The 135,168-nt window shown below is 50.7% G+C and overlaps 2 protein-coding genes across 6 annotated transcripts; both read right to left on the reverse strand.

The window, feature by feature from the left end:
- Positions 1-4,383: 4,383 nt before the first annotated feature.
- SCHIP1 (schwannomin interacting protein 1) lies at positions 4,384-90,522 on the reverse strand. The gene is made up of 12 exons (XM_040074431.2): positions 90,499-90,522; positions 75,452-75,516; positions 74,566-74,646; positions 72,105-72,306; positions 41,465-41,635; positions 41,183-41,317; positions 12,510-12,628; positions 8,557-8,674; positions 7,818-8,015; positions 6,385-6,508; positions 5,961-6,054; positions 4,384-5,039 (listed from the first exon to the last, which is right to left on the reverse strand). The coding sequence occupies exons 1-12, from the start codon at positions 90,505-90,507 to the stop codon at positions 4,988-4,990; spliced, it is 1,368 nt and encodes a 455-aa protein (XP_039930365.1). The 5' UTR covers positions 90,508-90,522; the 3' UTR covers positions 4,384-4,987.
- A 14,242-nt stretch (positions 90,523-104,764) lies between these two features.
- MFSD1 (major facilitator superfamily domain containing 1) lies at positions 104,765-119,325 on the reverse strand. 5 transcript variants are annotated; one of them, XM_040074316.2, is made up of 17 exons: positions 119,182-119,325; positions 119,022-119,074; positions 118,515-118,627; positions 118,108-118,150; positions 117,681-117,748; positions 117,191-117,299; positions 116,596-116,698; positions 115,784-115,882; positions 115,181-115,292; positions 114,653-114,709; positions 113,652-113,808; positions 112,252-112,349; positions 111,221-111,333; positions 110,391-110,438; positions 110,172-110,232; positions 106,682-106,796; positions 104,765-106,468 (listed from the first exon to the last, which is right to left on the reverse strand). In XM_040074316.2, exons 1-17 carry the CDS (start codon positions 119,198-119,200, stop codon positions 106,409-106,411), a joined length of 1,428 nt encoding a protein of 475 aa, XP_039930250.1. In that variant the 5' UTR covers positions 119,201-119,325; the 3' UTR covers positions 104,765-106,408. The 5 variants fall into 5 exon arrangements, 3 of the variants coding, with proteins under 3 accessions (XP_039930250.1, XP_039930251.1, XP_039930252.1); XM_040074317.2 differs by lacking the exons at positions 104,765-106,468; positions 106,682-106,796 and adding an exon at positions 106,991-107,640 and having other exon boundaries at positions 119,182-119,324; XR_005702400.2 differs by lacking the exons at positions 104,765-106,468; positions 112,252-112,349 and having other exon boundaries at positions 106,720-106,796.
- Positions 119,326-135,168: the final 15,843 nt, after the last annotated feature.

The raw sequence follows: 135,168 nt of genomic DNA on the forward strand, positions 1-135,168 counted from the left end.
GCTCTTTCTCTCTCGCTTTCAGTTTTCAGCCCCGGCAGAATTTCTCAGCTCCGGGTGCTTTTTCCCGCCCCTGTCTCGTCGCGGCTGTGGGTGCTGGGCTGGGCGGGCAGGAGGGAGGCAGGGATGGGGGGAAAAGCAGGAATTTTGTCCTTGCTGGGTCGGGATTTGCCCTTTCACCTCGCGCTGGCTCTGCGCCTGGAGAAAAGAAAGGAATCTGAGACTGGGTGAGCAGGAGCTGATCAGGGACGGGGGGTTTTAGCATTTCTTTGATGTAGCATCATTTTCCACGTGCCATTAACGATGGAATTCTCCATTCTGTCCCGAGGAAGCTGTGCCAGGCCGGCAGCTGGGAAAGCTGAGGAGCCTGGGGACACCTGAGATCTGCTGGGGTGACCGAGAATTCCCTGGGCTCCAGCCCCGAGGACGTGGATTTGGCAGGAGCGATTCCCAGGAACGCTGCTCCCAGGATTTCACCGCTCCTCCTGCGGGTCCGGCCCTCTCCCGGCAGGAATTTACCCTCAGGGCCAGAACTAAAACCACTGAAAACTATTTAATGGTTTTGCTGTGCCTTGGCGAGGAGAAAAAGGTGATTAGTGCAGTGCCAGGGAAGTGAGGGGCTGACCAAAAGCAAGTGAGAGCTCCCAGAGTTTTGTGGGAAAGGTGGGAAAGGTGGGAAAGGTGGGGAAGGTGGGGAAGGTGGGGAAGGTGGGAAAATTGGGAAAGGTGGGGAAGGGACCAGTCCTTCCTGTGAGAACAATGGGTGGGAAAGCTGCAGGAGAGGCAGAGAGGGACATTTGACCAGGGGGATGGATTCCCGCTGCCAGAGAGAAGGGATAGGTGGGAATTTGGGAAGGAATCATTTCCTGTGAGATGAAGGAGGAGCTGGGATGGAGTTCCCAGAGCAGCTGTGGCTGCCCCTGGATCCCTGGCAGTGCCCAAGGACACAGGGGTTGTGTCCCTTCTCTTCCCGGATTCCAAGGTGCAGGATGAGGGATCTGGATCTGACAGTGATGGGGATCCCTTCCTCACTCCCAAAAAATCCACCTCTGTGGTTTGGGAGCCTCAGAGCCACTCCCCAGCTCTTAACCTTGCTTTGGGGGTCAGTCCCCTGAGCCAGGAGTGGTTATTCCAGCAAAATTCCCTGAGCATCCAGTGGGATTTTTCCAGATTGGTGTCTGGGGATCAGCCCTTTGTCCACAGGGAGAACACCTGGGGAATTCCTTCTCCTGCCTGGAAGGAGAGAAGAGCTGAGCTGAGCTGGAACAGCTCCAGGGATCCACATAAAACAGCAATTCCCATTTTTCAGACAGGTGAGGATGCTTCACTCCATTTCAGGCCAGTTTCTTGCCCAGACGTGTTTCCCTTGGGAAGCTGGGGGGAGGGAGGCCGTGGCCACCATGGCTGTGGTGCCTGGGCTTTTGGGCTTTGCTCCCAGCCCCCCACAGCGATTTCTCCACCAGCAACAACCACTGAAATCCACGGAGCACGAGAGGCTGGGATGGCTCAGAACCTGCGGAACCACCAAAAATTGGGATAAATCCTTTTGTACCCATCCTTTTTTTTTTTTTTTTCCCTCTTCCACAGCCACGAGACTTTAAACAGCAGTTTCCCACTGGGAAGGAGCTGATGGTGGCTCTGAGGGAAGAGGGAAGGGCTGATCCCACCAAGGGACTGGGAAAAGCAGATTTTAGCCGGCTTGATCCCAAATTCCCTGCTGGAAATCTCCCTGCTGCTGTGTGGAGGTGAGCAGCAGAGGAGGAGGAGGACCCTGCACATGAGGCTTTCCTTTGGTTTATGGTAAGAGGGAAGAGAAACTCGCTGGGTGTGGGATGTGCGGGGAAGGGAGGGACGTCAGCTCCAGCCCACGGAGCCCAAAGGGTGGCTTTGCCTCGGAGGGGGAAAATTCGGGAGCTGTTCTCCTTCCCTGTGAGGCAGCAGGGATGTCCTGGAGCTGGCTGGGGACAAATCTATTTTGCCCCAGTATCCCCTCTCCAACAGAGAGCGCTCAGCTCTGAGCCTCTGCTAAAGGCAGAGTGAGGAATTCCGTGTTTAATCCATTTAATTTGCTGCCCAGTTTTTAACACCCCGGCCTGAAGGGTGGCTTTGCCTCAGAAAGGGAAAATTCGGGAGCTGTTCTCCTTCCCTGTGAAGCAGCAGGGATGTCCTGGAGCGGGCTGGGGACACGGAGGGAGCTTCCCCCCATCCCAGAGCCTCATCTGAGCCTCCTTCGTTATCACAGCTTCATCAGCGCTTCTCATTTGGAGCGTGAAAAAGAAGAGTGAAAGGCTGTGGGTGTGGTTTTTATGGAATTATGGATAAAAAACCTCTCATTCCACCCCTGCCATGTGCAGGGACACCTTCCACTGCCCCAGGCTGCTCCATGCCCTGTCCAGCCTGGCCTGGGACACTTCCAGGGATGGAGCAGCCACAACTTTCCCTCCTTTTCCATGCTCCCTCTCCGTGCTGGTGCCGCTGTGTCCGGGGAGATGCTGCTCAGCACACCCAGGAGCTGCTGCAGAGGGAGAGGCAAAAAATAAAATAAAATAAAATAATCAAAAGGGCAGAAAAGCCCCGAAAGGGGAACCCAAACCGCAGGGCTTCCCTGCCAGGAAGCAGCTGGCTCATAAAGCTCAGCCCAGCTGCCAAGGATCGCGGAATCCACCTCGGCAGGACACGGGGTCAGGCACGAGGATAATTCCAGGGTCATTTTTGATTTAACGCAGCACTCCAGGCTCTTCGAGCACAGGGGGGTTGAGGATGAGACTTTAAAAACATTAAGGGATCTTGTGGTTTGAGACCAGCTGGGAAATAATTCCCAGCCTGGCATCCTGTGGGAGATGGCGGATGCTTTTTTTGGGAATCCAAAACCAACCAGGAGGATGCAGGAGGTTGGAAGAGCCAGGGATAAAACACAACCCCAGAATCTTGCTCAGAAACCACACCAGACCCTTGTCTTTTAGAAATATCCTTTAATCCATCGATTCCAGCACTGCCATCATCCACGGCACCCCTCAGGACACAGAGCCAAGGAGACCCAGAACAGGAAAAATCCCAATCCCCCAGGACAGGAGGGGGAAAAACCAGCGGTGGGTGAGTGGAATAACAAATTCTCTCCAGCAAGTCGAAGGCACTTAGCAGGGGAATGGAATTCCAGCCTTTCCAGGCTGCCCCATCCCGGTGCTCCGGGTGCCAGGGGGAGCTGTGGGATTCCCCAGGAGCACCCAGGGGCTTTCTTGATTTGTTTTTTTCCTATTTTTTTCCTTAAAGCTGAGAGTAAACTTGGTGTATTTTGGGGTTTTTCTTGCTTTAAATACAGCAGGAGGCAGCTCCTCCCCGGGACCCAGAGCTGCTCCCGACGGAGGCAGAGGATCCGTGGAGAGGTTTTGGGGTCAGACACTGCAGATTTGGGGGTTTAGAGGGAAAATTTAAACTCAGCTGCTCTCCCCATGTGCAGGCAGCCACCCAAGAGCTGCAGGGAAGCCAGCATCCCGAAATTCCTCTATATTTTCTGCATAGATTCAAAAATAAGGAAGGAAAGGGTTGACTTTTTCCTGGGCTGCAGGTGTGGGCTCCTAATCCATCCAATTGCTCCCTAAATTAAACCAAGCCCCATCCCAGCCCCCAAACCCCTGAGAGCTGCTTCCAACCCTGCCCTTTCTGCAAAAAGAAAAAACAGGAGGGGAAAAAAAGTCATTTAATTAAGAAAAAAAAGTGCTCTAATAAAAGCCATTCCTGGCAGGGGATGAAATTTTAATGCAGCTGAGGCTTTTTGCAAACACCCTGAATAAGTCATCAGGCAGAGCCTTGGCTGGGATGGATTTGCCCCCGAGGAAATGAGAATTAAAAGGTAAAAAGCTGCTGGGAGCACCAGGCTGGGACTTGGGAAGGGCTGGCTGGGATCTTCCAGCTTTAAATCCAATAAAAGAGGGATGGAGACAAATTTATTTTGTCCCATTGTCCCCTCTCCTACAGAGAGCGCTCAGCTCTGAGCCTCTGCTAAAGGCAGAGTGAGGAATTCCGTGTTTAATCCATTTAATTTGCTGCCCAGTTTTTAAACGCAGATTATTCTTTCTATTTCTAAAATTTCATTTAAATGCTACAGACAACAAAATATTAAAAAAACCCCACCTGGGGCGTGTGTCTGCTGCTCCCAACCATCACAAATTCAGGGCTCAGAGTTACAGAAGAATCTCTGAAGCCCACGTGAAACAGAATTGGGAAATTACAAGTAAATCACTCGGCAAAAACCCCTTTCTTCTCTCAGTTTCATTTGGTCAGCAAGACAAAACAATAATAATTTTAAAAAAGGCTCTTTCTGGGGATGACAAATTACAGGTTCAGTTGGAGGATCCGCCAGCAAAATGGCAACGACCAGACGTGTCATAGGAAACAATGGTGGTAATTTTTATTTTACAGCTTTATACAGAAAACTTCCGACTCTCTGCACCCCACCGAGTGTTAATTGCACACCTAGAAACGAATGGCGGGGAGTCAACGTTCCCCAGAATGCTGAGAACTGACAAAAATGTACAGATCACCGAAAGCTACCACGTCACTACCAGGCAGGCATGGATTTTGTTTTGTTTTTTCTGTTGTTGTTGACTTGTATAGCACCGTCAAGAACAGGTTCTTTATTTGGAAACTACAGTGAGGAATAAAAAAGTAGTCAATGGTAAAATATCATCCAACCTCCACCCCCCCCCCCCCAAAAAAAAAATCTCTAAACGACCAAAAATAAAGTTAAGCTACTCTCTCTTCTCGCCCATGATTTATAATGTTATAAGTACTGTACAATTCTCTTTGTTTCTGTAATAATAATAATAATATTATTATTATTAAAATGCCTGATATTTAGTGGCACGAGTAAAAAAATTAAAATAAATTAAGAAGCAGAGGCCAATCACCAGACGGAAAGCTTGGGACATGGTCAATGAGCAACACTGGGATTCTGGAATTCCCTGGACAGGACAGAGGCAGGATGAGGGATTCACTTGGCTGGCATCTTCTCTGCCATGTGCTTCTGCTGGCTCTCGGCGTGCCTGGGGACGGGAAGGGGCTGTTATTCCCTGTGCCAAGGAAAAGATGGAAAACCCAACCCACCCGCTCCAGCAACGAGCTGGGAATTGTCTTTTCCCATGGAAAACCACAAAGTTTTTCTGGATCTCTTCCTGGCAGGAAGGGGTGAAAGGCCAGGGAAGCCTCTTTGGGGTTTCTCTGAACCCTGGAGTGATTTTTCCCTCCCTTCCCACAGGGGTGGCCAACACCTCCACCCCCAAATACCAGAGGGATGTAGGGACAGCCAGTGCCCCCAGCATTCCCAAAAATTCCATTTATGAAACGGCCAGGAACTGCAGGGAGGGAGAAAGCACAGCCCAGAACAAAGGAGGAGAACCCAGGAGATGTGGTGGCACTGGCAGCTCCTGCTCCCATCCCAACCTTCCCCCTCACCACTTGATCTTCATTTTTTTTCCAACCCTTCAGCTTGGAATCACAGCCCTGGTGTGCTGACACTACCCAGGGCCTCTTTTATTCCTTTCATCCCCAATCTTCACATTTCTGAATGAAATATTCAGAATATTTTGGAACACTTTGAATTTCTGAAGCCCATCCCTAATTATCCCAAATGAAAATGCCTCCTGAGCCTTGCTGCCAGGGGATGGAGCCCTTAAGGGAACCTGCCCATATCCTGCAAGGCTTTTTGTTTTATCTGTTATTAAATAGGAATATTCCAAAGTTCTCCCCTTTGTCCAGCCCTCCTGATGGCAGAGACAGATCCCTGTCCAAACTGACACTTCCAGGGATCCAGGGATCTGGATCCTCCCACCCTCACAGGGAACAATTCCACCCCAATATCCTGGATGGTGAAAGCTTCCAGTCCCAAAACCCTGCTGGAGGAAAACCCCCACGTGCTGCTGATGGCAAACTGGGAGCTGTGAGGGGAGAAGAAATTCCTGCTTCACCTGGTGAGGTCCTCGATGTCCACCAGCATGGCATCCTGCTCCGTGTGCAGCTCGTCCCGGATCAGCAGCAGCTGCACCAGCTCCTCGTTCAGGCCTGATCCGGGGAGGAATGGGCTGAGGTTCCATTTCCTGGGGGATCCCAGGGTGGGCTTTTCCCCACCAAAGTGCCACATCCACAGGGCTCTTTAATCCCTGCACCTTTTTAATCCCTCCACCACTGCCCTGGGCAGCTGTGCCAGGGCTGGAAAACCCTTTCCATGAAGAATATTTATTCTTTCTCTTTAAAATTTTCAATATTTATTCTTTCCCCGAAGAATATTTATTATTTATTCTTTAGTATTTATGTTTTATTAATATTTACCCCAGAGAACTGTTCTTAATTAAAGGAGGCAGACCCCAGAATAATTAAGCAATTGGCACTTACTTTCTATCTGTGAGTGAAGGTCATTGACTATCACCTGTAGCTGCCCGATGGTCATGTCCCTTAGGTCAGTGGGTTTTAAACTTCTCTTCATCAGGCATTCGCTTATATGAGGCATGTGTGGCAGCTGGAAAGAAATATTCAGTATTTTACTGCTTTCTTCCAATGTTTTGCTGTGTCCTTCCAGTATTTTACTGTTTTCTACCAATTATTTCTAGTTCGGAGCAGTTTGTCCCCTCAGCTTTGGATCCCTCCCTCACAAAAGGGCAGCAACGACTCCACCAAATGGAGCTCGGCCATCAACGCAGAACTGGGCCTTAAAGCTCCCACTCGACCAGGATCAGGAAATTACAGGAATATTTGATGGAATTGGGGCTGAGGGTGATGGTGGCCGGCCTGGAGCGAGGCAGGAGTGCTCCAGGACGGGATGAACAGACTGCAGCTCCAGCCTCGAGGCAGCACCGCATTCCCTGCTCCCAGAACTCGTCCCAGCACCTCTCCTCCTGTCCTGGGCTGCGCTTGCTGTGGGGCAGAGCCCGCAGTGCTGTGGGTGTCCTGGGGCTGGGTTCAACCTGCCCTCACCCCTGGCTTCACCCTGCCCTCACCCTGCCCTCACCCCTGGGCTCACCCTGCCCTCATCCTGCCCTCACCCCTGGCTTCACCCTGCCCTCATCCTGCCCTCACCCCTGGGCTCACCCTGCCCTCATCCTGCCCTCACCCCTGGCTTCACCCTGCCCTCATCCTGCCCTCACCCCTGGCTTCACCCTGCCCTCACCCTGCCCTCACCCCTGGGCTCACCCCTGGCTTCACTCCTGCCCTCACGCTGCCCTCACTCCTGTCACCCCTGCCCTCACTCCTGTCACCCCTGCCCTCACCCTGCCCTCACTCCTGTCACCCCTGCCCTCACTCCTGTCACCCCTGCCCTCACTCCTGTCACCCCTGCCCTCACCCCTGGGCTCACCCCTGCCCTCACTCCTGTCACCCCTGCCCTCACCCCTGGGCTCACCCCTGCCCTCACTCCTGTCACCCCTGCCCTCACTCCTGTCACCCCTGCCCTCACTCCTGTCACCCCTGCCCTCACCCTGCCCTCACTCCTGTCGCCCCTGCCCTCACTCCTGTCACCCCTGCCCTCACTCCTGTCACCCCTGCCCTCACTCCTGTCGCCCCTGCCCTCACTCCTGTCACCCCTGCCCTCACTCCTGTCACCCCTGCCCTCACGCTGCCCTCACTCCTGTCACCCCTGCCCTCACCCTGCCCTCACTCCTGTCACCCCTGCCCTCACTCCTGTCGCCCCTGCCCTCACTCCTGTCACCCCTGCCCTCACGCTGCCCTCACTCCTGTCACCCCTGCCCTCACCCTGCCCTCACTCCTGTCACCCCTGCCCTCACTCCTGTCACCCCTGCCCTCACGCCGGCCTCACCCCGGCCCTCCCTTACCAGATCCGCCACCGGCGACTTCTTCCTGTTCTGCTTTTCCACCTCCACCTGCATCTTGGCCATGGGCTTTGCCATAGCCAAGGCCATCTTGGCTTCAGCCTGGAGCTTCTTTTGCCTGGTGAGGAAATCCATGTCATCCAGGGACTCCGACTCCTCCTCCGTCGTGTCTCTGTCCGAGTAGGACGAGCTCTGCTTGCTCTGGGGAAGCAGACAAGCCACACCAAAGTTTGACTTTTTTTTTTTTTTCTCTTTTTCCCTACAGAAACTGTGAAAAGGCATGGAATTATTTTTTATCTTAATCCACAGGATTATCTTGAAAAATCAGAGTGATTCCCAGCTAGGCCTCCTTGGCTTTAAAGGGAAAGAGGAGCCTGGCAGATTCAAGGTGTTGAAAGGTTAAACTGGAGGGAAAACACCCGGGGCTGTGGTGTTAAATCCAAAAAGGAATGTTGGATCCACACAGAGAAACAGAGGGAATCTGCTGGGAGCTGACAGCACCTTCCATCCATTCCCTGATAGTTCTCAGGGCCAAAAAGGAAGGCAGGGAGGGAGGAAGCGTCACGTGAAGGCATCAGCTCCACAGCACCCAGGGGTGGTTTCTAACCTGTCCCTCAGCATCTCGCACTTTACTGAGGGCTGAAAATGCTGCTGTGGGGTTTAGAGCTGCTATTTGAACAGCATCAGCTTCCTCAGGGATTCCCCGTGGCTCTCCTACTCCGGGCTGAGACCCCAGACCCACCATGGGTGACAAGGGCGTGTCCAGGCTGGTCTCTGTCTTGCTGTCATCGCCGTCGCTGTCCTTGTCGCTGCCGCTGTCATTCACAAAGCAGATCTGCAGGTTCATCCCGCTCTGTAACCTGGGGGGACAGGGACAGGTGACACCGCCGTCCCCTGGAGCTGGCAGTGCCAGCAGTTCATCGGGGAGCTGGGCAGGGACAGGTGACACAGCCGTCCCCTGGAGCTGGCAGTGCCAGCAGTTCATCGGGGAGCTGGGCAGGGACAGGTGACACCGCCGTCCCCTGGAGCTGGCAGTGCCAGCAGTTCATCGGGGAGCTGGGCAGGGACAGGTGACACCGCTGTCCCCTGGAGCTGGCAGTGCCAGCAGTTCATCGGGGAGCTGGGCAGGGACAGGTGACACCGCCGTCCCCTGGAGCTGGCAGTGCCAGCAGTTCATCGGGGAGCTGGGCAGGGACAGGTGACACCGCTGTCCCCTGGAGCTGGCAGTGCCAGCAGTTCAGCACGGAGCTGGGCAGGGACAGGTGACACCGCTGTCCCCTGGAGCTGGCAGTGCCAGCGGTTCATCGGGGAGCTGGGCAGGGACAGGTGACACTGCCGTCCCCTGGAGCTGGCAGTGCCAGCAGTTCATCGGGGAGCTGGGCAGGGACAGGTGACACCGCCGTCCCCTGGAGCTGGCAGTGCCAGTGGTTCATCGGGGAGCTGGGCAGGGACAGGTGACACCGCTGTCCCCTGGAGCTGGCAGTGCCAGCAGTTCATCGGGGAGCTGGGCAGGGACAGGTGACACCGCTGTCCCCTGGAGCTGGCAGTGCCAGCAGTTCAGCACGGAGCTGGGCAGGGACAGGTGACACCGCCGTCCCCTGGAGCTGGCAGTGCCAGCAGTTCACTGGGGGAGCTGGGCAGGGACAGGTGACACCGCTGTCCCCTGGAGCTGGCAGTGCCAGCAGTTCACTGGGGGAGCTGGGCAGGGACAGGTGACACCGCCGTCCCCTGGAGCTGGCAGTGCCAGCAGTTCAGCAGGGAGCTGGGCAGGGACAGGTGACACCGCCAACCCCTGGAGCTGGCAGTGCCAGCGGTTCATCGGGGAGCTGGGCAGGGACAGGTGACACCGCCGTCCCCTGGAGCTGGCAGTGCCAGCGGTTCATCGGGGAGCTGGGCAGGGACAGGTGACACCGCCGTCCCCTGGAGCTGGCAGTGCCAGCGGTTCATCGGGGAGCTGGGCAGGGTGGCACCGGGAACTCAGGCAGGGCTGCTACCACCATCTGCTGATAAACTGCAGAATTACCCCAAACCTGCAGGGATTTTTGGGTTACTTTTTATAAAAACTGCAGAATTACCCCCACACTGCAGGGATTTCCGTTTTTTTTTTTATAAAAACTGCAGAATTACCGCAAATCTTCAGGGATTTGGAGTTATTTTTTATAAAAACTGCAGGATTACCCCAAACCTGCAGGGATTTGGGTTAGTTTTTATAAAAACTGCAGAATTACCCAAAACCTACTGGGATTTGAGGTTGTTTTTTATAAAAACTGCAGGATTACCCCAAACCTGCAGGGATTTGGGGTTAGTTTTTACAAAAACTGCAGGATTACCCCAAACCTGCAGGGATTTGGGGTTAGTTTTTATAAAAACTGCAGGATTACCCCAAACCTGCAGGGATTGGGGTTAGTTTTTATAAAAACGGCAGGATTACCCCAAACCTGCAGGGATTTGGGGTTAGTTTTTACAAAAACTGCAGGATTACCCCCACACTGCAGGGATATCAGGCTGTTTTCTATAAAAACTGCAGGACTACCCCAAATCTGTAGAGATTTGGGTTACTTTTTATAAAAACTGCAGGATTACCCCAAACCTGCAGGGATTTCAGAATTACCCCCACACTGCAGGGATTTCAGGTTGTTTCTTATAAAAACTGCAGGGATTTTTTGGTTATTTTTTTTATAAACTGCAGAATTACCCCACGTCTGCAGGGATTTGGGTTATTTTTTATAAACTGCAGAATTACCCCAAATCTGCAGGGATTTGGGGTTATTTTTTATAAAAACTGCAGGATTACCCCCACACTGTAGGAATTTTTTTTGCTATTTATTTTAAGGAATATCGTTATTATTTTTGATTGTTCAGCTCTGATTATGTTCAATAAAATCTATAAGCTTCAATAAAAGATGTGGAACATGTTACTATTAAAAAACCCCATAAAATCATTTACAAATAAAGAATAAAAAAAATCAGGGAGAAATGTATCACGATATAAATAGCACATATAATAATGTATATTATAAAATATTTCGTCAATGGTGGAAATGATTTATTCACTGTACCCAAGACACTCCTGTAACACAAGAGTTCACTCCGGTGTTTTCCACACCCCCCTGCTCCACAGCAGGATTGGGATTGATGAACCCCACCCACAGGAAGGATTTTCTCTGGCTGCAGGAATCCCAGTGCAGGCTGAGAGAAGGGAAAAGCCCAGGTGAGAGATCCCAAGCCATCCCCACCTGCTGGAGATGGAGAACCTCCACCACATCCTGGCATTCCTCATTCCCAACGTGATGGGAGCTTGTATTGCTCCCCAGGAGCAGCAAACTCCTATTTTCCATTTATTTCCCTGGAGTTTATTAGTTACTATTGCCACAAAATAAACAGGATTGATAATTGTTTATTAACGAACAAGTGAAGGTGGTGAGACCCTGGCAAGGAAGCTGTGGCTGCTCCATCCCTGGAACTGTTCCAGGCCAGGTTGGACAGGGTTTGGAGCAGCCTGGGATGGTGGGAGGTGTCCCTGCCCTTGGATAGGGAATTGGATGAGCTTAAGGTCCCTTCCAACCCAAGTATTCCAGGATCCTGCTCTGTAATTCCGTACAAAACCCCATGAACAATGTCCTGCGATTGTTCCTCTAGGTCCTGGAACAGGGAATGCTTTCCCTGGATTATAAATATTAACAACCACCAAATCCTTCAGGCACAGCTGGCAATTTCTGGGGGCACAGCTGCCAAACCCTGATGAGCTGTGTTAATTAGAGCCGTGCTCTAATTACCAGACAGCAGCTCCTGGTTCATCTGTAACTACACATAGCAAAGCTGTTTTCCCTTTCAAATGATCCACAGCTCAATTTAATTCCACAACTGCACCTCTCCCCTGGAACAGCAGGATTCCTCCTGGATTTCTGCCTCCCTAAGCCTCCTCTCTTCTCCCATTCCATGGCAACAGCTTCACTCCCAGCACAGGAGGAGTTTGGTGCTTCCCCAGTGCTGTGGGTTTCACCCAGCTGAACATAAACAGGACTTTCTGGAGTGTATTTGATGCAAAAACCTTCAAAATCCAAGGGAGGAATCCATGTGCAGCTCCAGGGGTGGAGCCATGTCCATGGAAGCAGAGCTTGTGGATGTGGAGGGGAGGCAGGAAGCCACATTAAAGCTTGTTTTGTCCATCCTCTGGTGCTTCCTGAGCATTAACCACTTTTCCAAACCACTAATCACAATTCCAGAATCACAGAGGTTGGAATTCCCAAATGGTTTGGGTTGGAAGGGACCTTAAAACTCATCCAGTGAGTGCCACCCTGCCATGGCAGGGACACCTCCCACTGCCCCAGGCTGCTCCAAACCCCAGTGTCCAGCCTGGCCTTGGGCACTGCCAGGGATCCAGGGGCAGCCACAGCTGCTCTGGGCAGCCTGTGCCAAACCCTAAATGGGAACCTGAGGGAAACCCAACTCAGAAAACTTCCATCTCATTTCCTTTATCCCCTCAACATCCCAATACCCAGCGTCAAAGGAGAATTTCCCCACATCGTTCACCAGTATTTACCCAATACACAACTATTGCATTGGGATGTTGCTCTAAACACGGAAAATTCAGGAATGTGGCTGAGAGCAAAGCCTGAGGGATGATCCTGGGATGTCCCACGGGAGCTGTCTCCCACTCTCCAGGCTGCCCTGAGGTTTTGGGCTCTGGCTTACCGGGAGGACAGGCTGGGCTTGCCACTCTTGCTGCAGCTCGTGTAGAGCCCGGGGCCATCGTCGAAGAAACTGCCCAGAGCCAACTTCTGCCTGATGGACTCCCGCTCATTCTTCTGGGCCTGCAGGGAAGGGACAGCAGGGAATGAGGCTCTGGAAGGGACAGCGAGGGATGGAGATCTGGGAAGGGATAGAGAGGGATGGAGATCTGGGAAGGGATAGAGAGGGATGGAGATCTGGGAAGGGACAGCAGGGCATGAGGCTCTGGGAAGGGACAGGAAGGTATGAGGTTCTGGGAAGGGACACAGAGAGGGATGGAGATCTGGGAAGGGACAGGGAGGGATGGAGATCTGGGAAGGGACAGGAAGGTATGAGGTTCTGGGAAGGGACAGGGAGGGATGGAGATCTGGGAAGGGACAGGAAGGTATGAGGTTCTGGGAAGGGACAGCAAGGGATGGAAATCTGGGAAGGGACACAGAGAGGGATGGAGATCTGGGAAGGGACAGAGAGGGATGGAGATCTGGGAAGGGCCAGGGCACGGGAAGGGGACTTGTCCCACCAGCCCCACCACCAAGCCCGGCACATCCAGCGTCTCCCAAGCATTCCAGGCTTGGGTCAACCACAGAGCACATCCCACTGGGAATCTCCCATGGCATCTCTCTCCACATGGGATCAGCCTGGTTTGGCTTGGAAAGGACCTTGAAGATCATCTGATTCCTGCCCAAACTCGCTGATGGATATATCCTGATATATTCTGTACCTAAATCCACACACAGCCACCTCCATCAGCATCTGCCCCTTCCCTGAGCAGCTTCCAACCTCACAAAAATCCCTCTCCTGCCAGCGTGCTCAGGGATGGATTTTGAACCATTGGCACCAAATTATCCCTGGGGTTAAAAATGTATTTTTATATATAAATACAAGCACAACCCCAAACACAAATACAAATACTAGCACAACCATAAATCTAAACCTAAATATAAATAAGGCAATTTTAAAATAGCAATCAACAAAACAATTTGCAATGAACCCTTGATCAATAATTGTGTAATCAATGTGCAATAAATGCAAATCTCAGATCTGGATTCAAAATCTCGCCCAGTGTCTGTCTCTAATGGGTCACATGCCAACACTGACAACAAATTCAGGAAGTTATTGATGGAAGGAACACTTGGAAAGCCTCGAACATTTAATTATAAAATAACACTTAATACCCAGTCCAGAAAACACCACAGAATGAAACAGAGCAGGCAAGGCTGGGCTGCTTCCATGGGGTTAATTTACGGAATTGTGCTTCCCATACCCCACCTCAGGAAAAATAAAGCACATTTTTGTACAAGGAAGTGTGACAAAACACAAACTATTCACCTGAAATAACTAATGATTTAATTCCAGCTCCAGCACTGATTATACACATAATTACCCTGCCCATTAAATTGTCAATCCCTTACAAAATACTTCACTTATAACCTAACTCCTTTCATTTAAAATCCTTAAAATAATAAAAATGAACCCCATGACACCGAGCGGTGCCGAGCGTTTTGGGCTGAGCTCCAGGTTTCTGAAGTTTTATCCAGACCATTGTGGTTTTAGGTTTCAATAATCGATACCTCAATCACATGGAGACAGATTTAGGATTAAAAATAGCCAGCCAGAACAGGGGAAAAAAAATAAAAGGAAAAATGAGGGAAAATGATTTTTTAATGAACTGGAGCAGAAGGAGTGAGGTTGGTGCCAGCTCCTTCTGCTGCCCATCTCAGGGTGCCCTTGGCTGTGCCACTGCACCAATATTCCACCAAGTCCTGGAAATTTCCCCTTTCCCAGCTCAGATCATCCTCTACCACATCTTCCTATCTAAATCTGGTTTTCCTTGTGCTCCAACCCAAATCCACCTCCACTCCAGCTGGGACCTCTCGCTCCTCAGAGCATCCCCACCTCCTCCATGGGCACCAAAAGCTGTTCTTTTTCCATTAAAATCTAGGCAGAATTGCACATTTTTCCTCCCTTCTGATGGATCTGTCTGTCGGGATCTGTTTTAATTTTGCTGTTTCCCACTGCTCCCAGGCTGACATCTGTACATTTAATCAACGTGCAATTTGTTTTCTCTGCGTTACTGAGGATTCTCAATAACTCTGCTCCCAGGACTGAGCTGGGAATATCCCACTTTCCAAGCCAGGCCCAGGCTAACAACCATTAAAAAAAAAAAAAAAAATACAGCGTTCTATTTGTTATTATAAAATGGGGAGTAGTTACTAAGAAATAAAATATACCTGAGGGAACTGGACGTTAGGCTTTGGATAAATTACCTGACAGCTGCACTCAAAATCCAGAGCTCAGTATGGAAAAATATAAATGGAGAAGGGAAACAGCAAGGTGGGTTTTGACTATCAAATATTCTGACTTGGTACAGGAGGAACAATGGGTCAAATCCTCAAAATGCAAAGGTAATTCCAAGGAAAACATAACCCCGTGCTACTCCAATGTGTATTTTGGCACCGACTCAAAAAATAAAAGTGTTTCTGCTCTGTGTAGAGCTGAGGACAATTCAGTTCTCACAAAGGTTTTAAACAAAAAAGCTGCTTTTGATTTTTAAGGGGAAAACAAAACAATCCGGGGTGGATGTTTTCCTTCTTCCCCTTCCCTCTCGGAAGGGCAGCAGCCACCTGTGCTGGGGCCCGGGACGGGAACACAACGACAGCCTGGGCTGTGGCTGCTCCAGGGAAAAGGCCAGCACGTCACAGAATGCTGGAATGCTCTGGGGTAGAAGGGACCTCAAATCCCATCCCATTCCCTGCCACGGCAGGGACACCTCCCACTGTCCCAGGTGGATCCAAGCCCCAACGTCCAACCCGGCCCCGGGCACTGCCAGGGATCCAGGGGCACCACAGCTGCTCTGGGAATTCCATCCCAGCCCCTCCCCACCCTCACAGGGAGGGATTTCTTCCCAACCTCTCATCCATCCATCCATCCATCCATCCATCCATCCATCCATCCATCCATCCATCCATCCCTGCCCTCTGGCCATGTGAAGCCATTCCCTGTGTCCTGTCCCTCCATCCCTTGTCCCCAGTCCCTCTCCAGCTCTCCTGGAGCCCCTTCAGGCTCTGGAATTATCTCTGAGCTCTCCCTGGAGTTTTCCCTTCTCCTCTCCAGGTGAACATTCCCAGCTCTCCCAGCCTGGCTCCAGCCCTGCAGCAGCTCCGTGCTCCCCCCTGGGCTCTCTCCAGCAGCTCCAGGTCCTGCTGGAGCCCAGGCCTGCAGGAGGGGGCTCGGGAGAGGGGAGCAGAGGGGCACAATCCCTTCCCACCCCTCCTCCGGCCCCAGCCATTCCAGGGACACCGGGACACCCGGCAGGAGCACTGGGACACCGGGCCAGGCCACCAGGGCTATTTTTGCCGGGCTCTGTCATTCCCAGCCCGGGCCCAGGACTATATTTAAAATCCCAGATCCACAGGCAGCGCCTCATTTTATCTCTGCACGGCACAGGAGCTATTCTGGGATTTACAAACAACGCAGAATCACGGAAAATGAGGGTTTAGCTCTTTTTTTTTTTCCTTCCTGGGCTAAATGCAAACCCGAGTCAAACTTTCTGAGCCACGTCACAAAACGCCTTAAAATCCCGGGGGTTTCCAGGTGGGAGAACGCCTTTGGAAGCTTTTTCCCGATATTTCCTCATCAGGAGATATGGACACAAGGAGGGAGCAAGGTTTGCCCTGCGCCAGCAGCTTTAAAAACCACGCGTTCTCCCATCCCCAGCCGCCCGAATCCCGCCGGGGTGTGGGCGGGATCTGGGCGGCATTCCCGCAGCATTCCCGCCTGGTGGCACACAAAGGCTCCTTTCTGTCCCTTCTTTTTTGTCCCTTTACCTTTTTATAGCTCCCCTCCCCGGGCGGCGGGGCTGCTTTCCCGATGACGTGCCCCATTCCATCATCCCGCTCCCGGCTCATCTCCCTCACGTCCCTCGCTCCCGGCTCCCGGGATCCCGGCTCCTCGCTCCTCGCTCCGGATCCCCGCGGGACATCTCAGTCCTTCCCTGCCTGCCCAGCCGCCACCATGGGATGAGGAAGGGCTCGCTCTCCGAAGCGGCGTTTCCCAGCCCGGGATGCTTTTCCGGCACCTCTCCGCTGCCGGCTGTCCCGGAGCACCTTGGTTTTCCCAAATAAAGTCAGGGAGCCCCAGGGAGAGGAGGCTCGGCGGGGCTGGGGAGCCGCGTCCTTCTCCAGCCACTGCCAGCGCCGGATAAAAATAACCCCGAGGCTCCAGCGGCTCCACAAGGGCAGGAAAAATCCCGGTGTCTGATGTCAGAATCCCGGCCTGCCAGTGCTGCCGGGCCAGGGAGCAAGGGGCTTTCTCCTTCCTGGGGCTTTTCCCCAGGGAAGTTATCCCAGGGAATTCCTGCGGGTCCCGATCCGTCACAGGAGCGGCAGCAATTGGAACCACTGGATGGAATTTTCACTCCATGAAAAACCCACTTCCCTGGCTCTATCGGCTTTCCCAGGTGCAAAATTTCCTGAATTTCTTGGGATTAAGCAACAGAGGCACCCAGGCTAACCCTGCTTCCCATCCTGTGGGTGTGGAGAGCCTGGGGATCCCTGAAAATCCCATCCCTGGCTCCCGGGGGGACTCACAGCCAGCAAACCTGGGGCTTCCAGCTCCTGCCTCCAGCATTCCTGCCTGGAGATCCGACCTTCCCAACGCCGCCCCTGGCCCCCTCCCACACAAACCCCACTGAGATCCCATCCCAGAGGGAAAGGTTTGCCTGCATCCGCTGCAGGGAGAGGCAGAGCTCACGCTCAGGGCAGGAATTCCCAAAAGAAATCCTCAGGAAAATGGAATTATGGCCCAGTTTCTCCCCAAAACCTGGCACAGCAGCAAGAAAAATCCTGATTCTTGGTGCAACACAACTATAGATAAATAATTTTAATTGCCCTATGAGGTTTAATGAGATATCCAAGCCATGCTGACATCATTCCAGCCCAAATGCAGATTCCAGGTCAATTCCCAGCCCTAACAACACCCAAGTGACGCATCCCAGCATGAATCCACTCCGAATTTTCAGGGCAAAGCCAGCAATAATAAATGTTTAATTCCATTCTCGTCCCTGGATGGTGCTTTGCAACTGTAATTCCCAAATGAAACAAAGTCGTTCTCTGGATATTTCCTTATTTTTAGTTCCCCTCCGCCTCTGACTCATCGAGTCCTTTCCTGCTGTCGCTAAATCCGCTTCCTCTCCCAGCCCAGGATGGATCCTGACACAATAAATCCCAAATAAATAAACCACGGCACAGCCCCAGTGGAAGGATGCGGTGGCCAGGAGCCACCTGGGGATTTATCACGAGTCCCCCCCCGATTTGTGACACTCCTGCATCCCCCTGTCCTCGTCCATCGGGGATGTCCCCGTGTCCCCTCCCTGCCCGAGCCCGCTCCTGCTGTGCCCACACCTGCAAAGTGACACCAAAGCCGTCCCTAAGGGGAGGAAGTGACACAACCCTAAAAATAGAAGTGTAAACGAATTTATTCCACCCTTGCCAAGCACGGTTTTTAGGATATTTTACCCCCTGTCCCAGCTTTCAGGCCAGCTCACCTCTGCCCGGCCCTCCCATGCTCCAGGACTCTGCAGAGAGCGGGGCATTCCCTGAGCTGATCCCGCAGAGCTGATCCCACTCTCCAGGGAAATCCCTGCATCCAGGAGCTGTTCCAGACCACGGCAGAACCCCCAAACCTGGCCAAGAAGCACAGCTGGGAGCACAGAACCACGGCTGGGGACACGTTTGGGGCCCTCCTCAGTGCCAGGACCTGCTCCCTTGGGATGGGCACTCCCTGCCCGAAAAGGCCAATTTAAATCTGGGGAATCAAAAGGGAAATGAATTTAGGGATTCTCCCAAGCACAGGGAACAAACCCTTCGGTGTTCAGCCCCTTCCCCACGGGCAGCCTGACCCACAGCCACCTGCTTGGAACATCCCAAAAAAAAAGGGCTCTGTGCTGGCACCAGTGCCCGAGGAATGCAGATCCCGCTCCCCCTCCATGGGCGCAGCTCCTCCAAGGGGGAAGAGCCCCATTTCCCTTTTCCTGCAGGAAAGGAAAGCTCAGAGCAGCAAAATCTGGGGCAGGTCAGCTGGGGGGATCCCTGAGATGGAAGCACACGGAGCCAGCACCGCCGGGAACGCAATGGAAGTGTTGGAATCATACCTGAGGGATGCGAGGAAACGGGGCAGAGCGAGTTTGGGGTGCTTGGAACATGCCTCGACTGCTCAAGGACAAGAAAGCAGCAAAATTCCCCTTTCCCGAGCACAAAAGCATTGCTGGAGTCAGTGAAATCCCCCTCAGGGCTGGGGGGTGCTCCAGAGGGGGAGGAATTCCCCCTTCCTGCTGGGATACGGCTGGATCCCAAGGGAGGAGAGGAACCCCCTGAATTCCCAGCAGAGTTCAAGGAAAGCGCTCCGAGCTGCCAAAATCATGGGCACGGAGCGCTCAGGGGATTGAGGGAAATTCCAGGATCTTGGAATCTCAAGCTGCCAGAAGTATCAGGGAGAGATTCTTTACATGAGGATGGGGTGACAGGACGAGGGGAAATGGGGAAATGGTTTTAAACTGGAAGAGAGCAGGGATAGACGGGATATTGGGAAGGAATTCCTCCCTGGGAGGGTGGGGAGGCCTTGGAATGGATTTCCCAGAGAAGCCCCTGGATCCCTGGAAGTGTCCAAGGCCAGCCTGGGTGGGGTTTGGAGAAACCTGGGACGTGTCCCTGCCCATCAGGACGAGTTTGAAGGTTCCTTTCAATCCAAATTATTCTGCCATCCTGTGATTCCATCCCACAAAACCTCAGTTTTATCACAGGTGTTGGAACAAACCTCTCCCACCAGCCCCTTCCCAGCACAAGGCACTTGCAGGTCTATAAATTTAGGGATGAGCTGACCCCAAGGCCTCCCACTGGTGATGCTTCCCTGAGCTTTAGCACACCCCAAGTGCTTTTCCAGCACTTTTTTTGGGGGATCTCTGTCCGAACAAGGCCTCAGAGCTCCCCAACAAAGGCTCTGTTTTATTGTCATCGCTGAGGGACGCGGGGCAGTGGCACGGAGCCTGTGCCAGCCTGCAGCATTCCCCACAGGCAGGAGGCCAGGCCAGCAGCTCTCCAGCTTTTCCACACTGGATTTTCATGGAATTCGAGGTTTTCCCCAAGGCCTGTCTCTCAGGGTTGTACTTTGCCACCAGAATTTGCACTCACTGTGAAGACAAAGCTGATTTCTGGAGCATCCAAACCCCTCCTGAGATCAAACCAAAGAAACCTCATGAAGTCTCCAATCCTTTTTAACTCCTCTAACGAGCACTTTGCGTTTCAAGCTTGTGAATTTTATGGATGAGTCCTGTGGTTCTCAGGGATCCCGGGAGGGGCGGGGGCATCCAGCCTGGCCTGGTTCCTCCCTGAGGCTTCCAGCCTGATCCAGAGCGGCACCAGCACTTCCCACTCCACAGGAACACCAGCACCTCCCTGGCACGGGGGCTGCCCACAGACCCTTCCCACAAACAGCCAGACAAAGTCAATCCCAACACCCGGGCACAGCCCACACCCCAGAAAAACCCGGGGATCCGGGCAGGCCCCGCCACTCCTCCCAGCCCACCTCAAAGACGCTTTCTGAGCCAATAAAATCTCTTTTCTCCTCAGGTCTCTTTTCCTTTTTAATTTTCCTCGCACGTGTGGAGCCTGGAACCATCTCCAGAGCGACCCTGCTGCCAGCAGATAGCTCAGCCCCTGCCCGCTGCCAAAACTCGGAGCCAAATCCCGTTCCCAGGGGCAACCGGGAGGCTCCTGCCTCAGCACGGGCCCTGGGTGCCCCTGAATTCTCTGCTTCGAACCAGAAATTTATAAAAATCCACGACTTAGACACTTGCACACCGACGGTAAAAAACCACGGATTAAGCCAGGAAGAAGCTGAGGAGCCCAGCAGTGCTCCATGGATCTGTCAGGCCCTGCTGAAAATACGGATTTACAAAGCGAACCCAAGGCCTGGCTGAGGCTGAGGGCCAGTAAAGCCCAGCTGAACCACACAGCAGAATAAAACCTTTATTTCTGGGCTAAAGCCTGGATTTGCAGGCTGGGTTTTTCTTCCGTGTGGGCTCGGGAGCTCACAGAACATCACTGAGTGGGCACCAGCCAAGGTTTCACTGGTCAGACTGCAGCAGGAGTTATGGAGGCCTAAATAAAATGTTTGATATAAGGAAATAAATCAGAACAAATAAGAAAAATAAGAAAATAATATACGGAAAGAGATAGAAATATTCTCTATAGAAATATGGAAAGAAAATAAATAATAAAAGAAGCATAATTAAGAGAGAAATCCATGGTGCGGAGAGTGGCAGCATCCAGCCTGATTCCAGGACACATCCATGGAAAAGATGGCAGAGGCTGGAGCCTCCAGGCCGTGGAAGATCCAGCCTAAATTCAAGGAATTCACCTGACCCAGCCTCATCCAAACTCCAGGAGAGCCCAGGGCCACCTGCACTTGCCAGCCCAGCACTGCCAGCTCATTTCTGGGGGAATCAGGGATCTGAGGCAAGGAATGGAACATGACAGGAACATCCTCCTCTTCCTCAGCTCCTGCCCCATTCCCAGCTCCCTCCCAGCCACAGATTTGGTGGCCCAGCCGTGACCTGGGCACGTCAGAGTTTTTCTGCTGGAATCCTTCAAAACAAACCCATTTTGAAGTTTTCCCAAGTGCTGATTTGTTCCTCCCTTTGATTTTATTTTTAGTTTCTTTAACCAGCTCCAAAAAAAGAGGGTGTGAAGAAGGAGCAGAGCAGATTAAACGCTGCCACCCCCTCCCCTGGGCAGCCACCAAAATCCCATCATTGCTGGCTTCCAGCGTGATCCCAAAGCCCGGGATTGCCATCCACAAAAGGATTAAACCTCGGCCTTTGGGTTAATGGGGTTGGGAGGGGGCTGGGGTTGCTCTTGATCTCTGCAGCACCCTAGGAAGGTTTGGAAACAAAATTAAATTGAAAAGATATTTCCCTGGATTTTTTTTTTTCCTCCCTAGGTTTTGCGTGGTTTCTGGCTGGTCTCCTAATATTTACAGGTTTGGAGGAGAGGAACCAATCCATAAACAAGCAGGGGATGGAAGCAGGGGAAGGTGGCAGCGCTGTCGCAGTAACACCCAGGGATTTTGGCCAGACCTGTGCCGCAGCTCGGCATCATCATCACCATCATCATCATCACCATCATCATCACCCCACCCCCCGGAGCCACTTCCAGCCGGGAAACAATGGCCAACCTTTAACCCCTGCGTTCCTGAGTATGCTGGGAAAACATCCGCTGCTCCCAAACAATGGCACCATTTATCCCGGCTGTCCAGAGCAACAGGCTCGGAGCTGCAGGGAAATCAAAAGGCTGGGAAAAAAAAAAAAAAAATATATATATATATATATATAAACCACAAAAAAAACTTGAAAAAAACCTCCAGGATATTTTTTTTTTTCCAAAGAGGTTAAAAATGGAAATTCACTTCCAGAATTGCTAGACTGAACATATTCCATGAAAAAAACCATTTCAGCCCCTCTCTGTTTTGTATCTTCTCCCTCCGTGAGGTGTTTTGCATCTGAGATATTTTGTTGGAAAACACGGCCTGAAGTTGGAATTAAACACGGGAACAGAGGAAAAACGAGGATGGGGTTCTGGCCTGGGCAAGGCCCTGCTTGCCGAGGGTCCAGCTCTGGGAATGTTTGGGAATGGGGGTTTTCCAAAACACCCTCAGTGCACGTAGGCAAAGGCATTTTTCAGCATCGCCGTGCCGAAGGGACATATGTAATTCAATAACCGGCAGGTGCCATCGAGCCCCTAAATGTGCCATGGAGAGCCTAAAGGAGCCATCGAGCCCCTAAAGGAGCCATGGAGACCCTAATTGTGCCACTGAGACCCTAAATGTGCCATCGAGCCCCTAAATGTGCCATCGAGCCCCTAATCGTGCCATCGAGCCCCTAATTGCGTCATGGAACCCCTAATCGTGCCATCGAGCTCCTAATCGTGCCATTGAGTCCCTAATCGTGCCATCGAGCCCCTAATCGTGCCATCGAGCCCCTAAAGGAGCCATGGAGCCCGCAGTGAGCCGCTCCCCGTGCAGGTGCACCCACAGCACCCATCCTCTCTCCAGAGGGAAACGAAGCCACAAACGCAGCCCCCCCCAGCTCTCAATTTCCCCACTGAAACCATCCCGCTGCTCCCCAGAGGCGGGGACCCGCAGGGACGGCGATGCACGCTCACCAACACCCCCACGGAGCGGACCGCAGCCCGTGAATCACCCCCTGCGCTCGCACGAACGTGGGAAGCGCAGGAAAGGGTCTGAAAAAGACATCCCCGCTCTGCGGCAGCTCCGCGGCTGCGATCCCGCGGCTCTCTCGCTTCCAGGGAGCGGCTTCATCCCGGCAGGAAGGCGGCGGGATGCAGGCACAGGGATGCGGGCAGCGCAGCCCCGGCCCCGCTGCGCCTCCGAGCATCACATGGCGAGCACAAAAGCCCCGGGGTGCTCGGAGCGAACATTGGGATACTCGGTGCGAACCCCGGGATGCTCGGTGCGAACCCCGGGATGCTCGGAGCGAACCCCGGGGTGCTCGGAGCGAACCCCGGGATGCTCGGTGCGAACCCCGGGATGCTCGGTGCGAACCCCGGGGTGCTCGGTGCGAACCCCGGGGTGCTCGGTGCGAACCCCGGGATGCTCGGTGCGAACCCCGGGGTGCTCGGTGCGAACCCCGGGGTGCTCGGTGCGAACCCGAAGCGGCGGCCCCGCGCCGCCGCAGCCCTTTGGGTGGCACAGACCGGGGCTGGCTCCGGCCGGGGGTGGCCCGGAGCTGCTCGGAGCTGCCCGGGGCTGGGGGCCAGGCCGCGCTCGCCCCTTACCTGGTAGGAGCAATTTTCCTGATGAACCATCTCGGTGCATCATCCGCCGCTGCCGCCCCGCCGGCAGCTCCCGCAGCCGCCGCGGCCCCGGCGGGGGAGGAGGAGGAGGATGGGGAGAAGGCAGCAGCAGCAGCAGCAGGAGGAGGAGGAAAGATGGATGCGGCCGCGCTGCTCCGCCTGCGCAGCGGCGGCCCCGGGAGCGCGGGGGGGCCGGGCCGGGGCCGCCTCCGCCCGCTCGGCGCGGGGCTCGGGCGGGGCCGCTGCGGCCGCGCTCCTCTCCAGGAGGGGGAAAAAAATATCCCTCAAACCCCCCTGGACACGGGGAGGCTCCCCCGACCCCGGCGATGCTGCGGGTCCGAACCCCCCGAGCCCCCCGGGACCGGCCCGGCCGGGGATGGAGCGCGGCCCCGGGGCGCCCCAAAGCGGGCAGCCCCCAAAAGAAGAGCTCCGGACACCTTCCCTGTGCCCGCTGCCTCGGGAATCGCATGCGGGAATTTCTGCGAGAGGCTGTGCCCTACATTCCCGGTTATTTTTACCTCCTGCAGGCGGCAGGGAGGGAGCGGAGCTCGGCCCCAGCGCGCACCCGGCCCGGCTCAGGGCAGGGAGAGCCGGGGGACACGGGGAAAGGGCCCAGCTTGGATATCAGGGGGAATTCCTGCGCTGAAGGGTGGGTTAAACATGGCAAGGAGCTGCCCGGGGCAGCGGCGGAGTCACATCCCTGGAAAGGTTCAAAAAACGAGTGGATGGGGCACTTGGGAATGTGGTTCAGTGAGCACTGGGTGATCTTGGGGGGCTTCTCCAAGCACAGCACGACCCCCAAGAGTTTACAGGAGTCTGGCCCTGGCCGCGGGTGGAAGGTGAGGACACACCAAACGTCGTTTTCGGTCGTTGTTTTGTCTGGACACAGCTCATCCAAAACACCCAGAGAGCGATCGAGGGTGGGCTCACACCGTGCCCCGGGCACTCCCAGCCAGGCAGGGAACAGCAGAAATTCCCTGCCCTCCTCCCTCCTTTCCTTCAGCAAACAGGGATTTATCCTGCTCCTAGGCCCAGCTGTTCAGGGATTCACATGACTGAAATGCAGGAACACTTGCTCAGGGCAGCTCGGATTTGATTCCCCCACACCAGATGTGCCTCTAGGAAAAAAAAAGAATTAAAAAAAAGGCCTTTGTGGGATCATCACTCTGCCCCAGCTTCCCACCAGCACAGACAGGCTGCAACAGCTGTGGGAGGATGGATGGAGAATCCCTGGAGCCCCTGTGCAGCTGGGGCACGGATGGAGAGAACCCCCAGACTCTCCTCCCCCAGTGCTCTCTCTCCCCTGCAGCAGCAGAGCTCTAAAAAAAATAAAGACTCTTCATTTAAAAAGAAAAAAATTAATATATTCTGCATAAATTTTTAAGAGAGGGTGAAGTCATCCTTGTTTTTTCCCGGATCTGAAGAGAATCCCATTCAAGCAGACACCGAAATGAGGATTCATCCAAATAAACCATCCCCACTCTGCAGCTGGCTGCATGACCTCGGCTTTGTTTGGAGTGGGATCTGTGGCAAGCCAAAAGCGGCTCCATGCACTACCTCAACTCAAATTCCATTTATTCTGTGCCTCGCAAGGAAAACTCCCAACTCCCCCCCTCATTCTGGTGGTGACCCAAAGCTCGGTGCCAACCTCCCCATTCCTGGGGCTGGAGTGGATCCCCCAGGAATCGACAGCTTTTCCCTTCGGAAAAACGATCCCAGAGAGAGCCACCTGCTCCCAGCCAGGCTCTTCCCCCAGGACACGGAGCAGCCAGGGAGGTGGAAAAGCCCAGGAATTATCCTGGACCTCTGGAATTGCTCCTCTGCTCCAGCTCCGTTTGCATTCCTGGGCAGGAAGGAGGTGGGCAGGCAGGTAATGATTAAAGCTGAGCAGGATTAAAGGCAGGGAAAGGCTCCTGGCGGTTTTCCAGCTGGGTCAGCGGGAAGCGACGCTCTTGGATGAAGGATGAACACAGGCTGCCGCTTTCCACGGAGCCACAATCCGGTGGGAAGCTCCTGGGACCCCCACCAGCCCCTTTCCAGCTGGGAAAAGAAACCCAGGGGGTGTCTGCCCTGCCTGGTTGGCATTTCTTAACGAGGCACCCCCTAATTCAAGGTGTCTGATACCACTGGTGAGATGATCCAGACGAGTTTTCCCGAAGCTTTCCCCGGATCAGCTCTGGACAAGGAATGTGTGGCTGGGAAATCCCTGCAGAACATCTCCAGAGGGTCTGACACAACACTGGCGTGGGACCCTTCCCTTCAAACCCCTCCAGGGCTGGTCCAGAGGGATTGGGAAGGTGCTGCTCCGGACAGGGGCTGTCCTGGAGGTGAGGTGGGCACCAGGAATGAGCCAGGCCCGATTCCTGCACATCCACAGGGCCTCAGGACACAGGGAATTCAATCCCGTGGCACAGGCAGCACGTCCCTGCCCACGGACACGCAGGGAAAGAAAAGTCAGCTTCACCAGACACTCCAATTCTTCCAGCGAAACAATGGCATTTCCTTAATTATTCCTCTACAGAAGGAGGAAACACCTGCTATCCCGAATTTTGGGGAAAACAGAGAATTCCTGCTTCCGCACTTGTTTTTTAGGTTATTTTTTTTTTCCATTCTTAAGCTCACGGGAGCCCCCTGGCACATCCCAATCCTTGTCCCGCTCCAGCAGCAGAGGTGGCCGGGGCAGGCAGGGAATTCCCAGGCTCTCTGCTTTCCCTGCCTGCCCCGGCTCCAAGGAAATCATTAACAGGGCGGAGGGAGGAGCACACGGAGGTTATCGGCTCTCCCATCCTCGTTCCCTCTGGGAAAAGCGCTCCTTCAAAGGGATAAAGCCGGGCAGGGAAGCCGATCCCTCCCATTCCAGCGCCGGGAGCCGTGGGAGGCAGGGAAGGGAAGGATTCCGGATTATTACTCACAGCAAAGCCACATCCAGCCCTTTTTCCCGACGTTTTTTACGGCTTTTCCCCTCTGTCCCACACATTTATTTTCACACACTCGTGTCGTGCTCTGCGCCTGATCCCTCCCCAGCTGCGAGGGCTTCATCCACAAACCTTTGGAATGGGAAGGGAAAAAAAGCAGGAGCAGCAGCAAGGCAGCCCGGACATGGAATTCCTGCAGGAATGTTTTCCTGCCCACAGGCATTCCCGGAGGGCCTTATCAGCTGGGAAGGTTTATTTTCCAGGCTGCTGTTGCCCAACCCACCCGGCTGAAACAAAAGCCAGGCTCAGTTCGTGGTTTGGATAAATACGAAGCTGGAGCACGGAGCAGGTGAAAATCGGGGAGGAGTTCAGGACCTGGGAAGGTTTTGTCACAGTTTTCAGAGAATTTCGGGATCGTGGAATGGTTTGGAAGGAATTTCAAGCCCATCCAGCCCCACCCCTGCCATGGGCAGGGACACCTTCCCCTGTCCCAGGCTGCTCCAAACCCTGTCCAGCCTGGACTTGGACACTGCCAGGGATGGGGAATCCTTGGGAAAATCCATTCCAGGGCCTCACCATCCTCACAGGGAAGAATTCCGCCCCAGTATCCCATTTAACCTCTGGCACTGGGAGCCATTCCCTGTGTCCCGTGCCTCTCCAGCTCTCCTGGAGCCCCTTTAGGCTCTGGAATTGTCTCTGAGCTCTCCCTGAGCTTTCCCTGGAGCTTTCCCTTCTCCAGGTGAACATTCTCAGCTCTCCCAGCCTGGCTCCAGAGCAGAGGGGCTCCAGCCCTTGGAGCAGCTCCATGGAATCCTCTGGGATGATGATCCTCAGGGAAAACACCCATCAGAGGGAGAGACAGGGAACAAGCCCCAGTCCAGCACCCCAGGGCGCTCCTGCTGGGCTCCCAAAGGCTTCCCGGGCACAGCAAGCTTGTATGGAAGCAGGAATTATATCCAGCATCCCGGGATTTCACCTCTATTTGCTGGTGATTTCCTGGGAGTGAGGGATTTAGCTCCTCTTTAAGCCCAGCTAAAGCTTTCCCTGGGTTTAAATCCAGAAAGAAAAATAAAGGAAAAAAGCGATTATTTTTAATCAGTTAATACTCGACATCTGCTTGGAAAGGGGAGTATTTGTTTGGATTACATCCACGGATAATGCTCTGCACTATTCTGTTTTTACTGAAGGAAGATGATGCCGAGGGGTTTTCCCTCATTTTGGATCTGTTACTCTGCTCCAGGTGGGAATAAACCTCCAGCAGGCTAGGGACCCAAAGTCCTTCCCTTTTCCATGCCTTTTTTACTTCCCTGGAATTTTCTGGAGTCTTTTACAAGCAGCACCTTTACAGCCCCACCCAAAACACCAGAGATGGATTTGGGATAAAAACACACAACCAATCCAGGATTTTTTCCTTCCCCAAAAACCTGGAGCAGAAGGACACAGCAATTCCCCATCCCGATTCCTCCCATGTCAAACACTTCACAGGGAATTGCAGGGGCTCATTTAAGCCACCCAAGTATTTATAACTCTCCAGTGATAAAAAAGCCACCAGACATATGGAAAACAAGCAGATTTTTCTATGGAAGCCATCCAGGAAGGCTCAATGGTGCCACACAGGCTTCCTCTTCAGTTGGACAATTTCTAAAGCTGGATCAGAAGCGCTTAAAAGGGAATTTCGAGGAGCTCTGATGGTGAGGTCTGAGCCCACCAAGGATTCACTGCTGGGAAGGGAGAAGGGAAGGATCCAGGGAGAGCTCAGAGACAATTCCAGAGCCTAAAGGGGCTCCAGGAGAGCTGGAGAGGGACAGGACACAGGGAATGGCTCCCAGTGCCAGGGGTTAAATGGGATACTGGGGCGGAATTCTTCCCTGTGAGGATGGTGAGGCCCTGGAATGGATTTTCCCAAGGATTCCCCATCCCTGGTAGTGTCCAAGTCCAGGCTGGACAGGGTTTGGAGCAGCCTGGGACAGGGGAAGATGTCCCTATGGCAGAGATTGGGATTGGATAACCTTGAAATTCCTCCCCACCCAAACCATTCCCTGTCTCCATCAATTTATCTCCAGCACTTCAGGAGTGTGGGGAGACAGCAGAGAAAAGCTCCAGCTGCCTCCTTGCAATTTGATTCATTTCTGTTGTTAGGAATCAACAGTTCTTCTGGAAATGCAGCATTCCCAGCGTGCAGAATCTATGGATTTTTAGCAGGAAAAATCAGTTTTCATCTGAGTGTCAATAAATTCACATATTCCTCGCTCTGCAGCACAATCTGGGAGAAGATTTGTAGCAAATCCCATCAGCTCCAAACGATTTTCCCCAGTTTTGGCTGGCACACACAGACCTGACATTCCAGGGAAACAGAGGGATTGGCCTGGGTGGGATCTGCCTGAGCTGAACCCAAATCGAACCTCAGCCAAGCCAGAGCAGGGACAGCTGTTCCCACAGAATGCCCAGTCCCCGAGGACCACAGTGTGTCCCTGCCTGGAGCAGCTGTGCCCGAGCTCATCCCTGTGCCTCTGCCAGGAGCATCCTGGCACTGCCAGCCGGGACATCCACACCCGGCACGGAATTCCGGGGAACCGGCTCTGCCTCCACATCCCACCTTCTGCTCCGAGCTGGGCTGAGTTCAGGGGTGCTGGCAGCAGCAGGATGCACCCACCCACTCCCAGTCCCATCTGGAAAAGATTCCCAAAGTTTCAGCTGGATCCGTATTGATCCAGAATAAACCACAACCATTAAAAGGAACACCCTCATCTGATCTCTGATAACAAATTTAGGAGGAGTTTTTATCAGCCCTGCTCAAATCCATGGGCAGCACATCCAGGCACAAATTTCCCTATCCCTCCTCTTCCCATTTATTTGGTTTGTTTTCTTTTCTTCCAATATAAATATGCCATATTCGAAAAGAGATTTGAAAAACACAAAATTGCCCCCTCCAGCCCCACTAAAACAGCAGCAGGGAGAGGAATTAATGGATTTTTTCCAAGTGGGGAAAAATGGCCCAACAAGGGATTTTCCCTGAGGATGAAGGAGAGGGTGAGGCAGGAATCATTTGGAAACCTTGCTGGACTGGGAGCACGAACAGAAATTCCATGTCCCCTACCCAACATTTAAATTCCTGGTCTGGGGAATATTTCTGGATGGAATGTGAATGTGAAGCCCTTTGGAACTGTGGCAAAATCCCCGGAATTGCAGGCTGAGGGAAGCCCAAGCTGACTTAAATTCAGGGGATTCATTAATTAATTAGTCCTGAGTGTGGTGTGTCCAGTGTGCTGCACCTGCATTCAGCCAACAACAAAAATCGAGTTATTAATTACAAATAAAGCACTGAGCCAGAGGGCAAAATCTGGGAATGAGGCTGGGATTATCCCACTGCTATCACTTCCAGCCCATCCATCCTTTTCTATTCCCTTTGTGCTTCCTGGTGGGAACAGCTGAGGGGCCTCACTTCTTTATGGCTTTATTTTGTAATTTTAATTGCAAAAGGGGTGGCAAAAGCCCAGGACTGGGACTTGCAGGCTGAAAAAAATAAACACAGCACGCTACAAAGTGGATGTGGAATGAAAAATCGTCTTCTCAAACCGAGCCAAACACCAAAAATAGGAATAGCCAGAGCCAAACAGGTAACAGCAGCGGCCTTTAAATGCCTCCTCAAAAAAGGAGTGATTTTGCAGGGACAAATCTTCCTCTGAGTCATGGTCAGGACAAAAATAGAAGGGGATTTTTTCCTCAGCTCCGAAGGCTGATCCCCATAACTCCGAAGTTTTTGGCAGAAATCCACTCTTTTTGAGGGACCTCCTTAAAACGTGCACCCAAATGTCCCCAAATCCCAGAGGTTCAAACCCCGCCGGGATCAGGGATTTCGGGAAGGACGGAGTTTGATTTTTGTGGCTGGATAAGTGCAGGCGCAGAGCACTGGACACACCACGCTGAGGATTCATTAATTAATGAATCCCCTGGACTGAAATCAGCTCGGTTCCCCCTGCCTGCAATGGCCAGCCTGCAATTCCAGGGATTTTGCCACAATTCAAAGGGTTTCATATTCCATCCAGAAACGGCTTCTGGCCCCAGACCAGGAACTTAATGGTTGCTAAGGAGAGGATGTGGGATTTCTGTACCTGCTCCCACCCCAGTGACATTTCCACAGAATCCCTGCTCTCCCAGGCTGATTAAAGCCTTGCTCTTGCTTCAGGATAATTTTTGATTCCCAGCCTTTAAAAGTGGACATAAAGATGATTTTTGGAGTTTGTCTCCCAACCCCAGGGTCACTGGGAGAAAGGAAGAAAAAAAAGAATCCTCTTGTCTGGAGCTGCTGGCGTCACAAAGGAGATTCCTGTTCCATGGCCGTCACTGCCAGCTCCAAAAACAATTCCCTCAGGGATGAGAAATCCCATTCCTGCCTGCTCTGGCCAACCTCTGAGGGTGCAGACTCAGTATTTCAAATAAGACAGGGCAGGCACAGCGAGAAGGAGGCTGGAAAAAAAGCTAAAAATAACAGGATAAGCAAGGGTGGATCCCAGCTGAGCCTCATTAGTCATGGTGCGAGGGAGCTGCTGGTGGCACAGCAGCACCATATAAGAGCAAGAAAACAACTCTGGTCTCTTAAATCTCCTTTATTTTTCCTCCCTCTCCTGTTCTACCTCAGGCACTCTTTTTCCTCTTTGCTCTGGCAGCCTGCAGCTTTTCCTGCTCCTTCAGTTTTCCTGGAATCTCTCCACAGGATGGAGATCCCAGGTGGTTCGTTTTAAGGTGTCTGCTGGAATCGGGCCAGTTTTTACAGACAGGCACGGGAGGGGTTATTAAAGGTTGGATTTGGGATTTACATTTTATTTTTTCCCCATTTACACCATCAGATTGAGCCTTTGAGTTGAGCCATGGAGTTCCTGGTGGCAGGAATTCCCAGGAAGGGCAGCGCTCGCTCCCAGAGGATGCACTGGGATGAGCAGCAAGGTGCAAGCTGCAGTTTCATCTTGGGATGGAGCCACAGGCATGGAGGAGAGGGATTAGGAAGGGAAGGGTGGCTCAGGCTGTGCTGGAGCTGAGCCTGGCCCTGGAAGCTCTGGCACAGCTGGATTTTCAGGAGAAAACCGAGAAAGGGAATTGGGCACCCAGTCCCTGAGGCACGGGAAGGAAAGGAGATGGCAATGGAGGACTGGCTGCTACAGCAGGGAATTCCAGCTGGAGGGACAAAATAAATCTCCCTGCTGCGCTGGGGAGCACAGGAGAGCTCAGCTCCTCCAAGGAATTCTCATCTCCACGCCGGAAACAGCAGCAGCGCGTCCAAAGCCACTCCTGGTGGCTTTCCCTGGGGAAAGTTTATTTTCCAGGAAACTGTTATTTCCCCACCAGTTACACGCTTACAGATTTCCCTCCATATCCATTCCTGTGAAAACCAAACAATCCTCTTCTGAAGCTGCAGCTGCTGCCTCACTGACACCTCATCCCTGGGATTCCCTCGGGAATCCGGGCACGGAAAGCTGCGAGGTCGGACCCAGGCCTCCAACTGCTCCGGGTCACTTCTGGTTTTATTTGTTCCAACACAAAGCCCAGGATAACAAAAAGCCATAAACAGGGCCGAGTGTGGGATCCTCCAGGCAGCGCCGGCTCCGAGCTCCAGCATTCCCAGAGGCCTCAGCATTCCCAAAGGCCTCCAGAGTTCCCAAAGGCTTCCAGAATTCCCAAAGGCTTCCAGAGTTCCCAAAGGCCTCAGAGTTCCCAAAGGCTTCCAGAGTTCCCAAAGGCCGCAGCATTCCTAAAGGCCTCAGCATTCCCAAAGGCCTCCAGAATTCCCAAAGGCCACCAGAATTCCCAAAGGCCTCCAGAGTTCCCAAAGGCCTCCAGGATTCCCAAAGGCCTCCAGAGTTCCCAAAGGCCTCCAGGATTCCCAAAGGCCACCAGAGTTCCCAAAGGCCTCCAGAGTTCCCAAAGGCTTCCAGAGTTCCCAAAGGCCTCCAGAGTTCCCAAAGGCCTCCAGAGTTCCCAAAGGCTTCCAGAGTTCCCAAAGGCTTCCAGAGTTCCCAAAGGCTTCCAGAATTCCCAAAGGCCTCCAGAGTTCCCAAAGGCCTCCAGAATTCCCAAAGGCCTCCAGAATTCCCCAAACCTTCCAGGATTGCCAAAGTCTCCCAAAACTCCCAAATGCCTTCAGCATTCCAAAGGCATCCAGCATTCCCAAGGCCTCCAGAACTCCCCTGAGCAGCGGTGGATGCCTCTGGAATTCTTTTTGGAGCCCTCCAGCCTCTCTCCTGAGTAGCAACAATTCCAATTCTACATCCCAGTGGTTCCAGGAGTACGGAATGCACGGATAACAAGGAAGGAAGGATTGGGAATGGAGAACTGGAGCTATCCTGGGGCAGCAGCAGAGATTCCTGGGAATAACACACATTTCTGCTCCATGCCAGAGGGATGGGATGGGATAGGGAACAGCCCAGGATCAGCACTGCCATATATTTATTTATATGGAATATGGCACACGGGGACAGGTGTAAAATGTGGGAAACTCTCATCCATGTGATTTATGGACAGCCCGGATTGGTATTTCCCGGAATTAGGAATAATTCCTGCAGCCTCTGAGCAGGGAGAAGGGCTGGCTGAGCTCCGAGCACCTATCTGGAGCCATTTAAATATTATTAATATATGCAAACATCGGCCAGTTTGGTCACTTGAGGACGGATTCAAAGGAATTCCAGGAGAACGGGGTCGAGGCTGTAGCCAAGGCTTTCAGGAGCATCCCCCATTTTCACCTACTTTGCCCTTCCCAGAAACAGACACTTGGAAAAGCTCCTGGAGTTGTTTTTCCAGCAGGATATTTTCCTGCTGCTCCCAGGTCAGCCTAGGGAAGTCCCAGGCTGGGAATCTCCCCCTCGGGAAAAGCCTCTTGGATCTTTGCAAGGCCCAGCTAAAAGCTGCCTCAATGCTTTGAAACAGAGAAATGAGAGATGAGAAAGCAGCAAAAGAAAGGAAAAGGCCAGCTGGAATGTGCCAGGAAAAATGCTGAGAGCTTGCGTATCATGCATCCATGCAAACGCAAAGCGCAGAGAATTCCAGACGGAAAAATGATTCCCACAATTATTTTTCTTCTGAACTCCTAAGAACAGTTGGTCCTCAGACTCCTGCCAGGCCAAGGAGCCAGAGACGACCCTGGTACAGACTGCTGCTGTTTCCCCAAATCCCTCTTAGGCAAATCCAATGCAGGAATTACACGGAATAAAAAGTTTGGATTCAATTTTTAATAACTCACTAAAAGCATTTGGATCCCCCACGGGCCAGGCACACCAGCAGCTTCTGTGTGCACAAAGAACCCAGCACTTCAACAGAGTTCCCTTCTCTTTTTTTACCATTGCCTCTGCCATCGAGAGGATTAAATCTCAGCCCGGCCCCTCTCTTCCCTTGGAAATCCCAATTCCTCTCGGATTTCCAGAGGAACCAGCAGGAATAAAGGGCCCTGGGTGTGATTTTCTCATTAAAGGAGATCCATAGATCACTGAGCTGCGCTCCCAGATGGGGGCTATAAATAAGATCTCCCACTCTGGTGACGCACAAACGTCTCCACAGGGAAAGATGAGGTGCCCCAAAACGATCTGAGCGCTTGGAGAAGCTGGAAAACCTCCAGGGAAAGAGGGATTATGGAGCTCCTCATGTGAAAGGATAATTGGAAGAGGGAAAATCGTTTTCCACCGAATCCACGGGAGCTCTGCTGGAGCAGGATTGATTTCAGAGCCAGAGCCGGAAGAGAGATTTTTAAATCTTTTTAGTTCTAACCGAAGAAATTTCTTACACAAAAGCAGAATTATTTGAGATTGAAGAGCCTGAGCACACCAAATTCTGCCTCTCCTCAGCCCCCTCCTCAGCAGTGTTGCTGTGCCCAGAATTCCACAGGAATTCCTGGATCACGGTGTGCAGCCTTGGAAAACATCGAACTGAGCAGATGATGGGATTATTCCAAACAGCTTCATTTTAATAAAATTAAATTAATACCGACAGTGAGACATTGGGAGAAGCTGGAAAATCACATTTCCTTCCAGTGGGGATTACACCCAACTTTGATGAATTACACTGGGATTTTATAAATCCTTTCAAGAGGTTTTCTCCTCAAAAAAATCCATTTTTCCCACTGAATCTGACACTCCCTTAAAGCTCCTTTGGGCTGCAGCACATCCTGAGAAGATGGGGACACAAATTTATGTCACTGATATTGATTTTCCTGGTTTTTTTTTTTTTTTTTTTTTTTTTGCTGTTAGGAGTAGGAGTAACGACGCTTTGAGCAATTTCTTCACAGTTTCTGCACAAACTTTATAAAATAATCAAGTGCCGCTCCTACTTTTCCAACCAGTTAAATCCAAACCACCTTAAATCCAGGCAGAGAGGAAGAAGGAAATAAATCACAATTCCTGCTGTTCTTATCACTGCTAAGGCAATCCTGCTGCTCACAGAAACAAACTCTCTGAGGGTGTGGGGGAAATCTGGAGCATTAGCGAGAATATTTAAACAAATCTTTAAATATTTAAACAACATTTAGAATATTCAGAAGATCCCTGAGGTCCCAGGAATTTTGGAGGCAGGACAATCCTGGTTTTCCAGGGCTCCTCAGCAGATCTTGAAAGTGATTGGGGTTGCACTGAATAAATCCCTTTTGCTCTGCTTTTTAAACGTCCTCTGCCTACAGTTTCTCCCTCCACATGCACCCGGATTTTCCACAATTCCAGGTGCTCCAGGCACCCCATCCCGCAGGCAGAGCACATCCATCCTCTCCATCCAGAGGGAAAATGCCGGGTTTTGCACGGCACAGGGCAGTTGAGAGAATTAAACCCCCCTCTGTCTTGCATTTATCCCGCTTAATAAGCAAGGAATATTTGCCTAAGTACATAATTATTATCCTGGGAAATCAAAATTCCTGCTGCCTGCTGCTATTCCAACCTGAGACACTTGGGTTCAAGTGGGAATTTGCAGAATTAGGGGAGGGAGATACAAAATCTCCATATTTTTTTTTTAAAAAACTATTGTTCCGAGATATTCCAAATTTTGCTTGGCACAAAGGCTCACTCCTCTCCTTGGAAATCCTTTGGATTTCCTTCTTGCGATTCCCCAACACCAAAAATACCCATTTATAATAAATTTATTGGTTTTACAGAGCTGGATCACAACAAGGATCCCTCAGCACCACATTGAAGGGAGATTCCCTGCTGCCTGCACCACCGTCAGCACTAGGAAAATCCAACTTTTCCAGCTTTCCCACATCCCACAGGAAACACTCACTCACCAACCGACTGGGCTCCATCACCTGGAGGAATTCACATGATGGCAGCGCTGGGATGAAGGAGAGTCATCCATCCAGACACAATCCATGGGCTGTTCCCCCTCTTCTCCTTCAAGGAAAGGCTCAGCAGCAGCGATGGGAACCAAGTTTTTCCTCGGGGTTTTTACTCCTGGGAGTTTTGCCTGGCCTGGTTGGAGGAGCAGCAAGGGCCCATCCCTCCCATCTCTGGAATTCCCACTAAGCAGCTCGGAAACACCTCTGGATGGTTTCTCCCCAAGGGAATGGCACTGCTCACTTGGGCAGGGTCGGGAATCTCCCAGCCAACCTTTGAGCTGGGTGGGAAGCGGCCAAAGTCCAGGGCTCTCCTGATCCACTGATCCCGCTCCCAGGACACTGGAACAACGCAGAATTGCAGCTTTTTCCACGCTCAAAAGGTTTGTTCTCCATGTCAAAGCCTCGGAACAAATCAACTGCCCTGGAGAAGCTCCCTGGAGAAGCTCCCTGCAGGTGGATTTCCCTTTTCCAGGTGCCTGGGGCGGAGTTTGGTGCTCAGATGCAGCAGGGACAGGCGCTGTCAGCTGGGCAGAGCAGGTCTGGCTGAGCAATGACAGAAATGCAATTTCCTGCAAGCCCCAAGCCGGATTTTGGAAAGCAGAAGTTCCCACACTGACAGCTCCTGGCTGGAACAATTCCACCCTGCTCCCACCCCAGACGAAATCACATCCCTGGGCAGGAGGGAACTCGCACTTCAGGCCAGCTCAATCAAGCAATTAATGTTTCTTTTAAGTGAGAACCAACTCCCTGACCACCTCCAACTAATATTTGCTCCCTGAATGTTCGGGTCAGCGCTCCAAGGTGGATCAAGGCTTCACACCAAAGGTCTGGGCTTGATCCCAGCTCACATTCCTGAAAATCCTGCTCCACCAACACTCCCCCATGGCCTGAACAAGCACCTGTTGGCTCCATTGCTCTCCTCCCTCTCCCCAAGCTGGTCCATACATTCCTCCTTCCATTCTGGCTGCTCTGATCCATGAAAATCAGATCCCTGCCCATGGCCAGTTATGAAATGATTCCAGGATTTTAGCCCATGCTTTGAATTAGTTTCAAATTTTCAGAGAGACACAGGCAAGAGAGAGATATTCACACAGTCTGTGCTGAATTTATCCTGCAGCTTCTGGAATATCCTGGGTTAACCCTGAAGCCTTTTCACGGAATCATTACGATTGGAAAAACCCTCTAAGGCCATCCAATCCAAAAACGAATCCAATCCAGTCTCCACTGATAAAACACGTCCCCAGGTGCCGCTTCCACCCTTTTTCAACGCCTCCAGGAGGTTTCCAGCTGCTCTCAGAGGCAGACCTGAAGCTCTCCCACCCTCCCCAAGGAGAGTTCAGGATCTGGATGCTCTTTGCTGCCTTTCAGGGTCGCTCCGATGGGGCAGCTCCGAGGGAAGCAGGAGCACCATGCCCACCTCAGGACAGCCCGGAGGACCACAGCAGCCTGAAGGACACAAATTTAACTTCCCAAAACACCGGGAATGCAGGAGCCCAAGTGTCTGGACAAATGTGTGACTCCTGGGATGCAGCGCCACAGGGACGGGATAACCGGCACCGATCCGCTTCACAGCACAGGCAGGAATATTCCAGGCGTGAAAAGACAAAATAGAGACTCCAGCACGTCCTTCCCCATCCAGAAAGCTCCTGCAGAAGTCCTGGAAGCTGAGGGGACGAGCTTTTAGCAGCACTGCCTGCGCTAAACCCCGTGGGCAGCAAAATTCCTCAGGCAATTCCATCCCTCCCTCCCTGGCCTGTGACAGCCCAGACTGCCTGAGCCACCTCCCCTCCTGCCGGTGTTTCTTTAATTGACTCCGGAATTCGCAGCTATCCTTCCCGGCCAATCCAGCCTGTTGATTGCAATTATCCTCGGAGAGGCGATGGGAGGAATATTAAAGCCATTAAAAGGCTGATTTGGATTCGATTCGAGCCATTAGAGGCACGGCGAGCGGAGCCTCGCCGCTTCCCCGGCACCTCCGTGGCTCCTGAGGGCCGTAAATCATCCCGTGGCACATTTGGTACCGCTCTGGACGCAGCCAGGAGTTGAGGAAAGGAGGAAAAATGAAAAAAAAATTAAAAAAAAAGAAAGGGAGGGAGCGGCTTCCTGCAGCTGGGCGAGGAGATTGAGCCAAGCATCTCCACAGTGAACCTGCCGAGCACCAAGTGCCTTCAGGAAAGAGGTTTCTCCTCTTAGGCGGAGTCCAGAAAACTCAAGGGTCACCTGACACAGCCCATCAGGCTTGGAGGGACCTCATCCCCTCAGTCCAGGCCCAAAAACAGTCATTTCACCCTTTTAGGGGAGAAAGGCAGGAATATTCTCCATTTCTGGACAGCATCCGCCCTCCCGGCCCACAGGGACCCTCCCCGAGGGCGTCAGGGAGCTGGGGACATTCCAGCCCATGGATATGGAATATCCAGGGTGGACACATCCATGGCCATCCCACCCCGCTGGGCCTCTGCTCCTCTCGGCGCTGGGGCTGCCAGTGCCAAGCAGAAGTTGCCAAATCCTTCCCAAATTTCCTGGCAGGAGCTTCTCAGGCACCCTGAGGGAGCAGCCTTGGCCCTCACATCCCATCTGTGCCAGGTAATCCCACCTGGAAGCTGAACAGGAGCCCTTCCATGCCATTAATGCCATTCACATTCCCTCTTCCAGCCTTTCCAGCAGCTCGGGGCACATCTCTGCTCTGCGGATGTGACCAAAGGTCCCTCGTCATTGAAACCCTTCCTTTAATCCAGCTGCAGCATTCCCAACCCAGCCCAGATCCTCCTGGCTGGGAAAACCTCCTAAAACCGTGGAAGAGCTTCCTTAGGAGTGGGAATTTCCTCCTCCTGTGACTCCAGCATGGCCCACGTCCCCCAGCACAGTCAGGGCGGGCTGAGGGCACGGCACAGCGCTGGGGATCAGCAGAGATCCCTGAATCCGGGCTGGGATGCTCAGGCAGGGCCAGGGAGGAGGGATGGAGCAGGCAGGGACGGGATGGAGAGGAGCAGAGCCCCGGGGAGCAGCAAAGCTGAGGTCACTCCTGTCCCCCTGGGGTGAGCCCTGCCCTGCCTTCACCTGGGGCACGGAAACCCCCAGCAAATCGGGTCCTGACAGCAGAAACCACTCAATTTTAATAACCTAAACAAATCATCTCCATAAAAACCATCTCAATGAAACATCTCTCCGGGTTCCTGGGAACAGCAAGCAGCCGAGGAAACAGCTCCACTCCAAGCTGCTTTCACACTGCACCCTGATTCCCCACCCCAGCCGAGGCCTATCCCACTGAAATTCCCCTTTTCCTGAGGTATCCTGCAGGATACCTCGGAGCAATCCAGGCCATTTCCCTGAATTTGCTCCCTGGCTGCCTCCTCTCCACGATTCCCGTGTTTACAAACACTTGGGCTTCCAGCAGGGCAAGGCAAGGGTTTGTTATAAACACTGAACCGCAGGGAAATGTCAAGGGCAGGGAGAACAAAAATAAAAAGGAGGGATTTTCACTTCAGGCCGGTTCAGCCTTGAAGGTTTTTTGGGTCCACGCAGCTCGTGGGACACGCTGGGTGCTCACAGACACGGCCAGGGAGGGGCAGGAGGTGACACGGGGACATCAAACACCCCTTCCCAGCCAGCCAGGAGGACAAATGTCCCTTCCCAGCAGCACTTTGATCCCGGTGGGGAGTGGAAGGAGCAGAGCTGGAACACCTCCTCCTCCTCCTCCTCATCCCTGGGAGCCAAGGGAAGGGGAATCCTGGAGCAAAGGTGCCTCCAGGACAGCTGGGGAGAGGAGAAAAGTCTCTCCAGGGTCACCAGCAGTGGGAAATCTGCAGAGAGGCAGACTCCAGCTCCTGGGAGTCAGCCCCACCCATGGGAGACGCTCTCCGTGCCCTGGGCTCCTCCATGCCCAGCTCTGGGTGTCCATCCAGGCTCCTTCCAGCCCCGGATCTGCTCAGCACAAGCTCCAACGTTGCCCAGCTCTCCACGGGACAAGTCAGGGCGTGAGGCAGCCTGAACTCCTTCCAGAGCCTCTGTGCCTGCAGGAGGGAATGGGAGCCAGGAGGAGGAAAATCCTGACAGGGGCAGAATTCCTTAGGTGACAGCTCACCTGGTTAAACTCATGCCTGGAGGCAAAGAGTTTCCAGCAGTGCCAGCAGAGCTGATCAGATAATGCTGCAGAGATCAGCCCCCAAACCACAAAAATGAGGTGTTTTTTGGGTTTTGGTTTTTTTCCCCCTTTTTTCAGGCTGAGCTCCCGCACAAATGACTGTAATTAAAGCTGTTACCTGTCAGCTCCTCAAGGCACTGAGGCTCCGGTGTTCAGACTCTGGGAAAAAAGCGTTCCTGCATGGCTGCAGTCCCACTCATCCCTCAGCTTACTCATCCTGCCCAGCACCCACCCAGATTTGTCACCAATTAGTTGTAATTCGAGGATTCGGGGGGGAAATCCCCACCTCCCCAGCGAGGTGACTTCACAGGAAGTTAGGGCACGGGATGCCTTTGGAACAACAACAAAAAAAATCATGGGGGAAATAAAAAAAAAAAAAAATCATGTGTGCCAGAGGCAAGGCCACGGGGAACGGCTGGGGAGGCACACGGCGTCTCTCAGCCATCCAAAGGCTCCTGCAGAGCTTCCAGGGGAGCTTTGGTGGATTCCTTTGGAATTCATCCATTATGGAAGAGCCTCAGCCCTGCCGTGTCAGCGGCGTGTCTGCAGCGCTCGTTCCTCTCACATCGCTGCAGCTCAGAAGTTCTGTGCAATTCCCACAGCACCTCAATAGCGGGATTTGTGTAAAGCAGCGCTGGGGGGTTCAGTCTGACGGACACCAGGGCCTTGGGAAGGTTCTTCCCCTTGGGAAAGGAGGGCACACAGCTCCAGCCTGGGAAAAGCTGATGTTCCTTGGCCTCTCCAAGGGGACGCAGCTCTGAGACAGCCCGGTGGTGGCACCTGGACACCTGGACACCAGCCCCTGCCACATCCCTGGAGCTGCAGGGAACAGCACCAGCAGTGCCCAAAGATGCTCCGGGGAAGTCGGAGAATCGTGGAATGGTTTGGGATGGAAGGGACCTGGAAACTCATCTCAATCCCTGCCATGGCAGGGACACCTCCCACTGTCCCAGGTGGATCCAAGCCCCAGTGTCCAGCCTGGCCTTGGGCACTGCCAGGGATCCAGGGGCAGCCACAGCTGCTCTGGGCACCCTGTGCCAGGGCCTCAACACCCTGCCAGGGAACAATTCCTGCCCAAAACCTCATCTAAATCTACCATCCTGCAGCTCAGAGCCATTCCCTGTGTCCGGTCCCTCCATCCCTTGTCCTCAGTCCCTCTCTCGCTCTCCTGGAGCCCCTTCAGGCTCTGGCATTATCTCTGAGCTCTCCCTGGATCCTTCTCCTCTCCAGGTGAACATTCCCAGCTCCCCCAGCCTAGCTCCAGAGGGGTTCCGGCCCTTGGATTACCTCCGTGGCCTCCTCCGGCCTCTCCCCATCACCTCCACATCCCCGTGCCGGACCCTCCATCCCCGGCACCATCCCCCCGGACCGCAGCCCGCGGCGCCGCTCCCCCCGCGGCGCTCCGCACTCACCGAGGCGGGGCCGGCCCGCGCCTTGCGCTCCTGCTCCCGGCACTGCAGCCCGGCCAGGTGCCTCTCCAGGGCCGCCCAGTCCATGGCCGGGGGCTGCGGGTCCCGGGGGGGCCGCGCCCCTGCGCTCCGGCGCCCCTCGGAGCGGGGCGGGGGCCGCGGGCGGGGGCAGCGCCGGGCAGCGGCGGCCGCGGGGCCGCGGCGGAGCCCATGGGCGGCCGGGCGGAGCGGCGGGGACGGCGGGGAGCCCCCGTCCTCCTCCTCCTCCTCCTCCTCTTCCTCCTCCTCCTCCTCCTCCTCCTCCTCCGAGTCGTCCAGCGCCGCCAGGTCCAGGCTGCCGGCGGACGGCGAGGACTTGCCCTCCGAGCACGGCGTGGCTTTGCTGGAGTTGGATTCCGAGCCGGAGCGGCCGCTGCCGGCGTCGCTGCCTAAATCCATGCCATCCTCCCGGGAATCCTGCCGGAGAGAAGCGGAGGGCGGGCGCGTCAGGGATGCCCGGAGCTCGGCAGCCCGGCGGGCACGGGAAAGGCCGGCCCGGGGCCGCCCCCGCGCTCCGGAGCTGCCGCCGGCCCCGGGCGGGGCGGGCGGGGCGGAGCGGGGCCGGGCTCCGGCTCCGCCGCTCGGGAGCTGCGGGAAACGCCGCTCCGACGGGCTGAAACCGCCGCCTTCTCGGTGGTTTATTGAATCGTTCTTCTCTTGCCTTTATTCATCTCTCTTTTTTTTTGTTTGTTTGTTATTATTATTACTGGAACTAGGGTGTTAGCTAATGTTGCCGTGGTAGGTGTTGTAACGGGGTTTTTTTGGTTGTTGTTATTAAAAATATATATATATATTGTTATTCTTTATTTCCACAGTTGTTGGATGGGGACGGTGCCAAGCGATCCCAAGTGTCAATCCAGAGGATGGATCGGATCAGCCCGGAGGGAAAGGGTTTGGGGGTGTTGGTGGAAGGGAAGCTCAGCCTGGCCCGGTCACAGGCACTGACAGCCCCAAAATCCCGCCGGTGCTGGCTGATCCCGCGGCGTGGGCAGCGGGGATGGGGGTTCTGCCCCGCTCAGGTGAGACCCCACCTGCAGAGCTGCCCCAGATCTGAGCCCAGCACCGCAGGGACCTGGAGCTGCTGGAGAGAGCCCAGAGGAGGCCACGGAGCTGCTCCAGGGCCCCTCTGGAGCCAGGCTGGGAGAGCTGGGAATGTTCACCTGGAGAGGAGAAGGCTCCAGGGAAAGCTCAGAGATAATTCCAGGGCCTGAAGGGGCTCCAGGAGAGCTGGAGAGGGACTGGGGACAAGGACAGGACACAGGGAATGGCTCCCACTGCCAGAGGGCAGCCCTGGATGGGAGATTGGGAAGGAATTTCTGGCTGTGAGGGTGAGGAGGGGCTGAGATGGAATTCCCAGAGCAGCTGTGGCTGCCCCTGGATGCCTGGCAGTGCCCAAGGCCAGGATGGACAGAGCTTGGATCCACCTGGGGCAGTGGGAGATGTCCCTGCCATGGCAGGGGTGGCACTGGATGGGCTTTTTCCAACCCAAACCATTCCATGATTTCCTGACTGGGTTTGGCGAGGGGGTGGCACCATCTCCGTGTGGGGCTGTGGGTGACTGCAGGGAGCCACAGCGAGTGCCACCCTCCCTCCCACGGCCCGAGGGACCACGGGACACCCACCCCTGCTCCCACCCTCTCCCTTTCCTGCCTTCTTTAAAAGTAATTTAAAGTAACTCGTTAAGAGTCACCTATAAATAACTCCGCTAAAAAAAACCAATCTAGTTTCTGCATTCTGGGTCACCGAAGCCAAGTTTAACACTCGAGTGTTCCCATTCCCAAATCCACGGCGAGGAGACCTTGGAAGGCAACGTGGGGAGCATCCACCACGCGGATCAGGAGCTTCCACACGGGCTTTGGGGGATGTGGCAGCACCCAGCTGCCCTCTGCTCCCCGCAATCCCCACCCTCTGGATAAGGAGGGGGGAGTTCAGGGCCAGGGGAGAACCAGCAACTCTTAATTAGAGTGATACTGAAACACTGCACTGGGTTAGGAGCTGATTTTGTGGCGGGGTTTTGTGTGAGAAACATCCTTGTGGTCACCCAGCGAGAATCTAAACGTCTCCGTGGTGTCAGCTCTGACTTCAGCACAAATCCAAAACATGATCCCAGCCTGCCCCAGCCACCGGCAGAGAATTCCCTGGAGCCCAAAAGCAGCACGGGGCGTTACAAATGCCCAGGGAAGGGAAGGGAAGGGAAGGGAAGGGAAGGGAAGGGAAGGGAAGGGAAGGGAAGGGAAGGGAAGGGAAGGGAAGGGAAGGGAAGGGAAGGGAAGGGAAGGGAAGGGAAGGGAAGGGAAGGGAAGGGAAGGGAAGGGAAGGGAAGGGAAGGGAGGCTCCTGTGCCAGGCCTGACTCCACATCCCCTCCTGGGCAGCAGTGACCGTGGAGGGACATCCTAGCAGTTCTGGGAGCACCAAACCCCGCCAAGATCAGATGGGAAAAACATCGGGAACAGGGCACGGGCTGGGGCTGGAAGGTTTCAGTGTCTTGGAGTCATCCCCTCTTCTCCCTGTGGGGTGGGGATCACAGGCTCATGGAAAGGTTTGGGCTGGAAAGGAACTTTAAACTCATCTTGTCCCCACCCCTGCCACGGCAGGGACACCTCCCACTGTCCCAGGCTGCTCCAAACCCTGTCCAGCCTGGCCTTGGGCACTGCCAGGGATCCAGGGGCAGCCACAGCTGCTCTGGGAATTCCAGCCCAGCCCCTCCCCACCCTTGCAGGGAATAATTCCTTCCCAACATCCCTGTGGCAGTGGGAAGCCGTTCCCCCTTGCTCTGCCACTACATGCCCTGGTTGAAAATCCCTCTCCAGGTTTTCTGCAGGAGACTCTGACTCCCAGGCAGAGCTTCAGAGGGATGAAGGGGCTGGGATGCACGGGGAATATCACAGGGTTTATTTGGGATTAACCTTTCCCTTGAGGTGTCTCCTCCAGGTGCTCAGCCCGGATTATCCCAATTTTCTCTCCTGAGCCCCAGGAGCAGCCGGATCCCTCCCTCTTCCCATCTGATCCCCGCTTCCCTCCCAGGCTGCCTGGTGGCTGAAACATCCACAAAACCAGGAACTGCAATGTGCAGTTTTAAAAATATTCCCAGCAAATGGCAGGAAGGAGCCAAAATCCTGGAGATGAATTGCATGGGGGGAAGGTTTCACCACAGGGTTAGGAGGGGGTGGCATTTGACACCATTTGCATGCTGCAATTCTTTATTTGGGGCTGCTCTAACGTCACCACCAGCCTCAGAAGGAATTTTTTTTCCGCTGAGCAAAGGAGGAGCTGCCTGTGGAAAGTTTGATTTACAGGATCCTCTCTGGGGAAGTTGCTTTCCTTCAACGCCACTGATAAGGTTTTGTGGAGGACAGGAGCGCTTCCCCTCTCCCTGAATTTCCCAGTGTGGACATCTGGAGTGGCACGAAACGAGTGGCAGGCGCTTGCCGTTCCCAATTTTCCTATTTTGGCGGGATCAAGCTGTTTCAGCCTTCATTCAGTCCGTGCTTTAAGGCGCCAGTCCCTGCAAATCCCTCCCCTGCTGCCCTGTCCTCAGACAAATTTGTTCTCTTACAAGGTTTATCGCCTCATCCACGTGATTTTTCCAAGTTTCCCTTTTATTTTTTTTCCCCCCACTTCAGACAGATCCAATCATTTTTAACCTCATAGTAAACCCTCCCCACTTCTAATTATACACGGGGAATTATGTTCCAAACACAAACGGCATTTCTCTCTTTCACAAACCCTTTCCCAACACCGTGGAAAACCTGGGATTTGTGGGAATTTCCAAGGGTGTGAGCACAAACCCTTGGAGATGAAAGAATCTGGTTTTCGGCTCTTTTATTCAAAGCACAAAGGAGGCTGAACACAAGCAAGGCTTGCGGGGTTGATTCCGAGGCAGAAATGCATCACAAAAATAAGATTCTCCTTCTTTTCCTGGTGCTGGTTTAAAAGGCAATTTGCTGATTATCGCGAGCTATGAAATGGATTCGATTTTTCTCTTTTGGCGCTGCTGTAACCCCATTCTGAAATGGGTTCCTTGTGGTTCTTCCCGCCAAATTGCAGAAGTTTTTGGGTCAGAGAAGGAGGAAGGCAGGGTAGTCACAACCACCCTTAAAACACCACAAATCCCTAAACACGGGAGCATTTCTGCCAGCTGGATCTTTGTCCCAACACCCTCATGTCCACCCAGAGCTCTCAATTTGTGTTTTTATTTTAAAAATTGGTTTTTTGGTTTTTTTTTTTCTTGAACTGACTCCCACACAGAGCTGAGCATTGTCCCTGCCCAGGTGGGATTTGCCAGGGAAATGATGCTGGGATAAAAATACCCCCGGGATAAAGTAGGAAAGGGAAGTTTCCTCTGGACACAAAGAATTTCCCTTTCCTGAAAGGAAAAGGACTGCACCGAGATCAGGGCACGTTTCCTTTTCCTGCAGCAACCCCACTGTGATCATTCCTGGCTTTTGTTGATTCCATGGGCAGGAGAAAAGCTGTCAGAGTTCACCTGGGACAGTGGAAGGTGCCCCTGCCCAGGGGAGCTTTAAGGTCCTTTCCAACACAACCCATTCTGGAATTCTATGATCTGCTGATTCTGGGATAAATCTTCTGCCAGAGTGGGATATTCTGCAGTTTATCCGTACAGAAAAGTTGTCCCCTCTCCACAAATCCCAGTAACATCCTGCAGTCCCTGTGCATTCCCAGTGTGGATTATCCCAGTCCCTGCCTTTGGGATTAGGAGCACAGGGACACAGCACTGTTCTGGATTTTCCAGCCCTGTGCATCCCTGTGGTTGCAGCAACAAACCAAACGCCAAATTAAGGCAAATTAATTTCCAACAGACACGGTGGGGACTCACCTGCAGCTGCTCGGGGTGCAGGGATGGGATCCATGCAGCTGCATTCCCCTCTGGAATGCTGCATCCTGCCCGGGGAGGGCACCGGGCTGCCAAACACAGCACTCCTGGCCAAAACCCTCTTGGACCGCTTGGATCTGCAGGTTTAACTCTTTAAATTTAGCCAATTAAGTTTAGCCAATTAATCCTTTGCTTAATTTAGAGGGGGGGTGAGGGGGAGGGGAGTGCCAGCAGGGCTCGGTGATGGCACTGCCACCAGAGCTCTCCTGGTGGCACAGCAGGGAGGGGACAGCGGTGCAGGACAGGGACGAGGGCAGCACCCCAAAACGAGTCCCTCTCAGGCCGTGCTCAGCATCCTGGGCTCTGGCAGCGCCCAGTTCCCCAAACTGGGATTTGATGTCTGCTGGGGTGGCTCCACCTCTGCCAGGGCTTCCCTGACTCCCAGAAGTTTCCCCCACATCCTAAAACACCCACAAAGTCCACGTTGTCTCCTTTCCTTTGGAAAAACTGGAGGATGAGAGGGCTGCTCCTGCCCAGACTGGTTTTCCTCTAAATTACCTACTCTGGGATGAAGCAGAAAATCATGGAATGGGTTGGAAAGGACCTTAACGCTCATCCCACCCTCCATCCATGGGCAGGAGCACTTTCCCCTATCCCAGATTGCTCCCAGCCCTGTCCAACCTGGCCTGAAACAATCCCAGGGGTGGAGCTGCTTCCCCTGTGCCTGTCCCAGTCCAGAAGCACAGGAGAGCCAGCAAAATCCTTGGAGTAAACAAAAGGAATCTCCTTATCTGTCCAACAGCCTCTGCAATTCAGTGTAATCATCAAGGCCAGGGGAAAAAAAAAATGCCCTTTAATAAAGTGCTGTGGAAGGCACGTGGGGAAGGAATGCGAGCAGGGAAATAGCTGGAATATTTCAAATTCGTGAATCCACAGAGCCCCGCTGAATCTTAATATTTGTGTTGCTTCCTCTAAATGCATTCACTCCCGAATTCCAGCGTCTGCACAGAAGCTTTTGCGGCGTCTCTCCCCCAAAATTCCTCCCGATCCTTTGGATCAGAGAGGAATCAGCCCCTAAAGGAAATCTCATCTTAATTAAGGGGTGTGTTAATCACCTTGGGGGCCTCTGGTTGTCACCGGCAGGGGCTGGAATCCAGCAGAATCAGGGAGGAGCGTGCTCAGCTCCAGCAGGATCCAGGGGGATTCACCCCACCTGCCCGGAGCCGGGAATGTTCGGAGCAAAACCAGCGTTCAGGAATTTCCCCCAAGCTTTTGTTGCATCCTGGACGATCCAGCTCGCTGCCTGACTTAGGGCTGAGGATCGTGAATTTTGAGGGACCGTAAATATTTTACAGTGAATCATTTCTTTTGTGCAAATCAGCTGGAGGAGAGGCACAGAAAGTGGTTTGGAGAAATAAAGTTTGGATATTCCTCCCACGATCCGCGACCCGGCGTTGAGTCAGGTTACGGGTCATTAATCCCAGCCTAAAGCCGCCGGAGCCTGGCACAGAGCGAACCGGGAGAGGGGAAGGTGCAATCCCGGCTGCAAAAGCAATTCCTGCCTCAAAGGGTGGGATCAAATCCCAGCAATCCGCTGCGTTTCCAGCGGATTTTGAGCCAACAGCTGGTGCTGATTCCCGGGTCCCGTCAGGGACAATTCTCCTTTGCAGCACCTTCAGGATGCTGTTCCCACCTGGATGAGGTCCAGCCCTGCTGCAGGGAATGCTGCAGCTTTGCTGTGCCCTCCTCCTTCCTGAGATCCTCAACCAGCCCTTCCAAGGAGCAGCACGGCTCAGTAATCGGGCTCGGAGCAAGCTGCTCTGGGTTTAACTCCTGGGTTTTATCCTAAATCTCAGCGCCGGGCCCAAACTCCCCGCGCTGCCTTCTCCGGGGTGTGGGACGGTCCCGGGACGCCCACGGCATGCCCTGGATGTGTGTGTGAGTTTCCCTGGCTGCCCTCCTGCTCTGGGGGATGAAAATGTTGGATTTGACGGGCTGGGAGGGCTTTTCCAACCTTATTGATTCTGGGATCCCTTTTCCTTCATGATTCTGGGATTCTTTTTCCTTCGTGATTCTGGGAATGTTTTCTGTTAATGATTCTCGGATTCCTTTTTGTTAATGATTCTGGGAATATTTTTTGTTAATGATTCTGGGATTCCTTTTTGTTAATGATTCTGGAATTCCTTTTCCTTAAGGATGCTGGGATTCCCAGAGCTGGTTTGGGGAAGATATCTCTGTGACCCCTGACCCATTCCTGGTGGCCTCCCCGAGCATCTCCCAGCAGTTATCCCCCAAAGCTGGGGTGCTGCATCCATGGGGCAGCCCCAAAGTCACAGAATCATGGAATTCTTTAGGTTGGAAAAGACCTCCAAGATCATCCAAGCCGGGCCTGATCCCTACATTGTCCCCAGCCCAGAGCACTGAGTGCCACATCCAGGAATTCCTTGGACACCTCCAGGGATGGGGGCTCCAAACCTCCCTGGGAGCCCCTTCCAGTGTTTAAGAACCTTTGCATGAGGAAATTCCTGCTGATTTCCTCCCCTGGCCCAGCCTGAGGCCGTTCCCTCTCCTGCTGTCCCTGTTCCTGGGAGCAGAGCCTGATCACCCTGGCTGTCCCCTCCTGTCAGGGAGCTGTGCAGAGCCACAGGTTCCCCCTGATCCCCCTTTTCTCCAGGCTGATTCCCTTTCCCAGCTGCTCCTCCCAGGATTTGCTCTCTGAGGAAGCCGAGGAGCAGCGCAGGAGCCCAGAGGGGCAGCGAAGGGAGGCACAAGCGCAGCTGCACAGGCACAGATTCCTTTCAGGCACTCCAGAATTGCTCTCCAAAACAGACGAGTGTGGAACAGCCACCTGGGAGGGGGGAACTGCTGCGGGAAAGCTTTCCCTCCTCCGTCCCTTGGGATGCAGGCTGCACTCAGGGAAAACCGGGAAGGCCATCCCTGTTATCCCCCCAAACACCCTGCACCATCCGAAGGCTTTCCCGGCTCTTCCCTGCTTGCTTTTCCCAAATACACGGATGGCCAGAGATCCCTCATGTGCCGCATCAGGAATGCGGTCACCCAGCTCAGGGAAGTATTTTTATACTCATTTATATTCAAAGAAAGAGAAATACAACTTCAAAAAAAACCCCAAACTCCTTTATGACACACAAACCCAGGGAAAATAAAATCTGTGACTGCAGCAAATGGAGCAGCGAGGAACGAGCTCTGCTCCCTGATGAGGAATTGTCCTTCACCCACAGCAGATGCAGCTCTTGATATTTGTTTTCTGCATAAATCTACATTTTAGGCTGAAAGCAACTGCTCGGGCTTTGTCTTGCTCCGTTCCATCTCTCGCTGCTCTTTTCAGCCCAGCGCCTCACACAAGCAGCTTTTGCAGCCCCAGATCCCAACCAGGGAGACTTTGGCCAGGGAATGAGTTTGCCGCAGGCGCGGTGGCGTTCAGGATGTTCCTTTCTCCCTGGTTCTCCATTCCTGCCAGCAGGGATGGTCCATCGCAGCCCCGAGTGATGGGCAGAGCCCCCAGGGCTTGTGGCACCCGGGGGAGCAGCCGGGGAGCTGCTGGGGTGGGAGATGTGCCCGCAGCATCGGAGCTGGAGATGGGAATTGCTGCAGGGCATGGGAATTGGTAAAGGATACGGGAATTGGTAAAGGACACGGGAATTGGTAAAGGACACGGGAATTGGTAAAGGACACGGGAATTGGTAAAGGACACGGGAATTGATAAAGGGACATGGGAATTGGTAAAGGGACATGGGAATTGGTAAAGGACACAGGAATTGGTAAAGGACACGGGAATTGATAAAGGACACGGGAATTGGTAAAGGGACACGGGAATTGGTAAAGGACACGGGAATTGGTAAAGGATACGGGAATTGATAAAGGGACATGGGAATTGGTAAAGGACACGGGAATTGGTAAAGGACACGGGAATTGGTAAAGGACACGGGAATTGATAAAGGACATGGGAATTGGTAAAGGACACGGGAATTGGTAAAGGACACAGGAATTGGTAAAGGACATGGGAATTGGTAAAGGGACATGGGAATTGCTAAAGGACACGGGAATTGCTAAAGGACACAAGTATTGGTAAAAGACACGGGAATTGGTAAAGGGACATGGGAATTGGTAAAGGACACGGGAATTGGTAAAGGACACGGGAATTGGTAAAGGGACACAGGAATTGGTAAAGGGACACAGGAATTGGTAAAGGACACGGGAATTGATAAAGGACACGGAAATTGATAAAGGACACGGGAATTGGTAAAGGGACACGGGAATTGCTGCAGGACACGGGAATTGCTGTGGGACACAGGGCTTGTGCTGCAACTTCATAGAATCCAGGAATGGTTTGGGTTGGAAGGACCTCAAATCCCATCCAGCCCACCCCTGCCATGGCAGGGACACCTGCCATGTCCAGGCTGCTCCAGGCCCCGTCCATCCTGGCCTGGGACATTCCTATTCCTGCTGCAGGCACTGTTTAAATGGGAATAGCTGGGTGCTGTCAGGCTGTAACTCCCTTGGAGCTGCAGCTGTGGCAATGTCACTGTCACTGTCACTGCTCCCCGGTGTCACATGGACACAGCGGGGCTGGGCTGTAGTATCACACAGGGACAACATCCCGGATCACTCCTGGATTAGGGAAAGTTTCCAGGTTTTTGGGCAGGTTGGGGGCTCTTAGTGCCAGCTCTGAGCTAGCAAAGCTCCTCCCCAAAGCTGGGGACAGGGAGCTGGAGCTGGGAAAGACCCCCAGGGGACACTGGCAGGGCCCAGGGGACACTGGCAGGGCCCAGAGGACACTGGCAGGCCCCAGGCACAGTGACAATAATCCACTCCTTTAACCCCATCTCAGCCCCTGGGGCATGGATTGATCCCTGATTCCAGCCACAAAGGGGATTAGCACCAACAAACTCGCAGTGCTCCCTGATGGAGCTCTGTGACGCAGCCAGGAAAAGCATCAGGAGGATGGGGAGAGAGGTTATTGCTGGAGGAATCTCCCCCAGATCCTGTCCCCAGAGAGGTTTCCAGGTGGGGATGGGAATTAAGGGACATTTGGGGTTTTTGGGCTCAGCTGCGGCTCTCAGGAGGGCCTGGCTCCCAAAGTTCCCTGCAGGATCCAGACAAACCAGATCTGTTTAGATGCCTCCAAAACCAATGTACCCAGCTCAGGAGAGGTTTAATCCAGCTGGATTCTTTTCCAGGACCCTTGGAAGGCACAAACTCCACCTGGAGCTGCTGCTCATCTGCAGAGTGGCTGGGTTGGGCATTTCTGATTATTCTGCATTGACCCAACATTCCCATTCCCCTGCCAGACAGCCCAGGCAGCAGGAATAAGGCCCAGGAGCAGCTTTCCAGGGAATCAAGCCTGATCCCACATTATATGGAAGGAAAAACCCAAAGCCAGCTCCCCAAACCAACCCAGACTACATTATAAATATATAATGTGAGATATAAAGTCACTTCCAGCCTGAAGCATTCCATGATTCTTCCCATGGCTCCGTGATTTACAGCTCATATTGCAGCCAGGGCTTTGGGAATGGCCTCGTGCTGCTGGATTTCTCCCTGGAATGGGAAGTCGGGGAAACAGAAAGTGGATAATCCTCTTAGCGGGGCTGGTGAGGCTGTGCCGGGCTCCAATTAGCACCGGAGGGTTCGTTATTAATTATGGGAATGAGGGAAAATCGAGGATGTCAGTGCTGGGAGAAAGGACTTGGCCCAAAATAACTGCCAGGGAGGGAAAAAGGAATGTCTGGAAAGCAGCACTGGATCAGGGATGGAGGGTGGAGCCCTGCAGCCACCCCGGTGCTGTCTACAAATTCCCAGACACCCAGACCTGGGACACCCCTGAAATCCCAGAGCTGCTTTTCCCTGGAGCCAGCGGGTCTGGGAATATCCCAGGAGAGGGTGCTGGAGTTTGACTCTGCTCTGCCCCCAAACCAAATCCCTCCCCATCCGGAGTGTCCAACCCTCCCCAAAACCTGACCCAGGCAGGGATTTGAAACCCAGCCAAGGTGAGTCTGAAATCCAGGGAATTTCAGGGAAATTGTCCAAACCTGTGAGGAACAGATCCCCAACATCTCCAGAGGATGAGGGGGGGTTGTTCCTGGGGCGGACACCCCTTCCCCAGGCTCTGTGTCCCCAGTTCCCATCCCTATGGATGGATCGTGTCCTGGAGGGGCAGCACATCCATGGAGCAGCTCCTTCCATTCCCTTCCCTCCCAGGGGTGGGAAACCACGGCTGGAGCAGCTCCTGAAACCAGGGATCACCCCAAGGGATCCAGGGAGGGATCCTGGATCCACAGGGGCTGCAGAGGGGCTGCACATCCCACCAGATCACAGAATTCCTGGACACCAGCCCCTGCCTGTGTCTCCCTCCTCCCAGCACATCCATCCCTGAGCTGAAGGTGCTGAGTCACAATCCCAGCCCAGCATCCCAAATTCCCATGAAATCCACAGCTCTGCTGGCAGAGTCTCACACCCCCAGCCTAAAACGCCTCCTGGAATAATTCCCTGTAAAATCCCCAGCCCCTAAACTCCCTTTAGGTCACTCCAAGGAATTTGTCACCTGCTCTCGACGTCCTCTTTGAGAAACAAAACCGTAAAATTCATCAAATAAATCAAATTAAGGTTAAAAAATAATGACTTAAGATCCATTAGGATCCCTCCCAAGGATCCAAGATTTGCTGGTGGAGCTGTTGCTCCTGCAGAAGAATAAAGTCCTTGGATATATTTGGCTGCTGAGCTCGGAATGGAGCCTGGGGTGTGGAGAAGGAGCCAAGACATTATTATTAATAATAATAATAATGTTGTTGTTGTTGTTATCCCTTAGTGTCTTAATAAATAAATAAATGTCTTAATAAATAAACAAATACATGTCCAAATAAATACATAAAAGTCTCAGTAATCAATGTCTTTGTGAGCTGCTGAGGTGGATCCAGCCTGGGCTGGGCTCCGGAATCAGAAACCTCGGGGTTCTTCCCTATCCTTCAGCTCCTTCCCCGGTGCCTATAAAATCCTCCTCAATTCCAACGAGGCCCGGGAGAGGTTTTTTGGGAATTATTTAAAGGATCTGTCCCCCAGATTGTTCCCCGCAGAGGGGACTGAGGTCAGAGCGAGCAGGAGAGGCGAGCTCGGGCTGCAGGCAGCCGATCTCCAGGGTACTCACATTCATCTTCCGCTCCCGGCTCCTTTCAGGGCATTTTGGGAGAAATCCCAGGGATTGGGATGTCGGGATCCCGAGTCCCGCTACGGCTGCGCTCCCTCCTTCCCCTTCCCGCTGCCCATCCCTCCGGGATTCGCTCGCGGGGTTGAAAAGTCCACTTTGAATTCCTTTGGCATCCGCGATTCCAGCCGGACTCCGTGTCCCGCCGCCGGAGCCGCTTCCAAAAGACCGTCCCAAAATCCAGGCGGTTCCTCGGAGCCGCCTTAACCCTCGGGATGGAGGGAGATCTCTTCCCAAGGGAAGCAGGACGCTGCTCTCTCCCAAAAATCCTCCCCTTCACAAGCCTCGACCTTGCCAGGGAAATCCTGTCTGCCTTGAATTATTCATCCCTCTTCCCGTGCTGCTCCAGCAGACAATTCCAAGCATTATTAACATGCCATGACTTTTTATCCTTTTGGGGTTATTTATCCCCCCCCCAACTGCTTCCAAACTCACGCCACCCTGGAGGCGTTCATCAGCATTCCTGGGATTTCCCAGATCAAATCGGCGTCTCCAGCCTCTCACACGCCCATTCCCGGTGGGAATTAGCACAGGAAAAGCCCTGGGAACAGGGGTAGCAGGGCTGGATCCAGCTGGAGCTCCTGCTTTTGGCAGCACCTCCCAGCCTGCCTGGGCATGGAATGCCGGGGAGGCTTCCAGCCCCGCAAGGAAAAACCCGGAGCAAGGAAAAAAACGTGCTGGGAATTCTAGGGAAAAAAAACCGTGGAATTATCCTTTTTAAGGAGTTCTGGCGGCAAATCCTGGTGGCGTTGAGGGCGGTGGCCGGGCCGGGCTCTGCTCCCCGTGTGACTGCTGGGTGCATCCCTGTGGCTCCCGCCGGGATTTGTCCCTGGAATTTCGCGGTTTGTGGCCATCCCAGACTTGCTCCGAACTCTGGAAATGAAGTGTCCAGAGGATCCTCTTCCCTTCCTCATGGAGATCAGCTGGAGTCTGGGGTGCCTGAAGCTGCTCCACAGTGACCAAATCCCTAAATCCGCTCTTTCCCATGGAAAACCCCTTTCCATTGGAAGCGGGATAAGCTCATCACTAACACTTCCCTCTGCTCAAATCAGGGCTGGAAAAGTTGGAATTCCCGCCCTGTTACTGAGCTAAACGACATTCCAGCAGCAGGGAACTCCAGCCAGTGAATTCCCAACCTCAATTCCTTGTGTTTATCATCCACTGGATCCTTTTCCATATTTAAGGTGGGCTTGTTGCTACCCTGGGCTGTGTCTGAGAGGAGAAGGGTGAAGAGTACCGCGAGCCATCCCAGCACGGAATTCCCAGGTTCCTGCAGCTCCAGTTTATCCAAAATAGGAACAGAGCGATTCCAACAAAATCCCCCTTTTTCACAGATTTTAGAAAGAAGGGAATATTGGAAATGTTTTCCCTACATGAAGCTGCGCTTTGGGATGGGCGGTCCTTGGCTGGAGCAGGAGCCAGCTCTGGGATTGTGAACTCTCAGAATGTAGTGGGATTCCAAAAAATCCCTGATTCCACCTGGGAAAATAAAAAATCAAATCCCTCAATCCAGCATTGGTGGGAGCTGCATCCTGATGCAACCTGGAGGGATTTCCACCGCGGGGAACTGCGAGGAGCTCTTTTAGAAACAGCCGGGAACGAAATTAACCCAGACGAGGTTTAACATCGTGTCTGAGAACAGTTTATTGGTAACGAAAATAATAAATAATAATAATGATAATGATAATAATGATAATGATAATAATAATAATAGTAGTAATAGTAATGGAGTCACCCTGCTAAAGAGGGGTAGAAAAGAGCAAGGGGGACGAAGATGGGAGGGAGAAAGAGAGAGGGGAGACAGAGGGAAAAGAGAGCGTTAAAAGCCAAAATATAAAGGAGTTACCTTGCTAAAGAGGGGCAGAAAGGACAGAGCGAGGGGGAGAAAGATTGGAGGGAGAGAGAGAGAGAGGAGACAGAGGGAAGAGAGGGCGATGCCGGCGGCGGGCGGGGAGCGCCGGCGGTGACCCCGAGGCCGGGGCTGTGCCCGCTGCCTGCCCGGGGATGGCTCCTGAGGCCAGGGGACACGAGGGGAGGGGACATGAGGGGAGGGGACACGAGGGGAGCGGACACCGGGGCAGCCTGGGCAGGGTCTGGGCACCGCTCGGGCTCCGAGGCGGGCAGGGCTGGGCAGGGAGCAGGGACGGGGCAGGCAGGGACACGGGGAGGAGGGAGAGCCGGGAGGGAGACGGGAGAGGCGTGAAGGGAGGCAGGAGAGCCGAGAGGGGAGGCAGGAGAGCCGAGAAGGGAGGCAGGAGAGCCGAGAGGGGAGACAGGAGAGCCGAGAAGGGGACAGGAGAGCCGAGAAGGGAGACAGGAGAGCCGAGAAGGGGACAGGAGAGCCGAGAGGGGAGGCAGGAGAGCCGAGAAGGGGACAGGAGAGCCGAGAAGGGGACAGGAGAGCCGAGAAGGGAGGCAGGAGAGCCGAGAAGGGGACAGGAGAGCCGAGAAGGGAGGCAGGAGAGCCGAGAAGGGAGGCAGGAGAGCCGAGAATGAGGCAGGAGAGCCGAGAAGGGAGGGCCTGGGCCCGGCCAGAACGGGAGAGCTGAAAGGTTCCCAGGGCAAAAAGGATAAAACACGGGCTGCGGCCAAGGCAAAAGGGATAAAACACGGGCTGGGGCCAGGGTAAAAGGGATAAAATACGGGCTGGGGCCAGGATAAAGGATAAAACACGGGCTGGGGCCAGGGCAAAAAGGATAAAACACGGGCTGGGACCAGGGCAAAAGGGACAAAACACGGGCTGGGACCAGGGCAGAAATCCTAACACCCAAAAAGACAAAAGCATAAGCTCCAAAAGCCCTGGGGCGAAAAAGCCGAAGGCGCAGGGCCCCACAGGCCCGCAGTCACACGGCCCGTCGGGAAAGCCGCCGGGGTTTGTGGCGCAGTCGCTTTTTCTGCCCCTGGCTCCTGGCTGGCAGGAGAGCGCTGAGGGAGCTTTTTCCGTCTGCTGGCAGTGACCCTGCAGGGAACAGTGTCCCCGGTGTCCCGGGACACGGCACCTGTCCCCGGTGCTGGCTGTCCGTCCGTGTGGGACACGGCCTGGCTGCGTCCCCTCACACAAACCCCTGCCTCCATCTTCTCCTCGGGTCCCCCTGGACACGGCGCCGGTGCAGCCCCATCCCCTCTCACAGCCATGGAAAAATGATAACAATAAAAATGTAAGCTGGCTCCTCACAAGGGGATTCAAGGGAGCGGTGGGAGCGGGACCGTGCGTTTTGTCCTTAAAAATCTGCTTCTCTCCTCTCAGATCTTCCCCCCCCCACTTAACCAGGAGGAGTTTGTCCCTGACTCCCTCCGAATTAATTAATTAACGTTCTGTTAATGATGTGCTGCAACTCCAGGCACGGACAATTCTTTGGGTCCCTTAATCCCCCCTTTCCAATAAGGGATTAGGATTTTCCTTAATGGGTTTCTGCTAATTTCTTATGAGATCGGGGCACAAACAAACAAACACAGCCCTGATTCCACCTTCCTCTTCCCATTCCCATCCTGTGACCGCATCCCTTGGGAAAGGACAGGAAAAGGGCGATGGCTTCACAATGACAAACTGGAATTTAAAAGGCAGAATGGAATTGAGGGTTGGAATATTGGTCTGGGATTGCTCTATTTGTGGCTTGACTTGGAAAAAAGGGGGAATTTTTCCTGCCTTTCCCCACCATCCACAGAGCCTCTGGAAAGGAGGAGTTCACGGACAGATGTCAAGGATTGGTGCTCGGAAATGAATCCCCATTTTTGAGCTTCCTGCAATTTTCTCACTGCTAGAAGCATTCCCATTTTTTTGAGGGATGGATGGGATATTGGGAAGGAATTTCTCCCTGTGAGGGTGGAATGGATTTTCCCAAGGATGTTCCGTGCCTGGAAGTGTCCAAGGCCAGGCTGGAGCACCCTGGGATAGAGGGAGGTGTCATAGAAATGTAGAGATCGTCCAAGGGGAAAAAAAAAAAAAAAAAAAAAAAAAAAAAAAAAAAAAAAAAAAAAAAAAAGGAATATTTCTATCAGAGAGAAAATTGCAGGAAGCTCAAAAATGGGGATTCATTTCCGAGCACCAATCCTTGGAATCTTTCCATGAGCTTCTCCTTTCCACAAGCTCTATGGATGCTGATAAAAGGCAGGAAAAAAATCCCTGTTTTTTCTAAGTCAAACCACAAATAAAGCAATCCCAGACCAATATTCCAACCCTTAGTTCCATTCTGCCTTTTAAATTCCAACTCATCCTAATTCTCTTTCCCATAATAAAGCTTGGAAATCTCACCCCCATCAGGGGTTATTCCCTTAAATAACCTGTCCTGACTTTTAAAATTCCCTTTCTTAATGGACTAAAAGGAGCTGGGAAGGTTCCAGCAGCAGCTGTTGGGATGTTCTGCATCCTGACAGGAAATCCAGGCTGACACGTGGAGCGGGAGAATCCCAGGAGAGGCATCCTCAGCGCCCTCCTTGAGCCTTTCTTTAGGTAAATTTTAATTTTTTCGTGGATCAGCACAGCTGGAAAATGGGCACAAAGTACTCCCTGCAAGTCTCCCCCAGGAAAAGAATTTTTAAAATAAAAATATATTTATTTTCCATCTTTTTATCTCATTGCAGTTCCTCAGGGATGTGTTAATCCTCAGGGGATTCCTCCCAGGAAGAGCCACGAGGCAAACAATTCCTTCAAGGTTTAAAGAAAAAAAAAAGGTGAGGAATGTTCAAGAGAGAATTTTTCCTTTTCAAGGATGAAATTATGCCTGGCTCAAACAAAACCAAGAAAAATAAATCCCAGAAAAAGGGGAATAAATCCCAGAATTTGGCATTCTAGGTCCATCTGCTGTTGGAAATATGGAAAGATCATCAATACCTCCAGCAGGGGCAGATTGGGGGAAAAACCCTCCTGAGCAAAGCTGGAATGAAAAACGCCCAGAGAGAATGGAGGAAAGCGCTAAAAATGGGGTGAAAATTATTAAAAAGGAAAAAAAAAAACCCCACAAAAAATCAGTGGGGGTGGTGGCAGAGAAGGCAAAAATTGGAAGGAAAAGCCCCAAAATTGAGATTAAAGGGAAGAAATTGAGCAGACAGGAAAAAAGGCCTAGGAGAGGTTCACGTTGGAGCACGGTGATGGGAAAAATACAGCAAAAAGGGGAAAAACACACCAAGAGCTTAAAATATTTTACAATTTTAAGTTAAAAACTGAATTTACTTCCAGCCTGGACAGTGGTGGAGCCTGAGCAGAGGCAGGATCAGCCTCATTCCCTTTCCCCGAATCCCTGCTTGGAAAAAAAAAGATTCCAGAGCAAGTGAGGCTATTAATTATTAATTAGCAGGTGAGGATTAAAATTGGAACGAAAGCTTGGATAATTTAAAACAAACCTAAAGCAGAGCTGAGCTGCAGAGGGGGAGGGAGGGCTCTGGAAAGGCTGGGAAGAGCCGCTCCAGAGGGATAAATAATTCACAGGGCTTTTCATTTATTCAGCTTTCTTTACTTTCCTAATGTTCCAGCGAGGGAGGGAGGGAACGTGGAGAGCCCAGCAATCCCTCTCCTGCAATTCCAACATTTCAGGGCATGTTTCAATCCCTATTTTACACTAAAAGTGGGATTTTAAATCCATTTATACCCCCGAGGTGGCTGAAATCAGCTCTCATTAATTCATTTATCCCTGGAGCCGCAGGGCCGTGCCTTTCCCGGTGTCTCTGGGATATTCCCAACCTCCCGCTCCTCATTGATTCCCCATCCCATATTTGTTTGTCTGGCTCCCTAATCAGGAGGAAACAAGTGATTAGCGCTGATGGGAGGCTAATCAAGAGATTATCAGCGAGGACAACAAAATCAGCACTGGGAGACAAAAGAATTCCCTCCTGGAAATGCGAACTCCGGCTGGGGCTGCAATCGGATTTTGGGCTGCGGCAGAGGGATAAATTTGGGTTGGGAGGGGCTCGGGTGGGCTCGGGAAAGCGGAGTCAGCTTTAATGCCATGAATTAATTTGCATTTTCCCGGTGACATCACTCGGCAGCGGTGACTCAGCAAAATTAGGGATTTATTCACGGGTTTGGGAGAACTCTTCTCTTCCTGGAGTGTGGTTTTATGTGAGAGTGGGATGGGAAGGATGGAGCTGAAGCCTGGAGCAAAGGGAAGCTTTGGAATCCACCCCAGCCGGGATTTCCCCAGCGACAGGAAGAAAACCAGCGCCGGGAATTGCTCAGGGACCACAGGTGCCGTGGAGCCGTCCCCAAAGCAGGAATCGGTTGTGGAAAAGAAATCATCCCTCGAAAACCATCTCCAAAGCTCATTTCCTGTAGGATTTCCTGAAGGGTCCCACAGCAGCGCCCCAAATTCCCTTCGCTCCGTGCCAGAGGGGCAGCTCTGATCCCAAGGACAAATCCAGCTGGGAAGAAGCAATTCCTGGCTTTGAAAATGAGAAATTTTTTTGAGCACAAATAATTCCTTTGTGTCATTTTCTGCATTTCCTGTCAGGGAATTGAAGGGCTGAGTGAAATTGATGGAGACCAGAACCAAAAAGTTCCCCCCAGCTTTGATCTGAGGCCAGCCCTCAGCATTAAAACTGCAAATTGAGCCCAAAAGTTCTTAACTGGGGTGGCACTTCTTACATTTAATTTTTTTTTTAAATTTTTATTTAATTTTTAAAATTAATTTAAAAAATTTTAAATGCTTCAAATTTTCTTTTTAGTTTTAAACGTTTTTTAAGCTCTATTTTGTTTTCCACCACACAGACATTGGTTCACCCCTGCTCACAGGAACAAATCTATCCGTGGACACCTCGAGGGTGCTCCAATCCCACACCTGGACACAGCTGGGTTGGGATAAATAAAAACCAAGGATTTCTTTCATCCCATCGCTCCCAGTTCAGGAACAACAGTGCCAGGATAAATTCCCTGGCAGCAGCAAAGAATTTAATGAAGAATAAGGAATTTTTCAGAGCAGCATTGCTGAATATTTTTTTTATCAGTGGAGAGGGGGAAAAAATCACAATTTTCTTTGCTGGTTTCCATTTCTCCAACTCCTGTCAGCCAAAATAGTGAGTGGCACAGAAATTTTTCCAATGAGATCTGGCAGATTGGTGGGAAAGTAAATTTGCTTGAGTTCCACACTTTTTACTTGATGCTATTCCTGGGAAGAGGATTTACTGCTGGATTTGCAGCTTCCCAGTGTCAGTCTTTTCTAGGAATTGTTAATAAAAGTCAGATGTCCTGGGGGCAGAGGGAGGGGTTGTTGTTTAATGCTTCAAATCTAGAATATTGTAATAATAATCCCTCGTTAATTCCCTCAGCTCCCCGGCAGACGACTGAAGGGGAAAGGATTTAAAGGAGGATCCTGGCAAAGTGATTTAACACCCAACCCATCCCAATGAAATCACAACCCTGGGAAGAAAATTCATCCGAAAATTAAAAGTAAATGCCAATGGAAATGTCTTAACCCTTCATATAAATCATATTTTGTTGTTTTGTTTGGTTTTATCAACCTCATTTTCTTTGTATTAAAAAAAAAAAAAATTGATCCAGGTGTACATATTTTGTAGGATATTTTAAATTCCATCTTCTTTAAATTCTCTCATTATTTAGAAGTGAAGCAGAGCTGAGTATTACGGGCATTCATTAATATTTCTGTTTTAGCTTTTGTTATTCATTATGGACAAAAGCCACTGCAGGAAATTGTTGTGTCCCCACCTCTGGTTTTTAACTGTTCCTTTGGGATTCCTGCTGGTTTGGATGGAGCAGGGAATGGAAGAATTGGGAAGGAATGCAGGAATCTGGATCCTTGCAGGGCCTGATCAGCTTGTTATGAACTCATTTATTGAATAAATTTGTGATAAGAGATAAGAACATCATGGCAAATAAATATCTGCCCACAAAGGTTAAACTTCGGGCTGCCTCATTTGGAGAAAATCATTGTTTTCCTAAAATAAGCAACCCATTAAAGTGGGAAATAGCAGGAATAACTCCTGGAAGAGCCTCCATAGCTCTCCTGAGACTGATGTTATTGGCAGCCAGGGGAGCGTGGCCCCCTAATGGGACAATTTAAATGCATAACAGCTCCAATAAACTCCTTAAAAGGTGTCCCCACATTCCTTATGTTGATGTGGCTGTCCCAGAAAATCCTGGATAACTCAGAGGCCTTTAAAGCAGGAGAAAATATTGTCCTGCCTGTCTCAGGCTGGGCCATAACCAGTCCTGCCCTTAAGCGTAGGATGGATTGTGTGGAAGGCAAAACTCAAATTCCCCTTTCCTTCCACAGGGCCCTGCTTTAAACAAACCTTAAAAATCCCAAAGACCATTTCTGTGACTGCATCAGCTCCTCCAAAATAAAGCAACAGCAACCTGCAGTGATGGGGAGAAATGCAACGTTTGGGACAGCGTCTATGAGGGGAAAAAGCATGGATTTCATATTTTGGGAGAAAATTCCTTGGGGGCAGCTCCTATTTGTCTGATTTGATTGCATTGAATAATTTGGGTGTCCAGACTCTCCTGAACACCAGGAGGTTTCAATTTCAGATTGTCCAAAACCTGTTCAGTTTTTCCTGATCCAGCTGTCCAAATTTCCCTGAGGGTGTAATTAATCTGTCAGGTTAATTAGGCTCTGTTTTTACGTATTTAATTTTTTTTCCCAATTTTTGTGTTGGGGTAACACTTATTTGAAATTTAACTTCAAGTATTTGATCACTCCCAGTTTTTCCCTGCTGGGATTTTGCTCCTCACAAATTTGGGCTCTCTGAAACCCGTGGCTGAAATGCCCAATTTTCTCCTGGAAAATTAAAAAGTAGGCCCTGGCTTTGCTCAAGAGCAAGACTGGAGGTAAATTAACTTTCACTTTGGGTTTTGATGGATGTTTAATGAACCCAGCATTGTTCAGCTGGAAATCTTGGAGCTATTTTTCATCCCAAACCTCTCCTGAGCAGCGCCTTTGACAGGTTATTAAGATTTTAGTGTCACTGTGGAAACATTTTTCCAGGCGTCTCGGCTGTGATCAGGAGAGGTTCACTGCTCCTTCTCCATCTGCCGACCTCCCAAACCAGCTAAATTTAAAAATCCAGCTTTTCTGGGGGGGAAACATTTAATAAGCAACAATTTCCAGTCCTGGATTCTTCATCCTAATGACCAAGCAAGGCTTTCCCGTGTTTAATTGAGGTGCTGAAGGGGAGGAAGTTGAGTTATTGCTCTGATAAATCCCCAAATTATGGAGGCAGGGAGAGACTCATTTAGGGAGTGATCCCACAGCATCCCTGTGCCAAGGGACCCAGGAATTGGGATAGCAGATATTTGTGTTTTGGACGTGTCCATCCAGGTTTTATGGATCAGGAAAACATCTGGATCAGGCAATTACAAGTTACTTCATATATGGAAATATCTATATTAGGATACAGCTACATTTCCCATTTGCATCAAGGTGAATTCCCAAAACCTCAGGTAATTTCCGTGGTTTAAGTGAAATTCCACAGGAACTAAATTTCTCTGCAGCACTGATTTAACCAAGGAAATAGACAACACATTGGGGGACATTCCCCATCCCTGGGGGTGTCCCAGGCCAGGCTGGACAGGGCTTGGAGCACCCTGGGGGAGTGGAAGGTGTCCCTGCCCACAGCAGGGGGTGGGATGCGATTTAAGGTCCCTTCCCACCCAAATCATCCTGGGATTCTGGGAAAACACAGGAGGAGCAAAAAAAATCCGACACATTGAGAGTTCAGTTTTAGACATCTAAGTTTCTGACATGGATCAATCCAGAATGTGCAGCCCTGCAGCCAAAGCAGTGCTGGAATTACGAACACAGCTCATTCCCACTGCTTCGGCTGCTCCACGACTGGAGCAGACACTAAAATAAGGAGAACACACCATGGCCAATGTCCTACTCAAGTTCCTGTTCAGCCCTAATTAAATGGGAAAACCCCAACATCAGGTTATGCTAAAAATTACTTTTAATTCAACTTAAAAAAAAAATTACTTAATTAGAGTTTATACTTGCACATTTTTTAAAAAAACCCTCTTGAAAGCACTCCAGTTTGGGACTAAACCCAGATTTACCTGAATTAAACCTGCCCCAAGCTGATTTGTTCTGTCGTACTCTAAGCAAGATTCTTCTCCAACCTTCCCTCTCTTTATGCTCCTGTTGCTGCAGTAAAACATTTACTGAGGCTCATGTATCCCAGAAGGAATTCCATGAGTTTTTAGGACCTTTTCCACCCTTGGCATCAGCCCTTCCAGCAGACAAAGTTCCACTGTGTGGCAAAGGCTGGAAACAAAGGACAGTGGTTCTGCAAAAAGCCAAATAAAGCCCTTCAGTGCTGCTGGAAAATGCATCCATTGACAGCCAGGAGCTCTGCAATTCCTTTTTCATGGAGAGAGGAGTCGGTGACAGCCACTCATTTCTTTGCCATGATTATCTCATGGTGGGCACAGCCTTTAATAAATGAAATAATTCTTTTTTTGTGTGTCAAAGAGCAGGGTTTAAAATAAAAGCGTGGAAAAGATAAATCCCCGCAACAAGGACAGCTGAAAGGACACTGACACGGAAGGTCTGAGTTTATGCTCTGAGGGAAATTAAGTGGGAACATTTGGAATTAAAATATCTCCTCGCTGGGGGGAAAAAAAGTGAATATTCTTAATTTTCTGGATCATTAAACTCCTCCTGGAAAGTGAGTTAAGGAACTCTGGGATATTTTTACAGCATCGAGGGTTTGAGGATTTCTGATGATGTGATGAGTCAGGCTCAGATTTGCAGGGAATCAGAGAGCATCTCCCAGGAGGGAGCAAGAATCCATAGGGAAGGGTCACAATCCAGGCACAAAGCTGTCCAGTTCCCTTTCTTTTGGGATAAGGAGCAGCAAAGGGTCTGTTGCATTAGTGGGGAATGAAGGACTTCCTGCCGATGGACTTAACAGAGAAGTGTATCAGGATCAAAGGCATGGAATGGGAATTGGGACGTGGAAAAGCCAGGCTGGGATTAGTAGGTGCTTATCCCAAGCCCCTCTGGGCCCCAGTGTTGTCCTAGAGGAGATTTAGGATTCAGTCAAAGGTTTGGGGCTTTTTTTTTCCCAGAAATGGGAAGGGACAGACAAAGGTCCAGCCCTGCCTTACAGCCACCCATGGAACTGCACCCCAAAAACTTAATTTAGAATTACTTTGGAAGAAAATCCAGGAAATATTTGACCGTCAGGAAGAGAAACATCAAAATGACCCCCAAGTGGGCAGGGAGCCACGGCAGGATTCCCAGTCTTGGGAGAGACACCAAGGCCATCATTTCATGGAACCACAGAGTCCTTAAGGTTGGAAAAGACTCCCAAGATCAACTCCAACCATCAACCCACGTTCCCCATGAAATAATGTTCTCAAGTGCCACATCCACGCATTTTTGGAACACTTCCAGGGATGGTGAATCCATGAATCCAGCACTTGCCTGGGCAGCCTATTTTAATTTCTCTACATGCCAAAACCCACAGCTCTGGACTAAAAATACGGAATTCTCCATGGCACCTCCATATTTCCTTTCCATTTCCTTCGAGGTAGGAAATCTGCTCCTGAAATTTGGCTTCAAGATTTCGTATTTAAGTTTGCATCCCAATTTTGCAAAATTAAACACAAGAGACGAGATAAATCCCTGGCATTCTGGGAAGCACAGCAGGTTTTTATGGGAGAGGGGGAAACAGCTCTGCAGTGTTCATAAATACCATGAATTCAGCATGGGAAATATTATGACATCTTCATCTAATTTACATAATTTGCATAAAAATAAAATTACAGAGGAATATTCAGTTCCTGCATGCAAAACCTTCTCTTCCTTTCCCTTCCTGAATGAGATTCTCCTTTTGCTTCTCAGTGGATTTTATCCAATATCTGGGATTTCTGGACACTGACATAATCAAATCTAACAATAATTTGATTTTCTTCCGAGCTCCTCGGAGCACCAAAGCGATTTTATTATTCTGAAAATGGTTTGAAAGCATCTTTATTGAAGGCCCATAAATGTCTGTAAAGCTATCTCGGTGCCAACGGATCAAGAATACTCCTGAAATTCCTTGTTATGCCTTGTACCTGAAAAATCCATTTGGAACAGCTTCTCCTGTATTGAATTCCTGTCTGGAGCAGCTGATTTAAGCAGCTGATAGAGGATGGCAAGTGGCCCATTCATTGTGTTATCATTTTATACACTCTGTCCATAAAACCCTCAGGAGAGGGATGGACTGTCTGTCCATGAGAAATAATCCACTGGCTGAGGTTTATTGGAACAGCGATGGAATTTTAAATACCCTGGAAAAGCCAAAGCGTGGCTGCTGACATGATTGGAGCAGCGTTTTCCAAGCTCCGCGTTCAGGCTCAGAATGAGAGGAATTAATGCAATTAAAGCAGCGCCTTAATTAGGAACTGGAAACAAGGGTTTAGTTGGAAAAACAAGAGCTCCTAAATTTTCAAATGATGAAGGACTGGTGTACACAAGGTGTGGGGAATGCGTCATCAGAACAGCAGGAAAAGGTCAAGTATCATAAACCACAAGAATATTCCACAGTTCACCTCTGGCTCTGGTGTTCCCAGGTGGGAGCTGCTCAGCTCCCAGCATTTTCCTGTCCGGGCCAATGGGAGGAAAAATGTTTAATTCAATGTCATCAAAGAAGGGCAAAATAAGGTCAAAATTTCAGAAATCACCAGCGAAGGAAAGTTTAAAACACAGCCCAAGGGATAAGGACGTAAGTAGGGTACGAGGTGATCCTGTCACTGCTAAACAAAATCTTACTGGAGAAAAGAGCCTGGGAAATGGGAAACCCCTCCAAAATTCACTGCTACATGGGTAGGACAGAGGAATTTGGGGGAATTTGGGAGTTCATAAAAGCTGACACTTTAAAGGAAAGGGAGAAAGAGCAGCAGAAGTTTAAAAAGGGAGAACCAAGTGATGCAGTCAAACAAATCATGGAAGTAATGAACAATCCAGAATAAACCCCAGCTGCCTGACTTAGATCTCTTAAAGGCCTTTGCTGAAGGGTGGCTTTGCCAAAAAATATTCATATGAGAGACAGGGTTGGGCGAAAATCCGAAGACCTAAATAACTCCAGCATGGGAATCTCCATGAAACAGGATTTAATCTGGTTTTGTTGAAGACCTGAATAACTCCTGTGTGGGAATGTCCATCAAAACTGGATTTAGGGAGGTGTTTGTTGAGGAGCAAAGCTGCCCAACCTTCTTTCCAAAAGCGTCACCCGTGGTTGGGCTCAGCTTCAGGATGGGCAGAGCAGGTGGGACATGAACCACCACCACCAGGGCACCTCCCTGCTGCTCGCTTTGGGTTCTTCCTTAAAATTAAAATGGCTTTTTTTAACCCCAGTGTGAAATTTTCACTGCCTTGAAGTAATTCCCAAAGAAAATATGTTTTTTTTTTCTTTAAATGTTCCCTAAAATGTAATTTATGTCTTCCTGATGACCTTTAGCTGACCCTAAGAAGTCATTTCCCAGGTGGAAAATTGCCTCCAAAAATGGACTTACTGAAACAGAGTCAGAATCTCCCAAAAACCAGAATAATTATTATTATTTGTTTAAATTACTAGCAGTGAAATAGCTCAGATCATATTTATTCACACCAAAATGTACTTTCCCGGTGTATTTACCCTGAAAATTCATTTTACGAGCAGAAATCAATACCCTGCCCTTCGGGAGGAGATAATCTGGATATATTTGGGAAGATCCACTGTCCTGTAATAGACCCCATTAAAGTGCTGCTGCCACATTTCAGTGGTGATAGAGCCACTAAAATTATTTAATGGCCCAGGATGGGGCAATTTCCATTGGATTTTCCCTCCATCCCAGTAAGTTTCTATTAAATGTATTTTATACATCTAATTCCTCCTGGTTTAATCATGGGCTTTATTGTCCATTACTTAAATTTCTTACATTTCCAGGAAAATATAATTCATTCCAGACAGTGAAGTAATTCCTTGTGGGAAACACATGATTGGAAATCTCCCAGTCTCAAATAATTCCATACTGGAGACATGCTACCATTCCCACTCTTGGCTTCCCATTCCAAATCCATTCCAAATCCATTCCAAATCCATTCCAAATCCTTCACTGCTCCAGAATTTCACTCTGGATTGAGCTGTTTGATCTCTGTCATCGGCAGCGCTTGGGAAGGGGGACAACAAAAGGCCTCGTAATTTTGGATTTGCCAAATCCTGGTATTCCCAATAATCCCTTGGAATTATTGGTGTGCTCTCCTCATCCGTGCCCAGCTCTCAAAGCTGTGATCCCAGGGGGTCTCATTGGAAACTCTACATATTTTAGGATATTTTAGCTGTGCATCCTTAACAGCAGGAAAAGATGGGATCTTTTCCAGCCTAAAGAAATCAGGCCATTGTCACCATTCCCAAAGATTGCAAATGCCATCAGCAAAGATCACTGGAAACAGAGTAGAGAGTCATATAATTGTTTGGGTTGGAAGAAACCTCAAAGGTCATCCAGTCCCACACCTTCCACTGTCCCAGGAGGCTCCAACCTGGCCTTGGACACTTCCAGGATTCCAGGGGCAATCCCAGCTTCTCTGGGAATTCCATCTCAGCCCCGCCTCACCCTCACAGGGAATAATTCCTTCCCAATATCCCATCTAACCTTGCCCTCTGAAAGCTCCTCAGACAAAGGAAATTCTGGATTTTCGGTGTGTTGTCACAGGGCAGGAGAAAAACCCCCCTAGAACTTTTCTGTGATGGTGAAAATCTGCTCTGCACCCTCCTGCTTAATTCCGCATTTAAGTCTTCATTAATATTGTTTTCATTTTGGGGCCTGGCTTTGTAAAAAGCAGGCTGTGGAATTTCCCTGCTGTGGGAATAAATAAGATATAATAGATAGAATTAGCTTAGAAAAGATTTATAAAGGATTCAGCCAAATCTACTGAAGTGAGACATAAATAAAAGTATTTCTGAGACCTCTCATCAATACCTACCAGAGCCATCTCATTGTGAGGCTTCACACAGCTAAACCCACCCCAGAACTCCAAAAAACTGTTCTCAAGTGTCTCAAGCAGCCGAATATTCCCACAGAAACATCATCAGAAATGTTTTATCAGTGGTTTTAGCATCAGCCAGGATCATTTCTGGATTGATTTTGCTGCAGCTAAACCACAAGGACTCAAATTGACATCAATAATCACATTATTGTGATGATGTGACCCAACCTTCAACACACACAGCACAAAAAAAGAAGAAATTGATGTTCTGCTCCCACCAGCAGAAAGGATCAAGGGGGCCCTTTTGTATCCCAGCAGTTAAAATCCCATGGGATAATATTTGTAATCATTGGATAATCATTGGGGGTGATTATGTACACAAATAAACACAAACTCAACAACTATTTCTCCATGAAAAACCCATTTAAAAGACAAATTCCATGTTAGGCCACAGCATTGTGAATTCCCTGCTCACACTTAGAACCGAGATTATCCAAAACCAAAGGCAGGGATTGAAAACAACATTTTTTTCCCATGTTCCCTTCATTCCAAGTGTTATCTGACAGCCACATCAGCGTTAATGCTTCTCCTCAACCCATCAAATATTTGATTTCTAATTAAGGCCTTTTCATCTCAGTTGGATTTGTCTCCCTCATCTTTAATTATGTTTCCATCCACGCTGCTCGAGAGCAAGGATTTGCATTTTTACATTGTATAGAAATCACATTGTAAATATTTATCAGATGGTTCCCTCTCTGCTGCTCATGGATTTGGGAATTCAGGCTCACAGGAAAGAGGGAATGTTCCCCATGCTAACACCCCACTGCTTGTTAGGATTTCACAGCTTCCCATACATTGATTTCCCTCTCCCTCAACTTCTCATCGCTCCTGCAGCTGCAAAACACACCTGGGAATGTCACAGACACCAGTGGAAAAAGGAATTCTCCTGGGAGACCTGGGAACCCACAAAGGCTGCAGAGAGATTTGGTCCTATTTTAGAACCAAACCTTAATAAATCACAGAGGAAAGTCCCAGCTTTGAAGGTACCACATGGGGCAGGAAGCACAGACAAACGGGTTTGGGGCAGAGGAGTTCAATCCCGGCTCTTTCCCCACTGGATATTTCTGTGGCACCAACCGATGGAGAAGGGGTGGGGAAATGACCATTCCTGTTTGGAAAAGCAGCTTTTGTGTGGTTACACCTCTAAAAAAAAAAAGGCATTTCTTGGTAGAAGGTTGTCTATTGGAGCACTTGGCTCCAGCAAAGAAATGGGAATTTCACGGAATCAGTTCGTGCCATTCTCATGAGCAGCCCAATGATTTTTAGGAGAGGACAGGAGGTGCTGTGCCGGGGTGGGAGGTCAGGAGTGGCGGGGTTGGGGTAAGATCCGCATTAAAGGACACGAGCCCCGGCCGAGGAGCGAGAGAACGGCTCCGCTGTCCGCGGTGCTGAGCGGCCCCGGCCCCGCCGCTGCCCGCGGTGCTGAACGCCCGAGCCCCGACGCCGCTTCCCGGGAGATGCCGCCCCTCTCCCGGGCAGCCCGGCAGGGTGGGAGCAGGGCTAACACGTCCCCCCGGGCACGGGATGCTTCCTGAGACCCCGCCTGGAATGCCGCACCCAGATCTGGTGTCCCCACCAGTAAGAAGGATGTGGAACTGTTGGAGCTAGTCCAGAGCAGGTCATGAAGTTGCTAAAGGGACTGGAGATCTTCCCCTATGGAGACAGGCTGGAAGAAGTTGGAGTGTTTCAGCCTGGAGAAGAGGAAGTTGTGTGCAGAGCTCAGCGCTCCTTCCAGGATCTGAATGGGGAGACAAGGAAGATGTAGGGAGACTTCATTGGGAACTGGAGTGACAGAGCAGAGGAATGGCTTCAAGCTGGAGGAGTGGAAATTTAGATGGGATGTTGGGAAGGAATTACCGGCTGGGAGAGTGGGCAGGCCCTGGCACAGGGTGCCCAGAGCAGCTGTGGCTGCCCCTGGATCCCTGGCAGTGCCCAAGGCCAGGCTGGATGGAGCCTGGAGCAGCCTGGGAGAATGGAAGGTGCCCTTGCCCATGGCAGGGAATGAGATGAGCTTTAAGGCCCCTCCCATCCCAAACCAATCAGTGATTTTGGGGGAAAAAAAGCAGAAACCCATCTAGGAAGGGAAGTTTTGGTGCTTTTTTACACAGTAACAAAAAAAGAAAACATTTACAAGGAAGAACATTATTTCAAATCTGTTATACATCTCTCTTCTAATTTCTTTTTAGCAAAAATTAACACGCAAAAGGAAAACAAAAGGAAGTGAAGATAACACAGCTCCAGCCTGTCTGCTCCCCATACCGTAATCTGATCAGTGATCAATAACAGATCATTCCAACGGTTAAAAAAATCTTTGTACTGCACACACACAAACCTTGCCTCGCTACAAAGCAGCAGCCAAACAAGAATTTTCCGTTCCCCATCTCATCCCTCAAGCTCTGACGTTCCACCCGTTCCGTCAGTTCTCTCCATGAGGGAGGCCCGGGGGAACCCCGCGCTCTACCCCACAAACACTCGGAGATGGAGCCGTGGCTTTCTCCCCACAAATACAGAACTCCAGATGCCCTTACGGAACTCCCCGACATCCCCAAAGCATCCATTTCCAAACGAGATTCGTGCTGGAAAAGCTCTGGAGCACCCGGGAGCGTCCCTGCGCAGGGTACGAGGGACCTCTGGTGGAAGCGGATTCCAGCGGCAGATAAATATTTATATCCTCATTTATTTCTCTAATTACAGGAACCGAACCTCTTTAACCCATGGAACATCAGTGTCTAACACAATATTCCAATCCACTTTATCCTCCCGCTCTCCAGCTCCAAATTAAAAATAAAGCGGTGCCCTCAGGAATATTTTACTAAATTCTGTCAAGCACCGCATCCCAACCTGCTGGAAACAGCTTCACTTTGGGCCTGGATCAGCACTTGGATCAACACTGGAAAAAGTCAAATTATCCCCAGAATTCCAAGATCACAGGTTTTAGTGGGGAAAAGCTCTATTTGATCAGTGCCTCAGGTTTACAAGACAAATATCTCTCCAACTTTACAACTCGTGACAGAATTTAATTTCTTCAGTGGGAAGAACACCACTAAAACTGATTCCCAGATTTTTGTAGGGTTTCAGAAGCACCAAATACTGTCCTGTGAGTGGCAATAGCCACTGGCAGTGAGGATCCAACCAACCTGTTCCCTGCTCAGGGACAGGGAGACACTTCCTGCACCTCACACCGCGGCAATTCCTGCTCTTGGAATTCCTGAATCATTCCGTGCACTCCAGTCTGTAATTCCCTCAAATCTTGTCTTCTGTCACAAAACTGAAGGCAGCATTTCCAGACTCTGTATTTATTTACTTATGGACCTAAAAATCCCAATTCAGAGACAGTCACAGAGCTGTTTGTATTCCAAAAATGGGATCTGCGTTTGGGGTTTATTTAGGGAGACCTTAGAAAGAGAAATGCAGCCTCCAGCTACTGGTCAAGGTGCAATATTTATTCCAAAATCAAATTTAATTTTGATCCCCTAAATCAACCTCTCAAAGTCTCTTTTAGCAAATATAAAAATCAACCAACAAAACAAAACCAAATATCAACCAGGAAACCACATTTCTTTGCATGAAAGGCGCCACAAATTGAAGTTTTTTGGGAACACAATATCCTAAACACACAGCACACAAGACCACTTGGAAAAGCCTTTTTTTTCCAGCAAGAACACCTCCAAAAACTGCTGAAATCCAGGTCTGATTTCCACAGTCACACATCCTGATGAGGAATCTCTGCCTGGAGGTCATTTGAGACACCGAAAAATCCCTTTTTAACCCATTATCCACCCAGCGAACCCACAGCGGAGCTTTCACTTATCCCAGATCCCAGAGAGAAAGCCAACAAAGGCAAAAGAAGGAATTCCCGCCGGACTCACGGGGGTGCTGCTGTCGGAGAAGGTGTTCATGCTGATGGACCTGCTCATCTTGCCCGAGGACGGTGACCTTGGCGACACTGGGGACGTTGGGGACGTTGGGGACGTTGGGGACGTTGGGGATGGGCTGCGCCTGTCCCGGAGCTCCGGGGACGATGGGGACGGGTCCTGGCGCTGCAGGTGCTCACGCCATGCTCGCTGGATGCTGAGGGAACAAAGGGTTTCAGTGCAGATCCCTGGCCCAGAACATTGGGATTGGGGGGTTCCTGCATTTTGTGATAAGGGTCACGTGGAACTGCCTCTGTGGGGTTTGTATAAGGCACCGCTGGGATAATTTAGGATATTTATTAAGGAGAATCGAGGAATTCTGGAGTGGTCTGGGCTGGAAAGGGCCTTAAAGATCATCTGGTTCCAAACTTCTAACACGTTACTCAGAGTCCAGCCCAGCCCCAAAACCTATGGAAGTGATTCCAGTTGAGGCCATCCAGGACTCGGAATTTCTCCTGGATCCCGCAGTCAAAATAAAAATATCCATTTGTCCATTTAAAGGAATTAACAACCTTCTAAATCTTATTTTCATGCCACATTTCAGATTATAATTCAGATACAACTGGAATTTGAGAGCCAGAGCAGTATCATGGAATTATGGAATTCCAGATTGGTTTAGGTTGGAAAATGTCACCTCATTCCATCCTCTGCCTTGGGCAGGGACAATTTCCACTTGCTCCAAACCCCATCAAACCCGGCCTGGAACAATTCCAGCATCCACAACTTCTCTGTAGGATTAGCTCCTTGTAGGATTTTTAAGCAATTGAGGGTTTGTTCACTGGGATGAGCAGTATTTACATATTTATATTTACATATTTACATTTACATATTTATATTCACGTATTTATATTCACATGTATTTCTGTTTTAAAGCCAGAAAACAGACTGAGCTTAAGTCGTAATTACCTTCCTAGAAATCTCCCTGAAAATGGATTCTTTCATCTGTTTTTTATTTGCATGACTTAAAAGCTTAAAAGACACTGGGTTTTAATTTGAAACTTCATGTTCTTTTAATATTTTAATATGCATTAATATTTGAATGGCCTGTAAGTGAGGCAGTGTTTGCTGGATGGAGGCAATTCCTGCACCAGACCTGGAGGATCCGTGCTGGGAGAGGCTCCAAAGGGAATCCTGGACTCTGATAAATATGTGGGGAAGTTTTAATTATTCAAAATCGAGACTTCTAGAATAAACGACCCCAGGGGAAACTTCATATCATGTAATGTACGGCAAAAATTTAAATTATTCTATAATTCGAAGAGAGGGTTGTCTCAGGATATGAGGAAGGGTTTTTTTCATAAGGGTGGTGAGGTGGGAGATGGCCCATCCCTAAAAACACCCCAAATCAGGCTGACAGGTGACCTAACTGAGGCCATCCCAGCTCAGGACTGGACTAAAATGTCGTGAAAGGTCCCTTCCAACGCGAAGCACTCCATGATTCCCTGGTTCTGCGGCATTTGGAGCCCCGGGATGCGCATCCCTCCCTTCCCGGCGGTGCACTAGGTGTCAGCCTGTGCCTTGGCTGAGTGCTGGCAGCTGCCCGGCTTCCCGAGGAAATCCCGCTTTTCCCGAGCCACAAGGGCTGTGCTGCACCCCCAGAACAGGAATTCTGCACTTCCACGGCCTCTCCTTCCAGGGCATCCATGGGAAACGGGTGTTGGATGGGAAAAACGCCACGGAAAAGGCTCTGTGCTGCCCTTCCCTCCTCTCACACACGGGAAAACCCAGCAGATTCCCAAAGATTCTGTAGTTACACGGGGGACATGACACAATTACTGCAACACTGACGTTTAATATTTGAAAGTCGGTTCAAAGGGAACCCGTGTGATTCTGTGATTCACCCCAGGATGGTTTGGGTGGGAAGGGAATGTAAATCCCATCCCATTCCCACCCCTCCCACAGCAGGGACACCTCCCACTGTCCCAGGCTGCTCCAAGCCCTGTCCAACCTGGCCTTGGGCACTGCCAGGGATCCAGGGGCAGCCACAGCTGCTCTGGAATTCCATCCCAGCCCCTTCCCACCCTCACAGCCAGGAATTCCTTCCCAATCTCCCATCCATCCATCCAGCCCTGCCTTCTGGCCATGTGAAGCCATTCCCTGTGTCCTGTCCGTCCAGCCCTGTCAGTCCAGCCCGACTGTCCCCAGTCCCTCTCCAGCTCTCCTGGAGCCCCTTCAGGCCCTGGAAGGTCACAATTTGGTCACTTTGGAGCCTCCTCTTTTTTTTCCAGGCTGAACAATCCCAAGTTTCTCAGCTTCACATTCTTAAACATAGACAACTTAATAATTTGCTAATCGGAAGCTCTTTTTTCCAGTTACATCCAGAAATCCAGGATGGATCCAGTGTGGATCCTGCAGCTCAGGAATTGGCCACCCTCAGCTGCATTCCAAGGCAGACCCAAGACTGTTCCTTACTCACATTTTCACTTTGGATTCCAAGGGTTGGAGGTTGATAGGATATTCCTGGATATTATTTTCTTCATCCATGGTGAGCTGATGGCTACGGGAAAGAAAAGGAAATCAGTTTAACGTGTTCCAACCTGATTCCTGCAATCCTGTGTATGAATTCCATAATCTGGACAAGAACAAACAAGGGCTGCTGATCAGAAGGTGTTGCTGACTTTGGAGGAAGTTGTCTGGATCTCTGTGTACAGCTCCCAACAAAAAAAAAATGGGAATTCGGATCCAATTTTCCAGTGGGAACCTGCCTGAATCCCTGTTTTAAATCTTCCAGCTGCCGCAGCTCCAGGAACAGGCACAGCCAGCAAAAGAGCTGCTGCAAATAAAAAAACCCCTGGTATATCTAAAAGATATTCCTGCTCAATTAACTTCCATCCCCATGGCCACACTGGAAAAACTGGAGAGGGAAATGGAAAGGAACAATGGGAATGCTGGCAGCAAATGAGTTACAGCAGCAAAAGCCACAGGGGGATGAAGAATAAATTCTTTATAATAAATGATGGCCGAGGAGTTGCTGCTGGGAACTGATGGCTTGAAGAAAGCAATTTGAAAATGCTGGGATATCCAAATCCAGCATCTGGGAACACTGCCTTGGATGGGTGCAGCAGCATGGATTGAATGGCAGCTCTTGGCTGTGGATTTGAGACTTTACTGGGCACTCAATGATACTGTTGTCAGAAATTGTCCTCTTGTAACTAAAAATAGGGAATGTTTATGGGAGAGAGGCAAAATTTGGGATATTGTCTGTGACAAAGAGGATCCCACAACGAAGGAGGGATTTTCACACCTTGGAAAATCCATTTCACTTTCTCATGGGTGAGATATTTTGGAAAAGGCACATTTACCTTTGGAGCGAGTCTTTGCCATCATTGACCTGTTCCAGGGTGTGCTGGAGTCTCTTGAGTTCTTCCTGCAAGGGGAGAGAGAAAAAATTCATTATTTTTATGGGAAGCCCTTGGAGGTTCCCTCTCAGCCTCAAGACAAACCAAGTTTTGAGTCAACCCCGAAACAAAAACAACCCCGAAAGTGCCACCTATGAGATTTTAAACTTAGAAATCCATAATAATGACAAAAAAACCCAATATTTCATTGACAATCCAGCACAAGTTTGAAAGGAAACATCAGAGCTACAAAAATAATACACAGAGTAAAAGGGAGAAGTTTTCTTTCGCATCTTGGGTGTCTTTGATTCCAGAGACGCTCTTGGGAAGAGCACCAGCTCCTGCTCCCCTCGTTCTGCAACCAAAACCTATTCGGGTTCTTCTTCAAGAGATTTCCAGCCTGCACCAGTTTAATGTGGCGGATGTGGAGCTGGGAATCCCCACATCCATGGTAATTCCCAGGGAAAATCCATCACTGGCCTTCAGCACAGACGTTTGGCTTAAGAAATGGAACTTTTTTGAGGCCCAGCTCAGTTCAGAGATAACCACACAACCTTTCCTCCTCCCACATTTTCCCTCTGGCGGTTTTTCCAGCCTCCTCCGGAGCTGGGTACAGTAATTTAGAATGTGAAAACAATTTGCAGTTGACTTTATCCATAGCTCAGGGTGCCAAAAGCTGCCTGACTTCCATAAATCACTCCTGGTGTTTGACATCATTTTCTATTAACCCCGGGGTGAAGACTGAACAGAGAACAAAAAAGCAAAAGCCAAAATTGGTCGTGACGTTTTTGACTACTCTGAATTAAACATCACCGGGCAGTGCCTCTAAAAGCTGGGATAAAAGGCAGCTCTGGAAGGGGCACGGCGGAGTTTGCATAATTGGGAAGAGGAGGAGACAGGAAATCGATCCTAATTTCAGCCGGGCGTCATTAACCATGGAATATCGATCGGCGCTCCTCGCGGGGGGATTTATGGAGCTGCCCGTGGTGCTGAGCCCGTGGAAAAGGGGTTGGAAGCTGCAGGGGCACTGAGGGGGAGAGCGACAGCCAGGACGGGGCCACCCCCAGCTCCACATCCCGCCTGGAGCCACCCGGCTCCGCAGTCTCCAGGGAATGAAACTGGAAGGGATCCACGCTGCTGTTGGAACCCAGGATGAGTTACGGTGCCTCTCTGAGCCTGGATAAAACAAATATATTTTGAAACTTCCTGGGGTTTTCTTTTCCTTCCTTCAGCTGGATACAGACGTGGACAGGGATTGGGCAGCTCCAGACATGGAGACACCGAGGGAAAAAAAAATCCAGGAAAGCTTGAGGAGCACATTCAGAGCAACCTGACGTGTCTCTTCCTAGTCCTTAACACGCACATTTCATCTGTCCATTAATTGTTTTTTAGCCTGAGCATACCCAGCATCCTGGGGTTCGTTAATTTTATATGTTTTTCATTTTTTTTATTGCTTTAATTGCACTACACACTTGAGTCTGGATTACTTTGGAGAGGAATTCCAGGAGATTGGAATGCAGGCAAGGTGAATTCCAGCACGGCAGGGGAAATCTCACATGACAGATCCATTTCTGAATTCCCAGAGGAGGGGTTTTCCCCAGAAAAATCCGGAAGCTCTTTTTATAGCTCCTGAGCCTGTTAATTTTAGTGACAACAACAGAGGCGTGTTTGAAAACTGAAAGGAAATCTATTAATCCAATTTTCAGCTTTTTAGCATGGAAATGTCTGTAACTCTCACAAAAGTGCGATGAACTAATTTGGGAATCAGAAGGTTCCTGTAAAAAATAACAATCCCATCTATGAAAAAAATATTATTTCTACATTATTCTCTTTCTGGGATTTTAGGAGGAAACCTGAGGAGTCTTGGGGGGTGGAGGAGGCTCAGGGGGGACCTTGTGGCCCTACACAACTCCCTGACAGGAGGGGACAGCCGGGCTGGGATTGGGATCTACTCCCAGGGAACAGGGACAGGAGGAGAGGGAACGGCCTCAGGCTGGGCCACGGGAGGCTCAGGTTGGACACCAACAGGAATTTTTTCATGGAAAGGGCGCTCAGGCCGTGGAAGTGCCCATGAAGGTTTGGAGTGCTCATCCCAGGAGGCGTCCAAGGAATTCCTGGATGTGGCACCCAGTGACAAGTTGAGCATCAGGCACTGGTTGGATCCTGGAGGGCTTTTCCCGCTCCCGGGATTCTGGGCATGAGAAGAAAATCCCTGCCAAGCCTTCCAGGTGAAGCAGCACAGGTGGGAAGGAGGAGGCTCGGGAGCTGCTGAGCAGTGAAATCTCCGCTCTCAGACGCTGCCGATGGCTCCGAAGATGTTTTTAATTGCGAGTGGTTACTCGGCAACTGCATCCCGTGTGCAGCAGCGCCGCTCTTCACCTGGAGCAGGGAAACACCGGGATGGCTCCTCAGGAACACCGGGATGGCTCCTCAGGAATAAACACCGGGATGGCTCCTCAGGAATAAACACCGGGATGGCTCCTCAGGAACATTGGGATGGCTCCACACAGTCATTGGGATGGCTCCTCACAAACCTGGGCAGGGCCAGGAAGCAGTGTCAGCAACAAGCCACAAGTGCTCCTCCTCAAGTTGTGCTTCTGGTGCCCAGCAGCAGGAAAAGCCATGGAAACTCAGCTGCAGGTGGAATCATCTCTCCTCCACCTCCTTCCCAACAAACCAGTCTGGAATTCCATGGCATGAGGCTGCCTCCAGTGTCCATGGGATGTGGAGATGCTGCTCATGTTGGAGGCTGGTGGGGCATGGAATTCCAAGGAAGCCTTGGAGTGTACACTGGAGTTCATCCCAATCCTGGATCTGTTTTCCCAGTCCTGGGTCTGTTTTCCCAATCCTGGATCTGTTTTCCCACTCCTATTTAACACAACCAAACCTAAGTAGGTTTCAAGTGGCAGCTGAAGCAGAGAGTTTTGAACTGGGATCTTAAATCCCATCTCATTCCATCACCTGCCACGAGCAGCGACACTTCCACGGACCGGGATGCTCCTGCTAACCTGACACAGGGATTGGGATGCACAGGACCCTTAAAATCAACCCAGAGCTGAAATAACCAAAGCTTTTCCCTCAGAGATCGCACTCCAAAGTCAAAGCAGAACCATGGCACCATTCCCAAGGTCTCTCAGCTCCTCAGTTATCCCGTTCCCATTCTCATTCCCATTCCCATTCCCGTTCCCATTCCCATTCCCGTTCCCGTTCCCGTTCCCACAGCTGCCTCATGTGCTGTGGGAAGCGCTGGGCATTGAGCGCAGAGCAGGTTCTGGATGTTTGACTGACAGAATCCCCAGCACCCAGCAGGGCCTTGGGATAAAAAAAGGACATCCCAGGAAAACCTGAAATGCAAACCAAGGAAAGCAGCACGGGAAGGCCTGAGATGGAAACCGGTCACATTCAATCTGGGAAAGCAAAGGGCTGCACTTGGTATGAATAATTCACAAACAGCCTCAGACAAATGATCTCAGGTCTAGGAGGAAATGGGAAAACCTCTGGAGGCTGCAGCTCTTTTTTATTCCTGCCTGGTTCCTGCTGAATGCTATTTTCTCTGGGGTTATTTTCACTCTTAAAAAAAAAAAAAATATATATATATATATATATATATATATATATGGATATCTAAACAGTTATCCTGGATGTTCAGAGAATACAGCAGTCCCCAGAGAAATCCTTTCATTTTATATTCATCACTGCTAGTAAATTATTCATTAACAAGGATCACGCAATGGGGGAAAAATTAAAAATTGGCAAATTAGTTTTCATTTGTTGACGTTAATTATTTAGTGTTGTTCCCTTTTATTAGAGAAAACACAGAGGGGGATTAGTCTTGTTCTGGCACGCCGAGTTTGCTCCCCAGACTTCTCCCAAATTAGCATTGCTGTGGCTACTTCTGTGGAAAATCCACAGGAATGCGGCTCCAGCGCTGAGATGTTGGGGCAGATTTGGATTTCTGAATTCCAGATAAACCTTTGGATATTTTTCAACAGCACTTTGGAAAGGAATTGGCAGGTGGGGCTTTATTTCCAGATATCATGCCAGCCACGGCATTAATGGAGATCCCATTAATTAATCTGTGGCTGAGCTCAGCCACAAACACCCAACATTCCCATCAGCCTCATTCCAACAAAGAAATATCCTGATATTTAACAGGCAGTGGAAATGAAATTGTCTCCGCAGCAATTTGGTTTGGATTTTGCGGCCTCGCTGCCCTGAAGAACAAGAGGCAGGAGAAGTTAATCACAAGTGCTGGAGGCAGACTCACACTGAGCTTTGCTTCCCAAATCTCCGGCTCTCCCTAATCCTGCTCCTGAGCTCACAGGAGCGGCCAGGACAACTTGTTCAACACCTCATCCAATTTTTCTTCCTTCTAATTTCCCTGGCTGCTCCATCCTGAAAAGCTGGAAAAGCTTTGATTCCTCCCAGCTTCAACTCTGATTTTTCTGGAATACTCTCCGAGTGAAACCCACCCCTCATTTATATAAATATGTATAAAATAGCTATAAAATAATGATTTAAACCCCACCTGGCTTTGTGGGAGTCCCCATTATGACCAAACTATACCTATTTCAATATTTTCAACAAGTTCCTGGGAGATAAAACTGCTCTTGGTGGTGCTCAGCTGAGAGCCTGAGAGGAAATAATCCCAGCTGAGCCTTTCCAGGGAAGTTCGATTCTTCAATCACAGAGCCAAAATCCCGGTTTTCTGCAGCAGCTGGTCCTGCTCCTGAATTTCTTTGCTGAGAAATCAAAGGTGACACCAGGACCTGCAGCATCATCAGTTAATTCAGTCAGATGGGGTCAGCTTTTAATGAACTGAATTAAACAATGTTGCCTTGATTGGGTTGTTAATTTTGCCCTCCCTGGCTGAGGCTTTTGGTGCGTCTTTGCAGAGGGAAGGGGCCTTTCCCCAGTCCCAGTTTCCTGCAAACAACATCCCTAGGAGGATTTCAAAGACAGGACAGGAAATTAAAGGTCTCAACTCCCAGACATCACAAGATCAGACCAAAAACCAAATCAAATCCCAGCGTTCACAAACAAAACCTGGGATAATGAAAGGAAGCCCTGGCCACGGGAAGGGGGTGGAATTACATCAGCTTTGTTCCTTCCAGGACCTTTCTCCAAACTAAACCAAAATGCTGAATAATTATTCAGAGTGAAAGAGCCCCCAAAAGTGACAAGGACCCCCCTTCCCTCACTGCCTGCTCTCCCTGCAGTCTCTGCCAGCAAGGAGCCTGTGCTTTGTGTTTCCAAGACCAAAACCGAATTCAAAGGTCAGAAAGAGTAACAACAAAACCTTTCCTTTAAAATGTCTCCATCCAAGGGGCAGAAAGGACAGAAACTCGGTTCACCAGAGCTTTGAACTTTTCTGTCTTCCAAAAACAAGGCAGAGCCTTGGGCTCACGGGCTCACGGGCAGCGTCTCACGGGTTAAACCCCTTCTTTTCCAGCTGCTTTTTGAGCACCTTTAATTTTCCGAGTTCACAGTGACGCCAAAGACCTTTCACAGCCGAGCCTGAGAGTGAAACATCCCATTTTTTTCCAGGTTTAATGCTACAGGAATGTCAGGAACACCGCTGAAACCACACACAACCTCTGCCCAGCTGCGCCGAGGTCACAGGAGTGAACTTTATCAACTGCAAAGCAGCAGAAAAGGTCAAACGGGCACGAGGAGTCACATCCCTGCGGATTCTGCGTGTGTGGAGGGCTGAGGGGAGAGCTGGGAGGAAATGTTCTGGAAATGTTAGGCTGGAGATGCTTCTTTAGTGCTGTGCTTGGACCTCTGGCAGCTGCAGCATTCACGGGAGGGATCTGTCACAGTCTGGCTGAAAGGGAATACGAACGTTGGCGCTGGTGTTCTCCTGCTGCCTTTGTCAGGGATTGCTGGAGCTGGTAAAGGTCAAATCACGGCTCCCACAGGAAAGGCTTTCCAGGGAGATCAGCTCTGGCTGTGGGAAGGAAAGGGCAGGTGGGTGATGTCTGTGATCTCTGTGAGCCAGGCAAAGCCGGGGTGTTTGGGCATGTTCCTGTCACAGGAAAGAATTCCAGCCCTTCCATCCCTGTGCCGGGCTCTCCGGTGGGACACGGAGCTGGGATGGGGGAACTGGAAGCACGTGGCTCTCCAGCCCATGTAAAACATTAAAACCACCTTAAAACACAATCCCTACATTTAGGGATCAAGCCCAGGAGTATCAACTGGATCCCTGGTTCAGCGACCACTTCCTTGTTGGAAAATCCATTTTTATGGACAGAAGAAACCGACACAGAACACCAAAGCACCAGGACTGCAAAGCTGTGCCATCCCAATCCGAGCAACTCCTGAGAGCCAGAATCCCCTGCTGGAGAACCCCAGGATGGTTTGGGTTGGAATGGTTCTTAGAGCCCATCCAATTCCACCCAGGACACCTTCCACTGTCCCAGGCCGCTCCAGCCTGGCCCTGGAAACTTCCAGGGATCCAGGGGCAGCCACAGCTCCTCCGGGAATTCCATCCCAGCCCCTCCCCACCCTCCCAGGGAGGAATTCCTTCCCAATGTCCCACCTACCGGAACAGCTCCATGGAAGAGGAAAAACACTCCCAGCTAAGTTGTGAGGATGGTGAGCACAAATCAACCAGCACCGAAGTGTTTCTTCCTTCATCACACAGGTAATTAGGAATACACAGGGTTGTGTGATGCTATTAAACAGGATCTCGTGCTGCTGGTGGGAATACAATTCCATGGCAATAGTTTATCCTGGGAAGTCGGCTCAGTGGGGTTGCAGCGTGCCAAGTGGAAATGGGAACCATTTGTTTTCTGTCTGCGCTGCGGCAGGAGCTGGCAGGGGTTTTATGGAGCGTCCCTGGCAGCCTCCAACTGTTATTTTTCCAAATTAACGCCGTGCCTACGGAGTTAATGGGAGTGCAGGCAGCGAGGGGTCTCTCCACAGGCCTGGCATCGAGCTCGGGATCCTTTGCAGGAGCAGGGAGTAAAACCTGACACAGATTTCTGCAATTGCTGCTCTGCTTCACGGGATGTCTCCAGACACAGCCCATGCTGCTCTCAGGACAGAGGACACGGCGCCGCCGCTGCTCCCCCAAACCGAGGGCACCAGAAGGACTCAGGGACACAGGGAAGGGAGCTTGGCAAGAAGACAAGAGGTTTTCTATTTGTGACGGGGTGGAGAAACAACCTCTGCCTTCCCAGGGAGCTCCACAAGTCCTTGACCCCGCCAACACTGATTTTTGAGAGGGCTCCTGCAGAGTTTTAGCTGAGGACATCCTGGGGGCACAAGGAAAGGCAATTCCTGCTCATAAAGGGAGGAATTGCCCCGAAGATTCACCCTAGGAGGTGATGGAACTCATTCCCCCTGCCACTGGAGCTCTGGCTTTGGGGCAGAAGGAGTCACACAAGTCTGCTCTGATGGATAATGGAGAATCCTGGAATATCTTCAGCTGGAAGGAACCACCAGGATCACCCAGGGTGTCTGGTCCTGCACAGACACCCCAACAATCCCACCCTGGGCATCCCTGGGAGCGTTGTCCCAATGCTCCTGGAGCTCGGGGAGATTTGGGAATGTGCCCATTCCCTGTTCAGTGCCCAGCACATTCTGGGAGAGGAACCTTTCCTTGATCTCCAGCACTAGGGAGGCAGCAAATCCTGCATCCTTTAACCTCTCTGAATCCCATTTATTACAGAAATATTCCAGGCTGGATGGCTCCAGGACTTATCCAGTGCCCCCAAAAATTTCCAGGCCAGATCTCTCTCATCCCCACCTTTTCACTGCTGATCCCTGCCCACCTCCAGCTCTGGATGTGCCACCCTTCCCTTGGGCTCCTCCTTTCCCTTCTAACCTGAGTTTTATCCATCTTGACAAGGAATTCTCCCAGCTCCAGAGCGGCTTTAAACAATCACTTTATCCCTACTACATTAATCTGGCTCCTACAGAACAGCAGCTCTGCCACTGGACTGGAGAAGAGGAATCAATTTTCCAGGAGCAGCTTGTTTTTATTCCATCAGCTTTCCTTTCCCAATGATCCCTTGTCCCTTGCCTTGCCCCGACAGATTTCTGCATGCAGAACTTTTTCCAGATGGCAGATTCGGCGCAGACAGCAATTTGCATAATTTAAATCTGCTTCCTGGCATCAATTACAGCACAACGCACCGCGGGCTTGGATTTCCAGGGCTGGGCAGTGCCCAGGAATTGCAGGTGACTCTGGAAAACCCTGCCTGAGCCATGGCATGGAGAAGAGCTGAAATCAGAAGTATTTCCTCATGGAAATAGTAATTCCCATGGGAACGTGCTCCAAACTGCACCAGTTCTTTCCAGGGAACTCCAGTAGCTCAGTGGCTGCTCGGGAGTGAGAAGGTCAAGGAGAGCTCCTGGTGACAAAATTGGATTTTCCCACAAGGACAAACACAACTTTGGGAGTGTTCCAAGAAGGCTGCAACAAATCCATGGTCAGTGAATCTCTTTTTCCTCTTTTCCAGGCCCCAGAGGCCAGGCTGAGAGCCGGAATCACCTCTTTGGGATTCACAGCACACGCATCGATCCCAAACGTGCGCGGTCACTTGGGATGCAACCCCTCCCAACGGGCGCCTCCTGCCAAAAATGAATTCTTCACCTTCTGAGGCTCCAGCCTATACCAAAACACAGGTTTCTGTCCCAAAATACACCCAGGAACGACGGAGGGATGGAAGCGCTGGGCGCAGAAATGTGCTGGCAAACACGGGATGCGAAGGGATCCCTCTTCCAGAGAGCCCCGCGGCAGAAGCCCGAATCCCCAAATAACCCCACGCGAACGCGCGCGTTCCCCAGAGCCCGCCTCGCTGCCCTCAGTTTGTGACGCCGTGGAGCCGTCCCCTGGCACGTGCCCTGCTCGGGGCCGGCCGAGCCTGAGCGTTCCTCTGCCCGTTCGGCAGCGGGGAGGGACACGATGGACCCAACCCAACGCAACCCAACCCAACCCAACCCTACCCAACCCAACCCAACCCAACCCAACCCTACCCAACCCTACCCAACCCAACCCAACCCAACCTAACCCTACCCAACCCAACCCAACCCAACCCTACCCAACCCTACCCTACCCAACCCAACCCTACCCTACCCAACCCAACCCAACCCAACCCAACCCTACCCAACCCAACCCAACCCAACCCTACCCAACCCAACCCAACCCTACCCAACCCAACCCTACCCAACCCAACCCAACCCAACCCTACCCAACCCAACCCACCCAACCCAACCCAACCCTACCCAACCCAACCCAACCCAACCCTACCCTACCCAACCCAACCCAACCCAACCCTACCCAACCCAACCCAACCCAACCCAACCCAACCCTACCCAACCCTACCCAACCCAACCCAACCCTACCCAACCCAACCCCGCGCTCTGCGGCCAGCCGGGCTGCTGGGAACGGCGCTGAGCTGGAAAAGCGCTGGGTTCGATCTGTGAGCACCCCGAGCGAGCCAATGCCTCCAAACGTCTGCGTGCCTTATGTCTCAGTCAATGCCTTTTCATTTCTGCACCGCGTGTTTGCCGCCTTCTCCCCCCCTCAGAGGAGCTTTAATTCTGATTTGGGCTCCCTGAGCCCCATTTCCACCGTCAGAACTCGTGTTTAGGAACGCCAGATGATAAATTCCCTAATTCCGTGATTTGTGGGGTTGTGACAGGCCCCACAGGCCTGAGGCCGCTTCATCCCCAGGCAGGGAGCACCTCCACCCCCTCGTGACAGAATTCCAAACTATTAAGGCCGTATTTTCAATTTTTTTTTTTTTTTTTTAATATTCCCAGGCTGCTCCCAGTGCAATTCCTTCCCCCCAGCCCGGTGTGGATGTGTTTGCTCTGTCCTGATGGTGAATTCCCGTCAACTTTCTGCCAAGGAAAAATTCCCAGATGCTCCAGCCCGGTGTGGATGTGTTTGCTCTGTCCTGATGGTGAATTCCCGTCAACTTTCTGCCAAGGAAAAATTCCCAGATGCTCCTCAGTGGGAATCACATCTATCACCCTCAGCCCTCTGCTCCACTTTTAATTACAGCACTCAGGATCCTTCCTTCAAATCCTAAACCCGAGGAGAGAGGAATTTTCATTTGCACAATGTCCGTGAAATTCCCTGCTCCTGTGGCATCCATTTCTGCTGTTTCCTGGACGAAGGGAGAGATTCCCTCTCTTTCCCTTTTTCCATGAAGGATGAGTTTGCCCCAAGTCACAATCACTTTAAAATCAGTTGTGTTTTGTGCCCACACTGAATTATCAGGGTCATTTTCCATCAGCAACTGCACTTGTAAATGGATAATTCAGGGGGTTTTTGCCTGGGATATATTGCAGTTTGAACAACGATTTAATTTTCATTATACCCAGCCTGGGTCTTGATTTTTGGGTGTAGGCAGATCCTGGTTTTGGCAGAACTTTGGGATGAGGAGTTTGACACAAATAGCTGCTGAAACGCTGACCTAAAATAATGCTGAGAGGGGTTTACACAGACCCCTTCCCCCATTCAGGCTGAGCCTAAGCCCCGCCAGCTCTCCCAGATTCCTTTGGCATCATTCCCTTTGCAATTTTCCATCGGGATTCCAATCAATGACCACCACCACAACGGCCCTGGATGGAAAATTCCCGTCAGGCACTGCCGGCCCCATCGGATTCCTCAGGGAGAGAAGGAAGGCGATGGGATAAAAGCTTGGGATGCTTTTGTGGAGAGGGAAAACAAGACGGGAGATGATTTAAAATCACCCCGAAGCTCAGGCACCTGGAAAAACTGAAAGCTCCACACTTCTCACTCAGTTTTTAGCACATAAAAACCACTTTAAATACTTGATAATTGAAGGAATTTAAAGGATTAACAAGAAATTAATTAATAAAAGACCCTCGCCTGTGTCTTTCTGAAAGCAGCCGCTCCACATTGTTTTAAAAGGCACCAAGTTGAACATTCTCCAAGTGCTTTTTAATAAATGTAAATAATATTCCAAAGCAGGGACGAAATGCCAGCAGTTGAGGGGTGGCTGAGCCATCCACAGCATGTAAATGAATTCCCTGCCTGGATATCAGGACGTGGATGTGCAGCCTTCAGGAATCAAAGGAGCAAAACTTGCACAGCTTGAAAAGAGCTTCCCAGAGCTCCCAAAAAAATCCCTTTTATTATTTATGTGGGAAAAGCAGAGGAGCAGCAAGGGGGAAGAGTTGCAGGGGACACCAGGATTCGGTGAAACCTGACAGAAAACGCTGGATTTTGGTGAAATTGAGGGCAGGTGAATTAATCATGAACAAGGGAAATGCAAAAAACACTGGAGGATGTAATTGGATTTACACACAAAGCAAATGGCAGAATTCCTGCAGCTGGGAGAGCAGATCCAGCTTCCTTCAGTGGAGTCATGGAATTATTAAAGCTGGGAAAGGCCTCGAGGGTATTCCTGAACCCAAGAGAACGGCCTGGGAAATGATCTCCCGTTCCTGGGGGATGGGAGCTCCTCTCTACGTTGTTCCCAACAGCTCACCTGGATCCAGCGGAGTTCACTGGCCCAGTTCAGTGTCAGACTGATTCTCAAATTCCCACTTCTCCACAGTTTTCCTGTTTCCACTCTGGGACCAGATCTGTTTCCACTCCCTTAAATGAGGGATTGTCCCACTTCAGTCTCCAGGTCTCACAGAGAAAGAGAAGAGCTGAGAATTCCTTTTCCTCGTGGATATATTCCCAGCTCTGTTTTTAACTCAAAACCACTCTTTAGACCCTTCAATGCTCTGACCCTGCTAAATGGAAATGGAAATGTCCCCACAGCAAGATCCTGCTGAAAGCTCGGGATGAGCAGAGCTGCCCAGACTCCAACTAAAGCCTGGGCTGAGATCCTTCCTTTGGGAGATATTTCCATGTTTTCTCTGGGTGTTTTCACTCTCTGTAGTTATTCTCCATATTTACTCTCTCTATTCACATCCTGTAGTTGCTCATCCAACCTGTTGTAAGGAAGTGAGCTGGAACTCCGGTCCCAGCCCTTGTCCTCAGGGACAGCACAGAAATCTGGGATAACGCCTGGAGGTGTCCAGCTTCCCCTGCCCACCTGAACCCAGCGTGCTGCAGTCAGGTTTTTCAGCCGTAGAAAATACGGAATATTTTGGAATATTGGCTTTGCTGTGTTTTCCCAGCTGGAATCAGGGCACTGACAGCCACAGGTTGTTAAAATAGTTACAAATCCCCTGAAAGAGGAAAACTTCCCCTCAGAGAGCTCATCCCAGCCAGTTTGTCATTATTCCTGTGCTCTCTTCGGCATCCAGGGAAATTGCGGGAAGTACAAACATTCCCTGGCATTTGATCTCTTCCCAGTATTTCAGGTCTGTACGAGCTTCTGCACACAAAGCCAGGCTTTAGCCCTTGGGCACATAAAGAGTCTCCCTGGTTTCATTGGGATTCCAGGAATCCCAAAGTGCCAGAGCAGGAACCCGCAGGACAGAAAATCCAGGTTTTAAGAGATTTAAAGCAGGGAAAGGACTCCAGTTCTGTCTGTGCCTTGGAATGCTCAGGGAAAGCAGGGGACAAAAGTATTGGACACAATTCCCGAGGTTTGGCAGTGCTGCATTGGGAGCACGGAGTGATCCCAGCACCTACGGCTCAGGGAAACTCTTTTGGATTTATTTTATTTATAAGAATCCTCTTGAGTTTCTCCAGCCTCTTGGGAAGCTGAAAAACTTGAACCAGCAAAGGCAACTCAAATATATTCAGGTCCAATTAAGTGAGACATTCCTAATACAGCCTTTTTTTTTTTCTTTTTTTTTCTTTTTTTTCTTTTTTTTCTTTTTTTTCTTTTTTTCCCTGTGCAATTTAACAAATTAGTTTCCAGCATCTGACAAGTTATCCTGGAAAACAGAGAATCTCGGATTAATTCCAGCCTGGGAGAAATGAGAATTCAATATTTGCTGATTTCCAGCCACCCACTCTGCAACTCGGAGCCGTGGAGGATCCATCAATCCCAGCGTGTTCAGCCTCCTCCTCCCGTGAGGAATGGGATGTGCAGGATGGATCCTCAGCTGAGGGTCGGCTCCCTGCCCCTGGAATTCCTGAGGAACCACTCCCAGCTCCCTGCGTGTCCTCTGAGCGTCTGTTCCTTGTGTCTCTTCAGGAAATACCTCCTGAAACAAGGATCTCAATCCAGGATTTAGTTGGAGTTTGGGCAGCTCTGTTAAATTCCCACCCTCTGGTGTTTGTCACAGTCACTCCCATCCATCACATCCCGAAGGATTTCCTCGGAATGAGGTTTGGAAAAGCCCTGTGGAATGTCTGTATCCTCGGAATGAGGTTTGGAAAAGCCCTGTGGAATGTCTGTATCCTTGGAATGGGGTTTGGAAAAGCCTCGTGGGATGTCTGTATCCTTGGAATGAGGTTTGGAAAAGCCTCGTGGGATGTCTGTGCCCTGGGAATGAGGTTTGGAAAAGCCCTGTGGAATGTCTGTATCCTTGGAATGAGGTTTGGAAAAGCCACGTGGGATGTCTGTGCCCTGGGAATGAGGTTTGGAAAAGCCTCGTGGGATGTCTGTGCCCTTGGAATGAGGTTTGGGAAAGCCTCGTGGGATGTCTGTGCCCTTGGAATGAGGTTTGGAAAAGCCTCGTGGGATGTCTGTGCCCTTGGAATGAGGTTTGGAAAAGCCTCGTGGGATGTCTGTATCCTTGGAATGAGGTTTGGAAAAGCCTCGTGGGATGTCTGTATCCTTGGAATGAGGTTTGGAAAAGCCTCGTGGGATGTCTGTGCCCTTGGAATGAGGTTTGGAAAAGCCTCGTGGGATGTCTGTGCCCTGGGAATGAGGTTTGGAAAAGCCTCGTGGGATGTCTGTATCCTTGGAACGAGGTTTGGAAAAGCCTCGTGGGATGTCTGTGCCCTTGGAATGAGGTTTGGAAAAGCCTCGTGGGATGTCTGTGCCCTTGGAATGAGGTTTGGAAAAGCCTCGTGGGATGTCTGTGCCCTGGGAATGAGGTTTGGAAAAGCCTCGTGGGATGTCTGTGCCCTTGGAATGAGGTTTGGAAAAGCCTCGTGGGATGTCTGTGCCCTGGGAATGAGGTTTGGAAAAGCCTCGTGGGATGTCTGTATCCTTGGAACGAGGTTTGGAAAAGCCTCGTGGGATGTTTGTGCCCTGGGAATGAGGTTTGGAAAAGCCTCGAGGGCTGCCTGTGCCCGGTGCAGAGGGGATGGAGTTCGGGGAGGAAGGAATCACCCTGTGGAAGCTGCTCCCGAGGGATTCTCTGCTCCAAGGTGCTGGGGAAGGAGCCTGGCAGCCCGATCCAGCCAGCCCTGCTACAACTGCTCCTGCAGGAACCCCAAAAATAATCAATCAATCCCACACCGAGGAATTATCTCAGCGCTCTGCCCACTGCCAGAGCCCGGATTGGTCCCGCAGCATTCCCGGGATGACTTCATCGGGATCCAGCCCTGAGCTTTTCCGTGTTGACAAACAGCTGAACTCCTGCCTCCAGGAGCCCCGCATCCATCCGCCGGCTATTCCAGCCTTTGGATGGCCAGGGGCTGAAATCCCTGCGGAATTCCGAGCCTCGGAGCCGCGGGCTGTTCCCCCCCCAGGATGCACAGCCGCGATTTCCCTCCCGATAACTGCACGGCCCAAAGAGAGAAAGCTGTGAAAATCCAGGGAAATTCTGCCACAGCAGCCCGGCCGCTGCTCGGCAGAGCCCTGAGAATCCCCGAGAATCCTCAGGCATCTTTTCCAAGCGCTGTTTGGAATTGTTATCACCCGGAGACGATTCCCCGTTCCCGAGCACAGAACCCAGCCTCAATAAAGCGCGGTAAATTCCCTCCACAAACTCACAGCTCCCCAGGAATCGCTCCAGCCGCCTTCTCCCGAGGTAAAAGTGCCGCCGGATCCCAGATCCCTTCAGGAAATCTGCCTGCGCATCCCCGGCAGGCGAGACACATCCATGTCCCGGTGGGCATCCCGCAGCCCCCCACCCCTTCCCTGAGTTATTCCCGAGGGAGCTGCTCCGTCCCAGAGCCGCGCCAGAGGCGGCTCGGGCGTTCCTTGGGGAATGACATCCCTTACCAGCCGCATGGTGAAGTTCCCCAGGAAAAGGAGGCAGGAATGCGGCTCCTCCCGGCGCCGGCTCCCGTGGAATAGCAGGAGACGGGGAAGCTGCAAACCTCGGAGCTGAGCTCACCCGAAAGGCACCAGAAAAACCTCAAAGAGAGAGGGGGGGTGGAAAAAAAAATAAAATGGGAAGAGCCAGAGCGGGAGCGAGCAGCGCAAAGCAGCGAGATGAGAAACTTCTGGCACGGCTCCAGCGCGGGGATGGATCCGCTGTCATTCCCAGCCATTCAGAGGCGGGAGTGAGGCGAAACTCGGATTTACGGGCGGCTTTGGAGCCGGCTCTGGCCGCTGCAAGGAGCCTTTCCGAGGGAATCCAGCCAGGAGCGGTGCTGGGTCCGAAAGGGAACGGCGGGGTGGGGGTGTGCGGCACACAGAGATGCATCCATCCCGTGTTCTGCTTCACGTGGGCTGTTCTCCAGATTTTATTTTATGTATTTTCTATATGCTGTATTCTATATTCTGTACTCTGTATTCTGTATTTTGTATTCTACTTAATGTCTTCTGTTTCCTGTCTTTTATTTTATAGGTTCTACATTCGGTTTTCTATCTTCTGGTTTATATTTTGTATTTTTTATACGAATGAACCCAGGTGCCGGCACAAACTCCACCTTCCGTCAGCTCCTCGATGGGAATTTTTGTTATGCACAATCCCAGCCCCAAAACCTGCATCCAAGTGGCTTCACTGGGGTTTATGACGCTCTTCTGGCACACCAACAAATTCCTTGAGGGGTTTTCCCCTAACATCGCCAAAAATCCGTTTTTCCAGAGGTAATTCCAAGGATTTCAAGCACGTGGTGAGGTGTCAGTGCTCCGAGCCCAAACTTGTGCAAAGATTTCTGCTTTGGCAGGCAGTGAAAGGGAGATAAATAATAATCCAAAACGGTAAAAATTGCCAAATTTTCTTAGGCCAGAAGGCTCAAACAGCCCTTGGTGCTCCCTCACTCCTCCAAACTCCAGTTTTCCATGGAATTATTTGGTCTCCTGGCCCTGTCCCTCACCTCTCCATGCAGGAAAACCCTCCCCGCCCTGCCCAGGAGCCGGGGTTGTCCCTCGCTGCGCTCCCAGAGCTGATCCCATGGAAGGATTTGATGGATGGCCTTGGGCAGCAGATGGAAAGGGAGAGGAGCTGTTCCTGCTCCTCGGGAGAGCGGGAAGGACACCAAGAGCTCTGGTGGGGAAGCAGGATCCGGGCATGTTCCTGCCATCCAAGCTGCTCCATTCCCACCAGATTCTGGGTTAATGAGCACTCCCTGTCCAGCAGAAATCCAGGAGCTCCCCCGTTCCCAGAACAGCCTTAAACCGGGGGCTCAACCAGGAATTAAAGCCACGGAGCTAGAGGGATAATTCACACACCCATACGTGGAATTTCAGGGGTGCTTTAACCAGATCTTCCCGGAGCAGCAATTCCCACTGCTGGATTTGACCATGGATTTGCTGTGTTTTAGGGGCTGTGGGGATTTGGTTCCCGGGGTCTGGTCAGGGGTGGAGTGAGGTGATCCAGACAGAGCAGGGAGGGGCAGGATGGTCTGTATGGAATAGGATGGATCCTCTGGAGTAGGGAGATCCCTCTGGAGCAGGATGAACCCTCTGGAGCAGGGAGATCCCTCTGGAGCAGGGAGATCCCTCTGGAGCAGGGAGATCCCTCTGGAACAGGATGGATCCTCTGGAGCAGGGAGATCCCTCTGGAGCAGGGAGATCCCTCTGGAGCAGGGAGATCCCTCTGGAGCAGGATGGACCCTCTGGAACAGGATGGTCCCTCTGGAGCAGGGAGATCCCTCTGGAGCAGGATGGATCCTCTGGAGCAGGGAGATCCCTCTGGAGCAGGGAGATCCTTCTGGAGCAGGGAGATCCCTCTGGAACAGGATGATCCCTCTGGAGCAGGATGATCCCTCTGGAGCAGGATGGACCCTCTGGAGCAGGATGGTCCCTCTGGAGCAGGGAGATCCCTCTGGAGCAGGATGGTCCCTCTGGAGCAGGGAGATCCCTCTGGAGCAAGGTGCTCCATCTGGAATGGGGCGCTCCAGCCAGCCCACGATGCTCCTCAACATTCCCAGCTCCCGGTCTCATCCCAGCTCTGCTCTCCAGGGCACACCTGCCGCTCCTCCTGAGCCACGCCCAGGCCACCTCTGTCCCCTGTCAAAGCAAAGGGGGTTTGAGCCAGTCCCAGGATGTCTTTAGGCCAGGCCTAAGCTCCGCATCAGGAGAAGGTGCCGTGGGTGTTGTGCCCTCACACCCTCACCAAACCGAGCCCAGGCCTTGAGACCTTCAAGGCTTTTGACTAAAACTGCGCCTAACGAGGGCTCTGGCGCTGAATCCTGATTTTCTGACCGCGCCCAGGATAAACCCGGCCCCTCTAAACAGCACACGAATCATTTACAGAGACCGGCCCCAGCGCTTGGGGCCCGACAGAAAGGAAGAGCCGGGCTGGCTCCCTCTGCTCCAACCCTCCCCGGGGAGCTCGTTAGCCTGGAAACACTTGCTGGAGAGTTCCAGCAATCTCTCGGCGCTGGCTCTGCCTGGGATTCCCGCTCCCGGATGCTCCGGCCGAACAAAAGCTCCGGGATGGCTCCCGCAGCCTCCCCCAAATTTCAGGGAACAGATCCCCAGATATTTAAGAATGAAATTATTGAACCGCCTCGGTCAAATGCTGGAGTTGTCTCATCCCGCCCACGCTCGGGCGCTTCCAGATGGATTTATCCAGGAGAAAATAAAATCCTGGCTGTGGCTCCTTGCAGGGGATCCGTAGGAACCTCCAATTCCTTGCAAAATGAAGCCTGAAAAGCAGATTTCCAGTAGCCATGAAGATGGGAAAAAATCATTCCTACTTTCAAAAGGAAAAGGGAAGGAAAAGGGAAGGAAAAGGGAAGGAAAAGGGAAGGAAAAGGGAAGGAAAAGGGAAGGAAAAGGGAAGGGAAGGGAAGGGAAGGGAAGGGAAGGGAAGGGAAGGGAAGGGAAGGGAAGGGAAGGGAAGGGAAGGGAAGGGAAGGGAAGGGAAGGGAAGGGAAGGGAAGGGAAGGGAAGGGAAGGGGAGGGAAATCCAGGGAGCTGCAGACCAGGGAGCCTCACCTGTGTGTGGAGGTGGGATTGACAGGGGATATTGGGAAGGAATTCCTGGCTGGCAGGGTGGGCAGGCCCTGGCACAGATTCCCAGAGCAGCTGCGGCTGCCCCTGGATCCCTGGAAGTGTCCAAGGGATGGACGGGCCTTGGTTGGATGGGGCTTGGAGCAGCCTGGGCCAGTGGAAGTTACCAGCGGTGGGATGGGATTTAAGGCTCCTTCCAACACAAACCATTCCAGGACTCTGTGCTAAGATGAGGATCCCACCTGCAATTTTCCCATGGGATTGGGGGCTCAGGGGATCCATACAAACCCCACCTTTCCTGGTAGGACACGCTGGGCCCAGGCAGCAGAGACCCCATCCCAACATCCCAACACCCCCCACTTCCAGGCCTTGGATCCCTGGTCTGGATGGAAACGCAGAATTCCCCATTCCATGCACCAGATGAAGGCACTTGTGCATTGGAATAAAAAAAAAAAAATTAATTATTATTTTAATATTTTAAGTTCACCAATTTCCTTTCAAACCACACCATTTCAAGAATTCTAAATTACTAAATCAGACCCCATGGAAACACTTGGAAAATACTGGATTTATCCCTGGAAACACCTGGAGATGGCTTTGGATACATCCTGGGAACTTCATCCTGGTGCTGGGAAATCCCCCCTTCATTCCTACCTGGTTAATTAATAAAACCCAATGTCCCCAAAAGAACTTTCTCCAACACAAATTCCCTGGAACTCATGGAAAATGGCTTTGGTTGAGATGTGCTCCATGTTGGAGCCGGGCCTGAGGGATGTGCATGGAAAGATTTCCAATGCAAAGCAAGGAATAACTGATCCAAGTGGGACCTGCAGCATCTGGGGCCCTTAATGAGTTGTTGGAGCAAATTAATTTCCATGTGTAATATATTCGGAGACTACGCGGAAATCTGGGAATTTAATTAATCACTGCATTAAAAAAAAAAAAAAAAAAAGGATTGGAGATAATTGTAAGTAAATATTTCTTAATTATTCTTCTAATTCCATGGGTAATTTGGAGGCATTTCTGTTCTAAACCCCAAATAGTTCAGGCACAAACTCCCCTCCCAATCCCGAGCAGAGCTGTGGGATGTAAAGCATATATTTCCTAGGAAAAGCAGCAGGAATTATGCAAATTCCCATTAATTTCTCCTTAAATTGGATGCTGCCATTCCCTCCCCTTTATTATCCCTAATTAATTGCCCTGCCCAACACCTCTTGTGTCTTGTGTCTGTTCATCCTCTTCCCAATTTTACTGTGGATTTTGCTCCATTAAAACTTCCCAGTGCCTTTTTTTTTTTTTTTTTTCCCCATTCCAGAGGCTTCCCAGAGCAGGAACCAACAGCTCTTGTGGTGAATTATGGATTTCAGGTCCTCGAATCTCTCCAGAATGTTTATTTGGAGCATCCTTGTGCTGTGCAAGATTGAGTGGAGCTCTTGGAAACTCCGTTTTTCTTTCCTGGAAGCTGCCTTTGCTCCCTTAAAACCCAATCCCGGCTCCCACAGAGCTTAAATCAAATCCGGGCGCTGCATCCATCAGCCTGAGGGGGGAATGAATGGAGAAACTCCCAAATCCCATCCTGCTTCCTACGGACACGAATTGTTTAAAATGCCCTTTCCAGCCTTTTCCTCCAGGAGCTGAGCGATTACAGGGGCTGAAACTCCCAAGATTTGCACGGGATTATCTGGAGGTGAATGTTCATGGTTCATCCATCAAATGTCTGGGGGTTTTGGTGCTGTTGAGAGAAAACTCCCTGGGAAAATGGAGTGTATCCATTGGCTCCGGTGCTTTGGGAAAACCGAGGGAATTCTGAGCCAGAGTTCATCTGGGAAAATTAATCATTGTGTTTAAATATGGAATCTTTATGCTTGAGAGCAAGTAGTAAAAATAAAATAAAAATCGTTGTTTTTACTGCTGCTCAGCCCTCGGGATGCAAATCCAGCGGGAAGCGCTCTTCCCATTGTTCCTGCTGCTCCTCACGGGCCTGCTCCAGTTAATGATGGGTTTTAATTAGTCATGAGCGGCGCCTGGGGAATAAGATAAACGCTCTCCCCTGATTTACAACATCTCCCAGATTGCATCAGTCCAAACAAAGGAAAACCGGGAATTATCACTGATGGATGAGCCTGGGTGGGATCTGGGGGGATTCCTCCAAAGAAACACCCCGGGACGGGAGCTCTGCTGCCAGCACGGGATTCAGGGCATGGGGACCCCCAAAAAGGAGCAGAGGGGTCGGGAATCCCATTCTCCGCGGCGCTGAGCTGCGGGGCGGCTCCGGGAGCGCGCTCGGAGGGGCAGAGCCGGGAGTTTGTAACAGGAGCAGCTCCAGGGGCAGAAGCGGGCAGCGCTGGGGCTCCTGGGCGCCCAGAGCGGGATTTCTGTGGGGAGCGGGAAGGCAGAAATCAGCATTTCAGGGTAAAGGCCAGGGCTGGAGCTGTAACGGGGCTTTGGGGGTCTGGGTCTCACCTCCGCGGATGTGCCAAGCACCTCCTCAGCTCCTTTTCCATGGAAACACCAGAAAATCCCAACTCCGGCCCTGCCAGCGGCACCCGGGACACGAGGGAGACAAAATCCAAGCTGGGAGAGGCCGGGCCTCATCCCGCAGCTGCCTCGGGGCAGAGCATTCCCACTCCTCAGGGGTGCTGGGGATGCTTCACCCCCAGCTCCATCCCGTCCCCTGTGCTCCATCCCCCCTCCCTTCTCCTCCCCGGCTGATTTTTGCGGCGGTTCGTGAGCAGTAATTAATATCGGGGCAGAGCGAAGGGGAGCAGGGCTCCCACTGCATGGAGATGTTTATTATTTATTCCTCTTTAAGGCCTTGTTAGATTAATCCATTCTAAATTACCACATGCTGCCAGGCGCAATTATTGTAATTTATGGGGATGATTCCGGTGCTCCATTTCCCTCGGATGTGAGCTGGGGGTTGCTTTTCCCCTTGCTGCTGGAGCAGCGTTCCCTTCTCCAGAGGGAACGACCTCCCCCCTCCGGGCCACACTGATCCTCTTTGGCTTTTTCCAGCAGAGAAATCACAGGATGATTCTTCCACATTTCCCCACCCTCCCCTTAATCCTCCATTTCCCCCATTTTCCCTACTTTTTCCCCATTTAGGAGATGCAAAGAGCAGATCTTAGAGCCCATTAATTCCTGATAAATTTCTGATGGGATCTCAGAGCCCACCCCATTCTGATAATTTCTGTTCAATTCTGATGGGATCTTAGAGTCCATCCAGTTCTGTTAAATTCTGTTCAATTTCTGTTAAATTCCAGTTCAATTTCAGTTCAGTTCCAGTTCAGTTCTGATGGGATCTTAGAGCCCATCCTGTTCTGATAAATTTCTGATAAATTTCTGTTCAGTTCTGATGGGATCTTAGAGTCCATCCCATTCTCTTAATTTCTGTTAAATTTCGGTTAAATTCCAGTTCAATTCCGGTTCAATTCCAGTTGAATTCCAATGAGATCTTAGAGCCCATCCTATTCTGTTAAATTCTGTTAATTTATGTTCAATTCTGTTAATTTCTGTTCAATTCCTGTTCAATTCTGATGGGATCTTAGAGCCCACCCCGTCCCTGTGCGGGGACCCTTCCCCGTCCCAGGCTGCCCCCTCCAGCCTGACCTTGCACAATTGCAGGGGTTTTGCAGCCACGGCTGCCCTGGGCAAGGGCAGAATTCCCAAACTTCTTCCTGCCTCTGTTTCCCAGGTGGATTTGGCTCCTCCTTCCCATCCCAGGAAAAGGAGAGAGGCGACAACTCCTGCACGAGGGGCTGGGAACCCACCAGCAGCCACTTTCAGAAACAGCACTTTAAAAAAGATCATTTTAAATAACAGCACTTTAAAAAACACCACTTTAAATAATATCACTTTAAATAACAGCACTTGAAATAATATCACTTCCAAAAAAATCACCTCAAAAAAAATATCACTTTAAATAACATCACACCCTAAATAATATCCCCTTAAATAACAACACTTTAAATAACATCACCTCAAAAAACATCACCTTAATTAATATCACTTTTAAAAAGATCACCTCAAGTAACACCACCTGAAAGGATATCACTTTAAAGAATGTAATTTTTTAAAAAGATCTCCTGAAATAGCCTTTCCTGCCCTTTTTAAGGGTGCCCTTTGCTTTTCCCAGTGCTGATGCAGGAGGAGGAAGCGGAGGCTGCTTTGAACCCCAGCACCCCCAAAAGCTGCACTGTGCAAAGGGTTTGAACTGAAGCGTTTAACCAGGAGCTCCCAGGAGGGGAAAAAAAGCAATTTTTTAATAGAGGAAGAGAAACAAAAGGGGCTCTTTGGAGTAAAACAAACGATTCTCTACCAGAGGATGGCCCCGGGACAGGGAGACAACGGGAGCTTTTGATGCCCCAGCCCTGCCCTGAGGTTAATTCAGAATTCAGCTTTTACCCCAATCACAAACCTCCCTCAGCGAGTCAGGAAACAGAACTCGGTCTCCTCCAAGGGCAGCTGAATTCCAGCTTTTCTCTGCGAGCTTTCAGCTGTGGAGCGGAGGAACAATCTAACAAAAACGATCTCAGCTCTGCCTCCATCAAACCTCTCATGTCAATCTCCTGCTTTTGAATTTTCGGCTGTGTCCCACCAGCTGTGAGCAGACAGTACCAGGAGATTCCCACTTTCCTGCACTTACAGAACTCTCCACCTCCTCTCCTTTCCTGAGCACTGGGGAAACTCTGGAATCACCGGGAGCAGCCTCCCAGCAGGGCAAAAACAACCAAGCAGGTCAAAGCTTCTCCAGGCAGCTCCACACGGCCCCGGGAGCTTTTCCAAGCGCTGATTGTGCTGCTGAGGCCCCTCCATGGCCCTTGGGAACGGGAACATCCCATTTCCATGGATATCCAGGTTATCCAGCGCCCCAGGGACATCCCACAAACTGCTGCATTTGCTGCACATTGAGGATTTTGGTGAAATGACCAAAAACCAGGAGAAAGCAAAATCCCAGCAGTGCAGAACCACAGGATGGAATCCCTCACACTCCCCGAGCCCTCAGACTTCTCCTGGAAATCCAAATCTCTGCTTTCAGCTCCTGCTTTTTTCCCTCTGGAATGTTTGACCACAACCCCATCCAATATTTCTGACACCTGGCAGATTAAGGCCTCATGTTTACAGTGAAATGACCAAAAACCAGGAGAAACCGAAACTGCAGCAGTGTGGAGCCAAGGGACAGAGCTCCTCAAGCCCTCAGACTTCCCTGGAAATCCAAATCTCTGCTTTCAGCTCCTGCTTTTCCCCTCTGGGATATTTGACCCATAGCCAGTATTTCTGACACCTGGCACGTTGCAGCCTCGTAATGACCAAAAACCAGGAGAAAGCAAAATCCCAGCAGTGCAGAACCAGAGGATGGAATTCCTCACGCTCCTCCAGCCTTCAGACTTCCCTGGAAATCCAAAGCTTCACTTTCAGCTCCTGTTTTTCCCCTCTGGAATGTTTCACCATGACCCCATCCAATATTTCTGGCACCCAGCACGCCGAGGCCTCGTGTTCACATTGAAATGTCAAAAAACCAGGCGAAAGCAAAATCCCAGCAGTGCAGAACCAGAGGATGGAATTCCTCACGCTCCTCCAGCCCTCAGACTTCCCTTGGAAACACAAATTTCTGTTTTCAGCCCCTGCTTTTCCCCTCTGGGCTGTTTGACCCAGCCAGCACAGCCCGTGTCCGATATTCCTGACACACGTTGTTATTTTAAACACACTTCCAATAAACTCCCAAAGTTGATACAGTCAGGAGCCTGCAAATAAACGAGCTCATTAAACACCCCTGGCACTCAGCAGGATCTCTGGTGGCCAATCCCAGCTCAGGCAGGGCTGGAATTTATAACTTTGATCCCCATTTAATCTGCTCACAACCATCAATCTCTGATTTTTATTGCCCCGTTCTGCAGCCTGAGCAGAAACCCTGCTCCAATTAACACCCCCCGAGCGGCTCTGACAAATAAATGCTGACTTTAATATCCCCCAGCACAATTCCCTGGGATCCATCCTTTATTTAAGCGCCCCTGGAGCCGGGGAAGAGGTTTGGGGTGATAAAACCCCCCCAGAGGGCTGGGGAGCAGCAGGAGCTGTCACCAGGAGCTTGTGGAGCGTGGCCCGGCCTCCGTGTGACATCCCAAAACTCACCCCTCGAAACCAGGGAGATCCCCTGGAGCTGCTGCTGCCTCCAGGTCCTCGCTGAGCAGGGAGATGGGAAGGGCTGGGAACGATGCTCGGAGCAGGGGAAATCAATCAGAGGCAGCTCATTAACAGCTAATGATGCCGAGCTGCCGTTAATTCACCCCGGTCCAAGGAGCTGCCAAAGGAGGAACAGGGATCACGATTTCCTCTGGGTTCTGGAATTGGCATTCCACAAGCCCCGGGAGCAGCAGATCCCCCTGGGCAAGGCTCTCCCGGGGAGGATCGTTTTCCGGGGCAGCTGGATCAGAATCAGGGGGGATTTATCCCAGTCCAAGGGGAAGAACTTGAAGGCTGCCCCAGTTCTGTTCCCACATTCCTGCCAGAGCCAAGGGAAATCTGCCGGTGCCAGTTTTTAACGGGGTTCCTGCTGCACAGAAGGAAACCTAAACCCACATCTGATTGTCCAAGAATTCACTAAATAAAGAGATGATCTGTAGGGGAAAAAAAATCTCATTTTGTCTTCACTTCCCCTGAAAAGAAAACGGAATCCTGGAATATCCCGAGCGGGAAGGGACCCGCAGGGATCAGCACAGCCCAGCCCCGGGCCCTGCCCAGGACATCCCGACATTCCCACCCTGTGCCTGAGAGCGTTGTCCAAATATTCCTGGAGCTCTGGAAGCCTTGGGACCGCCCCCATTCCCTGGGGAAGAGTGGAGCAAGGAATATTTCCCCATCGGGAAAGGCTGAAATGAGCTTTTGTGTCGTGTTTTTACCCCAACATTCACACGAATTCCAGAGAATTCTGACCAAATGCGAAGTTTAGCGGAGGCCCCATCCCTGGAATTGTTCCAACACCATGGAAGCGACATCTCAGGAAGTGGCTCAGGGGGAACATGGAGCTGCTGAGTTGAGAGCTGGACTTGGTGGCTTTCAAAGCCTCTTCCAGCTTTAACAATCCCCAATTCCACGATTCTACAAAACTCTTCCCAACCCTGGGATCCTGGGAGGAGCCTGAGCCAGCCCAGGGACTGATCCCTGAGCCCAGGACCAATCCATGGATCCATCCATGGATCTGCCCAACCCCAGGGCTTTGCTTCCCTAAGAAATCAGCTTTGTTCCAAGCCAGGAGAATAAATGGAGGCACCCAAATTCCAGCTTTTCATCCCTGCAGCTCCAGGAATGATCCGAGTTCCTGATCCCTGCAGCTCCCCAAAGGGAATTTCTCTGGGAAGTCTCTCCATAAAAAAGCTCGCATAGGGATCAGATCAGCAATTCTGGAAGTGCTGCATGAAATCCTGACTGGGTTTTCCACCTGAAGGCAGAAAAACGCAGCTGAATCCCCTGGAAAAGCAACACTTTGGGAATGTGAAGCGTTCCTGGCAGAGCTGGGGCAGCAGGGATGTGTTCCTGCCTGCATCGAGCTCCTGAATGCTTTTGGTTCATCGGGAGGCCAGCTGCTAACTCTGTCAGGGAACGTCCCCGTGATGGATACCCAAAGGATGTGCAGGGCAATCAGGCTTTGCTCCTGAGGCACTAATTGGGTTTAGCTCATGAGCAAACCCCGCAGAGCCGCAGCCTGGGCAGAGGGAGAGCAGGAAATGCAGCAGGAAAGAAAAAGGGAAAATGATTGTTCCGTGCAAAGGGAGAAAATCTGACTCTGTGGATTGTGCTCCCCCTCTGACACCTTTGAAAGGATTAATGGGAATAGAAGTGTCCCGAAAACGGATGGATGTGGCATTGGGGAAGTGCCATGATCCTGGAATGGTTTGGAGCCGCTCCAGCCCCACCCTGCCGTGGCAGTGACACCTTCCCCTGTCCCAGGCTGCTCCAAGCCCTGTCCAGCCTGGCCTGGGCACTGCCAGGGATCCAGGGGAACCCTGAAATCCAGTCCAGCCCAACATCCCACCCAGCCCTGGCACCATTCCCCTGCTCCATCCCACGGGCTTCAGGAGCCGCCGAAGCACAGGACGCGCTCCCTCTGCTGCCCTGAGAATCCCAACGCGATTCCAGGACATGGGACGTCCCGAGCCAGGTCCCTCCGCTCTCATCCCTCATTTAAGAGTCCTTACAAAAGGAAAGGGCTGGGTCTGCTTCCCCTGCAGCAGAACAAAGCCGGGAATTCCAAATTCCAGCACCCCCAGAGAGAGATCTTCCCTGGAGCCAGCTCTAAAATGACATTGACGTTATAGCCAAAGCATTATCCGTCCCGTGCTCCTGGCAGAATCCGCTGGCAGGGAACTCAATCCGTGCAAATTGCATTTCCATGGAGCCCGGGAATGCCACCTCTCCCCTCCGGTATCCCCTCAGCTTCTCCTGGCTGTGTCCATCATTCCTGACACCTTTCAGGAGCGGGGATGTCACCTCCAGTCTCGCCACAAACCGCCTGGAGGGATTTGTTTGATCTAAAATCCCGGGAAATTTGCTTTAGGGATCTCCTCTGAGCGACGCATTTGCTGATAGGCTGGAAAGTCGAGGTTTGCTCTGAATTTCCTCCTCACGGGGGTCTGAAGTGCAGGATGGGAAACGAGGGACATCCCAAAAACCTCCTCTGGTCCAGCAGATCACAGCTGATTTGTTCCTGCTGCTACACAATAGAATAACCCCCAAATCCATATGTAAAAATATCAAACAATATTAGAAACACACGTGACGCTCACCTGCAGACGCTCTGGGAATAAAGTCGGATTTTTAACAAAAAAATCTGTTTCTTCCTCACCTTTATTTGATGTTCCATCAACGTGGGATGTGCCAGCTCCTCCGGGCTCAGTTCCTGCCATTCCCTTGACGGCACCACAAAAGGTTGGATTTAAACAACCCCATAAATTAAGGGCTAATTGATTGGGATCATTTGAGGAGCAGCCCCTGCTCACACTTCCACAGCTGCAAAACCAGAATCCCAGGAAGAGCAGCTTGGTCAGGGGAACAGCAGGAAATGTTTTTCCCTTCTGTTCCCTGGGAGGCCCCAGCTTGGGCTTGGAGAACAGAGAGATTCCAGCCCCAGATCCCGAAGGGATGAGGAATTTTTCTTTCACAGGTCAGACAAAGCTCATCCAGGGCCACTCAGTAACTCGTGGAAGAACCACAGGAGCCCAGGATCACTGAGGCTGGAAAAGAGCACGAAGTCCAAGCTGTGCCAGATCCCCACAGACCTGGGGACACCTCCGGGGACGCACTCCAGCCCTCCCTGGGCAGCTCCTGCCAAGGCCTGACCTCCCTTTCCCTGGGAAATCCCTGCTGAGACCCGAGGGGGAACGCCACGGCTTCACCCACCTCGGGAACAAACTCAGCCGGAGAGAAGCGAGGGATTGAGGCGCTCTTCCCAAAGACCGGGCTCTGCTCCGTGGGATCCCAGACTGCCTGGGCTGCAGGACCGTGACAATCCCCTTCCCCAGCCCCGGGTGCTCCGAGCCCCGGGGTGCGGGGACACCCCCGGGCGCGGCCAGGACCGAGCCGGGCAGGGCAAGGCAAAGCAAGGCAAAGAAAGGAAAGCAAGGCAAAGCAAGGCAAAGCAAAGCAAGGCAAAGAAAGGAAAGCAAGGCAAAGCAAGGCAAGGCAAGGCAAAGCAAGGCAAGGCAAGGCAAAGCAAGGCAAGGCAAGGCAAAGCAAGGCAAGGCAAAGCAAGGCAAAGAAAGGAAAGCAAGGCAAAGCAAGGCAAAGCAAAGCAAGGCAAAGAAAGGAAAGCAAGGCAAAGCAAGGCAAGGCAAGGCAAGGCAAGGCAAGGCAAAGCAAAGCAAGGCAAGGCAAAGCAAGGCAAAGCAAGGCAAGGCAAAGCAAGGCAAAGCAAAGCAAGGCAAGGCAAGGCAAGGCAAGGCAAAGCAAGGCAAAGCAAGGCAAAGCAAAGCAAGGCAAAGCAAGGCAAAGCAAGGCAAAGCAAAGCAAGGCAAGGCAAAGCAAGGCAAGGCAAAGCAAGGCAAAGCAAGGCAAAGCAAGGCAAGGCAAAGCAAGGCAAAGCAAAGCAAGGCAAAGCAAGGCAAAGCAAAGCAAAGCAAGGCAAAGCAAGGCAAAGCAAGGCAAAGCAAAGCAAGGCAAGGCAAAGCAAGGCAAAGCAAGGCAAGGCAAAGCAAGGCAAAGCAAAGCAAGGCAAAGCAAGGCAAAGCAAGGCAAAGCAAAGCAAAGCAAGGCAAAGCAAGGCAAAGCAAGGCAAAGCAAGGCAAGGCAAAGCAAGGCAAAGCAAGGCAAGGCAAAGCAAGGCAAGGCAAAGCAAGGCAAGGCAAAGCAAGGCAAGGCAAAGCAAAGCAAGGCAAAGCAAAGCAAAGCAAGGCAAGGCAAGGCAAAGCAAGGCAAAGCAAGGCAAGGCAAGGCAAGGCAAGGCAAGGCAAAGCAAAGCAGGCACGGGAACAAACGCCAGCCTCGGAGGGTTGAATCCCAAGGATCCGACATTCCCGAGGCAGCAGCGCGGCGGTGCTGACCTCTAGTGAGGGATCGCCGGGAGCGGGAGGATTCCTTGGGATAAAGTTCCAACGGCTCCTCAGCCACCTGGGCCAGCGGCACAAAGCAGATCCTGGGGAAACTGGTCCCATAAACTCCGGATTTTGAGGCGTTTTTATTTTCAATGAACGTTTCCGTCACTGCCCAGTGAGGGTTAAAGGCCTTTCCCTGCTCTTCCAGAGGGGAACTCTCACGGGAATTTGTCCCGTTTGCAGATTCCATCGGTGGAAATTAAACCCTGCCCTGGGCTGTTGCACTCTTCTGTGTCTACTGAGGAATGGTTAAAGCACCACCGCAGGTTGTAGCCCTCCAAAGGATTTTCTGCTCGTTAAAACAAAGTGAAAATGCAGTTTTTATCCTTATCAAGGTCCATGCCAGCTCCAGGAAGTGGATTACCCTCTTCCACAGGCTGCCCTCTCCATTTATCATCTTTCCAGTCACTGGATATATATTCCTCCTGACCAAAAAAAAACCCCCAAACCCTAAACAAAGCCAAACAAAAAAAAACCCCAACAAAAACAACAAAGCAAACAAAAAAACCCACACAAAAACAAACAAAAACCCACAAAAATCCAAACCCAGAAAATTTTCCAGAATAAGTCTGTTTGGTTTAATTTCCCCTACGTGCAATTCTTAGAAACCAGTCCAGAACCTTAGACACAGAATAAAATGTGTGTAGCACTAAGGCAGAGGGGATGAAGCAGGAGCTTAGGGAAGAAATGTGTGGGGAAGGAAAAGACAGGACGGGAGCAGGATCCTGCAGGGTTGGATCACGCAGGGAATCCCAGCCTAGAGGGAAGAGCAGAGGAGCTTCTCCAACCAAAACGTGCCAGAACTCAAAAGAAGCAGAAGGTGAAGAGCAAAATTCAATTTAATTCTCTCCCTCCCCAAGAAAAAAAATAAATAATCAACCCAGCAGTGGGGGCAGCTTTTCCTTTGGATCCTCAGAGAGAAACCTCCCCCAAACTCTGCACCCTTCAAAGGGAAAAGAACACCCCAACAACCCCCAAAGGCAACACCAGAACCCTCAACAACCAAAACCCGGAGGTGCCAGCGTCCAACAAAAGGTTTTATTTAAAAGCACCCCAAATTCAGGAGCCTACAAGGAAACCACGCGAGGCAGCGCCGAGTGCTGGTCCCGAGGAGCCCAGGAAGGACCAGGACAGACCAGCACAGCCCAGGGAGCTCCCAGGTTCCCACATCATCCTCCAGAACACACAACTTCCACCCAAAAGGGCCTTCAGGAAGATGGGGCTTCTCCAGGGATATCAAAGAAATCTCCACTGCAAAAATCCGGTTCACAACCGAGCTTTAAGGCCATGAGTTCTGCTGAAATTAAAACTATTCAGTTAAGAATATTCTACATCAAATGCAACGTTTGGACTCTAACAGACTCCTCTCTCTGCAGCCAAACACGGGTCGAAGGCTCCTGAGCCTCCTGTGGCACACCAGGATCCCCTGGAGCCATCCCAGGGACATTCCCCATCCCTGCGGCTCCACAGACCTCCTTTACACCGAGATCAGCTCACTGCAGGGGTAATTTATCCAATTACCTCCAGGAGTGACTAAACCACGGCAAAGAGCACTCTGCAGAGCTCCCTGTTCAGCAGTGATGGGAAAAGGACGAGTTCCACCAGGGCATTCAGGGCTTTTCCCTCTGGAAGCAAAATCCAGGTCTTGCTTCAAACTCTTTTTAGTCACTGACTCTTAAAGATAAATCGGTTTTCACATTATTCAGGCTTGGAGGGGCTGTTGCTGCTCCTGACCTGGCATCAGTTCCTGAGGCTGAGCACGTTTTGTCCTTCTGGAATTGGAGATTCCTCTGAGACGTTCCCCTGGGAGCTTCTCCTCACCTTTTTCTCCCAGAAAAACCGAAGCAGAGCAAGGAAGGCGTCCAAGAGGAGAGGCTGGAAAAGCCCCACCTCCATCCAGGCTCATCCCAGCCATCTGATGATTGAATTTTTCCCATTCCACAGCCAGAGATCAAATCCCGGCCCCTGACTCAGCTACTCACGGAGTACTTGGGACAGGAGCTGGAGCAGGTACTCAGAGGTTCCACCAGAGCCACAGGTCCCCGTCAGGATCTCTGACTTGCCCAGGAAGGAGGAGTTTTAGGCAACATTTTAAATCTAGGATCTAGGCTTGCAGCAAAGCACGGAGCATCTGCTGGTGCCGGGCTCTGCGTCCCAGGAAATTCAGCGTATTCCTGCTTTTCCACAGGGCCAAGCTGCTATTTCAACACACTTCTGTGGGCCAGCGTGGAGAAACAGGAGGAGTAATGAGCTGGGAGCTGCAAAAAAATAAAATTAAGACATTCCTCAGCTTCTGAAATGGGCCAGCCTTTTGATTCCTTTCCTTCATTCCATTTTGAATTTTTGGGAGGTTTCTACCTGAGAACAAATCCCAGGGATTTCACTCAGAGGTGGAGTTGCTGGCTGTTAAAAAAACCCAGGCAAATTCTTTAAACAAACCCCTCATGGTTCTGGTTTTTAATCAGAGATACCTGAGCTCCAAGTTTGGACAGGTATTTATTCCTTAAACTAAAGGCATCAGCTTTTGGCAGCAATTTTGCCAAATCATCGTCGTTCTGCCGTCTGAGCCTCTCCTGCTCTTCTGCTCTGCAAAAGAAAAGTGGCAAAAGAGGTTTGCCCTGAGGGAAAGAACCCTGCCAAGCAGGGAATGACTGTTATTTGACTATTAGTTAGTATTTTAATGTTGTTTTAATACCTAGAAAACGCCCTGGGGTGTGAGGTGAACGACCCCGAGACGTGCAGGGATCAATAATTCAGGGTAAAGAAAAGAGAGAGGCTGAGTTCTGCAGGTTCCTTTTATTTCATTCCAAGATTTCAGCAGAAAGAGAAACCTTTTGGTTTTTCCCAGATTACAGCGTGCTCAGGGAGCTTCTGGAAAAGCTTTTCCATCCACTAAACAAACTTTCATCCCTTAAAATAACCATTACAATACAAAGAGAATCGAGAAGGTAATAAAAGACTGTTCAACAGCCTCAGAATTCAGAAATCTCCTACAAAATAAAAAAAAAGAAGTCCATTTGAGCACCTGTGGCTCATTTTCCACCGTGTTGAAAAGGAAAACAACCCCAAAGCCGTGAAGACATTTAAAAAGTGGGTTTTTTTGCATTCAGACAGCGACAGAAGCAGCAGCAGCGAGCTGTGGTGAGCTCTGGGTGAGAACAAATAAATCGCTTTTTGCTCAGAGAGCTGCACCCTGGGGGCACAGGTCTGAGCTCAGCCTTCGCTGCAGGTGTCCGAGCCAGGGCCCTCACCCCACCAGAAACAAATGGAATTTTGGCATTGTCAGAACAAAGCAGGAGCTGGGTGCTGGGAAGCCCAGGGGTGCGGGGATCTTCCAGAGAGCTCCAGAGACACCCAGAGGCTCCTCCCGGCAGCTGGGGCGGTGCTGGAGCCCCCCCTCGGCACGGGCTTTGCTACTCAACTTTCCTTTCTGCAAGAAACGGGGACAACAATTACTGCAAACACGGGGCCGGGGCACCCCAAACCCCAGAGAGCCCCTGGAATTGTTATGGGTGACAGACACGGGGCTGGGGCACCCCAAACCCCACAGAGCCCCTGGAATTGTTATGGGTGACAGACATGGGGCTGGGGCACCCCAAACCCCACAGAGCCCCTGGAATTGCTACGGGTGACAAACACAGGGCTGGGGCACCCCAAACCCCACAGAGCCCCTGGAATTGTTATGGGTAACAGACATGGGGCTGGGGCACCCCAAACCCCACAGAGCCCCTGGAATTGTTATGGGTGACAGGGGGCTGGGGCACCCCAAACCCCACAGAGCCCCTGGAATTGTTATGGGTAACATGGGGCTGGGGCACCCCAAACCCCACAGAGCCCCTGGAATTGTTATGGGTGACAGACATGGGGCTGGGGCACCCCAAACCCCACAGAGCCCCTGGAATTGTTATGGGTAACAGACACGGGGCTGGGGCACCCCAAACCTCACAGAGCCCCTGGAATTGTTATGGGTAACAGGGGGCTGGGGCACCCCAAACCCCACAGAGCCCCTGGAATTGTTATGGGTGACAAACATGGGGCCGGGGCACCCCAAACCCCACAGAGCCCCTGGAATTGTTATGGGTAACAGACACAGGGCTGGGGCACCCCAAACCCCACAGAGCCCCTGGAATTGTTATGGGTGACAGACACGGGGCTGAGGCACCCCAAACCCCACAGAGCCCCTGGAATTGTTATGGGTAACAGACACAGGGCTGGGGCACCCCAAACCCCACAGAGCCCGTGGAATTGTTATGGGTGACAGACACGGGGCTGGGGCACCCCAAACCCCACAGAGCCCCTGGAATTGTTATGGGTGACAAACACGGGGCTGGGGCACCCCAAACCCCACAGAGCCCCTGGAATTGCTATGGGTGACAGACACGGGGCCAGGGCACCCCAAACCCCACAGAGCCCCTGGAATTGTTATGGGTAACATGGGGCTGGGGCACCCCAAACCCCACAGAGCCCCTGGAATTGTTATGGGTGACAGACACGGGGCTGGGGCACCCCAAACCCCACAGAGCCCCTGGAATTGCTATGGGTGACAGACACGGGGCTGGGGCACCCCAAACCCCACAGAGCCCCTGGAATTGCTATGGGTGACAAACACGGGGCTGGGGCACCCCAAACCCCACAGAGCCCCTGGAATTGCTATGGGTGACAGACACGGGGCCAGGGCACCCCAAACCCCACAGAATCCCTGAATCCTTTACAGGAATCCCTGGAATTGTTATGGGTGAGGAGCAGCTCTGTGTTTGGACACAGAATTCTGAGGTTTGGGAGGGTTTGGGGTGTTTGTATTAAAAAAAATTGGATTAAGAATCCTTTTGGCTCAAGGAGACTCAACACAACTCAATTCCTTTGAGTTTTTATCATGATCAATGTAAAAACAAGAAAAAAAAACCCCACATTAAACCCCACAAGCCACTGGATACTTTGCTCACAGGTGCCTTGGGATTAATTTTTGGGTTTAATTCCGCGGTTTGGGATTAATTCTCTTAAGGTTTTTTGAGATTAATACAAGTAGCAGCAGTTTTACAGGTGTCCATAAATCCATTTGTAAGAAATATCTTATTAGAAATTATTTACCTGGATCAAACATATTTTATTATAAAATCTATCCTATAAAAATATATGAGGTGTGTGACGTACACCTGCAGGGGAGATGTAATTACCTATTAAAAAATTCAGAATTCCAACAAAATTAAAGGAAGCTAAAGGGAAATTAAATCCCTCCAAGATGCGAGGGAGCTGAATTAGGTCCAAAGGAAAAATTCCCTGCTTTTCACACACCACAGCTGGAATTCTGCAGGTGGGGTTTTGAAAGCTGTGATTTGCCGCACATGGATTTTTAATTTTTTTTTTTTCACATAAAAATGTTAAATTAAGAATAATTGATCATATTTTAATTGGATGAATCAGCCTGGTCAATGGAGCTGTCCCTGCCCCTGGCAGGGCTGGGAACTGGATGAGCTTTAGGGTCTCTCCCAACCCAAACCATTCCATCAATGGTCAAAATTTCCTTATTCCAACCATTCCAACCATTCCTGGCACCTCAAGTGCTCCATTTCCTTGTAAAGGAAGTGAATCCCATTTCAGTGAAAAGTCCTGCCTCTTTTCCTTATTAAAAATACAAACTTCTGACTCTCAGCGGGAGCATTTGTGACAGACCTGACCCCAAACCTTCCCATCAGTGATTCACTCAAACCTCCACATTTTCTACCACTGATTTCAGTTGTGAGAGCACTGAAATAAAGGAAAACAGAGAGGAGAAGTGCCAGGAAAGGACACCTGGATGATGCTGCCTCAAATATTGATTCACAGGAGGCAGGGAGATGAAATCCTAAAGCAGACTGGTAAGAAAATAAATCCAATATAAACCAGGCTGGAGAAATGATCCCCTTAATCCCTTCAGGACAAACATTTCCCAAGGACTCTGACATTTCCTGGCTCTGTACTTACTCTGAAGCAGCTGCTTTCTGCAGTTTTGCCCTTTTCTTTGCAGACCAGTTGAGATCACCACCTGTAACAGCAGCAAGGCGCACTCTGAGACCTTTAAAATCGGGATTTTTGTGGCTTCGGTACCAAAACTCCCCCCAGGAGTTCCCAGAGCACTGAGAAATCAGAAGAAGGATTTCACAGAAGCAGAGACTGAGGCAAAGAGAAGCTGCAAAGACTCACCTGTGAGGTGATTCACAAAGTACAGCATGACCACAGCTATCAGGGACACTGCAAAAGGAAAGGGACAGTTTTGGCTGGCAGCAAGCGACCAGGTTGAACCCACAACCAAGAATTTCCTGGTAGTCGTAACACAGAGGAGTTTTGTGCTTTGGTAAATCTCCCTGTGCTCACAGCACGTGCTGATCCAGAAAGGATTTTAATTTCAAACTCGGAATTTGTTACCCTGGTTTTTCTGAGTTCTTTATAGCCTTTTGAATTTTCATTAAATGGAGTCAGATCTTTAGTTACTGCACAATATTAGGAGCAGTTTCTACCTTTTTCCCACAGATGTAACATAAACAAATCCTTTGTTTTTCATTCTCTGTCCTTTGTTTGCATATTTCTAACCTGAAAACAATTGTAACTGACAGCTGGTCTGGCCACTGAGGCTGAGGGGTGTTTAACCCCAGAAGCCAATCTTTAGCCAGACCCACAAATGTATAAGAAGTAAGAAATAAACAAAGAGGCTCTCTCTCCGCCCTGACTCAGCCTTGAGCTGGCACGGAGGGACCTCTCTGCCCTGCGAAATTTCTCATCTACGTGTGATTGCTTCGCGCGTCTCGGTGACAAGAATTTACACGTTTAAGAGCATTATTTGTCTCCTTTCACTCCATTTTTTCACCACTGAAACGCTTCACGCTCCGAGGAAACCCCAAGCGCTTCACTGCCAGTGGGTTCATCCCAACACTGGCCCCTCTAGAAGAGGAATTATTTCTGTTTCCCAGGGAATGTGAAGCCAAAAAAGCCCAAGGAAGCTTCCTGAAGCCGTTCCCAGAGCGTTGCACACTCACAGCAGACACAGGCACTGAAGAAGACCTCGAGGAACAGGTAGCCCCTGGTGTCCAGGATCATGCCAGCTGCTATGGCAATCACTGCCAGGCCCAGGTTCTGGATGGACTGCATGCTGCAAGGGCAGGAACACCACTGATTTCCTTCCTCGGGAAAACGGGGGCCGATTTCCTCGGGAAAAGCTCCCCAGTGGCACTGGAGCTCAGGGGACATGCACCTTCCCCCCTCGGGTGGGACGTGACACGGTCAGGGCTCTTCCTGTGCCTCCCCCAGCCTCAGGCTCTGTCCCAAAGCAGCCAGGAACTCCCAGGAATTCCTGCTCCCAACCTGGAGGAGCTGCCAAGCAGCAATGGCTTGGATCTGCTCAGATCCAGTGGTTCCAGTGTCAGGAGTCAGGGAATGGTTTGGGATGGAAGGGACCCTAAAGCTCACCCAGTGCCACGGCAGGGACACCTCCCACTGCCCCAGGCTGCCCCAAACCCATCCAGCCTGGCCTTGGGCACTGCCAGGGATCCAGGGGCACCACAGCTGCTCTGGGAATTCAGCCCAGCCCCTCCCCACCCTCACAGCCAGGAATTCCTTCCCAATGTCCCAAATCTCCCCTCCTTCAGTTCAAACCATCCCCCCTTGTCCTACCACTCCAGCTCCTCTCCAGCTCTCCTGCAGATTCTTCACTGGAATCCCATCCCAGCCAGGAATTCCTTCCCAAAATCCCATCCAAGGCTCCTCTCCAGATCTCCTGCAGGCTCCTTTCACTGGAATCCCATCCCAGCCAGGAATTCCTTCCCAAAATCCCACCCAAGGCTCCTCTCCAGCGCTCCTGCAGATTCCTTTCACTGGAATCCCATTCCATCCCAGGAATTCCTTCCCAAAATCCCATCCATCCCTGCCCTCTGGCCATGTGAAGCCATTCCCCGTGTCCTGTCCCTCCTTCCCTTGTCCCCAGCCCCTCTCCTCCAGGCTGGGCACTCCCAGCTCTCCCCCAGCCTCTCCTCTGGAGCTCCGGAATTGCACAAATCCGTGGAATACTCACAAGCCATAGGCAGTTCCCAGCTGGTGCTCGGGGACGACGAAGGCCACCATGGGCCAGAGGGCACAGGCCAGCAGGGAATAGGCCACACCCAGCAGGCACTGGGGACAGGGACAGGGACAGGGTGACACAGCAGCCTGGGGCAAACCCCAGCAAACCAGCACACTGCCCTACAAACACTGTGTGCAGCCAATCCTAAATAAACACCCACACCTGGCACCTCTGTCAGCCAATCCTAAATAAACACCCACATTTAGCACCTCTGCCAGCCAATCCTAAATAAACACCCACATTTAGCACCTCTGCCAGCCAATCCTAAATAAACACCCACATTTAGCACCTCTGCCAGCCAATCCTAAATAAACACCCACATTTAGCACCTCTGCCAGCCAATCCTAAATAAACACCCACATTTAGCACCTCTGCCAGCCAATCCTAAATAAACACCCACAACTGGCACCTCTGCCAGCCAATCCTAAATAAACACCCACATTTAGCACCTCTGCCAGCCAATCCTAAATAAACACCCACATTTAGCACCTCTGCCAGCCAATCCTAAATAAACACCCACAACTGGCACCTCTCCCAGCAAGGAGCCCCCAGATAAAACCCTGGTGATTGAAATCACAGCCCGAGCTGCACCTCACCAGAAAAATGCTGCAAAAAAAATCGAGGGTTTTCATCCCTGCCCCACTGATGGGCACCACAGTCCTCAGCTCCAAACAAATATTGCAGGGAATCTGCCCTCAATAATGCAGATTTTTAGGTTGAGAACAAGTTTTAGTTTGCCCTCAATAATGCAGATTTTTACTGAGGTTCAACCAGCACATCAGAGTCATTTTGAATAATAGTAATAAACTTCAGAAATTACCTAAAAGAATAATTCTTAGGAGAAAAACGAGCACTTTGAGTAATAGTAATAAACTTCAGACACAAATTAAAGGAACAATTATTAGGGTTGCCCTCAATAAGGCAGATTTTTAGGAGCTTCAATCCAGCACAGAGGCAGTTTGAGTAGTACTAATAAACTTCAGAAATAAACTGAAAGAACAGTTTTTAGTTTGCCCTCAACAATGCAGATTTTTAGGAGCTTCAATCCAGCACATCGGAGGCATTTTGAGTAGTAGTAATAAACTGAAAGAACAATTTTTAGGGGGAAAGTGAACACTTTGAATAATAGCAATGAACTTCAGAAATAAACTAAAAGAACAATAATTTTCAGGAGAAAAGCGAGCACCTGGCACAGGAAATTTGGTCATGGAGCGAGGAAATCTTTTCCACCTCACAACACAGAATAATTCCGCGCCAACCCCGCTGCTCATTTTCCATTTATGTAAGAAATGATTTTCTATTTATTTCTCCCTGACTCCTCTCTGTGTCAGGACGGCAGGATGTGATGTTACCATGGCTATCCAGGGGTTCCAGAAGGTGAAGGCCAGCATGACGTGCGAGGCCAGCGTGGTGACCACGGCACACAGCACCCAGATGATGTTCTTGCCAACTTTATCCACCAGAAGGCCAAACACGGGCGACATGGGAGCCGAGATGATGTACACGATGCTGCAGGGGAGGGAAAGGAGAGATTTGACACCCCAGAGTCCTCTGTTAGATCCGAGAACAGGAGGAAAAAAATCCCCCCCCCCAAAAATTCCCAATAATTTACAATTCCCAGATGGTTTGAGGACATGGAAGTGCTCAGCACCCAAGGAATCAGTGACAGGCCACAAGAAATAAACATCTTCCCCCCAAATTCCCAATAATTTACAATTCCTAAAGGGTTTGAGGATGTGAAATGCTCAGCACCCAAGGAAGCAGTGACAGGTCAGAAGAAATAAACACCTTTCCCCCAAATTCCCAATAATTTACAATTCCTAAAGGATTTGAGGACATGGAAGTGCTCAGCACCCAAGGAATCAGTGACAGGTCAGAAGAAATAAACATCTTCCCCCAAATTCCCAATAATTTACAATTCCCAGAAGGTTTGAGGATGTGAAATGCTCAGCACCCAAGGAAGCAGTGACAGACTCAGAGCCCACAAGCGTTTCCTGGTTTTACTGCTTTGGGGTTTGGCCACATCACAAATTCATCCTCAAGCCGCCAAAATGGAGTTCCTTCAGTGTTGTTATTAAACAAACTGCTTTTACCACTCAGAAAAGAATCACTCAATACTAAAATAAAACCCTTCAGAGTTTTTTCTTTCCAGTGTGAACATCTGGGAACCTTTTTGTTATTTTTTTAATTAAGAACACATTCACATTCCCCAGTTATTCCTTGGGTCATGTGAAATTATTTCCCCTCTTAAATGCAGCTCGCAGGAGATCCCAAATCTCTTCCCACCTGCCCAGAGCCCAAAAATACATCCTAAAATCTGGCAGTGTTCTTTACTAAATCAATTGCAAGATACCTGTTAATTGCACTGGCTTCTTGAGGGGAAAATCTGAATTTTTCAATAAAGAAAACCCTGAGGGAAGAAAAAAAATTTTTAGGAAAATACAGACTTGAAGGATGGGAAATCAAAATTAAGTAAGACAAAGACACGAGAATCTCATTTACAAAAACAATTAAACAGAGCTTTGACATGAATATCCCAGATTCTCATTTATCATTAATTTAGGAGCTTGTTATCAGACTCCACACATTTTAATTTAAGGCTCATTTACATTATCCTGCGGGGAAAACATGAAAAAATCCATAACCAACATTTAACCCCAAAAATGAGATATTGGGCTGTAAATCTGGAAGGAATCCTACAGGACATGGAATTCCACGCCATGTTTTAAACCTGTATCCGGTTTTAATCAGGAAATCAAACGCTCCTGTGACTTGTGACACCAAGCTCAGCTGATGAACGTGAAGTGCTGAAGCGCTGTGGTTAAAAGCTGGGCCAGATTCCGAGGGAATCGCTGGGAAAGTGAAAGTGAGTGGCACGTACTTGCCAAGGCCAATGAAAGGGAAAACGGCAGCGTAGTAACAGACACAGATGACAAAGATGAGCCACAGGGACAGGGAGAAATCCTTCACATCCGTCAGCTTGATCACTTCTCCTGCAGAGACACGGCGGGGAGGCAGGCAGGGCAAACAAAGCTGGCATCCAGCCCCTGGAGAACGTCCAGGCGATCCCAAAGCCCTCCCAAATCCCATCCCTGCCACTGCCTGCTTGCAGGTTAAAGGCTGGCATTCCACTGGGTCTGCAATTCAGTTAATTTTTAAGTGGTTTGAGTTCCCTCCCACATGGAAAACTCACCCCACCACACCGACAGGGCAGAGCTGCATGGATCTGCATCCTTGCTACAGGAAATCAACTCCAAGTTGGCACAAATTGGTGTAAATTTATTTACACTGATTTATTTTTATGAATAAAGCAGGTGGCGGTGCATCCGCCTGTGGAGCTGGTGTCGAAAACTAAAACTTCACGTAAAAAAATGAGGCAAAAATGCTGGTTTTGACTGTGAAGATGTTGAGCAGCAGGCACTGAAATGCAAACCTGCCTGGTGCAGAGCAGCTGCAAGGGTCTGCTCTGAGCCCCAGCACTCACCTGTTCTCCCCTGCTCCTTACAAAGCAGCTTCTCTGCTCTCCTGTCCAGGTAAGCCAGGACTAAAGCACAGCTCAGTGAGAAGAGACAAGTGACTCCACCTGGAGAAGGCAACACCACACGGTCAGCGGACAGCTGGAGCAGTAATTTGGTTTTTCAGCCCAATTTTCAGCCCAGTAATTTGGTTTTTCAGCAGTTTTTGTTGGACAGGGCAAGGTACAGCAAGTTTGCCACCAGTTTTAAGGCTCAAGATTCAGGTGTAAAACTGAGCCTGGCACGTGGCACACACCCACCCTGGAGCACAGACACGCAAATGAATTTATTTTATTTAAAACAGCACCACCACTCCCCCTCAGCACAGCCAAGCTCCTCAGCTGCACCTCACAGAACAGAAACAAAGCCTGGCCTTATTCCCAACACCAAAACCTCCCTGCCCACGGCTCTGAGGGAAGGGAACACACCCCAAAAGTGTTCAAATTTCACTTTCACAATCAGATAACCACAGGTAAGCTTTGAAACTCCTCAGAAAATTTTTCAGGCCTGTCCTTTTCACCACTACAAGACACAAGCTTGAATTTGGCAACCCCAAAAACGCCACAGCATTTCAGAAGCTGCAGTGACCCGAAAGAACGTGATACAAAAAATGCTGGAATTGTTCTTGCTACGCTCAAACAGATTTGTGCTGCTCGTAAGTGGTTAATAAACCAGTTTTTAAGAGATTGAGAAATGCTTTTGGGGGGTTAATAAATGTTTTTAGGCGATTAATAAATCACGAACACGCATGCAGGTGACACCAAGCCAAGACATCACTGACCTATGAGCAGAGCCAGGCCGAGGGTGCTGGGACCAGCACAGCCCAGGAGATGCTGAACTCTGGAGTAGATCCATCCCATAATATTCATGTTCACCGTGCTCCCCTAGGCACAACAGAGCCACGTGAAGAAGCCAGCATTTCCCAGCTCCAGGGATCCACCAGGAACACCAGGAACAAACGTGGGTGTTTATTATTCCAGTGCTACCCAGGGAATTTAAACCAGCAGGGAGAAGGATACAAACGATCCCGGCTGGGCTGGTAACAAATTAACTATTGCCACAAGGATTTAACATCACAAATTGAGCTTTTATAGGAGCCTGGAAGAGTTGTCACTTAGGAGAGGTGAATAAACCCACAGGGACGAGCTCAGCAACAGGGCTGAATGTGATTTATTTGACCAAACACGATTCCCAGCTGACAGGCACCAGCAAAAATCACCTTTTTCCCTGTTTTGGCCTCAGAGAGGGAGCCATGGCTGCAATCCCAAGGCTGCCACCAGTTAAATACCGGCAAACATCCCCCAGCCCCACCTGCAGCGGATAAAAACACCCAAAAGGAGCCCTAAAAACACCCCCAAAAAGAGGAGCAAACTCACAATCCTGGCCATGCTGAGCTGCAACCCAAACACCAGGTTTAACTCCTTGCCCTTGAACCAGCTCACCGCATACGTGTTCTGAGCCACCGCCAGGGACTCGCCACCGATCCTGGAAAACAAATCCCAACATTCCCAGTGCAGCAGGCAGAGCAGGCCTTGGCAGGAGCAGGATTTCAGAGAAATCCAGCTGTGTGCAAGCAGATTTAATGGATATTTGTATCAGAGATTTAAAAATGGAATTGCAGTGACTGAGGAATAACTGGGGGTTCCACAGGTTTTGATTCAGCAGCACCTGCAAAGCCCAGTTTTTTGTTTTCTCACTAAGTTACACGTGGAAAAGAAATGGAGATCTTGCATTCCTCAGCTCCAGAAGTCTCAGAATCCACCAATTTTGGCTCTGAGGGGCAGCATTTTTCTAGGAGAGTTTTCCAGGGTTCGTTTTTGTAGTTTTCTCACCTCAAAGAGCACCAATGTGCCCTTCCAGACTCACCCAAATATGAACCTGCCCACTTCCATCAGCCAGAACGTGTTGAAGAATGCTCCCAGAGCGAAAACCACCTGTAAAGAGCAGCCAGGGAAAAGTGTAACTGTGCATTTCACGCAGGGAACAAAGCAGAACTGTCTGAAAACAGGAACAAAAATGCTCTTCCCTTCCCAGAAATGCTTCTCACCCAATTCCTGCTCTTTTTGGTTTTTTGCTCCCTCTGCTGTTCATCACCCCCAACCCAGCCCAGCTGAAACTGTGCCACCCTCAACCAATCCCACACCAAACATTAAAAACGTGGGTCCTTCCCACAGTTCCAGTCACACCCCAAGGCTCCCTCTCCCAACACAACCCAAATTCTGCCATTCCAGTTCCCAGCTGTCCAAAGTGGAACACAAACTGCACACCCACATCACCCCTCCCTCGCACTCACCTGCCCAACACACACGAAGATGCTGAATATTACAGTGCCCAACCTGGAGGGGAAAATAAAATCACTTCATGAATCAGAATCCTTTTTTTTTTCCCTATAAAGCACTATTTTAGATGTGGAGCAGGGAAACAAGGGGAGGTGGATGGGAAATCAAAAGGTCTCTAATAAACTGTGCAGCTCAACAGCTCCCACAGAAAACAGGCAGTACAAGGTGGTGCTTTTGAAACAAATTCATTTAAATCATAAAGCAAAGGAAGCTCGTCTATACTGTTAAAAAAAATCCTAACCTGCGTGGGGAGAAGCTATTGGAAAGGTTTATTATGACCACGAAAAGCTTTATAACACAAAGTCTGAACTTCAGCTGCAGTTTGAGCTCGTCACTCCTGGCACACGAAGGCTGCACTCACCGGATCCCAAACACTCTGTCTATGAGGAAACCTCCGAAGAAGCACAGCACCACGTTGGGCCAGGAATACCAGGCATAGAGTGCCATGAACTGGGCTGTGTTCACCTTCATGTCCTGCACGGCACGGGGGGAATTACAAAAAAGCCATTATTCCAGAGCTAACTGCAGGGATGCAGAGTAAATATTCAGGTAGAAGCAAGTAGAAACAAGTGCTGCTTCTGTAATTCACAGAATTCATGGATGGGTTGGGATGGAAAGGACTTTTTTGTTCTGAGCCCGGGGACACTTTCCACTATCCCGCGTCACTCCAAATGGCCTTGGGCACTGCCAGGGATCCAGGGGCAGCCACAGCCGCTCTGGGCATCCTGTGCCAGGGCCTGCCCACCCTCCCAGGGGTAATTCCTCCCTACATCCCATCTCCCCTACCGAGAAGCCCTTCTCGCTGTCCCGTTAGCCCACGGAAAACATCGCCCTCCCTGTTTTTCAAAGCCCCCCGGCAGCGACTCACCCGCTGAACCTGCGTTTGGAGAGCGGCGGGGTTGTCGTAGCAGAAGTAGCTGCCTGCAGGGAGAAGGGCACGGCTCAGGGCTGCGTGCTGGCCCCCACACCCGAACCCCCGCTCACAGCGGAGCGCCCCCCACACGCAGCCCCCCGGCCCCGTCCCGCACCGAACCCCAGGAAGCACATGAGGGCCAGGACGAGCAGGCGGTGAGGGAGGCGGCGGGGGTCGCAGGCGGCGGGCAGGGAGCGGGGAGGGCCCGGGGAGCCGCCGCCGCCATCGCCGCCATCGGCGCCGAGCAGCGCCCGCTCCTCCTCCGCCATCGCGCGCGCCTCACGTGAGCGCGCCGCACGTGACCCGCCCTCACGTGGCGGCCCGCCCGTCACGTGACGTGTCACTCACGTGACTGACAGGCACGTGACCCTGTTGCCATGGCAGCGCCGGGCGGAGGCCTGGGGGCGGGGAATAGGAACATGAAATTAATATTAAAAATGTCAATGTAAATATAAGTGTAAATGTAAGGTAAGTGTGAGTGTAAATGTACATGTACATGTGAGTGTAAATGTAAATGTAAGGTAACTGTAAGTGTAAATGTAAGTGTAAGGTAAGTTTAAATGTACATGTACATGTGAGTGTAAATGTAAGGTAACTGTAAGTGTAAATGTGAATGTAAGGTAAAGGTAAGTGTAAATGTAAATGTAAGTGTAAAGTATAAATGTAAATGTAAGTGTCAGTGTGCCTGTAAATGGAGTGTGAGGGCCAGGCTGCAGGCAGCCTGCAATAAGCATCCAGGGAAATGCAGCAGCGTGTAAAATCACTCCACTGTCCTCATTTTGGGCGGTGAAGTCCATGGGATTCCATGGGACTGTGGGATCGCAGCCAGGTCTGGGTTAGAAGGGATCTTAAAGCTCATCCGTGGCAGGGACAGCTCCCTGTCCAACCTGAACCCTGCCAGGGATCCAGGGGCAGCCACAGCTGCTCTGGGAATTCCATCCCAACCCTTCCCTGCCCTCCCAGGGAACAATTCCTCCCCAAGATCCCACCCATCCCTGCCCTCTGGCAGTGGGAATTGGTTCTCCCTTGTCCTGGCAGTCCCGTTCTGGATGAGCAGCTCCTCTCCAGTTTCCCTGTAGCCCCTTCAAACAAACACTGGGAGGTTTCTCCAAAGTCGTTTTTCGTAAGCTGTTTTCTCCAAAAGGTTCTTGCCATATTAGACAAACCCTTAAAAAAGCTACTTTTTATTGTAAAAAACTCCAGTCTCCATTCAAATTTCATCTTCTTGCACCAGAAATGACCTGAATCCTGTGTGCACATCATCAATTGCTTTCTCATTAACAGATGCTCTTCTTGAATAAAATGTGCTTTTAATGAGGCAAGAACACTTGTGATTTAACCCAAGGGATTGATTTACCTTTTCAAGGTGTAGAAAGCAAAGGGCTGGGTTTTACCTGAGATGCTGAACAGCACATTCACTTTCCAGCAACTCTGTCGTGAATTTGATAAGGAACCATAGAAGAAAGTCAAAACAACTTCTCAAAACATGTGGGGATCATGTTGTGAATCAGCTGCAAGCTCCTCTTGGACATAAAACACTTCATTTCACTTGATACGTGTCCTTTCAGAGACCTGTCAAGAGAGAGCTGTGTGTTATTAAACAAATCATGTTCAACTGCTCTGAGCTGGTTTCGATTCCTTGAAATCTGAGCAGCTCGGTTTACTCCAGCTGCTGTGAAAAACACCGTCTTAGATTACAAGGCTTCATTGGACAAGCAGTTGTGCAACAAAGTGGAGAGTTTCAGTGACAAGGATTTCAGTGACAAACTCAAGGGATTTTGTAAAAAACTCGAGGGTTTCTGTGACAAAGTTGAGGATTCCAGTGGCAAACTCAAGGGTTTCAGTGACAAACTTCAGGGTTTTTGTAAAAAACACTCGAGGATTTCTATTGCAAACGCAAGGATTTCTGTGACAAACTCGAGGGTTTTTGCAAAAAACTTGAGAATTCCAGTGACAGACTTGAGGATTTCTATAACAAACTCCAAGGTTTCATTGCCACTTGAGGGAGCTCAAAGATAATTGACCTTGTGGAGTTTCCTCATTCCAGGGAAACAATTTCTATCCACAGATAAAATGGATAACTTTGGAAAGCAAAGCTAAATCGAGCCTGGGGTTGTATTTATCTTGTACTGTGCTCTTTATCAGAGAGTAAGAAATTGCAGCCACGTATGCAGAATATTTACCAGGAGAAAAAGACAGCTTTCCATTTGCTAATTCCCAATATTCGCCTTTCTCCCCAGTCACTTCCCCTGCACCTTGGCTGTGACCTTGCTGTGCCTGTGATGTTCCTGTGAGTTCTGCCCAGGCTGATTCCCACATGCATTGCAGGTGTTTATGTCCCAAATAAATACAGCGCCTTGCTCTTAAACTCAGGTTTTAGAATGTTTATTACAGCTGCAGTTGCTGCCTCCCCATAAATCAGAGCACTGAAAGTGCTACGTGATCCCAAACGCTGCGTGGAACGGCAGCAAATGGAGGAAAAGCTGCGTACAGGATTTTACAGGGGCCATAAAATCCTTGTGCTGTGGCCTCCCCTCCTTGCACTGCAGGAGCAGGGAGCACTCAGGACAGTTAATATTCCCAGGAAACAAGGGTGAGTTTCAGGGGTCAGCTCCTCAGAGTTATTGCTGTCTTTGGGAAGAGGTTTCAAAACTGCAATGAAGCAGGAGCTATATTTCACGTGATTAAATTGACCCCATTATCCATTTTCTGAAGGAAAAATCTCCTGCTCTTCCCCCCAGAGGAGGAAGCATCTGTCACACACGGGCATGCAAACAGTTTTGAATCACTCCACGTGCTGAGGAATGGGTTATTACAAACCTCTCTGTCTCACTCAAACATTATTGGGCGTTTATGCTCCATCCCAAGACAAGTCTGGCTTCTCCCAGGTGCTGGGAAGAGGCTGAGGAAGCTTTTCTGCCCCATAAATCTGTGTGAGAGCAAAGATCCCGGCCTGAGGAAGCTCCCGTGGTTGGGAGGGATCCTGTGCCAAAGCAAACAGCTCCTGCCTCTGCTGAGTCACACGAGCGGGGTGGGTTTATGGCTCCTTGTCCCACACTGTTAAATATTGCTCTGCTTCCTTCCCGAAATTCTCAGCTGTCCCCGAGGGCAGCCGGTGCCAGGCTCCTTCTCCACCAGCCAGCTCAGGTCATGGAGTGAGAAACACCCCGGGAGAGTGTAGGAGCGCCGTTAGTGACGTGCAGCTCCTCAGCCCAGCCTGGACCTTCAGAGGAATTTTCTGATCTTCCAGGTCAGGTTGGACAGGGCTTGCAGCAGCCTGCTCCAGTGGAAGGTGAGGGATGGGATGATTTTAAGGTCCCTTCCCGCCCAAACCAGTCTGGGATTCTGGGAATTCCGAGCTTTGGGCTCTGGGGGTTATGATTGAATTTTTAGGTAACACTTGGACTTGGCTCCATGCACAACTTTCCCTTTGTGCCTGTTTTCCTCAGGATACACAAACTCCTGGTGGATCTCAACAGTGCTAAGTTTTAAAAATCCCTAGGTTTTTTGGAGGAAATACTGAACAACTGCAGCAGCCTGAGAGCCACTGAAGCAAAGCATTTCCTGGGTAGCTCATCTTTGGAAAGATGCATTCTCAAAAGATTTAAACCTCTTAAAACTCTCCCGTTTTTTCCAGTGGGGTAGACGTGAAGGATTCCATAGCCAAGCCCTGGAATTTCAGGAGGAAGCTTTGATTCTGAATCAAATGCTGGAGGTTGGTGTCACCCAGCCTCAGTGCCCTGGGAATGAAGGAAGTTCCCACCCTGGGCAAGGGCTCTACTTCCCTCCTCTGGCTGAAGGCCAAGGAGAGCTCATTGTCCCAGGGCTCCTCACCCTCTGGGAATGGGAATGATGGAAACACGGCCATGGATGGGAGAGGGAGCTGCTTCTCACATGGCAGGGCTGCAGCATCCCCTCGGCATCCCTGTAAGCACAGAAACGCTCCTGCTCCCGGACCCAGGGCTGTTCCCACCCCCCGAGGATCCCCTCACCATCCCTGTAAGCACAGAAACGCTCCTGCTCCCGGACCCAGGGCTGCTCCCACCCCCCGAGGATCCCCTCGGCATCCCTGTAAGCACAGAAACGCTCCTGCTCCCAGACCCAGGGCTGTGCCCACCCCCCGAGGATCCCCTCGGCATCCCTGTAAGCACAGAAACGCTCCTGCTCCCAGACCCAGGGCTGCTCCCACCCCCCGAGGATCCCCTCGGCATCCCTGTAAGCACAGAAACGCTCCTGCTCCCAGACCCAGGGCTGCTCCCACACCCCGAGGATCCCCTCGGCATCCCTGTAAGCACAGAAACGCTCCTGCTCCCAGACCCAGGGCTGTTCCCACACCCCGAGGATCCCCTCACCATCCCTGTAAGCACAGAAACGCTCCTGCTCCCGGACCCAGGGCTGCTTCCACCCCCCGAGGATCCCCTCACCATCCCTGTAAGCACAGAAACGCTCCTGCTCCCAGACCCAGGGCTGCTCCCACCCCCCGAGGATCCCCTCACCATCCCTGTAAGCACAGAAACGCTCCTGCTCCCGGACCCAGGGCTGCTCCCACCCCCCGAGGATCCCCTCACCATCCCTGTAAGCACAGAAACGCTCCTGCTCCCGGACCCAGGGCTGCTCCCACCCCCCGAGGATCCCCTCACCATCCCTGTAAGCACAGAAACGCTCCTGCTCCCAGACCCAGGGCTGTGCCCACCCCCCGAGGATCCCCTCACCATCCCTGTAAGCACAGAAACGCTCCTGCACCCGGACCCAGGGCTGCTCCCACCCCCCGAGGATCCCCTCACCATCCCTGTAAGCACAGAAACGCTCCTGCTCCCGGACCCAGGGCTGCTCCCACCCCCCGAGGATCCAGCAGCCCCCCATCTTTCCCGGCTCCCGCTGGCCCCTCTCCCTCAGTCCCTTTTTTCCACAGCACAGCTCCTGGCAGCTCCTGCTCCATCCCCGCCCAAGGCTGAGCATTTTCTGCACATCCAGCAGCTCCTCCTCAGGCATTTCCTCTGCCCTCCGGTGCCTGAACTTTGCTGGAGACTTTCCAAGACCTGGCTAAGGTGGGGTGGATTTCTTTCCTTCTCTCCCCTGCAGCCAGGAGAATTTCCAAGCTCTTTTTGATTCAGTGGTCCCGTTGTTCCCTGAACTTGAATTCCTTTGCTGAGACACCTGATCCCTCACTTTCAAATTAATTCCTCCCTTCGGTGGAATTCCTTCTCAGCAGCTCTCCCAGGCCTTGGATCTGAGGAAGTTCAATTAAATTCTATCCCTGCAGTTGACATGGTTGTGTTAATTATTCTCATTGGATTGAGATGGTTTAAAATAAAACCAAAAATGAAAAATCACAATTATTCCAAGAATCCTGAGTCATCTCCACATGTCCAGCTTTATCTCAGAGTATGGGTCTTTGCTTCATAACCCAAAAAAATGATACCATGGGGGAAAAATTACAAAAAGCTCTGATTTCGAGGAAAAGGGAAGAGGATGGGAAAGGGGAGCATAATTATTTCCTTATAGGCAAAGAATTGGAAACAAGCTGGAAAGGGGAGGAAAAAAAACATTTGACAAACTGATAATTCAAATTAGAGGACAAGAAATTCTGCCTAAGTATTTGTTAAGGTAAGGGGCTGGAGAGGGAGATGAAATGCAATTTCCTTTTTTATTTCCTTCAAAGAGTGAATGAGCATTTTTTTTTTTTTTTTCACAGAAAAAAAAAAATCACCTGTGATCTAATTCTGAAAATATATTGTTTCCTTTAGAAGCATCTTGCTCAACACCTGATTTCACAGTTTCACTCACAGATTACAATTCTTGGCATTTTTATTTCCCTGAGCTCCCCACCTTGTGGTTTCCAAGTGCAAACAATTCCCTCAATATTATTCACGGCCTGAGAGAAGGAAACGAGTGCGGTCACGTTGTTGCTCCCCATAAATGACAAGTGAATAAATACAAATCTTACAGGTGAGTATCTGAAATATTCCACTCACCTTTCCTGGCACCACAGCCAGCTCATCGCCACTCAGGAAATGTGAAGGGAATTATTTCAAGGAAACAATTCAAGGAAAGATCATTCCAGCTTCCTTGGCTTGGGAAATGGCATTTCTTAGGGAACCTCCAGGACTCACCTTCTTCCCACAAGGCAGGAAAAATGGTGCTGTGCTTTCACCTGAGTCACAGCTGGTCCTGGGCTCCACACACTCCTTGAAAAGGAGGAAAAGAACAGAATTCTGTGAAAAGAACCTGGTTTGAGCAGGAGGAAATGAGTAAAGCAAGTTCTCAGATTGTTTTAGTGGAAATTGTGCTGTGCTTAGGGAGCCTTTCCCTCACAACTTGGTTCATTTCCAGATTTACCTCTTCCATTCGGGCAAATCCTGAATTCCACCCACCCCTCACCACCAGCACAGGGGATGGATCCCAGAGCCATGGGAAGGCCACAAGGGATTTTACCACTCCCTGCTTCCCTGGGGAACAGCATTCCCAAGATATTAATATGTAAATGACTGTGATTGCACATACAAACCAATCCCTCCCTGGATGGGGAAGGAAATCCCACCACGCTGCCCATGGACATCTCCTGCGGAATCTGCTTTGGTTCCACTCCGAGGAGCTGAAACCCTTTGGAACCACAAGTTCTTTGTCCTTTCAGAATCATCCCAGGATCCCCTAAGTTGGAAAAGGCCTCCAGGACCATCAGCCCAGGAGTTAACCCAGCATCAAACCACATCTGCAGGATTTTAAAGCACTTCAGGGATGGGGACTCCAACACTCCCTGCATGGTAACCAGGAGATGAAGTCAGATTAGAAGAAATTGAAGAGAAAATAAATGAATTTGTCTTCCCCCCCCTTATCTGGAAGTCAAATACAGTTTGGGTTTGTTTGGTTTGTTTGTGGTTTTTTGGGGCTGTTGTTTTGTTTTTTTTTTTTTCTGGAAATTTGAGATCCACAACCACACAACATTCATAAAAAATACAGCTCGAAATTCAAATATCTGACACCTGACAAAAGTGCCAAGGGCACAGCTCTGGAAAGCGATAGGGAGTGGAAAATGTGGAGAGAAAACTGAACTCAGGAAAGGGGACAGATAAAAATCCTGCTCTGGGGAGCCACGCCAAATAAGAACATCCCATCCTGAGGCTGGAGTGTTTGCTTCCTTGTTTGAGCTTGCTGGCAAACTATGAACTCACACTTCTTATGTTCCACTCCAACAACAAGAGCTTTGGGGCAGGCCTTGGCTCCGGGATCTCCAGCTGAATTCCCTGGATCCAATTTTCCTGGAGCCGTTGGGAACGCACCCCTCGGGCTCTGCCCCAGCCCTGGGAACCACTGGGGTGTTTTGCTTGGCTTCCCTGAGTTTACATCCCCACCAAAAGAGGAGAAACAAGCCACGAGGGCTTTTGTAACTCCTTAAAATCTGATTACTGCAGGGAATTAGAGCCAGCGATGCACTGGAGATAAGGGACGGGAGGAGGCCCTGCTCTGGTGGTGCTGGGGAGGAGGGGATGGCACCACCACCCAAATCCAGAGCACAGCTCTGACAGTCAGGGCTTCCAAATCTGCACCCCCGGGAGTCCAAACCCCTCTTTTCCAAAGTCATGCTGCAAATTGCTCATAATTCATCAGCTTTGTATGATTTTCTTTTGTCTAGAATTCACATGTTCAAGTTTTCCTTTTAAGGCTGCCTGTTCCTTCCCTGCTGAGCATTCCTGCCTCCAGCCCGAGCTGTCCCAACATCATTTCAGCCTCTACTCCACACATTCCCAGCCCATTTCCCTGCACTTTCTGCTCACCAAGCAGAAATGGAGCTTTCTATAAGCTCCTTACACCGACACCTGAAAGAGCAGTGCTGCTGTCAGCACATTCCCAGCCTCTCTTCCCTGGGAATATTTCCCAGAGCCAGCCTCACACTGCGCCTTCCCCATAGGAAAAGTGATTTCCCTACAAAGCTGAAGGGATTTTCAGGGAGTTCCACCCAGCAGAAAATGCCTGGTGGTGGCTGTGGACGGTGTCCAGCAGCTCCTCGTGGCCCAGCAACCTTCCCCAAACACGGAGTGCTTCCAGGAAACAGGAGAGAAACACACATCCCACGGGACTGGGAAGAGGGCCGGGCTGGATCACTGCTCCGCGCACACATCTTCAAGGAAATGAGGAAAAATAAATGAGTTCCAAACAGCACAAATGGCTCCCTGGGGGCCTTGGCTGGGGGTTTATCCTACAGCCACAGCATCCCAGTCCCGGTGGATGCAGTGCCTGGCTCAGCCCCAGTTTGGGGCTGGAAGAAAAGCACCAACAAACAGCTTTGCTGAGGCAGCAGCGTGTGGTGGATCTGTGAGAAAAGCTTTGTGCTGTTGCAATGTTTTCCTCGTTGCTTTGTGCACTCTGCAAACAGATTTGGCAGGCAGGCATTGTTACCCTGCGATCCTCCTCCAGGATTTACTGGGGGCGTTCAACACCTGCCACAGCCATCCTGCATTTCTGTGAGCTGGCACTAAATGCCAGCCCTGAAGCGACAATTTATTGCTGGTTTTGTTGTCTCAGGATAAACCACAAAGCCAATAATGGTTACAAAAGTGCCACTCCCAAAGTGTCCCATTCCCAGAGCGTCCCACTCCCAGTGTCCCACTCCCAGGGCCTGGGGATGCTCCTGCTGGTTGTTGCCATCACCTCTCAGCTAAGGGATAAGCAAGAAAAACCATAAAAATAAAACAAAATCTCTGAAATTCCTGTTCTGGTAACAGCTGGGAAGGTGCTTTAGCCCCCAGACACTGCTGGCTCCAGGGCCAGGTTAACTTTGGGTTGGAATCATGGAATGGTTTGGGATGGAAGGACTTAATTCCCGTCCATCCCACCCCTGCCATGGCAGGGACACCTCCTGCTGTCCCAGACTGCTCCAGCCTGACCTGGGACACTGCCAGGGATCCAGGGGCAGCCACAGCTGCTCTGGGAATTCCATCCCAGCCCCTCCCCACCCTCCCAGGGAGGAATTCCAGTGTCCCAACTAAATCTCTCCTGCTTTAGTTTAAAGCCATTCCCCCTTGTCCTGTCACTCCAGGTCCTTGTCCAAGGTCCCTCTCCAGCTCTTTCAGGCTCCCTTTAGGTCTTGGAAGGCCCCAGTTAAATCTCCCCAGATCATTCTCTCCTCCAGGCTGGACATTCCCAACCCTCAGCCAACAGTCTGAGAAAAGTCTCCTGCAGCCAACTGCAGAAAAATGCAAAAAATATCCAACTTCTGCATTTTTAGTTGATTAAACAGATTGATCAGGGAAAACCCAAGTTGCTTTATCAGCAAGACTGACCTGAACCAGACTCTCCTGAACTCCTGCCCCTTCCTTGCTTTGGAAAGGAAGCACAGCAAACGGAAAGCTGGAAACAGGTGGAAACACAGCAGAAATAAAAGAAGGAAGAATTAATTTGGCTTGATTTTTGGTATTGATCTTCTGCCCCCTCACATTTCTTTTAACACACAACCTGTTTCTCTCGCCTTCTCCAGCTCACTGAAACCTTCTCTGACTGCGGTGCTGGCACCTCCTGAGCCAGGTTCTCCTGCTTTGTGTCAGAATTGTTTTCTGTTCCGTTCATGATGAGCAATTCCTGCCAAAAATCTGGGTGAGTTCAGCACAGGTGCTGTGACTCTTCCCCTGGGACTGCCAGGCATTTCCTCTCCCAACCACATGAAACATTAATATCCTTCCCCTCCCTCTTGAGAGTCCTGTTAGGAAATGGCAATTTATACCTCAATTGAATTTCTTCTGCTGGCCCTCAAACCCTGCAAGCGCTACAAATATGGAAAGCTGATCATTAGATTTAAGAAAGATGGGAAAAATAATTAATTTTAAAAAATCTCTGACCTTTTGAGCTGCTAAAATCAGAGTAACCCCCCCAGCAGCACCTTCTGAATGCACCAGGAGAGTGGATCTGGGCCCTTGGGTGTCTCCTTGTGCCCTTCCAAGGCTGCCACTGGAATAGAGGAGTTTTCCATGTTGTTAACAATTCCCTCAGGGAAGGAATTCCTTCTGGATCCAGAGGCTGGAGCACAGCCAGGTTTGCCAGGGGAAGGAAAAGGGCTCTGTGGTGATGGGAGCATTTCCCGTGATTGTGCTTTAAATACCCTCAGCACTCGCTCCCCTCCCATTGTTCTCCTCTGGAATCGAGGGCAGCCAGGATCAGGGAGAAGAGGAAACCAAAATGTCAATACAGGCTGGAGCTTTCTGCAGGGAAACTCTGCAATGGCTTACACAGAAAAAAGGGAAAGTTCTCCCTTTTTCCTTTTTGTAAGCATTTCCCTTAAACTTCCTATATTTGTTTGGACAATTAAATACTCAATTAAAAATCCTATCAGGGATTCAGGCACAATATCACTTCAATCATGGGTTACACCTCTCTCACTATATATATCTATTTATTTATAATTTATATAGATGTGGCACTGTGTTGTTTGTAAACACATCACCAATCTAAAGAGATCTATACTTAATAAAAAATGATAGCACCAGGCTCTCAGCTGGCAGCAAATTATTTCATCTGGGATAATTTCATTCATTTCATCCACACAAACAGTTCAGCACATTCTGTAACACCAACACCTGGAAGAATAAAAATCCACGATTCTAAAGGCATTTTTTCTTTGGGGGAAAAAAAAAAAATTAACAAACCCACCCTGGACATGGTTTTATATTCTAAGGCAACCCCAAATATTTTAACCCAAATCCCTCCCTGGGAGGGTGGGGAGGGGCTGGGCTGGAATTCCCAGAGCAGCTGTGGCTGCCCCTGGATCCCTGGAAGTGTCCCAGGCCAGGCTGGAGCAGCCTGGGATAGTGGGAGGTGTCCCTGCCCATGGAATGAGAGATTCAAGGTCCTTCCAGCCCATCCAGCCTGGAATTCCATGATTCTGTGAACATTTGAAGGTACCAAACACTCATTTTCCAAACCAACACCACCATTTATACACTAAATAGACACATAGACGTGAAACTTTTCCCATTTTCATTTGCTGTTTCTCCTAAGAACTCTCAATCTACGGCAAAACCACTCAACCTTAGTGCCCATCCCAGCATTTCCGCTCCATTTTTCCAGCAGAACACAGGGCAGGGGGAGCAGAGCCCTGGTCACTCCCTCTCTGGGATGGGGTTGGTGATGTGGTGATCACACAGACTCCCACCCTTTTCCCAGGGATGAAAGTGGAGGAGCTTTCTCCTTGCAGCCCCTCCAGGTGGAATTCAAGCTGCTGGGAACGGCTGTGCCCCTCTCCTGCTCTTCACAAATGTTCCTTGAGCTCGAAACGTTTGGAAGTCCTTTGGGCAGCTGGTGACTGGATCAAAGGCACGCTGAGCTCGCAGCCCTCGCCCGTGCCTTGGAGTTCTTACAGGATAAACACGGGGCAGGCACTCCAAGACTCATCAAAAGCACCATCCTGGCCACGCTGAACTTTGTAAAAACTCAGATTTCACCAGATTTTTTATGTCCAGCTGGACTCCCCCATCCTCCTGCTGGTTGAGGCTGATCGGAGAAGTAAACACGGCGGCGCTGATGCATTTCATGAGGAAACAGGGCCACGTTTGTCAAAACACCGTGACTAATCCTGGGGAGAAAGATCATTTTCTCAGGAGTTCTGGGAACACACAGCGATGCAGAGAAGAACAAAGGAGGAGTTATTGCTAATCACAACCAAGAAAATGAGATTATTGTGAGGTAATTCACTGACCAGTGAGAGATGAGAGAAACCAAAGCATTCATCAGTATGGAAGTGGGATTTTATATACATTACTTACTGAATGGACTGGACATAGCTGCTCTGGTGTTTTAACTCCATGTCCATCTAATGCTCAGAATAAAATGTAATCCAGGTTAATTTTTAAGTCCCAGGAGTGGTGCCGACAATAACCAAACATGAACTTTGCAATACAGACAAACCACAAATCGGATTTTGATTTGTTCTTTGAAATAATTGCGGGGGTTCCTGAAGAGTGACCTGCCTTTCCTGCTGTCAGGGTGCTCAATCTGCTTCAACCAGTTACTGGAAATCCTGCAGGAGAGCAAAATGAAAAACCTGCAAATTGTCATCGCACGTTTTATAAGGTGAGCTGAAAATCGGGTAATAGAATCCCAGAATCACTAAGGCTGGAAAAGATCTCCAACGTCATCAAGTTCATGGATAATTCCATGAGTAATTTATGCATCTACTGACATAAATATGGCTATAAGTGTTCAACTTTGAGCAAACCTTTAAAAAAACCTAAGTACAAAATTCATATGTGAAGATAAAATGCCGCATTTAAGTTAATTAATCTCTCTGCTACACAAATTCTCCTTAGAACAGAATTAACAATAAATTCTACTTGTTTTCCACTCTAAAGAACATCCCCAGCTACTCAAGGAAGGTCTCAATGAGGAATATTTTATTATGCATATTTAATGTATAACAAATATGATATATGTTTATTCTCTTAGACCTTAGTTTGCCTAAGAGACGTTAAAAATTATGAAATAAATAAATAAAAATTATGAAATGGGCTGTCCCCACTGGGGTTTCTGTCTCTTTTGGGTTTTGATGAAAGGAGCCTCAGAGCTCAGCATCCCCAGCTCCTGGAAAAGGGGACTGCAGAGGGGACAGCGACGGGGGACAGAGAGCAGGATATGGAAATTTGTTTCCTCTCCCAGGGGCCACTGCCACCTTGCAGAGAGGGGTGGCCGGTGAGACAATGAGGAATTTTGGTGAGAATCCCTCTCCCGTCCTCACCTCACTTCAAACATCCCTGAGCCATCACCCCCTTGTTGTGCAAATATTTAATGCCTTCTCCAAACATTGTGCAACCAAACAGCTCCCAAGTTATGGTGCTGTTGCAACCCTCGTTTCACAGGGACATGCACTGAATCTCGACAGAATCGCTGTCAAAAAGTCAGCGTTACGAGGGGATTTTTTATTGCCATCAGGTAGGTAAATGTTAGCCTCAAACAAATTAAAGTTTTGTGCCTCCACATCCATGATCTGCCAGGAATTCCATTTGAGCAGTCCTTCATTTCAGATTCCCATCTGTTGGGGATCTGCCCAACCATCTCTGGAGAGGCAGAGCTGCTGCAAGAGCTGTCCAACAACCAAACATCCCAGCTGAGCTCCCCTGTGACAGCCATCGAGCACTCCAAAAAGCAAATATTCCCCTCAGCAGCTGAGCTCCAAAGGGCTGCTTTAATTAGTGTTTGTTTTTAAACAGGCCTGAGCACGATCCCACACGCATTCGTCACAGTTTCCCGAGGCAGCACGGTGATTTCAGGTTATTAACAGGGATTATTTACTGCCCGTGTTCATTCCTGGTGATGGGATCTCACTGGGCATGGAGGGGATTTGTCTGTCTGGAAAGGTTTCTCTGTTCCACAGCAGCTCCAGAATCAAAAGGAAAACAATCTGAAAGAGGTTTGCCAAACGTTCTGTGTCTCTCTCCAAAGTCAGGACCACAGTGATCATCTGCAATGATTGACTCCCTGTTTATAATCCATGTCCTTTCACTTTCCTGGGATTAGACCATGGCAGATTGATCCCAATTTCCCTGCCAAACAGCATTTGGGGAAGTGCAAGAAAAGAGGATCCTGTAAACGCTGACGTGCCCGGGAGTTTCTGTGCTTCTCTGTTTCACTGGGTTCACAAGGGGTTTTTTGTGCGTGGGAACATCTGACACTGCAAAAGTATTGATTTGATGCAGTAAAAACAGCAAACTGAATGAAAGGGGGCATTAAAGGTGAGTTTACACCATCAGCCTTCAGGCTGGAGGAGCCTCCAAGCAGCAGGAGCAGAGGTGCTGAGGCATAATTCACTGGAAAAGGGGGAGCAGCAGCTGAGAGAGCTCTGAAACTTCCTGGTGCCATTTCAATCGTACGGGACCTGGGCACGCATTTTAACCCCAACATAAAAATACACAAAATAACGGAAACAGCGTCACTGAGCCTGGTTTTGGCCAGAAGATGTTGCCAGACCCTCCTGGCTGACTTCAATACTGACCCTTAAAAGTGCCAGGGTGACCTAATTATGGCCTTCCAGTACCTGAAAGGAGCTACAAGAAACATGAAGAGACAATTTGCAAGGGCCTGGAGTGACAGAACTGCTGCTGACACAAATACAAATATTTCTTTAAAAAAAACACCCCACAGCCATGATTTGAAAATAATCAGAAACCTTCAAACTCAAAACAAGCCACACTAGAGCAATACCCGTATTTTATTCCTATAGGTAAGGTCAGCCCAGCAATGCATTAAAAGGTGACGAATTCTTGATTTATCCAGCAAAATATTTGGAGGCTAATTAAAAATAAATTCTTTGGGATTAATTACTGAGAATAAATCCCAAATCAGTTAAAATCGAGTAACAGAACTCGTTTTTAGCCACAGCAAGATGGGGAAGTTAAAACTGGAAAAGTTGCACAACCAAATAAATGGAATTTTGTCCAAATTCACTGTATTAAATTACAGTCAGCTGGTAATGATTGTGAGCCACTGAGGTCTGGTGTATACAGGGGATATAGAAATGGCCTCCAAATATGAAACAAATTAGGAATTATTGGCCTCTAAACAAACGCTTGATGTATGAAAAAGGAAAATGCAAACCTCAGAATGTTTTTTAGAGCCACTGCCCGAACCAAGGCTCGTTTCCAGCTCCAAAGGGCCCGAGTCGGCTGTGACAGAAGTGCGATGCAAACCTGGGAAGCTTCCCAGAATGTCCTGGTTCCTAAAGGGGAATGGGAAAGGGAAGAGGGAGAGAGGCTCTGTGAGACGGAGCTGACACCAGTACTGTCCTCACTGGGACTGGAGCAAGTGACACATTCACAAACATCCCCCAGCCTTGACCTGGACCTGTTCATCATCTGAGCTTTTGTTTCTCCCGAGTCAAACTGTTTTGTAAATTCACATCGACAGCAAACGGCAGCAGCACGAAGCGCAGGAAACTGCCCTGGGATTGTCCCTGCTTTGTCACAGGGGTGCTGCGCCCTTGTCACACCGACTCTGGGTCACTCACAGCCGCCCTCGGGAGGAAGGAAACTGCCCTGTCACCGGGACAGCAGGAAAAGGAGGAGAGGCGAGGGGAAAGGAAGTGCATCCAAAGTCCAGCCTGGGGGGCAGCGTCTCGGGGCTCGGCTCTGAGCCTGGCAGGCTTTTTGTGCCAAAGCCGCACTCGGAGGCTTTTACCTCGATTTAAAAGCCTCCCCCACAACCAAAGGCCCCGAAGCTGCGAGCGTGACCCCCCTGCGCAGGGTGGGTTTAACTCCGGGAGCAGCCGCTCGCTCCCTCCGTCCCTCCGCTCCGCTCCGCACCGCACCCTGCCCGGCGTCCTGCGGGGGAGATCTCCTCCCCGGCCGTGCCTGCTCCACCTCGCTGCTCGCCCTTCCCTGGATCTGCGCTCCCGCGGCAGCCTCGGCGCCCACCGCACAGCCAGGGTGCTGCTGGAAGGGCAGCAGGGGCACGGCAGGACACTGCCCCAAGCCCCCAGCGCCGGCCGAGGGCAGCCAGCCTCCGGGCTGCGGTTTGGAAGGGACATCGGCGCTGCCGCCGCAGAGAGGACGAACCAGGAAACGTTGGTTTCTTCCAGAAAAAAAAAAAATAACTGGAGACAAACGTGGCAAAAAGCAAAAAAAAATGATCCTCCATCCAAGGCGGTGCAGGGATACCTTCCACTAGTCCAGGTGGCTCCAAGCCCCCTCCAGCCTGGCCTGGTGAAATGTCAATGTAAAGATAAAAACTGTTAATTACAGTTATTTCAGGAGGGGGAAATCATCATCAACAAATTCAGGAAAATTAGCTGGGTGGAATAAAAAAAAAACTGTGCTAAAGAATGATATTATACCTTTACTGTATTAATTCTTTCCCTCACTTGGGAAAGCCTCAGAAATACTGAATTTCCAGTCCTGTGAAAAAGCGTTCCAGTAATAAAGAGAGACTTAAAGCTCCACAGGAGACAGTTTGAGTCCTTAAGCAGAGTTTTGATTTAGTTTTGATTTACTTCTCTGTGATCCCTGCCCAGAAACCTGCCCCAATACTCACGCAGAGCACAAAAATAGATTCCCAGCTGCACATACAAACACCCCTCTGCTGGGATGGTAATAGAGCAGGTCATTAAAAATCAGCTTTTTTAACA

Source organism: Hirundo rustica, chromosome 10 (assembly GCF_015227805.2).
Source record: "Hirundo rustica isolate bHirRus1 chromosome 10, bHirRus1.pri.v3, whole genome shotgun sequence".
Lineage (NCBI taxonomy): Eukaryota > Metazoa > Chordata > Aves > Passeriformes > Hirundinidae > Hirundo > Hirundo rustica.

Excerpts from the sequence above, each read along its gene's own strand:
- MFSD1 (XM_040074316.2), bottom strand. Across the intron at positions 110,439-111,220 it reads CTTCAGTGCCTGTGTCTGCT|TGTCCCTGATAGCTGTGGTC; the intron begins GTGAGTGTGCAA and ends TTCCTTTTGCAG. Across the intron at positions 110,233-110,390 it reads CTTTGTGAATCACCTCACAG|GTGGTGATCTCAACTGGTCT; the intron begins GTGAGTCTTTGC and ends CTGCTGTTACAG.
- SCHIP1 (XM_040074431.2), bottom strand. Across the intron at positions 41,636-72,104 it reads TCTCCGACAGCAGCACCCCC|GATTCCCGGGAGGATGGCAT; the intron begins GTGAGTCCGGCG and ends TCTCTCCGGCAG. Across the intron at positions 5,040-5,960 it reads GACATCGAGGACCTCACCAG|GCACGCCGAGAGCCAGCAGA; the intron begins GTGAAGCAGGAA and ends TCCCGTCCCCAG.